Source organism: Pelobates fuscus, chromosome 4, assembly GCF_036172605.1.
Source record: "Pelobates fuscus isolate aPelFus1 chromosome 4, aPelFus1.pri, whole genome shotgun sequence".
Taxonomy (NCBI): Eukaryota; Metazoa; Chordata; class Amphibia; order Anura; family Pelobatidae; genus Pelobates; species Pelobates fuscus.
This window is the reverse complement of record NC_086320.1, coordinates 352844783-352966678: the sequence shown is the minus strand read 5'-3', so window position 1 is coordinate 352966678 and position 121896 is coordinate 352844783. Positions and strand designations below refer to the sequence as shown.

The following is a 121896-nucleotide window of genomic DNA, read 5'->3' as shown; positions in this document are numbered from 1 at the left end:
TGCCCCCCTCCCAGTCAGAATGCACTCAGAGCCCACTCACTGCCCCCCTTCCAGTCAGAATGCACTCAGAGCCCACTCACAGCCCCCCTCCCAGTCAGACTGCACTCAGAGCCCCACTCACAGCTCCTAGGTACAGAGAGCACTCAGAGCCCACTCACAGCTCCTAGGTACAGAGAGCACTCAGAGCCCACTTACAGCTCCTAGGTACAGAGAGCACTCAGCCCCCCAGTCAGTGGATGATTATATACAGAGACCGCATTATTATTTCTTAGTTAGTAAAACATCTCCCTAGTGCCCGGTTTGTGGGTCCCACCATGCAGGGTCCCTGCTCGGTGCCCGGGGTCCAGCCCTGCCCGCTCAGCCCGGGGAATGCTGTACCTGACTGAGCTCCCATTCCAGAGCCCTCCCCCCAGCCCCCCCGGCCGCCCCGCAGCCTGCATTCCGCACTCCCGCCATGTTCGCCGGCCGCGCCGCTCCGCTGGGAACATGGGCCGTATGTACTATGCAGATTGCGGGGCCCCAGCCCGGGCGGCTCCATATAACAGAGCGGAGACCGAGCGCTCAAAGCGGGAGCAGGCAGTGCGGGGAGCATGTACAGGGGGCTGGGGACTGGGAACAACCGGGACCTGGATTAACTCCTCATCCGGGACTGGACTGGGCTAAACCTGGCTGGACAGCACCAGGACTGGCTGCAATCTCCCAGCCACTATCTGCTTACTGAATCTGTATCACACTGGGAGAGGAGTCCCGATCAGACTACACACAGCAGGTCTGCTCTCTAATGTTTCTTTATTATTTTACTTATAACAGGCTATTTACTAATTAGCGATATCTTTGATCGTGATTTAACGAATACTGCAGTTCAATCGCCCTTTTAGAACCATTGGAGTTTTTTTTTTTCATCCTAAAATCTCCATCAAGTACGTAAACAGCAAAGATCATCTCTTACATTGATGTAGAGTTAACTTGCTTTATAATGACTTGCATTTATTTTTTTATTTGACTGTAATTTTTATTTTTGGATTATTTTTCCCAGCCTTGTATAATTTGTTAATTCACTGTAGTACGTCATATTTATAGAGAATGTCTGGCATAGTAACTGGCTGCATTAGCATGATGGGAGTAGGACTGTCTCGGTCCCTGAATATATAATTACATAGGGATGTAGGGATTTAACTCCAAAGTGTGTAGTTATCTGTGACAACGTTCCATTGCTGGAGCAACGTTCTATTGGTTTCCATGGTGACTGCGTCACGTTTAGAACTTTGCTGTAGACCTGGTCTTTATTCCTACAACCGCATAATAATAATAATATAGACAAAAAATGTCTGACCTAGACTTGCCCTTTACATATGGTCCTCTTATAAAATAGCATTATAGTCATAGAATTGTTAATAAGAAATGTAGTGCATGTAGGTCTGGAGTAGACTAGACTGTGATTGACAGAATGAAGTGGAATCTGTAACAGGATATATACAAACATGTTTTATATCATGGATGGAGAATTCTCAATGAATTGTCTGTGTATATAAAACGCCTGAATACAGATCAGCTTCTGGGGAAGCTGGGATCTTACTGCTGCAGAGTGTGCAAGTCACTGGGGCACAGGTTTAGTCCAGCACTATTAAAAGATATTGAAAATGAAGAATCTCAGTACTTGCATGACATCTGAACAACACACACAGACACCTGAATGTTTTAACATCAGAACTTCACATGTTTAGCCTACTTGTGAGTTCCATTTAAATGACATCCCAAGCTGCAATAAATCTAAGCAAAGGAATTTAGTTCTGTGTGTGCTTTTTTATACATATTTAAATCTGGATGGGGATTTGAGTTAACTATTTGAGCACACAGAAAATTGTAACACACAGCAATCAACATGTGTGTGTGTGTGTTTGTGTGTATATATATATATATATATTTGATCTATCTTCAAAAGTGCAGGATGCTGTCTCGTGTTAAGTGTCAAGTTAAGGATTCTAGGAACATTTTGGAGAAATTATTTCTCAGATTTACAATGCCCGAGGTGGACATTTCTCAAGGTCCTACGAGAGAGTCGTAGATGCTGTGCAACGATTATTTTTGACTGTGTGCTTGTATATATATTTAGTGGTCTGGATTCTCTTACCAGAGAAAATGTTTATTCCTGTATTGCAGTTTTTAGATTGAAGCCTATGGGAAAATTGTTATTCACTAGACAGATCCCACTGTGTCCTGTTGTATGTCGTATGTGTGATTCCCCATAGTGTTAGAGTAGGAACTACAAACAGGTAATTTATTAGCAGTGGTGTAAAAGATGTACAAGTACTCCATGTCACTGTATGTGTATTTGTATTTCTGTTAGAGCAGCTGGTGTACTTGGTGCTTTACAGTGGCTGTTATTGTAATATAGGGTGCTAGAGTCCAGGGAATGCAGACAGCTGGGTCATATATTATGTGGAGCAGACAAATCAAGTCTGAATTACATCCCAGCAAATATTTATAGTGAACACCCTTTAGTGTAGCTCCCCTTCTATCTAAACATAGTAAACCACAGTGAGATCCGGGGCTGACGTTGTAGCAGGTTGTTGATGGTAGTTGATGAAGGAGGGTCACTGTAATCCGTCAATGCTTGTTTTACTGAAAATAGTGTTATGCTCTTCCCAGGCGGTGGAGTGATCAAAGACATCGCAGGCTCCTTGTCTCATCTGGAGTGAAAAAAAGTTATGGCTTAACCATGCTCCTTCTAAAAGCAGTGGGGAGTACATGAGCAACTAAATCAAGACAGAGCTTTGTAACTTACAGACTGTGAACCAGTGACCTGTAAACAGGACCCAATAACGCACAGACTGTGACCTACAAACAGAACCTACTAACATACAGAGTGTGACCCACAAACAGGACCCAATAACGTACAGACTGTGACTTACAGACAGCACCTACTAACATACAGAGTGTGACCTACAAACAGGACCCAATAACGTGCAGAGTGTGACCCACAGGCAGGACCCAATAACGCACAGACTGTGACCTACAGACAGCACCTACTAACATACAGAGTGTGACCTACAGACTGAACACAATAATGTGCAAACTGTGACTTATAGATAGGACCCAATAACGTACAAACTGTGACCTACAGACAGGACCCAATAACGTATAGACTGTGACCTACAGACAGGACTCAATAACTTACAGACTCTGACCTACAGACAGGACCCAATAACTTACAGACTCTGACCTACAGACAGGACCCAATAACATACAGACTCTGACCTACAGACAGGACCCAATAACGTACAGAGTGTGACCTACAGACAGGACCCAATAACGTACAGAGTGTGACCTACAGACAGGACCCAATAACTTAGTCTCTGACCTACAGACATGACCCAATAACGTGCAAACTGTGATCTACAGACAGGACCCAATAACATATAGACTGTGACCTACAGACAGGACCCAATAACTTATAGACTGTGACCTACAGACAGGACCCAATAACGTACAGAGTGTGACCTACAGACAGGACCCAATAACGTACAGAGTGTGACCTACAGACAGGACCCAATAACGTACAGAGTGTGACCTACAGACAGGACCTAATAACGTACAGAGTGTGACCTACAGACAGGACCCAATAACTTACAAACTGTGACTTAAAGACATCACCTACTAACATACAGACTGTGACCTACAGATAGTACCCAATAACTTACAGACTGTGACCTACAGACAGGACCCAATAACTTACAGACTGTGACCTACAGACAGGACCCAATAACTTACAGACTGTGACCTACAGACAGGACCCAATAACTTACAGACTGTGACCTACAGACAGGACCCAATAACTTACAGACTGTGACCTACAGACAGGACCCAATAACTTACAGACTGTGACCTACAGACAGGACCCAATAACTTACAGACTGTGACCTACAGACAGAAGCATATGTTCTACAAACAGTGACACAGTGACTTACAGACTTAACGTAATGACCTACAGACAGGGACATAGTGAACAACCTACACATAGAATGAGAGTGTCATTGTGACTTAGAGATAGGTTCCTGGGATATACAGTTAGTAGCCATCATCCAGTAACTTAAATTCAGGCTGCAGACCCCCAATAATCAGACACTGGCTGGAATTCAGGACATGGCTCATTGTTTTAACTCGTTAATGGCATTTCCACAGGACTTAAGTGAGATCTAGGTATGAATCAGTCCTTTACAGTACTGCACCTGCCGAGTTAGAGTGCTAGCTTCTAGACTTCCTTAACTTTGTGAAAATCATTGCTGCTATGAGAACATGCTGCATATTTATTTATACATAGTTCATTTACCATCCTGTATGGCTAACAAAGAATAATACCATGTATCCCTCAAATAAAATAACTTAATACGGCTGCTGTTCTGACTAGCACAGTGACATATCAGGTGTATTTGTATGTGTAATTTTTGTACATACGGACATTCTTAGCATCATCCACAAAAAAGATACTGAATGAACATTCCAATCTGCAAGGATGGGAAAGAGTTAATTAGTACTTTCTATCTGCATCTTTATTCAGCTAACATAATTCTCTCTCTATACATATATAGCTATACATGCAATGGAAAGGTGACACATTGTATGTGTGATGATTGTGGAGCCCCATGGGTTAACATTTTATTTATTGATTAAATATTTATTTTACCCATGTTAGTTTTGCTCCATGTTCCCACATACCTGGTTTTTAATATCCCATTATATTCAATTAGTGTGGACAATGTACAACTGCACATCTTCCTAAATGTAGTTTTGTCTAGTGAGGGAATTACTTGTAAAAACTCTTAGAAACAACAGAACACAGAATGTGAATCGAGCGTTAATACAGCCTTTTAAAAAAAAATAAAAAAAAAATGATTCTACTGTTCAGCATTGTACCAAGCTGTCTCCATGCTATCCTTCTGCTGTCCAAAATATTGCACACTTATCTCATGTGGTCGCCTGCTGTCCCTCTGTGTTGAAAAAGTTCACCCAGTATTGTACGTAATTTAACTATTGTCATGTGCCAACCAATCAGAAGAGACTCCTAAAATCTCAAACAATCACTGTAAGCTGGAGTGCGTTCAGGAGAATCACCTGATTGGCCAGTGTAACAGGACTGTAATGAAGGTCTAAGTCCAATGTCAAAGGACCAGCACCAACACAGGGAAACTATCACCCCCTGTGAGAGCTGGGGGTCACTGGGGCCAAGTGAGTACTTATTTATTTATTTGTTTATAACGTATTGGTCTCCACTTTCATAAACTAACAGATTTCATATCTGATAAGATATTTTAAAAATCAAACCTGAATTTGAGTTTGGATGGAACATTGATGGTTTGTCGCTTTCTATTCTGAAGCATTCAGTTGTAAATTACAGGTAATGAAAGTTAGATTGTGATATTTATTTTACAAAGGACATATGTGTTTGGAAAGAGATCCCAGCAAGAATATATTTATATTATGTACTTTAATATATTATCAGGGTTCTTCATGAATTCTAAAAAATTGAGACTCTACCAAACTCTCTATACATGCTTACTATACACAGTGGGAATAGCAAAGGTCTAGAACATTATTGAAACCTAGAGAAATCGTAATGAAGAAGTTTGTATGTTGCTTGCATAGAGTGTAGCCTGCTTGCTGCATTACTGCTTACTTGTCCTATTTTGCTTTTTCTGATGTCTTTACATGCTGCGAGCACAGTGATGTATTCTCACTGTCCGTGCCAGCAAACTAACTATATCAAGCATGGTGTGGTTTATCTACTAAACAGCGTAATGTTATGAAGCGAAACCAAATTGCATAAATTACAGTGAAATATCCAAGCTATGGCTGACGCTGTTATGGGATTTCCTCACTACCAGCACTTTTTGCTGGAATTTTAAAATTCACTTTTTTTTTTTTAAAATCACTGCAATTTCATGAATAAACCCACGTATGTTTACAGCTGAAGGAACACAGGGTTTTGATTTTTGAAAGAAAACGAGAACTCTTTTTTCACTCCGTCAATACATGCTGACTGTAGAACATGTTTTAGAACTTTCATTTATCCTGGTTTCCCAAATCAACCAAAATGCAAACCATACCTTGTAATTGACATCCAAATGATTTACAGCTCGCCTGATTCATAATGCTAATATTAAACATGTCTTATTGTCTGTACTGTAAAATGGCACAGTATCTTCCTGCGTAATAATATCGCTATACCTGTACGTTAATTACACATCAGTTAGATTTGGCTTATGCTATTGATATTAATCATTTTGCAAGCAGTAAGTTGTGACCCTCTTTTTAATCTGTCAACGTTATTTTGTTTGTCAATTACTTGCTGTTATACATCCCTCCTGTAATGTTGGGTATGTTGGTACTATTTAGTATGATAATAATTACTTGAATGTATACAGTAGTCCTCCATTTTGAAAAATTATAAACCTGCTTTTTTAAATATTTTCAGACTGTGGTATATATTCACTAAGCAAAAATTTTAGGTGAATGGAAAATCTGACTAGAAAATGTAGACAAAAACCTTCCAACTTATATGTGGGCTGTTGTTACTTAAATTTTGCAATTTGCTTTTCCACTCAAAAATGCACCGTTTAGTATAGATACCCCACAGTTTCTATCATGTCATTTTTTTCCCCACTGCTCATGATAGACTTCAACTACTGTGCCGAAACTTTGAGGAAGAGGTGTCTTATACGTTTGGTTTATTTTAGACAGCATTTGTATGTCCTCTAGGCACGTTGTGTGTAGTGTCATTTATATTGTAATAATGGGAATATTACATTAGCTGGAAATGTCATTACAGGTTTAAATCTGCTACACTGTTACAGAGCCTTGCACTCTAATATTATTCCGTAATATTCCAACTTGTATTTTTCAGTTTTCAATCAGATTTAGCGCTAAGTATCTTGTGCAATTCATTATTTATCATATTTCTTATTCATACATCATTTCTTGTTCTGTATATTTGTAATTTTACATGTTAGCAAGACTTAAAACTGTGATATGGGTTAGTAGCAGTATACTAATAGACATGGTGTACAACTGTTCCTGTTTGAAAAATATGCCATATTTTAAGAGTTCATAGCATTTTTTGTAACGCTAATTGCAATATAAATCTTTTTTTTTTTTTATTATTTTAATAAGAAAGATTTACTGCTTATTAGGTTTCGCATTTCTCGGAACCAGACTCTTAATGATATTTCGACTGTACGAAACAGTTGTACATTTGTTTTTAAATAAAGTTCTGGGTTGTTAGTGTAATATTCTACTGAAGGACGCACAATAAAGCTTTATGTTTTAAATCCCTGTTTGTGATTTTCTTTCCAAAAAAATGTGAACTGACACTACAGGGATGAATTAAATGTATAAAAAGTTTTATTTTTAAATTTGGGCATAGCTTAATTTCTGCAGATATTTGACTAAGATGTTAAACACCACAATCGCCGTGTCTGGCTGGGATCCTAACATTTAATGTTAAATAAGGGAAATAACCCTATTAAATTGCACAGAACAAATTGCAGCATATTTTATACCAATATTTTTTTTTTTCGTTTTTCGTGAATGTTTTCTGTACTTGGCAGAATGCTGTGTCCCCTCTTCGTTGTGAAGATAGCCTGTGATATAAAGGGAACATGTTTAACTACATCATAAATTTTGACGCAATCCTTTTTTTTAAATCCATAATACCGCTTCAATATTTATTTGAATCCATTGACTCAAAGTATTATGGACACATTTTACCTATTGTTTGACTGTGATACATTATACTATAAAACCGTTGCACTTGACAACACCATACCCTCAAAAATCAAGCCAAAATGTATTAGGCACAAAAAGAAAAAAGACAAAACAGGGGGAAAAAGTCAAGCTGAACTTCCTAACGCGTTTCGGACCTCCAGGTCCTATGCTTTTGAGTGCTTATTGTGGCGCTCATTTTTAATTATATGCCCAGATTTCTCTAGGATATGAAGCTCTTGCGCCCCACATCTCTTTTCTCCCTTTAACTATAAAGTTTTTTTTTCATATATATATATATATATTATGCTGTATGTCAGTAGCAGCATATTTGATATCTGTAAAACAGGTTCATTATATTCTATTTTAACTCAATACACTTGACAACCCCTGCACTTGACATCTGTAAACCCATAAACACATTAAGAAATGGTATTAACCTATAGATCTAATTTCACACAGATGGCTCTGAATAAAGAACTTTATGCTATACTCTGCGTTATACTCTGTTAAAGCGTTAAATGAAGTGATGCAGTGAAAAACATGTCAGTTGAAGAATAAAATTCTATCCTTTTGAAAATGCCGGATCGGTTGTAGGCAGCTTATTCTATATTTCGTTTTGGGCTGCAGTGCAAATGTTTAATGAATCAAGCCCTGAATTATAATAAGTTGAAAACCAAATTGCAAAACGTATGATAAATTATTAAAGCAGTGACTATAGTTGAGCTGGAAAATTATCCCAAATCAGCTCTTTTTGCCACAATGTTGTATTTTTGTTTTATAATGTTCTATGTTTATATTTATAGAGTTTTTTTTTTTTTTTTTAAATTTTAATTTTTTTTTTAGCCAAAATTTTGTTTTGGGTAAATTTTCTACCCGGTTTAAAGAAATATATGGCTTGTTCTACAATTTGAGTTTAGTGGGATTCTCTTGTTAAGGCATGCACAAATTAAAGTAATACTTAACAGTCTAGACCTCTAACTCCTATGATGCTTTAACAACATTAACACTGGCAAAGCATCATTGTAGTTGTAGTTTATACAACATCTTGGGGCTGTGTTTAGGTCACCCCTGGTTTAGACACAACCAACATCCGCCTTGGCTGGAACTAAAAACCATTGACCAATGTCTTGACTGAGAGACATGAGAGTGGTAGATAAATGCTGGAGAGCAGCTGGTAGAGTACCTCACATCTAGACTTCTACATTAGAGATTTGTATACTATATTTGTATATTTTTTTCTTTAGATTTATTTAATGAGCATAACCTTTCACAATTGTTCTTAACAATAGGAACCAGTTCACGTGTGACACCATATCTGCATATTTTCTTGATGAACGAAAAGAGAGAAGTTACGAGTATTTCTGCGATGAACACTATCATGTTCAATAAGCTCAGTGGACAAGTCCTCTTTGAAGAAGACACCAATGACCGGAATCGAGGGATCCGACCCTATGTAACAGTGATGGAGAGTCCCAATCCTGATACAGTTCTACAAGATAGTGTCTCAATAAAAGACAATGCCAGCCTCAGACATCGGCGTCCAGGGTAAGAACATTGTCTTTTAGGAAATATTATTTTTTTCCGTTTGTTGCCAGGATTGCTGGTTACATAGTTTTCATTAGCTGGGTCGGATTTTTCATGAATGAGTCTACTTGCGTCCACTTGTGCACATTGCTGTTGTACATGCTGTGTGGTAGAAAGTTATGAGAGAACCTGTACTAGTCACTTAGAATTTGTATGAATACATACAGGCTGGACAAGACTTTATACAATTGTTGGGGCATAGCTTTCTGCTATGAAGTCAGGAACATATAACAGAAATAAACGAGTAGAATGATGGGGTACGGTAAACCCCATATTCTATGCAAATAACGTAGATGGCTATGTTTTTTTTTTTTGGAGCGTTCCTTTAATTAAATAAAACAAATAATGGACTATTATTTTTTTGTATAGGAAAAGCTAGATACATAATTGTTTTAAGAAACACATGTGTGTCCCAAAATCTGTATTACATAAAAAATAATAATAAAAATAAATGGTAGCAAAAATACCTATATACTTTCTAGTAACCATCAATACAACTACTCGGTCAACTTCAAATATTAACAAGTTAAGTAATCTTTAACAGTACACATTTAAGGGTAATCTCACAGTTCACCTAGTGACCTGAATTTGGCTGCATATTAAAATATCCAGTCTGTTTATCTAGATGGAGTCTAATGCTTTTGTTCCTGTACCTGCACCACAATCTTGAGCTATGAGAAGAAAAGTAGTTATGGTATGAGAGGTATTAAGCACTATTACACTCAATTGTCGTGAATTCAAAATTAATTTCAACTTAAAAAAACGATGTAGTGTAACTGGTAGAAGTCTGCAAGTCCAATATACTTCCAGTTCACCTTCTTTAATCTTACAGTTCAACACTGTCATCAAATATTGTTTTGTGATTATCACAGAGCTGCTATAAAGCATAATTTGTTTCCCTTTATGGACTCTGTGGTCTACAAGGGAGTGGGCTGTCTCTGCAGGCCATGATAACAGAGACAGCTTATGGCACACCTTTGCTCTGACATATGTTGTCCTACGTCACACTGCTGGTAGTTTGTGATGTTTTATCACTTCCTCTGTGTACTGTGACTGACAGATTTCTGCATCTCTGTGTATGTACCTGATTAACTAGTTACGTATGTATTCACATGGGCATGAATTATTGGCTAATTATTTGTGGATATATTTATAAGTTGAATCGTTTTATGTCTATTTGAGTGGCAAAATTTTACCTTTGTCCTGTTGGACACGTTGTTCCAATAAACTCTAAGGGTATTTTTCAAGGCCTTGTGTGTAAATCTTTTCAAGTACATTACATGAGTAGTTTTGCACATTACCATGCCACAACGTCACATCCATAGTCTGGGCACATGTCCACCTTTGTTCTCTCCTACTCTACGAAACCCTACCTCTATACCCTTTTATTCTAAGAAGATCCAACCCAGTAATGTTCTCCAGATAAGTTTTATATCAATGACTGGTTGTATGCCATGATGTTTGCATGAGTTTTACATGCTGTTAATTAATAATTGTTACGATTTGATTGGTAATTAATGAGACACTCATAGACTGCCCCTTAGTAGAATTCCTCAAAACCTTTGTCTTGTCTAATAAACATTGAACAATCTTTGCATTGACTCAGTTGTATGGTCTAATCATTGACTGTTCCACTAGTACTTGTGCGGCCTCGGTCTGGATAGGACTATAAGGTCATGGCAGGTAATTGTGGTGATCACCAATGACATTACAGGAGTATGTTCCAATAATCTTATTTGGTGAATACAGTCCTTTTTATTGTGAAGACAATACTCGCTGTCATAATGTCGTCTACATTTTCTTACTCTGGGGCCCCCAGTTAAATGTACCCTCAACTGTTCCCTGTGTATCAAACGTTTTAATTTTGGCCATGAGGCTAAGGTTGATTACAATTCCATAACTAAATGTAGTTAATTTACTACTCATTTACTTTTTTATTTTGATTTTTTTTTATAAATACTGCTTTTTCAAGACTGGTGGGTTTTTTTTTGTGTTTTTTTTTTTTAAGAGTTCGTTTTTCTTTTTATTTATTTGTTTTACTTACCATAACCTGTTTATGTTTGTTATTTAATATTTTTTGGAAATACCTTGAAACCTGCCACTCTCTGATTTTCCGGAACACTCTTCCAGGTCCTTTGGAAAGTTCCTATTTGTTATGATTTATAAAGAGCTCACAGTAGCAAACCTAAAAAAAATAATGATAGATTAATCACAAAAAAAAGAAATATTCTGTCTCACTAAATGGCCAACTCTCTTTATTTGCAATTCTCTTCCAGCCATTTTCTTGGCCAATTGTATAGTTTGTGAGACATTGATAAATGGCATTGCTCCCTTTTGTAGCTCAGATGTAATATTCTGCCCATTTCCTAAGAATCTGTTGACACAAATACACACATAAAATATAATGGAAACAAAACGTCAGTTGATTTGCTATGGACAGCTCCAGATATATGATCTTGCACTTTCTAGAATAAATATGCTAGATTTGCTGATTTGTGCCTTTTTATGGCATTTAAAGACATGAATTCAATAAACACAAGAATAATTTTTCATGTCGATATGCTTTCTATTGGGGAAAAAAAAGGGACAAAACAGATATTTCAGAATATAATTTGTGCTCATAGCTCCTGAATAACAGACCATCGGACCTTACGCTTAGCATATGTGCTGATTGGCTTACCAAAATAACCCAGGCTATATTGTGCCGTCTAATAGTGCTGTCATAGTCTTCTATTCAATTTCTTGACCCCTTGTTTGCATTCTTCATAATGTTACCTCCACCTTTGAAAGGTGACCACATAAAACCAGCCATTCGAAGAAAAGTTGAAAGGAACATGATAGTATTTATGGTGCGGGGAGGGGGGGGGGGGGGGGGGGGACTGATGTTCCTGCTTAGTACTAGAGTCTTTAGTCAGAATAGTAATAAAGATTACTGGAACCATGCTGGCTGAGAATTAATTTGGTTGATGGAGAATCTTCAATTTTCGATCAAATGGTTACAATTAACTGTAGTGGTTATGTTGCTTGAGCATGCCTTTAAGTCACATCATTTTGGGTGCCATTGATCTTCTAATGTACAATTATCACCAATAAGGCAAATGTTTTTAAACTGCTAGAAGCATGCAACTTTTCAACCTCGATGTAATATTTTTGGATTATCTTTTCATATGATTAAATATTTTGAAAACTATTTTAAAAGAATTTTCCAATATATTAATGAGCTATATATATATTATATTATTCAGAATGGTGTGTGTATATATATATATACCATTCTGAATCTCAGATGAACAATATTGCATAGTTCACTGTTGGTCAATGGATATAACCTTTGCATTGGCATAAAAGGCTGTTTTTAAGGCAGCTTATCATGGCCAATGGAACAATCAGGAATGTTGGTTGGGAAGATTAATAAGTCATAGCTGTCTATGGTCATTATCATGCTCAGCCGGTCATTCTGCAAGAATTGTAAGATATATATATATAAATAGATAATAGATATAACACATATAATATCAAATCACAGTTCTGCAGATTCAAATCCTCATAATAAAACGATTAGTAATAAAATGCGTGTTTTCTTCCAATAAAATATCAATAGCAGCTGACATCGTAGGGATCTCCCTGCTTTTGTAGTGTGAGATTCCTAACATTCAGATGAAATTGGCCTTCAAAGCATTCCTGGATCTCGTGCTGATCTACAGTGACACCTACTGGAGTCCCCTTAGTATTCGAATGATTAGTGCGTGTGGCAGTAGTCTGAATGCACATTTCTTTATCTGTCAAACACACACTCAGTATGTGCCTACCAGGGATTTAGGATTACATTCCAATCATCATTTTTATGAACATTGATCGATGGATAAAACAAACATTTTTTAAAAAAATGCCCTTTTCTGTTTCAGAATCTGATATTTTTGCCAGGTATATTTTTGTAAGAATCTTGGTCTAGTTTTCTGAAATGGTCATTATGATTTTCTCTGATTTTTTTGTTTTTTTTTATATACTTTAGATTTTTACTTCTTCTTCTAAGGGTTATTGTTTATCAAGGAAACCTGCGATAATATGCTAAACTTTACGTGATTGCCATATATAATCTTTAACATTGCTCTTGTGTGGTAGAACATTAACACTTTGTACTAGAAGTGCTGTAATAAAATATGATGCATCGATTACAAACTGCCTAAAGATTTGTGATAGTAATAATCAAATTTACTTGGAGAAATAGGAGATGTAAAAACTATAAGTTGTTCAGGAAACCTATCTTATGTAGTTTGGTAACTCCTGTTTTTGAGCTGAAGTCTGTTACAAAATGGGTTTACTGTTATAACTCAGTGTGCTATAAACCACATGTCGTCTTTGTTTATTGTGCTATAAATTATATGTTGTCTTTGTTTATTTGATAGGTTGTAGCACAGTGTTTGCTAAGTAAAAATATCACCTAGTAATGCCAAAATAAAATATTTTTTAAAGAAAGTTAATTTTGTTTTCATATTGTTATCTCTTCATTTTGTTAACTTCTCCTTCTAAGAATATTATGAATAATTAGTCTATTTATATAGGTCTACAAGAAACACATGAAAAATGTACATAGTTTGTGGTTTCTAGACATTTTTGAACTATGATAAATAAGCTAAAATAATATATTGTAGACATGACAGTATCTGTGTGCCACCAAAAGATTAATTTATCCATATTTTAGATATTTTTTTTTACATTCTTTATCATATTTTAGATATTTATAATATTTATTTATATACCATACATAATCATCAGCAATATCTATATATTCTATTTAACATATTAATCGCAACATATTATATCCACTTATTGATATTCTGTATCTGATATTCACCTCTATATACTCAATATTCTGCATAAATACATTCAGCCCTGTGGTTAGATATTTAGTGATCTGTGTTCTACACCAGATATTCATGCATATTGATATTGCATGGAAGATATTCACCTATATATATATTCTACATTATACAAGGCTCGAAAATATATACACGCCACATAGTTATTGGCGAGTAAAAATTTAGCCCTGGTGAGTACACTATGGCTTGCGATGGCAAGCAAATTTCAAGGCCTGGCTAGTAGCACACAACTTTAAATTATAAGCCCTGAGTATATTAATCTCTATTATAATGCTCTGTATGTGACTGCTATTATATTAGTGCCGTTTACATGCTTAGTTCCCATTACCTATAGTCACTAGAATAATAACATTGATAATGCTGCGGTCATTGTCGTTATGTCTACAAAAAAAAAAAAATATATATATATATAAACTACATTTATGCATTCCTTAATATTGTTACCTTATTATCCTACTATCCTGGAACTCTAACTGGCCAATCGAACAGCTCTCACCTTGTGGCCTATCTTTAGCTAAAACCTGTGTTTATCCAACCAAGCCTCACTAACCACTAAGAGTCCAGTTTATATTGCTACCCCTCCTTGATCATAATTAGGAAATCCCTAAATCCTGGCATGGTTGATGGTCTTTGAGGGCTGGTCTGAAACTAGTGGCTTAATCTGCCAGTAATAAGACACAGACCTAAATGAGATTATTGTACTCTGTATTAAGAGACCAGAAGCCAGGATTCTCTTAGAAGTAGGAATAGACTTATGGTCAGCTGGGCATGTACCAGTGAGATTTTTTTTTTTTTTTTTTTTTTATCGCTTTGCTTTTACCCCTTAAGGGTTAGGAGTAGAGAATACATACATGTAAAGTCATTTGATCAGTACAATAATAAATATTTAAATGTACCACATACCTGCTGATTCACAAGTGTCATTGCCATTCTGCAGGTTTATGTTTTTTTTTTTTTTTAAATTCTTTATTTTTGATACGGTTGAACACCACATGTACAATACACATCGATACAAATAACGCCACCTGAACATATGCAGGAGTCAATAGAAACATAAGGCACATCATATAAGGTACATTATAAGTCTCTTGAAGCTTCGTCGATGTCATCGGCGGGTTGGTATCGAGGATTGAGGTTTATGTTTTTTAATCCTTAGTTTTTTTTGTCCTTTTGTTTCATTTTTTTTAGATGTGCCTTAGTATTTTTTTTTTTTATATAGATAAGAAAAGGCATGGGGTACTTTTTCTGATGTAGAACATGTTCTTTAAGCGGAGCCTCCACAAGGTGTTTCAGTTTCAGACCCACAATCCATCAGTCAAAAGACCCAGTGCAGGGCAGGAAACACAATAAATATAAATAAAAACAGTTGGGAAATATAATCCATTAAGATACAAGGGATATAAGTAGAGGAAAGGTATAAGAAAAATCAATAACCATGCTGCTTTAATCTGATGGGCGGAATTTGGGTCTTTCATAGATGAGGCTATGATTAGTTAGTGATGGCTACATCCAGTGGACCATCAGACATTATGTTACGGGCCCTCTACGCCTACTGAAAAACAACCACACAAAACTCATGTTGTGCTTTACTTTCCTCATTCAAAAAAAATGCTCTTCTTCCCTTGTCTGTGTGCTTCTGAGAGATGCTCAGCAATGCCATGTATCTCACGTTAGTGACAAGACTTTTATCATTTATTCATCTAAAATCTTCTACTGTGCAAGGCTGTTTAGAATTATTCACTTACTTTAAGGAATATATATATATATTTATATATATATATATATATATTTAAAATAAATTTTAATATACATTAGTAATCACATATAATAATATTAAATAATTAAGAATGTTTACATTGTTTTGGAGAGAATACATTTATTGTCATTTTATTCTTGCTTTCAAGTAGGTGGTTAATATAAATCTTGATCAGTTTTAGCTTATGCTTTATGCTTTGAACCGATAGATTTTACAAGTGTTTCGACCATATTCATATGTCCATGCATGTGTAAAGGTGAGTGTGTAAGTGTATGTATGATGTTATTGTGTGTAACGATGTAGGTATAATTGCGCAACTGTGTTTATAAATACATATACTGGTTGTATGTGTATACGAATATTTCTCATGTTCTAAGTGACAGCGTCATTTTACGTCTCTGCCTTTTTGTATGCAGATTTTTTTTAGTTAATTCACAATGAGATACATCTAATAAACATTATGCAAGAAAAAGTATTTTTCCCCACCAGCTGCCGAGAATGATGGCTGCCGGAAAATGTTTTAAAATAGTCATAGCTTGGGGGCGGAGCCAAGCAGCCAGCCTGAGCGGACGTGCCGAGTCCCAGCTCCTGACCCAAATCGATTTGTTTTGGTGAAAACCCCAAAAACTAGGCACGTCTGTCTCCTGGTTAGACATTAACAAGTAGGGGAACACCCGGGCGACCAGCCTGATGCTACACATCAGCGGATCAACAACCGGGTGACACGATCAAGCCACTGAGGCCTACGGGAGCTCGAGGCGGGAGGGGACGGCCGCTCCTCCTGTTCACAGCCCCAAAAAGGACTCTAAAGCAAGATCGCATCCTACCCCCCCCCCCCCCGGACCGGTGGGGGTCATCCCGGTCCACAGCAAGCGTCTGGAGCACTCAGCTGAACCCCAGTCCTGTACGCTGAGAAACAACCCCGGAAAGCTTCTACCTCGTGGCGAACACAATATGGCGGCTACCTACTTACTTGAAACACAGAGCCTGAGACCAAGCCAAGAGCACCATTCTTGCACTACCGCTGACTCCCTGCATCGCTTGGATCAAATATTCCTGAGTTTCTGGGAAAATCTGCGGAAGCGGACTCAGATGGAGCAGACAGTATGCCAAGAGCTCCCAGTAAAAGGAGTGCGTGACCGCGAGCAACGCAAATCAAAGGGGCTACCCCCGGGCACAGCACCTACATACTCAGTCACTGTCACACTAAAGGGCCCTCCCGGGCTGATGGCCACGAGGGTCCAAACCCAGAGGCATTACCCACACAAACGGAGGGGCAAGCGCCACAAGCGGCGGCAGACCATCAGACCCCCTGGAACCTCCACACGAGGACGAAACCCGGACTATTGTAGCAACCGAGGTTGTGGCACAGAAATGCCGGCCAACATAACAGCCTGGGGCAAGAGGGACGCCCCCACTCGCACTTACACCGCGGCAGTACCCAGAGGCACTCAGACGGGCTCAAGCGGCATCGGACGGCAGGGGCAGAAGCGACTTTCCAACCTTGTGTCCCTGGAGCAAGACCACCGCGCTATCCCGACATGCAGAGTAGGCTGAGGACCCTTACCATCATTTTCGCCTGGACTGGCATGGAGCTTGAGAGTCTGCTGGGACCTGGTGAACCTACTTGTAGCATGTACTTCAACATAGCAATGCAAAGCCTTAGATTCAAACTATAACAGTGTCACTGCTACTACCCAGGCATTATAACCACAGGGACACTAGAAAAATCTTGGAAATAGTAGTGTTTTGCATATACAAGACGTCTGCCCAGCATGATATATAACCCACTGTTTGCCCTTACTTATCACTCTATTTACCCTATGGCTCATAAATGTAAAAGTGTTGCGGTATTAGACAACACTGAATCCCTGAACCCAGTAGATTTCTCACTCCGCATATATATGCACCACATCTAATCTATGTTTAAGCCTGATAGTCTATATATATATATATATATATATATATAATGTTTATTACCTAGCATACAGGTTAGAATAGAACCTAATGTAATACCGGTTTATATCTTGACAGGTTAACCTTGCTAATTATTGCACTCAACACATCTACTTACCTAACCTGTGATCCACTAGTATACTCATGATAAAACATACAATGGTGCATATGTAGCATAGGCGACCTAGCAATGTTAAGCATCCAGCTTCTATATTTTATTTTCATTCACTTTATTTTCATTCACTCAATCCTAATCGGTCAAATCAACTGTTTAGTTAAGCATGTTAAATATAACAATTGTGCAAATCTTCATGCCACTGTTTCACTTGTATGAAACTTGAAATACGCTGTTGTGGCGCTCGTTGAAATACTGTGATCAACTGCACTACTAAAATAAAGAATTAAAAAAAAAAAAAAAAAAAAAAAATAGTCATAGCTCACTGAAGAACAGTCTCTTTAAGTATTGGAGAAGCACATAAAATCAATAATATGGCAGCACATAGAATTTAAATGAGACACAACAGTGTGGTGCAGTGGTTATGGTGCCTAGAGTGCCCCTTTAATGTATTTTGCCCCATGCGTTTTTACTCATTTTTATTATCCTGCTGTCCTTTGCTCTGATATAACCAGCTGTTTAGTGGTTTGTATGCAGCACATAATACTGTGCTTCTCAATTCCAATCTATTAATTCCACTAAAGTTAAATTTAGTGTATACAAGGGCTACACACACACACACACACACACACACACACACACACACACACACGTGATTACCTTATTCAGCACCCAATTAACTCTTGCCCTGCCAGTGCGCCTAATCAAATGAATTCCAAATGTATGATTGTGATGAAGTGTCAGTTTGCCTTGATTGATACTGTTGGGTTGAAAATGGCAGTGAAAAATCCAGGCAGCTTTTCTTTACCCCTTTTCGAAATTGTGTGGTTTTCTGTGCAAACCTTTTTTTTTTTCTTTTTTTTTTTCATAATCACTGTTTTAACTGGACCCAATTATAACGAAATGAGGTGTGTGACAGCCTGTCATATCTACATAAATTATCAGACTTCAGCCAAAACCTTAATGTATTAAATTGGGTCAGTCAGACTGTTGAAATCATAATTTGTAAAACATCTGGGAGAGTGAAAATACCATTGTTCATCAATTACAAATGCAGAAATGGACAGATAACAGATTTAATAGTGTGCAGTGCTGTTTAGACTTTACACAAGAATGTTTTCTGTCTATTTTTTATTTTTATTACTTTTTTCTTTTTTTTTTTAAATGGGGCACACCTTCCTAAGAAAAGAGGATTGTAAAATAAATTCCTAATGGGCTGGGGCATTCTACCATGGTTACACTAAAAATTCTGTAATCTAGAAAAAAATATATGTTTCACACTAAACATAAAAAAAAACAAAAAAAAAACTAACGAGTATCTGCCAGTACTGCCAATATTGACGTTTTGTAGGTGCCCTTTTCAAGGGCAAACATCCACTCTCTATTAAATAATGTCTGATTGTGCCATCTTGGATTAATTCAAGGGATTGTGGGAGATCCGTGTCTTTTATAGTAATGGTTGCATTGTGGGGATTTTATATAATACAGGGTGAAGCTGAGATTAAAATTTAAATCTCCATCTGTGTTGGCAACAGTGTGGATAGAGGGGTACACATACTCATATATGGTGGGAGTGTAGTCGAATAGTCCCCTTTTGGGAGAGAGTGCGGGCACTACTGACCAGAGTTTTTAACTGGCAATTTGACTTTTACCCGTGGGTGTTCCTCTTGTTTAGACCAGCGGAGGGGCTACCTGCACACTCCCAGAAACTTTTCAATAGCTTAATTTTGCATAGAACTTTGGCTGCAGGGTATATGACATATGACAGAAGTAAAGGCAAAATTCAAAGAGAATTATCTTATGGATTTGCTCACAGCTAAAATCCATTATGCAATGCAGGCATTTGAGAAGGTATGCGCTCCATGGGAAGACCTGGACGGTCCATAGCCTGTGGGGTTGCAAAGAAAGAGTGTTACCAGTCTCACAGTGGGAACCTTATTTTTATTCTTGTTTTTGGTTTTGTTTTTTCGTTTTTATTCTAGTTAAATATTCTTTTTAAGTTTGAGCTTTAGGGGAAGATACGCCTATAGGTATATGCTCCATTTGCTATGGAATGTCCTTGAAAACACACCTGTTACAATGTACCTTACCTATGTTTTGATGGGATGCAGCTTTCTTTTTATATTCTGTTCTGTTGGAAAACAGGTGGCTACAACATGGTGTTTTTGGTCTGAAAGTTTATAAATCTGTTTGTACCATCTCTTAGATAAAGAATTTAAAATTAAATAAATAAATATGATCACCAAAGAGATAAAAGTATCCTCCTTAAATCTTTGCATGTTTGGAGAGACATGAGATTCTATTGGTGTTTAATGCTTTTGAAACAGAGAATGCTTTATAGTTAAAGGGACACTATAGTCACCTGAACAACTTTAGCTTAATGAAGCAGTTTTGGTGTATAGAACATGCCCCTGTAGCCTCACTGCTCAATCCTCTGCCATTTAGGAGTTAAATCCCTTTGTTTATGAACCCTAGTCACACCTCCCTGCATGTGACTTGCACAGCCTTCCATAAACACTTCCTGTAAAGAGAGCCCTATTTAGGCTTTCTTTATTGCAAGTTCTGTTTAATTAAGATTTTCTTATCCCCTGCTATGTTAATAGCTTGCTAGACCCTGCAAGAGCCTCCTGTATGTGATTAAAGTTCAATTTAGAGATTGAGATACAATTATTTAAGGTAAATTACATCTGTTTTTTTTTTTCATGCAGGCTCTGTCAATCATAGCCAGGGGAGGTGTGGCTAGGGCTGCATAAACAGAAACAAAGTGATTTAACTCCTAAATGACAGTGAACTGAGCAGTGAAATTGCAAGGGAATGATCTATACACTAAAACTGCTTTATTTAGCTAAAGTAATTTAGGTGACTATAGTGTTCCTTTAATCGTATCGGGGAGAAACGTATCTACCTCCTGTTATTTTCGAGTTGGCTTTACTGGAAGTCAGTTTCGGCGTAGGGAATAATTGCTACTATTCTTGCTTGATCAGAGGAAATTGCAAAGCATGCTAAAAATGTGTATCGTGTTTCATAATAAGGAAAATGTATTCATACTTACCATCATTTTCTTTTCCTGGCTGTTTTCCACAGCAAAATATACAAATGGATTAGGTCTGTCCCACACAGGAGATAGGACAATAAAGAACCAAGTTTTCTCATGGGCCTTCACAAAAATGAGAATTCAAAGTGAATTCCAATTTCAAATTTAAGACCAAAATAACTGAATTGGAAAAATTCTCTAAGTCAGCTATGCTTTGGGTTTGGCTACTTTGAATTCTCAATGTATTAACTCTGATATAACAGAACGACTGTTTAGCTGTGTAATTACAGCATGTCTGTTGAAACTGGACTCCCGCCTCCCCCATTATAAAAGTGTTGATTTCTGTTGGAATTGATAATGCTATAACCTACCAGACAATTCTTTGTTGTCTTTGAAATGAAGTTGTGAGATAACAGAAGACGAGCGTTGTTTCACATTTGTCAGTATTTAGCATTATATGTTGCATTACCACATTACCATATCGTATGTTCTCTTACTAGGAGTTCAAGAGGAAGCAGCGGTAAAGTAAGGCATAAGCGGCAAGCTTTGCAGGACATGGCCCGTCCCCTGAAACAGTGGCTATACAAACATCGGGACAATCCATATCCAACCAAGACAGAGAAAATTCTTCTGGCTCTCGGGTCTCAGATGACCTTGGTACAGGTATATATATATAAAATATGTGGTTTTTCTGATTTACTCACATGATCAGATATCAGATCAGTAATCAGATGAAGGGCAACATTTCCTAACTACTACTAATCATTCTTGTTATTTATGTTTATTTTTGTTTGTTTTTTTACTTCTAGAAAATAGGCTCTGGGTCTAAATTATTACCTCCTATATGTATTGTCTTCAAATTATCTCCTGCTGTGATGGACCTGTAAAAAGACTATTTGATTAGGAAGGAATGATCAGTTTGTAATGTAAATGTTTGTAACGTTTGATTCTTACCTTAAAAATCTTACGACTCGTAATGTGTTTGAGTATAAATGAACGCTGTGCTTGTGAAGGAAGATATATATTTTTTAATGGAAGGAACACCTTCAGGTCTCCTGGGTGTTACTTCTAAAAGGATCCAGGTGCATTTTCCAAAATCTGGAAACTTTGCTGGATTTTAGTCCTTGCAAATCTCATTATAAGAGCAGCTGTAAATGAATGGCATGCCAGTTTATTTTGTTGGATGCCTCAAATGTCTGTCATTCACCGTCCATTGCCTCTTGTTCCACTGCATTAATGTAACAACGAATTGGTCCTGCAAGATAACAATTCTATTGGCCATTTGATGTTCTTGGATAGAGACGGCATATCTTTGAACTGAGAGTGTGTGGATAATTGCACATTATGAATTCACAGTGATGTGCATCTTGAAGTTATCCCGAATATTTCCACAAATGTATAGATCAGCTGCACAGCAGTAATTGAGACATGATAGACCTAACCATGGGATGATAGTTTGTCAAAGTATGCTGAGTTAACGTCTGTTTTCTTTTTATTATTACTTATATTAATATATTGGATTATTTGTAAAGGATTTTGTTCTTCATACAACAGGCTGAACCCATCAGAATAGCCTTTTCCAAAAACATTACCATATGTGGTTGGGTTATTAAAATATTGATCTATCACAGGTATTAAAAAGTACTCAATAGGACACTGAAAAATAAAGGGCTGGCTGTAGATATCATCTAATCCCTCGCTTGGCAGAGTCTCTTATTTGCATCATTGTATTCTTGGCGTAATCTTTCTTAGTGACCTAATGAAGTGCATTGCTTCTGAAAACTGCTCTATAAAAGCTTTGCTAGAACAGGAAAACATTGTTTTCTAAACCCTGCTTGCTTGGAATTATATATATTTTTTAATTTAACACATACCGGTATATGATTTTATTATACTCTCAAGATGCTGTCAGACTCTATTTATTAAAGGCTTGGCTTTTAATTTTCTCTTTCTGGTAAAAGTTGATATTGTAGCGTCAGCTAATTTGATACTGGGTCTTGTGCACAGAGTATGCAGAATGGGACATGTATAGACAGAGCAAGGCCTTAAAGGAACACTATAGTCACCTAAATTACTTTAGCTAAATAAAGCAGTTTTAGTGTATAGATCATTCCCCTGCAATTTCACTGCTCAATTCACTGTCATTTAGGAGTTAGATCACTTTGTTTCTGTTTATGCAGCCCTAGCCACACCTCCCCTGGCTATGATTGACAGAGCCTGCATGAAAAAAAAAACTGGTTTCACTTTCAAACAGATGTAATTTACCTTAACCCCTTAAGGACACATGACACGTGTGACATGCCATGATTCCTTTTTATTCCAGAAGTTTGGTCCTTTAGGGGTTAAATAATTGTATCTCAATCTCTAAATAGAACTTTAATCACATACAGGAGGCTCTTGCCAGGTCTAGCAAGCTATTAATATAGCAGGGGATAAGATAAGAAAATCTTAAAGGACCACTATAGTGCCAGGAAAACATACTCGTTTTCCTGGCACTATAGTGCCCTGAGGGTGCCCCCACCCTCAGGGTCCCCCTCCCGCCTGGCTGGATGCAGAGGAAGCGGTTAAACTTACCTCTTATTCCAGCGCCGGGCGGGGAGCTCTCCTCCTCTCCGCCTCCTCTCCTCCTCCTCTCCTCCTCTTCGGCTGAATGCGCATGCGCGGCAAGAGCCTCGCGCACATTCAGCCAGTCTCATAGGAAAGCATTATTAATGCTTTCCTATGGATGCTGGCGTCTTCTCACTGTGATTTTCACAGTGAGAAGCGCGGAAGCCTTCTAGCGGCTGTCAATGAGACAGCCACTAGAGGCTGGATTAACCCATTTATAAACATAGCAGTTTCTCTGAAACTGCTATGTTTATAAAAAAAAGGGTTAATCCTAGCTGGACCTGGCACCCAGACCACTTCATTAAGCTGAAGTGGTCTGGGTGCCTATAGTGGTCCTTTGATTAAACAGAACTTGCAATAAATAGGGCTCTCTTTACAGGAAGAGTTTATGGAAGGCTGTGCAAGTCACATGCAGGGAGGTGTGACTAGGGTTCATAAACAAAGGGATTTAACTCCTAAATGGCAGAGGATTGAGCAGTGAGGCTGCAGGGGCATGTTCTATACACCAAAACTGCTTCATTAAGCTAAAGTTGTTCAGGTGACTATAGTGTCCCTTTAAGAGCACCGACTGCCTTGTCTCCAGAGTGGTTTCAGGGATCTGGAATCTGGCTGGACCTTCATTAATGTTTTCACTGTCAGAATATTTATTGCTAATCATTTGTTTTATCTTGTATGAACGTGGAAGCAAAGTTCACAACGTATACATTTTTTTGTAGAATTATTGCAATTGGTAAAGTCTGACATATTGTCTAGCGTCTAGCCACTAAGTACACTGATTATAATAGCAAATAGCACTGTTGTTTGGCAGCTAATTTGATTATATGCAATGTCCTATAGCAGAAGTAGGCAACCTTCAGCACTCCAGATGTTGTGGACTACATCTCCCATAATGCTCGCACAGCCATAATCCTGGCAAAGCATTAGCAGGGATGTAGTCCACAACATGTGGAGTGTCTAAGGGTGCCTACCCCTGTCCTATAGATTTATAAATAAGGAATGTCATAAGTTGTCATGATTTTGTATATCTGTTTTCTAACAAATATGTCATGTAATTCGTTGTAGAAAGGAAAATGCACTCACTTTTCTTGCAAACTCACCTTAAACATTCTGACCAATGGACTATAACACACATATACATACACACTGTCTCTGACTCTAAGTTTTTTGTGAACTTCTTATTCCTGTTGCTGGCCCTACTCCTGTTCTGCCACATTGGCTGAGATCATCAAAACTGATGATCTCAGCCAATTCATTGCTTTCCAGTAAGAAAAGCATTGGGAGGGTAATGCGCACACGCTACAAAATGCCTCGCTGCACCAATCAGCATCTCCTAATAGAGATGCATTGACTTAAAGGACCACCTTTAGTGCCAGGAAAACAAACTGCTATTTTTACAGCTGCAGGATTAACACTAGATGGACCTGGCACCCAGACCACTTCATTGAGCTGAAGTGGTCTGGGTGCCTATAGTGGTCCTTTAATGCATCTCCATGCAGAGCATCTGAGGAGTGGCCACTGGAGGTGTCCCTAGACAGCAATGTAAGCTCTGCTTTTTCTCTGAAAAGGCAGTGTTTACAGTAAAAAAGCCTGCAGGGACAGGCTATATACACTAGAACAACTACATTAAGCTGTAGTTGTTCTGGTGACTACCGTGTCCTCTTAATAGAATTTAGATGAAATAGTTAATAAATAATAGTAGGTTTATCACACACACACTGTACAGTTAAAGTACTTAGTGTTCCTCCCTTTGACATTAATGTCATTGGTGCAGTATTATGACGCCCTGTTAGTGCTATCATTCACTGTGATAATATAAAAAACAATGTAAAGATAATAGATTAAAATATATGCATCAAATTCTGAATAGTAAGGAATACAATATACTCTGAATAACCAGTTTTTTTTTTTAAAATTCTGCAATGAACGTGTATCAAAACACATAACACATCTGTGTTATAAGCAATGCTTTATAGACACGGCCAAGGGTTTTGTTATGTTTTAAAATTACATGGGACTTGAGCCTAAAGCAAATTGTGATACAACCCAAACACCACCTTTGACACTAGTGTACAGAGATACACATGCATATATAAAGCCACAATAAGGCACAGAGAAACAGACATTCACATGGACAGACACTCACATACAGATATGTACAGACCCAGGGAGAGACACACAGACATGCAAACGCAACGCATATACTCCTCTCTGGAGACCTGCATGGGGATCAAAGGGCCATGCCATTAATGACAAGCACCTCTGTAGACAGCTAACTAGGGCCACCATATGTAAAAGGCTCATTTGCAAAGACCATGTGGTGCAGGTGGAGGTAGGTTTTAGTTACTTGAGCCTGTCCCCCGTGGATGCCGTCATCTCCTTCCTTGAGGTCCTCTTTGGCTCCTGGCAGATAAGCACTGCGGGATGCTCCATAGACAGCAGTATTGTCCTCTCACACATGCATGCAGAGTACAACACTTCATCTATCAGGAACTGGAGAGGACCTCAAGGAAGGAGAAGGCGATGTCCACGAGGGACAGAATAGGGTAAGTAAAAAGTACCTTCCTTTGTCCCCAATGGCCACTAGAATACATGCTGAGCAGTCACAATTTGGGGTCTTTACAAAATATGCAAAGACCCTAGAAGGTGACAGAGTCACTTTAAGGGGGTTTTCATTGATGTTCTCAGGAGCAGGACAGGGGCTGAATATCTAAATTGTTCTGCCAAATTAAGACACCTGGCAAGTATGGCCATAAGCATGTGTTTAATATACTGCCAAATAGCTTCTTATTTATTGATCAAATTAAGGGACACTATAGTCATCAGAACAACTACAGCTTAATGCAAAATCATTATATGCAGGCATTTTTATGCAAACACTGCCTTTTCAAAGAAAAGGCAGTGTTTACATTGCCTCCAGGGACACCTCCAAGATGGCCACTGGAGGGGCAATGCAGATGATGTCACCAAGGGGGCGGAGGGGCAAGACACCTAAATGGTGTGTGTTTTCCACTATAGGGTCAGGAATACATGTTTGTGTTCCTAACCCTATAGTGTTCCTTTAATGTAGTTGTTCTGTTCTAGTGTCTATAGCCTATCCCTTCAGGCATTTTAATGTAAACACTGCATTTTCAGAGAAACACATATATACATACACTGTATACACATACACACATATATACATACACTGTAAAACACATCCAGATGTACAGACACCCAGATACATACAGTCACAGGTGCAGATAGACACACTGACACACATACAGATACATAGGCACAGACATGCAGATGCACAGACACACACTAATACAAAGACACACACTATTACAAAGACACACACAGATACACATGCAGATACAGACACGCAATGACACAGATGCAGATACACAGGGGCACACATTGACAGTTAGATACACACACAGATACACAGATGAACAAAAAAAAACACACAGATACACTCTCACACATATATACATAGAAGCACACAGATACACTGACAAATAAAAAGGCTCTGTTCGCGCAACTGGGATTATGTAGTTCGGGAACCGAACAGCCGCACGAACCAGAGACCACCCTGGAGCTTGTTGAACCCTATTAACACTTAGTAACGATTCTAGCCGCAGTGGTGGCGGACATCTTGTTCGCATGAACGCAGGCAGTGGTGTTTAACCACCGAGTTCCTGTAACTAAAATCAGACACACAAACTCCTGAACAACGCTGGACTTCCATCATCGCCTGCATTTGGTTCTACACAACTTAGAAGAGCACTGTTCGGTGGAATCGTTCGTCTGGATGAGGGGGACAAGTTCCAGGGTAAGACCATTACTATGTTTGGTAGTTTTTTTGTTTTTTAAACTACCGAACTAGACCGACCGCAAACCCTGATTCTCTGGAACTGCTTTGGGCAGAAGCCTCATGTGCGGTTGTTCAAATTAGGACTTTCATGTAAATCCCGAACCCCTGAACCGATCTGGGTGATTTTTGGATATGTTGGTCCCCCAGATCGGGGCTATCATATGATATGACTTTTGTAGGGCTTACGGTTGTTATGGTGTCTGGTTCGGTGCTTATGGTACTCAAGGATTACTAGGAAGCAGCGATTGACGGAAGTACCCAGTCGGGGTGCCAGGAGGTCCTTCACAATGCGTACATCATGTTTTTATGCCCTTACTTACTAGTACACATTCTATCAGCCTGTGAACCTGTAAGTCATTCCTGCAGTTTAGAAAGGTACTATAGGTGTACGCAGGGTGTAATGCAGGGCAAAATGGCCATTTCTGTTGACTGTCTATGTCCATCTGAGTACTGTTTTGTGAGTTGGGATTAGCTTATTATGTATTTAAAAAAAGCCTCTGTATTCAACTAGTTATCATTAGAGCAAAAAATATATATATTTTGTAGATTTTTTTAAAACTAAATTACCGGTAGTATTTTTAAAGCAAAATTTTAGATGGTAATCTGCTGCACACACTGATGTAATGTGCTGCGCATACTTATGTCTATAAGTATTGTAGGTACTATAGCTGTTACTCTAACCGTCAACGTGTTACATTCACCCATGGAGTGAAGAGGTTAACAGTCTTAAACAATCAAGACACATCCCTTAAAAACCCAACAACATATCAATTGCACTTCTTAGCAGCATGAATCTCCTGAAGCGTACAATTCATATTTCTTCATAGAGCATCCGTTTGCAGGGGGAAATTAGAGATATTTTTTATGGATTAAGAGTATTGTGTTTCTGAACATAATTTCATTGCAAGACAAGTATAATTCAAGTCTCTGGCAAAACATTGCTATTTTTTTCGGCACATGTGGACACGTTAGATCCCAGAGCTGTCACACCAGTAATCCTTTATACATAACCTTTCCAGTTAATGTTTTTGCAACACACAAAAAGAGAAATCAACCTTAGGTAGCTATTTCTGGTAGTTACAAAAATGCACATGATCACACGTTGCCGCCATCGCTTATGAGTAAAATAAGGACTAGCCATCACCCTGCCAAAAATTGCCAGATCCACCACATTTTACAGTTCACATATCCCTTCACCATGCTTAATGCAGGACATGAAGAGCGCTGCCCATAGAATGTAGAATTCAAATACAGCCAGAAGAACACTTGCATGTTCTTCCTGAATATATGTTTAATTGTTGCCCAGACGGACACATTTTTGAGTGACAGTTATTAATCCACTGTACTCGTTCATTAAAGGAACACTATAGGCACTTGGATCACTTCATCTCAATGAAGTGGTCTAGGTGCAATGCTCCCCCCCCTTTTTAATTCTGCATGCACACATTGTTGTTCTTGCAGGGTTACCCTGCTTCTTTGTCAATATCACAGCCACTAGAAGAGCTTCCAGAAAAAAACAGATTGATACTCTGCTATTTTAGTCTGATGTTCTCAGGACGGCCAATCTGTTTGGCGGAGTACAGCGTTTTGGTGAACATGCGTCCGAGTCTCCCAATTATTTCCTATGGGAAGGCATTGGATTGGCTAAAATCATTGAAAGAGGCAGAGCTTGACTAAGGAGACTGCGGTGGCGAAGGGAAAAAAGACGAGTTACCTGAACAGTGACTAAGGCACTACAGAGTTAGGAACACATAGTTGTATTTCTAACGTTATAATGTTCGTGAGAGATATCAACTGCTATTAACTAACAATTTTCATGCCAGTAGCACATGAATTCCACATACTGATGGGCGCACATTCAATCTTCTATCCTCTGCCGTATTTCATTGAACTACATACCTCCTAACATTTCAAATGGACAAAGAGGGACACTTTAATTTTAAGGGTGTGAGTCGTGGTGTGGCCAGGGGTGTTCTGAGAAATATTAGGTGACTTACTAATAACAATTTATGCAACTTCAATGTAATTTAGAATATGACCAATGTATCTTATATACACAGACTGATTGCTAAACACATTCATTGTAGTTTAAAGACACATTACTGGGAGTATTATTGCTGTGAAGCTCTGTTATCCACTCAGACACACCAACAATTTGGAGCTCCTAGAAAAGAGGGACATTAGGATAGATAAGAGAGACTTGGGGGTTTGGGCTCGAAATAGGAACACTTGGGGGTATGGAGCTACATCTCCCATACTCCTCTGACCACATGCCTTTTATTTTGCTGCCAAAAGCTTATTAGCAGAGACAGGCCTGGATGTGCCTGTCCCTGATACTGAAGTATTTTTCTCTATTTAATGCTAATATAAACAATGCATTTTTCTGCTTTATACATTACGGTCCCACTAATCCTATCCCCACCTACCCGAAAGATGTATATCCTGTTGCTATTTAATTCCAGGGCTGATAAATAAACAGAGACTGGGGATGTCTATCTGGATTAGTAAGAGATTACTCTCAAATCATTCTGGTTAAGTGCATTTTAAGATATTAGGCAACATATTGGAAGCAAGGTACAACTATTACGAGAACTGTCTCCTGTTACATTCATATTTCCAGTTTGGATGACTGTGTTCTAAATCCAGTTGGGTATTAGTTTCTACAAAGGTATTTGCTTAATAGAGTCGGAAATTTCTCTGTCAGACCTGTGACTTTCTTCACTTTCTTACACTGATTTAGATGTAGTCTGTTAAGTAGAGATAGGGGAAATTTACTACCAAGGGCCAAGGAACATAAATTAACACTTTTGGTAACACACGGGGAGTTATTGCAAAAATTATTTGAAATTTTGTGTTTTTGTTAAGTTTTTTCTAAATAGAAAAATATTTGTATGTTTTTTTTCATACATGGGGGGAAAAAAAACTACTAAATTTAAGAAATAAATATTGGAAAATTCCATTAAGGAGTAAATGAAAGTGAGTAACATTTTTATTGTCCTATATGATGCATGTGAATTGCCCATCTCTTTCCCCATCTTGTCCACTGCTTTATATACCTCACCCTTTCACAATATATACTTACTGAGTATCCTGGGAAACGGTCATCAGATATCTAGAGAAATTTAGTAACTAGTAATGATGATTAACCACAACACAGCATCATTCTGAATCAGCCTAAATGGCCAGCATTCTTACTGTGTATTTCAGTTGTGTGTGAGCGCCTGTATACAACGCTACATAGTTACACAGTAATCTAGGTTGAAAAAATGACTCCGGAACATGAAGTTTAACCTTTCACACTGCTGTATTGTGATCTTGTGCTTAATGTATGTATGAAATGATGTGGGTGAACAGGGTGATGAATTTGACTCGGGGTAGGTGAGGTACATAGGTGAATGACTGTATATAATTGGATAAGTCTAAAGGCTTTTAATTCTATTATGTTTTATGACATGGCGGTTTTACCAACAGTTAAACTGTCTACGAAATTGGGTTTTTGATGTCCTACTCTGTGAAACCTGATGAAATCAAACAGTAACTGAAGCTGGATTGTAATTTATCAGAAAATACAGATTCCTTTAGCTTTCATTACTATCATGATGTATTGATATAGGTGATGCTTGTATAGGTAATGAGCAAGAAGAAATTGGCATAACACAAAAAACATACAAGCATCTCTTGCATCATAGATATTACATACAGGAACCGATTCGTATAATGTATGGGTTTCAGACCTGAAGACGACTCATCAAGGTGTTTTTTCAGAAATAAAATCCGACAATAGGAACATGAAAAAAGAAATGGGGAAACTCAATACCTACCCTAATAACACCAGTGAGCAGCAAAATAAAAGTACGGCATGTGCGACCCCCTTCACGCCAGCCCTAGTACTTGCACTGCAGGTTGTAATCTACTGGGAAGGACACATACCCCCTGTCACAATAGGCCCCATCCAAGAGATGGTAGGCATCATAAACAGGCAAAACTGAAGTGATAGTCAGAAGGAGAATAGGGAGGGAGGGAGCGAGGGTCGAGGGATAAGAGGGGAAGCCACTGTGAGTATATGAGCAAAAGGGGGACAGGGGAGAAAAAGAGGGGAGAGGCCAGTGCAAGCAGGAGAGCTCTGAAGGCGCCCAAAGGCGACCTCTCCGGCAAGAGTTCGAGGTTGGGGAATATCCCCCAGAGGGATCCTTAAAGCCCCCCCAGTAGGGGATAAGAGGATGCATCCAGCGACTTTATAAGGCATGAGGAGCGGAAGAGCGGTTAAGGTGGGGTACTGAGCCCACCCCGCCCATCCCTCCTACATCGCTGGCCATCCAAGGGCCCAGGTGAAGACACTATGAACACATTCGAGAAGGTATGGACCTTCTGGAATGTCTTCATAGTGTCTTCACCTGGGCCGTCAACTTATCCATGAGACAAGTATCCTTGATTTTTTTTTTGGACTACTACTTCCACTGAAGGGATCTCCTTTTGAAGCTAAACTTGTGCTAACGCCCTCCTAGCAGTAACATTTAATTTGTGTAAAAATGTTTGATCTGGTACCATCCACTCATCTAAGGGTCTAGCCAACAGAAACACCCAAGGGTCTAACTGAACATCTCTACCGAGAACATCCCTCAGCAAATCTGTAATCTTTATATAAGTCCCCTTCTGTCCGCACCCTCTCCAACACAAATCTTTGGGGATCTTTTGCATTCTACATAATTTAACAGGGCAAACAGGACTTCCTGCAAAGTGATGCATATGGATGAAGTTGCATTTGCTTCCCATATTTCCTGCCACTCAACCCCCTCTAATGTTTTACCTACTGTATTCTCATGTATTTTTAAGTGTGAAATCTAGTGCATAAAACCTCACTCACCTTCGTTTATACTCTAGTTATGATTATAGGCCTGTAGATTAACTAATTTCTATGCCAGAAGCCACTATAATGAATGTAAAGATGCTGAAAAGGTCTGCTCAAACCCTGCTTTCAAACAGTGCAGGAAGTTTCAATGGGTGATTCCATTCCTTTTTGCCAGAAAGGGTGAGGAATGAGTGGAAAGTTGCACTATTGCCTTTATACTAACATTTCAGACCCTTTGTGTAAATTAACATAATAGAAATTTGTATGTTTGTATGCAAAGCAATCTATATAAATTGCAGTGTTATGATAGGTTTCGAGTAAATGTTATGCTAATATATTTTTTTCCAATCAAAAAGTGCTCTGTAGTGAAGGGATTAAGTGCAGACACTGACTGATCACCTGCAGTGTATCCTTCATTATGTGCATTAATATATTATTTTCAGTACTACAGTTTCACTTCTACTCCATGACGACAGTCGTATCCTAGTGACCATTACAGTAATCTTGCTGTGTTATGGTTGTAATAACCAATCCAATGGAAGTAAAGGGCCACCTATCAGCTAAGCATAATTTATTCACCTTGATACATTAAGAGATGGACTTCTTCCAAACCAGTCTTTTTGGTCTTGTCTCAAATGTGACACGTCTCTGATTAATCAAAACAAGAAGCTTTGAAATGGAAATTACAAGATAGTTACACAGCACTCTTAAACTGTCACTATAAAATCTTCAGGTAATAAAGCAATGATCTTGACACTAAAATGTTGACTCTAGACCACGCTGTATTTTTTTGCAGTCTGGCATACGTTACTTAAAATAACATTTTTGCTTTCAAAAAATGAATGAGACAAGTTGAAAATCGTATTAAATAATTTTAAGAAGCAGTTCGATTTTTTTTTTCTATTCATTCTAAGTCTGTTCATTAAGTGGACCTGTAACCTTTTATGTAGGTTTGTATCCATCAACAAATCACAAAAAAGACTTTCGTTACTCAGTTTTCACAGTGCGTATACACAGCTGGTTAATGAGTGACTGACACTCTGCATGTTAGTTCAGCCACTCATGTGGTTTACATGCCACTCTGAGCGACGGTGCCTGCTGGGCATTCTATCATGGATGTTGAAAAGTCTTTAAAACAGACTATGGTTCCAATTATGACCTCGCATTACATAAAGAACGCGATGACATTAGCGTGGAATGCGCACGTCCTTGATATTTAGATGTAACTCGGTGAGGAGACCAATTTTTTAAAATGTATCCAGTGCCACATTCTGTTTACCATTTAACACAGGCCCATACTGGCCATTGGGCAAACTCGACAAAAGCATTGTGGTACCACAACCACAGCATGCATGCCTTTTGTAATGAGCGGGTAGATTCACACAATGCTTGTTCTTTTCAGACGTTTGCAACAGAGTGGCACTGAACTGGTGGTCGGCAATGCATCTAGATCTTCAGGTTGGCAGGTGGCTGCCCATTCCATCACTGTTTTCACAAATCTAATCATCTAATCTATGCATTGTGGTCTTGTTTTAAAGTAACATGGCTGGATGTACATCATATGGTGCATTTTAAAGCTGCAACTGAAGCTCGAAAGGCTGCCTGTCTGTGATCTCGTATTCTCTAATAAAGACATCTGATCATCGATTTCTGTATAGACCTACCTGGATATTACTGTCTAGTTTCTTGAAACGGTGCAAAGAACTTTAAGGAATGTTGCAGAGTAAAGCGTGCCATGTATTTATTTGCTATTATAAAGCCTCTAATGTAAAAATAGGATTCTGGCAGCAACAGAGAGTGGAGATTTATTTTCAGGGTGTAAAACACAGACTCCTGTTATATGCTGAATAAATATGTATGTACTATAAATGTGACATCCTGCATGCTCTCTGTTTAATACTGACCTCTGTCTGTTTGTAATAGACCCGTTATATGCGGTGTCCAAGAACTATGTTTTATTTTTTTACTTAATTTGATTAATTTGCAGAAGAAAATGTCCAACTAAGAACACAAGCAGAAACCACATTTACATTTCCAGCACTCTCCTTATATTACAGTAACACCACAAATAAATAAATATATAAATAGAATGGTTTATTATTGCTCGTCTTTTTTTTTTTTTTTTTAACTTCAATAGGATAATAGATTTTAAAAATTCCTACTGGGTAATGCATTAGAACATTTTGCACAAACTAAGAACTATTCAGATATTTGTTGATAAACCATTCCTCAAATGACATCCAGTTTCTCTCAGTTTAAAGATGGAAGAAATTAGCATTTATTGATTTTTTTTTGCACATATTTCTAGCAGGGAAAACGTATAACTGGTCAGAATTTGCACATGTTCACGTAGACTGACTTGTTTTCTTTGTTTGTCTATTTTTTTTTGCAATTACATTTTTTTTCTATTGTTTTGTCACGCAATTAAAACACTATAAACAATAAGTACAGTAGGTACCAGGAGTTGCAGAAGAAACTGGTAAAATTATCAGTATTTTTAACCAACAGTCGCAATCTGCAGACACTCACAGTAGAAAAGCAGGAGAGAAAACACGGAAGGAAAGGGAAGCATAGCGAGGAGAAAGAGAGAAGAGAAGAACTAAAAATAAAATATAAGTTAAAAAAAATTTCAAGAAAAATGTATAATAAATAAATAAAATCTAAGTAACGCATTTTCCTGATGTCGGCACAACGTATTACAGATTTTATACTGTTAATGTGAAACATGTCCACATTCCTCTCAGTTATATTATTTCCCTGTAGTTATCTGCAAATGTGACCATAATAAGGCAAATTAATTAATATGAATCAATATGATATATAGCGTGAGCATGTATATTCCATAGTCAGTTATCACTATATACAAAAGATCCTGGGCAAACTTACAAAACAGGAGACATCAACAAAAACATTTTTGTATTCCACTGTGTCCCCTTAATTAGAAGGATGTAGAGAAGTGCTCTTCATAAATAGCCCCTATTTCCGCTGTTGTATCAGTAAAATAACTCATTCTCAGCAAGTAGAAATGTGGATGCACGTTACATTTAATACACCCCATGCTTCCCAAATGTGTCCCTCAAGAGGTATGAAAGCATGTAAAGGGGTCTGTCTAAAGAGTGGACATGTCTTTGTTGCAATATCACAGGCTTGTGTTATAATGCTCTTGTGCTGCACTTTTTGGGATGTTGTGTTATATAGAACATTAATTACCGGTATTCCACAAATACAAACTTAGTGTGCAAAGTAAGGCGCTTAGTGAATAAAAGATAGACGTGGTTAAATGCAGCTGTACAACACTCAGTGGATATCCCCCAAAAAATCCACTTAGAAAATAAACCAAAAAACAAACTTAAACTTATTGTTTAAGGTGATATACCCCAACTCCTAAACAGCTAAGTGTGAGTGCAGTGCTAAAATGATAGTATAATAACTTACCACTCAAAGTTTCAGGGGTTCTTCATATACATAAAATGAAAACGAATAAAATAAATAGTGTGATATTGTATACAAAGTGTCAGAAAATAAAACAAAGTCGATGTGCATCAAACTCACATTTGTTAGAGCCTTCTAGTGGTATAGGCTCTAAATAAATGGCTTCTGTGCCTTTAAATAGTTGGCAACCTCTACTTTCTTCTGAAACCAACTTTTTCTTCACATATGAAAGAAAAACAACAGCAATCTTGGTGCAATCAATATAAAACTGGAAAACTGAAATTGCTCACCGTTTTTTGGAGCCTATAATATAATGGACTGGAGGTACAGGAACAGAAGGTGCTGAGGACCTTGTTAAAACAAGCTTACATTGTAGAGCAGGGTTCTCCAAAATATGGCCCTCCAGATGTTGCTGAACTACAACTTCCATGATTCCCTGGCTATTTAATGTAAAAAATCATGGGAGTTGTAGGTCAGAAACATCTGGACGGCCATATTTTGGAGAACCCTGTTGAAGGGTGTGTGATCTAAAGTGATACAAGAGGTAAGGGTAAGATGTATTTCATGTCAGGGAAAGTAGGTTGATATAAGAGATTACAGTGAAGGCTTAGTTTTTTTCCGATAACGTAGTTGCGGGAGAGGAGGTGGGTTACCAAGGTGCGAGGAGGGAAAGCTTTAACAGCTTAACTGTCATAGCTCCTAGAACTAAGGAGATTTCAGTGAGTTATTGAGGGAATTTAGAATGGGCAAGAGTCTCATGGAGCGGGAAGGGCGTTCCATAGAAATGGTTCAGTCCTAAGATGTCATGAAAAGCCGGAGTGGGCATGTAATTTAGGGATTGGGGATTATAAGAATTTTGGAGATCTGGGGGAAAAAAATACTTTATTTGATCCAAAGCCCTATTGTGTTCGAGAAGTCAAGTTAGGTCCCAACCTTACTTAATATAAGACATTTCTGGAATATATAGTTACACTTACATGAGAATTCAAAGGGAATTTCAAATGTAAGGCCAGAGTAGCTGATCTGAAAACATAGCTGACTTACAAAGTTTTTTAAGCTCAGCTATTTTCACCTTAATTTTGAAATTCACTTTGAATTCACACTTTAGTGAATAAGCCTGTCTGATTATAGTTAGAACTGCTTACGCCTAAATCCTAATCTTAAACAGAAACTTTTTCGCCCCCCAATTCCTCAGGTTTCTAACTGGTTTGCAAACGCAAGACGCCGACTCAAAAATACTGTGAGACAACCAGACCTAAGCTGGGCTCTACGGATCAAGCTGTATAACAAGTATGTACAAGGAAACGCTGAACGTTTAAGTGTGAGCAGTGAGGACTCCTGTTCAGAAGGTTTGTTAGTCAATATCCATTTTTAACGCACATATTGTCTTGCAACATTCACAGCAATTGTAACGGTTTCTCTGCTTCTACATGCCACTGCAACCATGACTTAAAGGGACACCAGTTCAATAGAGCAAGTAGTCTTTGAGTGCTGTTTCTACAGTTTGTGAGAATTTGGAGAAAAAACTGTGCTTTCCTGGCACCAGATCGGATGCTAAATAAGTATGATGTATAAATAAGTTGGACGTTCCACAATAGTATAAGGTCACAAAGGACTAGATTGTGGTTTAGATGAGTGTGGGAAATGTCATTGGCACTTAAAGAGGCACTGTAGGCACCAAAACAATTTTAGCTTAATTGGGTGGTTTTGGTGTGTAGATCAAGCCCCTGCAGTCGCATCTCTCAATTCTCTGACATTTAGGAGTTAGATCACTTTGTTTATGCGGCCCTAGCCACACCTCCCTGCATGTGACTTACACAGCCTTCCTAAACACTTTCTGTAAAGAGATATTTAATGTTTAAACTTCCTTTATTGCATATTCTGTTTAATTTAGAATTCGCTCCTACTCGGTAAACAGCCTGCTAGACCCTGCAGGAGCCTCCTGTGTGTGAGTTAAAGATCGATTCACAGAGCAAGAGATAAAATCTTCTAAAGCTCGTTCACATCTGATTGAATGTGAAAAAAAAATGTATGCCCGCTGTGTGTGTCACAGTCAGGGGAGTTGTGGCTAGGCCTGCATAAAGATAAACACAACTGATCGAACTCCTAAATGGCAGAGAATTGTGCAGTGAGACTGCAGGGGCATAATCTATACACCAAACTGCTGCATGAAGCTAACGTTGTTTTGCTGCCTATAGTGTCCCTTCAAGGAGTTAATTTGCTCTTTAAAAATTGCAAGGTTTGTAAGTGGGATGATTGCAGTGTGTATGAGAGCATGGCTATTCTCTTGATTTAACAGTAGATATTGTGCCAAACTCTAAATATCATATTAATGCAGTTACTTAAATGAATATTATGTTAAAAAAATATCAAGCTACTACTTAAAAGTAATACGAAGAACTGGTACTGCAATTGTATGACATTATGGTAATATTCTAATAAAATTATACTACCAAATTAATGTCTTCTAATACAACAGTGGTGGTTGGAGTCACAGTCAAACACCCATGTTTTACTGACCATATAAAGTAACTCTTGCTTTATTTTGTAAGATATAACAAACACATTTTGCTGTAGTGATAAACATTTTCAGAATTTCTAAGTTAAGCCAGCTATTGAGCTAACCCAAACTAACACTGAAGTAACAGCAGGTACCTAAGTAGGTAAAAGGGAGGACAATTTGACCCTGAATTAGGGTATATCTTGAGTACATCTATGCTTAGAATTTTGGGAAAATATAATCTGCCAACATTTGCGTGGCCACATTTAGCTGTCACTGTGCTAGTCCACGTGGCTGTAATGTGTCTAAAGAAAAAAAGCCTTGATAAAAAACCTTTAATTCAGTGAAGTCTTGAGGTTGTTTGTGGGTCACACACTTAAGCAACCTATTTATAATGTGCTTTATATTTATGCTGGACTGCAGCCATGTTCTTAGAAAAGCAATACTATTTATATGAGTTGGAGTATTCTATATATTTATCTAACGAGTGCGGTTGTGCACAAGAGGATAGAATGTTTATTGATATTAGTGAAGGTTTCTGATAGAATGTAACTGGATTCTACAACATGTATGGAATAGAGGTCAAAGAATACAGTAAGAACACAGCCGTGTTCAAAGAATCACACCGCATTATTCACTAAGGGGTGAATTGTCAAGAGGTCAAAGTAAATTCAAAGTCACATCCAAGTTTTACACCACAATAGTTGCATTGAGATACAATCTCCGATATGTCTGATATGTTTTCAGTTTGGCTTTTTTGGTCTAGAATTTGCAATTCATTTTTCATTCTTTCATTCTTCGTGAAGAACCCCGATATAAGTCACAAACAATGGCTAATTTCATCCTTGAGTTTGTGTTTTGTACTGTGGTTCTCGTCATTGGTTTTACTCCCTTTTCTTCAAGATTTGATAAAGTTGATAGAAGTTATTAATAAGTGAAGAAATGTAGCAGGTGGTAGAATTGTTGAGAGCTTTGTAAGAAATAGTTAGTATTTTGAATTGAATCCTACAGGATATAAGAAGCCAATTGACAGAGGGTTGAGGTGTGAAAGAAGCGACGAGAGAGAACAATCAGCCTGGCGGCAGCATTCAGTACAATCTGTAGCAAGGCAGTATGGTTTCTGGAGGGACCAATTTGGAGAAAGTTACAGTAATCAATGTAAGAAATTTCAAGAACATGAACAAGGTCGTTAAAAGGATCTTGTGTAAGAAAGGGGCAGGTGTGGGCAATATTTCTAATTTAGAATTGGCAATATAGTGGATGTGGGGTCAGAAGGTGAGGCCAGAATCAAAGAAAACTCCAAGACAGCAAGCTTGCAAGGACGGGCTGATTCGTGTACCATTAACTTGCAGGGACAATGATAGAGGAAGGTTAGTATCAGGAGGGGATTCATGAGATATGTTCAGCACACTTATAGCTATCTTTTTTTTTTTTTTAATTCTTTATTTTTGTCATGACATATCAGGCGTTACATCCACATTGGTCGGCTTACACAGGTGCCGAGATTTTGCATATACATTAATTTCTTGTTACATACATATAGCTCTGCATTGGTAATCTGGGTACATAGATACAGTGTTTTTACGAATGGAAGTGTTATACCCTGAGGGTGCTCGCCTGTTGCCAAGGTTTTATTTATAACAATAACAATAACCTTCGGCACCGGTCCCCTTCAGAAAGGTGAGGCCAGTGCCTAGTAGTGAAACTCTATCCGGATTTGGTGGTGTGCCACGTTTTCTGTCCTTATTTAACAGTTTATATTTTCTGGGGTAAATGCCCGCTGGGCCAGCAAGGTTAATTAACCTTTTGGGGTTTGGCGTGGTGCTTGGTCTTACTGCCTGTTTCCTACCCCTCGGGGATTTTTGGCATTTGCTGCCTTGGGATTCCATTTTGTGTTGTGGGTATTGGTCCCGTCCGGGTCCTCCACCCATCCCAGGTAGGTGTTTAGCATTGTCAAGCCTGTGTGATGCGACTTATAGCTATCTTTATATCAATTTCTAACTGTAAAGGGACAATCTAAGCACCAGAACCACTGCAGTTTAATATAGTGGTTCTGGTGCAAAATGCAATTCCCTGCATTCTGACAATTGTAAACACTGCGTTCTCTGAGAGTTCACCGATCATCTCAGTTTCCTGGAGTATTGGCTATGGCAAGATCGGTGCGGTGGGGGATTTTAGGTAAGTAATTCTTGTTGTTCTTGTTGTTATCAGGGGGTCCTGAATCTAATTAGGTAGGGGTCACTCTTGAAAAATGAGAAATATGTGTGTATTTTTAACATTAGAGCGTTACTTTAACTATCTGTATTGCTTTCTTCACCTAAGTAGATATTTTTTTTATGGGGGGAGCGGGGGGAAACCCTTTTTCAAATATACATTAATTAGCGTCATGTGCAGTGGTTTTCTGGGCATACACTAATATCATCCTGAATATCATGTAGTGTAGATTTCAATATATCATGTCTGATGGTTATTTATGTCTCCTTTTAAGATGTGGAGAATGCCCCGAGGAGTCATGCTAATGAAGAAAGATATGACAAGCCCATCCACCATACTGTGATTAAAAACGAAAGTTCGGTCATCAAATCAGGTGCCAGAGCAGAGGCAAATGCCAACGAAGACTACGTGTCCCCTCCCAAATATAAGAGCAGTTTATTGCACCGCTATCTCAATGACTCTTTGCGACATGTAATGGTGGCCAATGCAACCATGAGGGAAAACACCCGACAAAGGAACCACTCGGGGTCGTTCAGCTCCAATGAGTTTGAAGAAGAATTAGTTTCTCCTTCATCATCCGAAACCGAAGGAAATTTTGTCTACCGAACAGGTATATAATTACTTCTTTATTACATTTACTGCTGCTCCAAAAGATCAATCTAGAAAAATGATAGATTCCAAAAAGAATTAGTATATTTCTATATAAAATAGGTTTTAGCCATTCATGCATTCATTCATTCATTCACTCACTCACACATTCATGGAACCTTTTATGAAAGATGTTATTAACGTGGCTCTTTTTACATGAACATTTATTTTCATAAATAATTTGCAAACTTGATTCATATTATTTTAAACTACTCATATTCCAATAAAGTCAGTTAGAATTACCACTTTAAGATGTGTGAGGTTTTCAGTGTGGAGGCAGCCATGTTTGAATTGTATTATTAGTTTTCTCAATTAAAGTTACAATAATAAAGCAGGCTTTAGAGAGCAAGTTATTCCACCAGCCTAAATAGGTGAAACATTGTCCTCTGAGCTCTTGGAACAGATTAAAATATATATTTTAAAAAGTTACAGACTGTTTTTTGTTTTTAAAATGTTATTTGATGGTACGTGAACTATTACTAATGACAGAGCAATTTTAAGATCAAGAGATTATTCAGATAAATATTTCTAAAGTTTCATAAAATCTGACATGCTTCTCCTGGTGTAGAGATAGAGGGATTGGCCGATTTTGCAAGGTCAATGACAAAGACAATGATAATTTTGCAGGCTACTCAACTAGTTAAAGAGAGCCAAACCATTGATGATGGTAAATCTTTATCACTAACTTGTTATATTCCATATGTACACACATTGCAGTGTGTGTGTTTCTTTCAGGTAACTTTAAATTGCTATATTATCTATTTGAAATGTTGTATTGTTGTCACAGTGCTTACTTATCCTATAATTGGTCTACACGATGAATATTCATTGTTAGTTAACATTATTTGCAATATGTCATCAAGATAGGGGAAGTGTTTGTTGTGATTGTACTTTAATGGCCATTGCAGTGGTGTCAGAAGCCTCTTTTTAAAATATATTATTTAAATATATATTTTGTAATGGTGACGATTGGTGCAATTGCTGCTTCAGTTGTGAGTTGTGAGAGTCTGAATCTGCAGCTGATTTGATTTCAGACTTTTCCCACAATAGCTAGATATAAGTTAGCTAAAGATTGTGTGACAGATACTTATTATTACTGTTATTGTTACTATTACTGCCATTTATAAAGCACCAATATATTCAGCAGGGCTGTACAATTGGGGAAGAAGATGGTACAATATACTCAGACAAATTCAAAATGTTAAGAGAGGACCCTGTCTTTAAGCTGAGATCTAGCCATTTAAGCTCCTTTACACAAAGTAGATAGCTAAGTAGCCCTTGAGCTTACAATCTACTTACCTCTGCTGCAGTCCTCATCCCAGTGAATGTTTCAGTAGTGCTTTCTAGGCAAGGAAATGGGGAACTGTAACTTTTGGAAAAATAACAGTTCCTCTTTAAAGCGTTAACCCTTAAAGTACTAAAGTTGCCGTGGTTGTTACATGTTTAACCGGAGAAACTTGATTTTGCTGTCTGGATGTTCTGCTTTCTAATGATCCTGAAAAAATGTCTGGGATAGACAAACTTGCTTTTTTTGGAAACACATGTTACGTGTCAGCCTTGTCAGCAGACTTCTAGGTGGTTTTATTAATGAATTATTTTTGTGATTAATGGAGAATATTGCCTGAATGTGCTGAGATTGAAAAATAGCCTCAGCTGCTCCTGAGTGAATCATTAAAGCTTTATTACTGCACATTCAGAGCTTGGACATAATACTCTGTACTTTAGGTGTGGTAATAGCTCCCAAAGCTTCAAGAAAGTCCAGCGTTAGGTTCTAACACAAATAAAGCCATATGGGATTCATTAACATAGTCTGGACACGGCATTCGGAGAAACTTTGGAGTGCAATCACTGAACGGTGCTTCAGAGTGAATTGGGAACGGAATTGCAAGGAATTTGCTAAATATGGGTGAAAACTGCAAAATTGGAAAAAATATTTCTTGATTCCTTTGGTTTTATTTGGCAATTCCCTTTTCAGTTCAGCACAACTCAAAGTAGTGTAATGTCCATGTTATTATTGTTTATAAAGTCATTTACAATGAGTTTGACTTACAGGAACAAGAGGCAGTGACAGACGTACTCAAACAAAGTTACATGCATACATACATATAAGGTCAAAAGTATGTGGACAGTTCTACTAAGTATTGTTTTTTCAGCCTCTCTGATTGCTAGCAGGTGGGTAAAATCCAGCACGTAGCCTTGAAATCTCTGCCGGCAAACACTGGCAGTACAATGGATAGTCCTGACGAACTCAGTGGTTTTACATGTGGCACTGTCATAAGATGCCATCGTTGCTGCAAGTCACACTGAGAACAGTTGCCCTGGTGAACTGTAAGTGCTATTACAGTGAAGTTGTAGTGTCTAGATGGAACAACGCTCAGCCACAAACTGTTATTCCCGTGCATACCCTCAGAGCGGAGGTAACGACTGCTGAAGAGTGTAGCTTAGAAAAATTGTCTGTTGCATCACTCACTACAGAGGTGCAATTTGCCTCTAGAAGCATATTAGCTCAAGAACTTTCCGTTTGGTGCTTCAGTGAAATAATTTTCCTTGGCCAGGCAGCTGTATACAAGCCTAACATCAACCTGGAGGGATTTAAACCACGCAACACTGGACTCTGGAGCAGTGTAAAGGTGCTCTCTGGAGTGAGAACTCATGCGTCACTATCTAGAAGTATGATGGAACAGCCTTAGATGCTAGGGGAACAGTACCTACCAGACTACATAGCAGTGGATGCAATTCTCCCCTCAATGGTAGCTGTTTGGAGAAGCTTCCTTGAGTGCATGAAGGTATGTCAAAAATGGGGCTGGTTTGAAATCTGCCCTGTTTCAGCAGGGTTTGCACATGCCCAGTGTCCTATAAGAAGAAATTTCCATTGAGTTGCCAATCGGGCAGCAGAGCTAGCTGCCCATGAGTGGAGGCATGCTATTGTATACAATACAACTCTGTGTTTTTCTCAGCTCTGTTTAATATATCTTTTTTTTTCCTCGGCTCTCTTTGCGGTATGGTTCTCTTTGTACGGTGCTCAGCTCTATGTATATTACAGATATCTTTATGTTGTGCCCAGCATAAAGTTAGCCTCTAACTCACGCAGGTTTATTCAACTAAGTGTGAGTTATCAGGCATTCAATCTGTTGTCAAGGGATAATATATGTTAGCACTTGGTAAATAATAATAATAATGATCATATTTAATTCTCCAATTAGGTTGCCTGAGTGGGAGTTCTCAGTCATCAGTGATGATATTACTACCCTAAAAAGGATTATTAAACTAAGTGTTGTATGTTTTGAAAAACCGTACAGGCCGGAGCCTTTTGTCTTAAAACAAAAATACATTTGAAACAAATTCACCAGTTATGTTCAAAAATTGAAAATGTGAAATATAATTCTAAAACAAACAAAATGAAAGACAATGTTTTTTTTTTTTTTTTCGGGGTTAAGGGGCACTGGGGTTGCATATTCCATATTCCCCCATGCATATTCCTTGCCTGTAAAATCTTTAGTGAAAACATAGCCACTGTCTCTATCTATTAGTTGTGACATCGCTCAGCTTGGTTGCAAACTTCAGAATATTTATTTTTAGTTAGAAACAGATTAAGCCATCTGTTGTTCCAAAGTAAAGTTTCCTTTTAGATTATATATCAATTGAATTTTATGACCTTTTTTTTCTCCTTCGCTTACCAACTACAGTTACCCGTTTTATGATGTAAGTTATGCGATGGCAGAAGAAAGATTTGTTATTTTGTATTAACTGACACACTTTTCATGAAGGTATGCAGCAATCAGAAAATCCCAATTTTTAAAAAAAAATTTCGGGATCGTTGTTTCGTTTGAGCTTTCTCCCTCGGTTTTAAAATTCCTGTGAATTTTTGCTACTCGCTTGCTTAGGAACAGACTTTTTTTATGTTAACATTTTACAAATGCTTGCTTTGTTTATACTCCATAAATCTATAGATAGAAATAGTTTGACATTCTTAATCTTTTTTACATGTTGGTTGTTAGAATTGTTTTTCCTTTGTGAACCACATAGGGAAAATACTTTGGTCAATCCAATGCAATGCAGATTTTACACAGAGTCCTTGTGTGTTAGATCTGATTGGCTTAGCTTAGGTCAATAGTCGGGCACGCTAAGGATTTCCCCATAGTATAGCATTATTCAGTTGCCGCATACAACTGTAAACATGTAAATTATAAACAAGAAAATTGTGATGGTCTAATCTTTATCGATATTTATCTTTCTTCTTCACTTATTATTGGATATTGTAATTCTGACCTCACGTTAAACAGCTAATGATTTCCTGGTGCTGCCTTTCTCAGGGTGCCTGCTTTTGAGCGTACTAGTTACATAGTTACCTTAAAGGAATACTCCTGGCACATAACAATTTCAGAATGAAGTTATGTTGCCAAGAGGTCCCTGACTTTCGTTTACCATGAGGAGTTAAAACGTTAATTAATGGTTTAACCCCAAAGTCTTCTGTCCAGATCTGTTCTGATCACCCCTTCTCATTTACACGCCGATGTAAAATACATGCCCGGATGGAAGGGCACCGGATGAAAGTCTTTGAAGTTTATCTGTTCGTCAATGGTTGAAACCTTGAAGGTAATCCAGCCCCAGGAATTCCCTGGCACCAAAACAACTTTGTTCGAATAGGTTGTTATGGTGCCTAAAATGTTCCTTTAAAGTTTTTTTTTTTAAATTGCTTCCAATACTTTGACTACAAAATATGCAATTATGGGTCTTAGAGTAGCCCACTAATTTTTCTTGGAACTGTTAAACTGGTTCTCCCATGTATATCTATGTAAAAACTTTCTTCTGTATCAAGTCTTGGTGTTGGCCGCAGTCTAGTGACGATATTACTTATGGAGATAAAGGAGGGAAGTCATGACACATATAAAGTCAGCCAGCAAGCCACCATGGCTTCCTAGCAGAAGAAACACAAAGAACATGCTGTAAACAAAAACATCCAAATCTGTTAGTCGACTGGATTGTGTCCATGGCATTTTTTAAACAATGCAGACACCATAGGAACAGGCACAGACAATACAACACATTCTGAGAACTGTTCCAGTTAATTATATGTTAATTTCTTCTGGTTGAACATTACAACAATGCACTTGACAGAGGCTCATAAAGCAGTCCTTCCCACACCAGCTACAACATATTGGATGGATGAATTGATCAAATTACTTTAGAATCGTTGAATAAAAACATATATTCTAGGCGCTTCTGAGGTGTGTTCTGTTCCAGATAAAAATTGTCTTTGGCACGGCTGTTCGGGTGGAATGGATGGTGTGGTTTGGAAGTGGGTGCTGAAATGGATGTACTTTATTTGCATTTGTGAGTGTGACTAAAGCAAAGAAAGGAGAATAAATCCGACAATGGGTGGAGGCAGATCAAAACCTGGAAAGAAATCAGCTAAAACAAATAAAGCTATACAAGGTAAACTACATCTGAACTCCTAGAACACCATAAACTGTTAAGTTCTAAACAGGAACATTTTAAGCGGAATGTATTGTATCCAACTGTGTTTTAGAATCTGGTGGTCAGTATTTTCGCAATAGTCATAGTAACATTATCCCTCTGGCCAATGGGATGGAAGCCCAGTAATCCCTCCCAGAACCACTTTTACCTAGAATGAGGGCTATCGGAGATCTTTATGTACATGCTGCTGTGTTCTCATCAATTTGTATAAATGATAATGAGAACTTTCTGTTGGCATGTTCTAACTGCATTCATTGAATAGGGTAATTATGGTGCATGTTTACCTCAATCTAGAAAAATAAATAAATTTAGAAAGTAATTGTATTTCCATCACCTTCTAAATGTAACAAACCCCCAGATAATTTAAAAAGTTAAACTGTTTTTACAACTTACCTGGGTCACAGCCTGCTTCTGGTCTTCTGGTGTAGGAGAGTCAGGTTGGGTCTATGGAGCCAAACAAGGTCATGCACAACTGCTCTTATTGTCTGAGAGCATCCGCTGAGCATTCTCAGCCAATGAGCACAGTCCTGGATCAGTCATTTTTATTATTATTGATTGTTCTATGGCTACATCCAGCTTCTCATGCAGGAGATGACAAGACGCAGCACAGGTCTTGGCCTTGGGAACCAACGTAAGTTATCACACTGTAATGACGTGGATTGACCACTTACCATGAGATGGTGCTACGACACTCCTAGAAAAAAAATAAAACATAACCGCAAACTGTAGTGGTTATGGTGCTTGGAGTTTTCCATTAAAGGGAATCACATCTTTATTACTACTTTTACGGAAAAAGTGAGATTGGCCATGAACTGGTTAGCCATCAGTTCAAAGTGGGCGGATGCAGCATGTTGATTGGGTAATGCCAGAGGAGCTGACAGCTCAGCAATACGTTGCTGGAATCCCCAAGCCAAATCCAGTAAATTCCCAGATAGGACAATAATGTGACTGTACCGGGGCAGGGTTAAACAATATACAGCGTTTTAACTTTGTTTAAAGAAATAACTCCCTTATATTCAGCTTTTTTACTGACTGAGCATTATCTATGTGAACAACAGCCAGATTCCCAGCACTGACCTGCGGAATCCAATTATATATTAATAACAGAATGTACAAATATTGCAAAAAGCAAATGTCAGCACACAATAACTGCACTTAAACAGCAGTGTAAATGTGGAATTGTATGAATATAGGAGTCATGCTCTCCCCCCCCCCCCACCCCCAGAATTTCTCTGAAATCTGTTTTAAATGTACAATAGAAAAGCTGAGTGAGGGCTGAATTCCTAGCCTTCCTTATTGTGGTTAGATGTTCTTGTTTGCAGTCTGCTATCCTTTGCTTGTCCGTTTCTCAAAAGAAAACTGTCTTGAAAAAAAATCCCCAGTGCTTGGTATTGTGAAATCTCAACTGAACATAATTCTATTAACTCCTGACTTTGAATATTCAGTGTATCTAGACACTTTGGAAGCCGGAGCGGCTTATTTTGCTTTAAATAATTCCATGTCATATCTCTCTCTCTCTCTCTCTATCCTTATTGCTTTCACAGTTTATAAGAAAACATAAAACGGTTCTGTCACTGTCTGGGGTCTTTCCATAATTTGAATGCATTGGCAATGCTGTGGCCGAGGAGTGCAGGGAAAGGCGAGTTGTACTTACCTTAACCTGACCCTCTTGGCCGTAGCCACGCTCTTCCTGCTGGTCCTCCGGTTCTTCAACTTCCAGGAGCTGATGTGCGAGACTACAACACTGAGGTCTATGGAAGATCCTCCATAGACAGAACATATTTCCCCTCGGCTTTGACAAGAGTTGACAAAAGATAACTCTAGCTTTTGTCAAGCATTGTCAAGCGTAGGCAAGATACATAAGACAAAGTAGTCCCAACTTTGTCTTAGTATATGTTTTGACTGAATTGGATTTTTTTACTGACATTCCATCACAGTTAATGTGAGTATTTCATAAATAATTTATCTTTTTGAAATATTGATTTTTGATTGGGGGGACAAACATCACAGTGCTGTGTTAATTGTAAAGACAAGTAGTGGATAAAACAATAAAATTAATAACATATGCCACGGCAATGCATATATCCATGTAGCGCTGTGAGCCGAACATTTGCTAAATTACTGGGTTGCCATTTTAATACCCTCATTCATGAACCAATATTTTGTCATATTCAGTTGTCTCAAAATTAATGAGAATAAAATATGAATTACATTATGGCATTGTGACGAGAGCAATCTCGCCACATTGCATTGGAGGAGCCTGGTTGCCCGCCTGCTGCCTTTGGATTATGGACCGGCAGTTAAACGGTTAACTTTACTGTGCAGAAAGATTTATTTATTCCTTTCTGCACAGCCGTTCGGTAGATTCTATCTACCGAACAAACAGCCCTTTCTTAGCCTCCCCAGAGCCATGGGGAGCCGGCAGGTGCCGTTAATTGGCCACCCAGGAGCTGGCGTGTGCCCTCCATTTACCTCCCTGAAGCCGCGGTTAAAGGCGGCTTAACGAGCCTGTGCCGGCAATTGACCACTCAGTAGCTGCGGTTAACCGCAGCTTAATTGACTGTTACTGGGTGGTCGCGGTTACACCTAGCCGCCACACGATGGCGGTGTTCTGGAGCTCCCCGGGCAGCCAGCGCTTTTCTGCCCGGCTTTCCTATGCCAAACCCGGACACTGTGTCAGCTAAGCACCGCTGAGCCTCCAGCCCCTGGTTCTAATTCGTACCGATTTAACGAATGTATGTAAATTCAGTATTTTATGCTGGGGGAATGTTTTAACCCAGATAGCTATGCCATGGGGTCTATTCGTGTAATTAAAGACTTTGGCTCCATGGCGATTAAACTGTATTCGTGTTGTCTGAGTGCCATTCACCTAATAATGTGCACTCAGACCTGAGCTATCTGGGGATATGTTACAAGTCTGTGTTTTATGTGCAAAAAGTAACTTTGTGTATTTTAAAGTAATATTGTATCTTGTGTTCACCACGTGCATAATGGAGTCTTGCCTCTGTCCTGGGAGATAATTGAATTACTTCTCAATTATCTCCAGGGCAGAGGGTAGGAAGCCAGGATGCATTGTGGGAAAGTATTGTGACTGTATGTCCTAAAGTGATACATGTCTGTCTTTTGTTACAGTCTCCCATTTGGTCCCCTAGGGGAGTGTCCACCAGGTGGGAGACCTGCATAAATACTGGACGGGTAGCCCATAATAAACCAGACCACTGCTTGACCCTCAACACGGAGCTCTGTCTCGTTCTTGGGGGGATTCACTGTATGCTGTTAGAGACTGATTGCCAGGAGTGTAAGCCGCTTGGGAGCTTTTCCTGTTCGTCTGCTAGCAGCTATTCGTGAGGTTCCGGTTCGGGAGTTTGGAGTGCTACCTTATTCCTTTGTATGCAGTTCGGGTGTTTGGTGCATTCACTTGTATTCAATTCGGGAGTTTGGTGTTCTACAGTAGCTACCTTTATATCTGAAAGGGGAATATCGCCTAAACGGATTTTAACCCCTTGTCTGCTGAAACGGGACGTTACAGGCATTTACTGACTTCATATAGTTCAGATAATGCTGTTCTTTTTAAAGATCAAACTACAAAACAACAGTTATTTAAATTAGTTACATTTAGATCAATACAATTATTTTTCTTCAGGTTAGTAAATTAAATATATCTTTACATCTACATATATATTAGCATTTGTCCAAGTTGTGAACGGTCTAGATTGTCTGTAACGTAGATAGACAAATATAGAGAAACGAGCGCTCCAAGTTATTATTGATTTTCTAGATTGTCTAAACTGACTTTAGTCATTAACATATTATCTGCATTCGGCACCAGCTAGGGATACTAGGGATATGTTAAAAAACATTTTTTTTTTATAGATCTGGAGGTTAAAGTAGTATGTGATACATCTTCTATAAATGTATCCATCTCCTCTTTCAAGTGTCCAACATTATTGATCTGCATGTTTTTGCGTTTACGAACTCAAAGAACATTATTACATTTACACTAGTTTGTTGTGCAATCTGTATTCCTTTTTTTTATCATCTCCAGATCAAGTTTCTCTTTGTACTTTTGGCTTGATTATCCTGTCTCTTCTTAAATTGTCAAACAGACAGATTCTTTCATTTGATTTCTAAACTTACCTTTTATTTTTAAACCACATGAGTTTTATATTTTTAAGAATTCTTATTCAACAGCAATTTGGGTTTTTTTTTCTACGAAAATCGTAGTCAAGTCAATGTGCCAGAGTGAATTATTAATTCTGTTTCATCACTTGTATCTCCTTTTCATATTCTCTTACAGAACATACCTGTCAATATTGCACTACTGTCATTGAATAAGGAAGCATGTTATTTGAAGATCCTCAGCTCTTTTATACAGTGTAAACAAAAATGTATTTGTGTATAAATAGATGTAGATACGGTAAATATACACAAGGTTATTCACTTAAGTGTGATTTGTCAGGAATCCTACTAGGGATGTGCATGGGCAAAACATTTTTGTTCGATTCGGGACTTCGGCAATTCAGCACTTTGGCAATTCGGTTCGGTTCGGACTTCCGAAATTCGGCACTTTGAATGCAATTCGGCGGTTCGGTTCGGCACTTCCAAAATTCGGCATTTCTACACTTCGGAAATTCTGCAATTCAGCAATTCTGTTCGGACTTCCAAATTTCAGCACTTTAGGAAATTCGGCACTTCGGCCATTCGGAAGCATCCGAATGGCCGAAATTCATCAGAATTTCAATTGGGACCGGACTGAATTGCACATGTCTAAATCCTGCATTACTTCAAAGTTAATATTAAACATAAGAACAAACCAAACAAAAAAGCAAATATAAGAAAACGTTGCTCACTTGAAATTTTTCTCAGATTCCTAGTTTGGCCTAAAATGTAAAATTTGTTACAAAACTACTTTAAATTCCTAATAATTCTCACTTTAGTATATAACCTTGACCGTTAACTCGTCATATAATTAAAAATCTGTGAATATAAAAGTTTAATGACTTTGTACGTTCCAAAGGAACCAAAACAGCAATAAAAAAAATTATACTTCTTCCCCAATGTTCAGCCGGTAGCGTGTTTATTTAAGATGCAAGGTTACCACGTTAGCACTAGAACCTAATTTATATCTGTAGAAGTAAATGGGTGTATAAATTGGCTCAGCTTTCTTATCACGTCTATGTGTATTAATAATACGGTGGGGGAAGGGAGGCTCTAAATATATCTTTAAAATTTTCATTTTTAATGTTGGAGTGTTCGTATAACTGTAAGATTACTGGCATCCACCATTAATGATTTAAATGGTAGGAAACTGTTGCTGGATAAAGATTATAGTTCTAAAATCTGGAGGAGTAGGGGACAGGGACATGGTTGTCCGGCATGTTCTCCTGGAACCAGGATGGCTGTTTAATAACTAGAGCAGCCGGGGCAGTCAGAGCTCAGCAATTACTTGATGAGTACCCAAAGCCAGTAAGCCATCATACTTTTATTTGTTCAATCACACCTCTCTATTCATAGCATATTTTAACACCTCTCAATGTATCTGTTGATGGTTAAATGCTAATGGACAATCAGTCTCTCCAAATTTAAGTATAACAATGCATGAAGATAACTTTTCTGTTTTTACAGTAATCCTTCATTACATTAATGAATGTTGGAAGAAGGTTAACTTGAAGAAAAACTCCAAAAACATAATTCATTGGATTTAACAGGAGAGTGTTGTATTTGGGTCCCAGAACCACCGTACTCTGTTCACTGCTGTTCTATTTGTGGGGACACCAGAGAAACGTCCCCAATAAGCTCATACAGAAGCACATCATTAGATGCCCTCACACTACACAAACATTTAGATCATACCAGACTGCTTAAGCAACTCTTAGTACTTGTGTTCCCTCCACTAAGCAACCATGGATAGTCCCCTCATTGCACGGAAAAGTGACCAAGCAGGAAGGTTCATTGTATATAAAAATATTTAAAAGTAATAAATTAAATAAAATAATGATTAGATTATGGATCACTGCAACCCATTCATACTTTGATTGTTATTGCAAGATTTACTACTGTGAAGCTCTACCAAATGCTCACACATTGGCCATTAGCCATGAGCCATGCAAGTTTAATTGCAGTGGTGGTCTGCAACACATTCAAACACTGCACATTATTGCACGGTTGATTGCTGTGGAGCTCTAAAAATTGCTGCCTGGAGGACAGATTAAAAATTGGGAGTTTTATTGCTGTGAAGGTTTGCAACACATTCACATATTGCACATTATTGCAAGGTTTATTGCTGTGGAGTTATGCAAAACACTTTGATAATGGCCATATTTGTAAATGTTATTGCTGTATTCACACATTGCATATTATCACAAGGTTTATTGCTGTGGAGCTCTGAGAAATATTCACACATTGCATATTATCGCAAGGTTTATTGCTGTGGAGCCCTGAGAAATATTAACACATTGCATATTATCGCAAGGTTTATTACTGTGGAACTCTGAGAAATATTCACATATTGCATATTATTGCAAGGTGTATTGCTGTGGAACTCTGAGAAATATTCACATATTGCATATTATTGCAAGGTTTATTGCTGTGGAACTCTGAGAAATATTCACACATTGCATATTATGGCAAGGTTTATTGCTGTGGAACCCTGTAATACGGCCATTAGGTATACTGGCCATTACGATGCGTTTCCATGTTGTAAAATTCTGCCTTAATTCTCCTACTCTCTCCATTCTTCATTCATCCCTCCCTTTGTCTATTAATGTAATTTTCTGCCCTTCATACCAAACAAGTTCAGCACCCCTAATATAAATTATCCAGAGCCAGTAGATATAACAGAAAATGTTTGAGAAATAAAGAAACTGATCTAAGTACACCTTAAGCATAAACCATAAATCAATACTGCAACTGATCTCAAAATCTTCATATTCTTCAATTCCCATAGTGAAGTGTATATGTCAGAACGTCATGCAAATGTGCTGTTTATTTCATTGCAATAACAATGTGTCAAATTAAATGACATGGAAAAAAAGTGTTCTCAGTAAATGCCAATAAGCATCTGTAGTCCGTCAGTGAAAGAGAACTCTATAATTTCAGCAGGACCTGGTTAATAGTCTTACAATTTGGGAAAGTGCCAATTTGCTCTCCAGCTGTTCCTCATCTACTGTAGTTACAATACCAACCAGTTAATTATTATTATAACCCTTATTACAAAAAGGTTATGAAAACTCCTCTCCAGCATTTGATTTCCCATTTCTGTATTATTTTTCTTCTTTTTTTTAATATATATATATATATATATATATATATATATACATATATGTTTTTTTTAGTTTGCTATATTAGTTATGATCGTATAAAAACTTCAGCAGTAAATCTGCTTAGGGGTTTTCAAGAAGTTGTTTGAGCCAACTCATTACTGCAAAACAAACATTTAGCTACATAAAGGATCATTTGAGCCTTTGATTTAGTCTGGTGTCGCTCACTTTGCGAGGCTCCGAGAACTAATGGGATTCTGGAATAAGACGTACGTTTTGCTGGTCAGTGGAATGACAAAGAAATTGTAAATACATTTTCAATCGGAATAAATTCCCATCTCAGATTTTTTTTTTTATAGCTTACCAATGTGTACCTAAAGTTTACAGTTTTCTAGTCAATTTCCCATTATCATAATTTAGAAAATGGAGATTTTTTTTGTTCTGTTTGTTAATGCTTCACATTCAGTGGTGCAGTGGTTTCTAACAACCTGGAAAATACACAAAATTTGCATCCACAAACTATTTTAGTGGGTCTCCATAGTTCAAATATGTCCAATCGAAAGCAACTCATCAAACAAGGAATGAATATACACCCAATATGTGCCGTAACAAATACCTTTTCTTCATATTAAAAAATCTTAACTGGAACTAACAGTCTCATAGAGATGCATTGATTCAATTAATCTCTATGCTGATAGGCCAGGGCTGTGTTTGACTTGTGCTGGCTTTGCCCCTGATCTGCCTCCTTGACTGTCTCAGCCAATCCTATGGGGAAGCACTGTGATTGGCCCACAGAATCACTTCTGATTATGTCAGCCAGCAATGAGATCAGGGGCAGAGACAGCAGCTGCAGACTTGAATCCAAGTAAGATTTTACTATATTTAGGGAGGCAAGAGAGGTCTAGATGGTGGTTTTAACAGAAATACACGTTTGTGTTCCTGACCCTACAGTGCTCCTTTAACAACCCGATGGGGAGCCAAAATTTGCGTCCAGATACTATTTTAGTGGGTCTCCATAGTTCATATAACAGGACCGACATATTCATCAGTTCCAAGAAACATCGAACAGGCTGGTAAATTGACAATTGTAAGCTAGTCCTGTTGGGATGCCCTGTTTGATAAAATCTATACAATACTCAGTACAATGCTTGTGTTTTAATTTCACTGCTTTGATTTGTCTGTTTTCGCTATATATTCTTAATTCATTGAGTTCTAGCAGAATTTGCTTTACTTCTAGTTTCTATTTCTCTGGCTATTCTTTGAGTGTTTGCTCGGCTGTAGCACCAACCAGCAGGTTAATGGCATGAAGAGGGTCAACAGTGCATTTTGCGGTTTAATTCATGATATACATTATATCAATGTTGTAAAATGGCTCTCTGAGCTAATTTTAAAATTGAAGCATTGGTTGTCAAGCTAATGCCATGACCATAATTTGAAAAAAAAAAAAAAAATGGAGACACACCTGAAACATGCATTTTGCAGGAATTGTGCTGCCTTAGTGACCAATAGTCATACAACATGAATACATAATACAGATTAAGGGACAGCGCACACACAAAAATACATTTTTACAAATATGGGGATTCAGTTCCACCATACAGCCATATTGTGTTAAGCCCAACTCTACTTCACAGTACCCCAATATCAGTGGGTCCTACACTAATTCTAAGAGTGGGAGACAAATTAAATAGTGCTGGTGCTAAATAATATAAAGTGTATTATAATAATCTGTTGTGGGAGCAATGTGAATATATAATGCAAAATAAATGTGATAAACGTAATTTTAAAAATGCAGTATCAAAACTAAACAATTAAAGGATCACTATAGGGTCAGGAACACAAATGTGTATTTCTGACCCTATAGTGATAAAACCACCATCTAGCCCCCCCTGGGCCCCTCATGCCTCCATAAATATAGCAAAATCTTACCGTATTCAAGCCAGAAGCTGTAACTCTGCATGCTGTTAGACTCAGAAAAACAAGCTGACATCATCAGAAGTGGTAGCCTGGTCCAATCACAGTGCTTCCCCATAGGATTGGCTGAGACTGACACAGAAGCAGATCAGGGGCAGAGCCAGCATGATTCAAACACAGCCCTGGCCAATCAGCATCTCCTCATAGAGATGAATTGAATCAATGAATCTCTATGAGGAAAGTTCAGTGTCTGCATGCAGAGGGAGGAGACACTGAATGTTTGGATGCATTTTAGGCAGCCATGACCCAGGAAGGATCTCTAACAGCCATCTGAGGAGTGGCCAGTGAAGTTATCACTAGGCTGTAATGTAAACACTGCATTTTCTCTGAAAAGACAGCGTTTACAGCTAAAAGCCTGAAGGTAATGATTCTACTCACCAGAACAAATTCAATAAGCTTTAGTTGTTCTGGTGACTATAGTGTCCCTTTAAAGTTCTCATATATTGATTTAGATCAAAGCAAACTTATTTGTCTATCTACTCCTTTCTAAATTGATTGTGCCATAACAATATCTGCTTTATGAAAATATATAATTAAATTGGCATTACAATCCAAAAACACCTCAACCGCAGGTATATATTTGAGGAGATTTTGGAAATATGATATATGCATTGTGAGTATATACATCAAAAGAACTATCACTATACACCAACATGAAAAAGTTTGTTTTAAAAATGTTGTTACAGATAACGTATTTACGATTTCTTGTCATTTGTCTCTTTTTCATATCTTTTGGTTCTTCTGTGTTTAATATTTGACACATTAAACATTAAATCTACGTTATTTAAGACATCTCTACCTTGTGTCTACCCATCATGTAGCAAGCTGATTTCATTCAAGCAACATAAACTACCGTATATACTCGAGTATAAGCCGAGGTTTTCAGCAAATTTTTTGTGCTGAAAAACCCCAACTCGGCTTATACTCGAGTCACTGTCTGTATTAAGGCAATTTACATTGCCAAAATACAGACTGGGGGCTGTGGGGGCTGCAGAGAGTTTACTTACCTCTCCTGCAGCTCCTGTCCGTTCAGCACCTCGGTCAGCTCCCAGTGTAAGTCTCGCGAGAGCCGCAGGGTCATAGTGCGGCTCTCGCGAGACTTAGTGTGAGCTGACAGAGGGAGCTGCACGGACCGGCGCGGAGGAGAAGGGAGCTGACAGGAGCTGCAGGAGAGATAAGTAAACTCTCAGCCAGCCCGCCTCCCCCCACAGAACTACCAATGCCACTGGACCACCAGGGAAGGAGAGACCCCCTCCCTGCCATGTATCAAGCAGGGAGGGGGACGAAAAAAAAAATAATAATAAAATATTTATAATAATTTAAAAAAAAATAATTTAACAAAATAATAATAAAAAAAAATAATAATAATAAAAATGCCCACCCCCCACCAAGGCTCTGCAACACACACACACACTGCATCACACACATTGCACTCATACACACACTGCACTCATACACACACTGCATTTATATACACACACACTGCACTCATACACACACACACTGCACTCATACACACACACTGCACTCATACACACACAGCACTCATACACACACTGCACTCATACACACACTGCATTCATTATATACACACACTGCACTCATACATACACACTGCACTCATACACACACACACTGCACTCATATACACACACTGCATTCATTATATACACACACTGTAAATAAATATTAAATTAATATAATTTTTTTAGGATCTAATTTTATTTAGAAATTTACCAGTAGCTGCTGCATTTCCCACCCTAGTCTTATACTCGAGTCAATACGTTTTCCCAGTTTTTTGGGGTAAAATTAGGGGTCTCGGCTTATATTCGGGTCGGCTTATTCTTGGGTATATACAGTATTACTCCAACTTCTTGCTATAGAAAGTTATATACAAAACAACGTTAATGTTTTGTTGCCTCTTCAAATTAAATTAAATAATCAGGTTTTACTTCTTCCAGTTTCCTAATACCCCTTTTCAGAATAGTTAAAATCTCATGTGAATTTCGGCTCTGCCGTAGTGATATTACTGAATTGATGCAGACATTCTGCTGTTTATATTAGCGCAGTGAGATAGGATTTGACTAGGTGTTCCAGTGCGCGGTTTATATCGGCATTTGAATCTTTCTCTGCAATTTATATGCCACTTGGATAGTTTACAACATATACATATGTAATGTTTTCTAGACTAAATTTGGTTCCAAATACTGTACACCACAATCCCCAAAATCTACAAGGGAAATATTTGAACTCCCTCACCTCATTTCACAGTTTATTCAAACACGAAAATATTTAACATTTTGGTGGAAAAACAGCAAAATGCAGAAAAACGCTACATTTGAAAGTGTAACAGGCAGTTCTCTTTCAGTGATAAACAGTCCGATGCTGACATTTAACTTATTACGACAGGCATTGAACCCCTCTTTATTTTTATTCTAAAAGCGACAGTTCTTCGGCTGAAAAATTAAATATAATTTGGTTTAGTAGAAATGTTCTCTACTTATAATAATATTTGAACTTGGCAACTATACAGCTAATAAATAATCCACTACAAAAACGTGACTTAAAAGTATAGAATGTATCACTGTATATTTTAACGTGTGGTGGAGCTTGCTAGACCTTTCTTTGTCTTTCCAGTGGAAAACTAACGTTTTTGGTTAGCTGGGGCCTTGTGGGAATTTTTTTTTTTAAAGTAAAAAGAGTAAAATAATTCCATATTGCGTGCCAAGATTTTTATTTTTTTAAACAATTTCTTTTCTTCTTTGCAAACCAAATTATCGATTAATGGGGCATCTTACAGCGAACACGAGTAGTGTTTTTATACCCTTTCCTTAAAGGTTAGAGCAATAGCGATTGGCTGGAATTAGGAGTACGGAGGATGAATAACATCTGTCGGGTGTGAAGGTGACATGGGACCAAATTAAAATACACTTCGCTTCTTCTATGCACTAAAGCAAATCCCAGGTACAGACAAGCGGCAGACGTTTATTGATCTACAAGAATCATGTATAGTGAAGTATTTTAAGGGCTATATTTTATTTTTCTTAGATCTTAGAGGTCACATCCTAAAAATAAAAAATCACCCAAAAATAATGCTGCAAAGAAAAATGATTGATTACCAATCAATATCTGTTCACCTGGGTGTAAGCACTCTATAAACCACACTATAAACCAATTCAAAATAACTACACAAATTTGTGAAATTAAATCAAACAATTCAATTATATTATTACTCCATGTGAAAGTTTAAAATAATGATTCTGTGATATATATATAAAGAAAAAACTAAATAATGCATGCTGTATAAAACATATCCCTTGTGTCCAAAATCGCTTTTGGGTTATAGGAAAAAAGAATGTGATTTGAATGTAGGTTTGCATGATGTAACAAAACAACCCAACATTGGGAGGTATAAAAATAGGGTAGGAGGAACGGGAGCCCAAGAAGAAGGTTTGCCTGTGAAGCTTCGCAAGAGGCATGGCCCATACATAACATACGAGCTTGCCAAGCATGGTTTAAGGGACACTTCCAAGCATGGAAGTGACCCCTCCTTTTTAATGCATTGTACAGAAAAGTGATTAAAATTATGCATATATAAAGGATAAAAAGTATGTCACACTTACATAGTCAAGTGTGACAGCAGGCAGCCCCCTCCCAGATCAGGAAGAGATTCCACCAATCGGGAGTCCTAGTCTATGGGATATTTTCTTATTTCATAAACTCCATTCTGGTATCTAAAAAAGTACACCAAAACTGGCTATCTTAGGGTCATAAAAGTTTAATTGAACATTTTCTTTCATATATGGGATATTTAGCAAAATCACAGAAGAACTATTTTTTTAATTTTTTATTCAGGGACAATAAAATTTTTAAAATTAAGTACACATATTTTCTTCCCCTAAATTAAAGCACCTGCTGCGGAGATGTTAGAGATTATTGGAAGTATCTGAAATTATACTGTCTTATTTGTTTTGCAGAATTAATAATTTTGAGTTTAGAATGTTTAGGGCAGTACCATAAAACCAGTAAAAAAAAAAAAAAATGCTCTGCTATTTTTTGGAAAGTTGATTTATAAGCTCTAGATGTAGTGGATCTGTTTTGTGCAACATAGAGAATATACACTGTAATGCATAAATACAACCACATGCGTATATTAAAATACAGTGTAGATCTTCACACATGCCCTGATTTGTGCACACAGCCTTCTGGGCTTCTCCTATTTTATGTTGCTTTGTATAGCACTGGAGCAGTGAGACTTGTAGGCTCCTGTGCAGTGCTGGGACATCATGTCAAACCAATCCAAAATCACACATATCACTCATAGCCATGCATGAGAAGTAAACAAAAAAAGATAAATTCACACTGACATTGAACGTTCTCTTGTTGATGATTAGCTGTCAGATAATGCTCTTTAATGGCAGGTTTCTCAATATTATCCATCGAGGACCAGCCATTTAGCATTAAGCATGCCAAAGTGGAATAAAAAAAAAATCCCAACTTAAACAACCACATCGTCCTTCAGTTAGTACAGTCATACCGCGAGAACTTCTAGGATCTAGAAAGTAATTCAAAAATGAATTTCAAATTCAAGTCCAAAAAGCCAAACTGAAAACAGAATTGATTCAGAGAATTTTTCTAATTCAGCTACTTTGGCCTAAATGATATCGTTTATTTTGAATTTGCTTTGAATTCCTGGAAATTCTAACGTTAGAGAATAACAATTAGAGTCTTGTTTAGTGAATAGCTGTCATCTACTTTTCAAACTCTTGCCGACTGTAACTGAGCCAGGCAGTGTGAGTCAGGCACTGTTGATGATATAATGAGTAGGTACCCAGGTAGTGCCATTTAAACAAGTACTTAGTAGATGGATTCTACACTCTCTACTTGATGCGGAGAAATGTAAATTAATTATCAATGCTTTTATTGCTTTGTTGTTATCTTTGCAATGAAGCCAAGTAGAATGCAGTATGAATGACAAATCCATAATCTTCTTCAAAGTTTGGCAAATATGCACCTTTGCTTAGAACTGCAAGTTACAGATTTATTAGTAAAAATATGCCATAATTGGTCTAATCTCCTTTATTGATACTTGCTATACGTATAATTTTATGTACTGAAAATGGATACTGTTTATAAAATAAAAGTAACACATGTCTCTGGTGCACAGAAGTGCCGTGGTATCTGAATATTGTGTCTCTTTATTTCCGATATCTCCAATATTAAATTCTTGCTGCAGCATATATAAAAGGGGAGTCGTGCGTCCAAGATTTTGTTAGAGAAGAATATTCAGATAATTGTCCGACAGTGTTGGAACCGTAATTATTTAATTGATTTTGTTTCAACATTGAAATGAAATTTGATAATGTATACATACAAAGTGGGTACAGGCAGAATTTTACTGCCAGTTTATACATGGGGTTCGGAGGGAAGGGGAAAATCTTGGTATCAAGCATGTGCGTGTTGGACAAAACAAAAGAAAATAAAGAACTTTTCAATGAAACAGAAACATTAAAGTGATGTACGCTACTTTGCTCCACCTCTTCTTTTTTTTTTTTGTGTGTGCATATGAATTACAGTCGTTTTATCAATGCCCCAACGGTAGTGACAAACATTCGATTATACATAGCTTAACATTTAGAGGCATTTGATTTTATAGCACATTTTTAAGTATGATATGATTAATTGTCGAAGTTATACTTAGGCTATTCTGGTGACTGTACATGTAGTGTGGGTACATTATGCATGTCGATTATACAGGATAGTGTGGTTTGGCTATTTAGCAATAGTGGTACACATTCATCTATCTACTAATACATGCTATACTCTTGTGTCCAAGTGAGTAATTAAACTCTTATGACTTTTCCGTTAGACTATTCAGACAAGTGACGGATCAGTGACCTCATGACACAATTTGCTAGGCAGATGTGTCTCTGAATAAGGTTTGAGGTACAAAAATTGGGCAAGTTTTGCAGACTGTGGAACAAAGGTACATGTAAAAAATATTCTTGACTGTATTGAACGATCTCTCCTGTAGGCCCAACATTATAGCCATGAGCTGTTTATGTGCCAGAGAAGTGATCAGTGGGTTAAAAAGTTGAAGTATTGAATTAGTTTTGTTGAAAAGTGTGCGCTTATCATCTTTTTCGATTGTTTACACAAGGCTTATGAACTGATCTTGCTGAAACGTGGCAGAAGCTTTCATTCCAATAAATCAAATTTGTTGCAAGATCGCAAAGACAAACTATTTTAAACTGTACAGTAATTTAAGATGACTGAAAGTATGTTGGTTACATAACATATGCCTAGTTTGATGTAAGCCGTTAAATGATTAAGACACCAGTACGTAGATTCTGTAATATGCATTTGGAGAGATAGCGCATAAAAAAATATAATGTAGTCTTTGTTCTCTTAAAAAAAGTACACTCAGACATATATCATATGAACTATTTACGTTTGTGCTTTAGGGTACATTATGTTATGTGATTCATGCTCCCTTACAGACGACAATTTAATGAACCCATTCAATTCATTTTATGCCCCCAATTACTCTTCCTAAACAGTTTTCACCCATAAACTATCTCTCCCTGACAATTAAAGGAACACTATAGGGTCAGGAACACAAACATGTATTCCTAACCCTATAGTGCTAAACCCACCATTAGGGTGGCTTGCCACCCCTTAGCCCCCCTATAAAAATTTAAAACACACCTTTTTTCCAGCGCCGTGCGGGTCCGCCGGCCCTGGCTCTGCCCCCTTTTTGACATCAAAATGCCTGATTTTTAGAAAGCATTGGATTGGCTAAAATCGGCACAGGGGGCAGGGCCAAATGCTGTTTTGGCCAACCAGGACCTCCTCATAGATGCTTTTTCGGCAGCACTGACCCAGGAAGCACCTCCAGTGGCCATATAAGGAGTGGCCACTTGGAGGTGTCCCTAGAGGCATTGTAAACACTGTGTGATAAGGGATAAGGGATACTGTAAAGCTTTTGTTAACCCATATTAGTTTTTATAAAGTATGAATAAAGCGCTGTGGAATAAGCTGGCGCTGTATAAATACCAATAATAATAATAATAATAAAATAACAATATAATTATATAGTAAAAATTGTGTAAAACTATATGTTATATGTTGAGCTACTAGCTACAACCTCATATTTGAAATGTTACCCTAATATGTTTTACCAATAAGTGTTCGGTATTGAAATGGTTAATTGTCATAGCGAAGCATCTCATGTTTATCAGAAAGAAGACTTTGTTTGGACAAAATTTACAATTTCTGATTATTGTAATTCTTTTTCTCCCACCAGTAAACGACACCAGTCCCTCTCCTGCTGGTCTATAAATGACTAAAATCTCCTAAAGTTAATGTCCATTTTCATGTCCAGTCTGTTAAATCCTCAGTGACACACAGCCTGCCTCTCCCTCTGCGTGTATGAGTTACAAATGTGAAATAAAACTCATAAGTAAAGGGCAATTTCTCTATTTTCTTTACAGTATTCATAGTGTAAATTGAAGCGATTGCTGGAAAGGATAAAATGATTTAAAATCCACATAATAATAGCCTCTTATGTATTGCTGATTATTTTAATTCTATGATCTTTTGCAAGTAGAGTTGGCTAATACAGACGAACATAAAGTCTTCTACTACATGCTAGAAAATTACAATAAATGTATAGATGCCGTATTACCGGGCCTTAGAATGTCCGGGCTTAATATATTGAATAGACAAAGTGATAGCCAAGGTCAAGAGTAGGAGAAAACAGGTAAATGGTAGACATGAGGATGTCCAGCAGTTTGTATATCCCCATAGGAAACTCTTGGTAGGATTGTAAAATCAGTGTCTTTAAGAAAACATCATATATGCACCCCTTAGACTTTATTTCTTAAAATTTTATTTCAGAATTTATTATATTAATACCATGCTTGGAGCGAACTCCGACAAGTAAAATCTGACCTGCCCATCTATCCCAGACACACACGAGACAAACTAAAGCTACTACTATATAACTATTTTCAGATGGATTTATAATGTCAAAATTAATTCAGACTAGACTATTTATGGTAAATGTGTTTTCATTTAACTAAAGGTCACTCTTTAGAAAAAAAACACAATCTTTTTGACATTTCTATGCAACAAATTACCAAATAACATTTTGGAATTACAGAACACATTATATATAAGTAAAATAGTTGCAAGGACCTTGTGCAGGAAAGTCCATGTAAATAGGATAATTAGAGGGACAATCCTTGGGTCATGCTATCTGCCAGGGGATTTCCCTGTCTCCCTTTTCAAGGAACCCATAATTAACACGTCATGTCCATATAATTCACGTAACCGAATACTTACAGAGACCGGTTTCAGGTAGAGGATCCCCATAATGGGTGTATGCTTGATACAGATTGATAAATTATTGGGTTGCCATTAAAGGCTTCGTCCAAAATCAGGCTTTGATTTAATAAACTTTCTAAATGATTCAATACTGTTAGAAAATTTTTCCAGATGATTTGTGTACAAAAACTCCCATAGACTTTAATGATGACTTCTGTAAAGAAATATTCTGGAATGTTTTGTTAACGGTATAGAATCATTTGAAAAGCTTATTAAATCAAGGCTTTAGTTAGAGCACATAGCTGCCCTTGTAGTATACATAGATCTTTTAATCACTAAGCAGTTAAGGAACCTATAGTATCTAAAATATATTGGTTATTAGGTTATAGGTTCCCCTCTGTAGTCCCTCTTTTAAATTTAAAAATTAGAATTAAATAAACATTACACACCTCAAATCCAGCTCCAGCACATTTCTACTGCCTACAGCTCCCCTATGCTGTCTACTTTCAATCCATAACCCATTATCTTCTCCAATCCGTTGCTTCAAGACATGCGCGGCCAAACATCATGCTCCTCCAATTAAAGGCTGTTATGAGCAGCATGTGATTACCAGACCAAGTTTTACTGTTTCCAATAGTGGTGTATTTAACCCTGCAATGTAAACATTGCCGTTTCTAAAGAACTGCAATGTAAACATTGCCGTTTCTAAAGAACTGCAATGTTCTCCATTGCGGCGTTAAAAGGATAGGACTACTGCACCAAGATCACTTAATTCTTTCCTTTACATATTTGTCTAGCTAAAACAATTATTCTTCTCTATTCCATCAAAAGAAATTTAAGAAGTCAACGTTTCAGTTCTATAACAGAACTTTCTTCAGGATAGTTAAAACTTACAAAATACTCTTAAAGGGTTTAAATAGACAAATCATCACTTACCACCCTGGTGAGATAGCCCTTGTGTCTCCCAGTTCAATGTGCGTGTGAACTCAGTGCCTCCCACCTCCATAAGCATGTGCATCACCCGAAACGTTACTGTGGTAAACAACAAACAGCATGAGCGTGAACGTCTCCAGGCGTGGAGACCTGAATACAAAATGCCTGGGGTAGCCCACCCCTGTATAAACAGACTGTATGGTACACTGGGGGAAACAGGAAGAAATGGTGCAACAGGGATGCATCATCAGTTGCAGCGAGGGTGTTTGTAGGGAATGTAAATATAAACACCCTCCATTTATCTAGATTAGGGTACACATGCAGAAGAGGGGAGCAAAAAGTAAATTTACAATATAAACATTATAATTACAAAAGTATTATTACAGTCATTACATTTCGATATTATTATAAAGTCATTTACAAGTATATATGGGTGAAGATAGTCGGGGATAGTGTAGGAAGAAACCACCTTTTACTTACAACAACTTACCCAGAATAATAACTTATAACCAGTTTTACTTATAACAACTTACCCAGAATAATAACTTATAACAACTTATCCAGAATAACTTGCCGCAAGACGTAAATGGTGATAAACAGGCCACAGCTTTATTTAAAACAATACCATTACTAACATAAAACATTAACATGACATTCATTAACCGCATCTTCCATTTCCAGATCTTGCCAACCATTTAGCATAACCTGGGCGCTTGCCTCCCCCCTCGTCCATACACCACAATTGGCCTTCCAACTGGCCTTCCAATACCAGCCTTGCTAACCACTGGCTTTTGCTGATTGGGTACGTCCTTCACCATGACTTAACCATACCATCCATGCTAACCACTGGCTTTGGCTCAGTTGGCACGTCCTTCATCATAACTTAGTCCCGAGGCTAGGGGAGGGATCAGCCCTGAACCATTTCCACTGAACCGCTGTTCCAACCCTGACTGGCAAGGACCTTCATGCGCCTGCTGCGACAAGAAAACCCAGTTAGCACAACACAGAACTCCATCACAGAACATAACAAAAACCCCAGGAGCCCCTCTGCCGCTTTCTGGTTCTTATAGCGGCTTAGCCAAGGGGCCATCGCAGCGACATCCTCCGGTGTCTTCGCCCTTTGACCCCACTGTGTCACCCTTGTCCCACGATGCGCTTGAAGCACCTGGCTGCGGTGTGACTGCCCCCAGACACCAAGCACTCGTGCTTGAATTTACAGCTCGCCCCCCATTTGCACTGGCTGTCATTATATAGCTAACAGCATCCGAGGCGGCGAGCCCCCCTAAGAAAGGATGACAGTCCACCCTGGTGAGACGCCAGCCAGGTCATGATAACCAACCAGAACCCAATGTCCATCTGGTCCCATCCTATTGCCGGGTGGACTGCCAGGCGCTGATGGAATAGCTCATCATAGCGCCACCAACTAAGGCTCCCCTACAAGCGGCAAGTCCTGGTAACAGAAAAGGCCAGAACATTTTTCCGGCACCTCTTCCCAGAGCACGCTAGTAAAGATCAAGAAAGCTCAGATCCAATTCCCCTTTGCAGCGACCGCCATCCCCACTGGCCCCCCAACCTCCCCTTGAACAGAACTCCCTATAGGGGAAGGGTCCCAACCATCCTGCAACTGCGCACCAACGGACGTGGATTGCACCGATGTCTCCCGCGCCCTGCGCTCCCACTGCGACAAAGCCAAGTGCATACTACTAACTAAACTATGCCAATCCCGCTGCCCAGCTTCGCTAGCGCCCCCCAACACAGAAGAGTTGAAGCACTCACCAGACAGCGCCTGAACAGACTGGAGCTGCAGAGCTGAACTAAGAGGAGCCAGCTGGGCCGCAACTGCAACATCCAGAGGCCCACTCCAGGGGGAGGAGCAGGGGCAGAGAGTGCCCAGCAGGCCCAAGGAAGACAGAAGAGACCAGGGGTGAGGGAAGCGGGGTCTCCGGGGCACTGGTGGCCAGGTACGGAGCTCTCCATGGCCCGCATTGTAAGCCCCGCCCACCCGGTGAAACTTGGACCCCATGTGACTTGGCTCGCGGCCTACTCACCATCCTGGAAGCCCGAGCCAAACTCCGTTGCCGTGCCAAGCGGTGCTGGTGCTGGGGATCCGAGGGCATAGCACGGGCTGCCACAGACGGCAAAGCAGCCCACAAGACGGCTCCTAGTAGGCTCGCTGCTGCAGGCGGTGCCTGGGACGCAGCCCGCGCTTAGGCAGGGGGCAAAGGGGCGCTCCTAGGCCTCGCGGCCGCAGACAGGTTGGCCTGCGAGGCAGGGATGGCACTCCTGTGCCGCGGAGAAGCCAGGCCTCCAGTGGAGGGGCTGAAACGGACCGGTGAAGTGGCTGAAATCCATCCAGGCACGGGTCGGCCGACCCAGAAGCAGCCTGCAGCTGTGCCAGTTGTGCCTGCAGCTGCACACCACTATCCTGCAAAGCCTCAGCCCTGAGGGCTGCCAAAATACCTTCCAAATCCATAGGCCCTGGCCAAATTTAGCTGGGGAACACCAAGGGAAGCAGTTCCCAAACCGGATAATTAAGATGGCTTAGGGTAACAGAAAATGACTCCCTCTATATATATGGCCACTTCCCTTACCTATAGGACCTCCTTTCTTTGAACTTATTACACTCCCCCCCACTTACACATGTCCCTATTCCCAGCTAGACCTTTGGTCTGCCTCATCAGAGTCTTAAGGGAACTGACAGAACACTGAAAATGAGGTCTGAAAATCTAGAATTCGATTTGCTAAAGATTCCAATGCTTAACTCTCAAGGTTCCTGCAAAACACATATTTAGTATCTACTTATTTATTGTACCTGTCCATTGATTCCAAGTGTGCACATTCCTTATCTTAAAATGACTTTAAAGGAGAACTGTCACTCTTAGACACTTTCATTCTGTCTTTGAAAGTGACAGTTGTTTCCTATTGCATACTTTTGTTAAGTATAAAACACATTTACCTTGACAGTACTTCTGTATCCAGGATAAAGATATCACATTCAACCTTCTGCTGAGAAATATGAAAATATGAACACATTTTCATGGTTCCCCGGCGCACATGTTATTGTAGGGGCTAAATTAATTTACATTGTATGCCCTGTCATTGCCAGGACAGACAGACATACAATGCAAAATGTAAAACCCCCAAAAAAGACGCAACCCTTAACTAACTTTTATTTCACTATTCGCTTGTGCAGAAACCTCATATGTGAATGTTTTTTAAATGCATATACAGCATACGATTTAATTTATTATAATTAAGTGGTCTTGCATAGCAAGACCACTTAATGTTATCTCACATATATATTATTATTATTCTCATTAGAGCCAAATTTGCCACCCTAACTCCTCCCACAGTTTTTACACTACATAGACAGAAATATACCAAAACGTGCGAATTGTTCCCGATCGGATTGCTATTACTTTGTGGAACGTTTCGCCGAATGGTTCACGGAATATCGTCGTTCGTGTGTCGAAATTTGTCCCATAGGAATGAATGGCAAAATGTTCAAAACTAGAGTGGGAGCTGGCAAAAGCTGAAAAAATCCGGACATGATTTCTAAACTGCCACCACTCCTTCATTTTCAAGCCCACCTACACAAATCTTATATCAAAATGTTCAGCTATCCCTGCTGCCACTAGAAATGTCTATGGCTAAGCCATAGTCCTGATCGTTTTTCACAATATGACCATTTGTTTGCAACTAACGCCGTCCATTGACATTCATTGAAACTTCACTCTAGCCAGCTCAAACTTGAAGGGCAATTTCTAAACTGCGACTGTGCCTTCATTATTAATACTTCAGAGACATACTATGCATCAAAATGTAGGTCTGGATCTTGTGATTCTCACAATATAAAGCTCTTCGCTGTAGGATGTATAGTTTTGAAGATGGCAACCGCCAAAATACTCTGACCTGTGCCAGGCTGGAGCAGCACGTGATGTCATAGACAGGGCCTTTTGTCCACCTGCTAATGTTTTTCTAAATGTATGTTTTAATGTAACTGTGTAGCACGTGTGGCAACAACGTTGCAATTAAATGTGCTATATAAATAAATAATAACAGTTACTCCGCCCACTCCAGTTGTAGACTACTGGTGCAGGCAAGAACACTTCACACAATTTCCCCAGAAATTGTAGCTTTTCTAGTTTAGTTAGAAATAATAAGTGTCAGTATACTCTATTACACCTGCTGATCCCTGTCAATGAGGATTTTATCCGATGCGAAAACAATCTATTGAAAAAAAAAGAAATAGCTTAATGATTGTTTAAGTAGAATTTTAACTTTTTACTCTAAGATTACTTTTTCAGTTGAATAAGACCAAATGATATCAAATAGCAATAAAAGTTAAGGAGTTAAAAAAATTACTTATAGGAGAATTTGTATATAATGATTTTTTTTAAAGGTGCAAATGTTTTTTGTTATTTAGCTGCAATTACAAGAAAGGCAGCAATCTATGTAGTGAATTAGGCCGTGCATAGAGTTTAGTTTTAATTGCGTCAGTAAATTTATGCCATAAGCTGTTGTTATTTAGGTATTAACGTCCACAAATTACTGACGAGATTCTAACCTTAACCCCTGCCTTTACCATCTGCTTGCTAGTAGCGTCTACCCACAACTAATATCAATCACCCCATAGCATTTACTGTGAAATTTGCATTAAAACAAAATGCATATAACAAAAATGTTTCTTAGGAACAGCAGGGCAAAGTTCTAATTAACGATTTTAATGCTGCAGCACTGATTATTTCATTTAAAAAAATTATTATAATAAAAAATTATAATAATAAAAAACACCAAAGGATCCTTAGGACTTTAATATTACCGTTGAGGGGGCAAGATGCTTCACCCCATATATTTACCCTTATTTGGTTAACCCATAAAGTTCACAACGACACCCCAGATTAAGGGTCCCCAAACCTTGTTCCTACTTGCCCCCATCACTCTAATAATATTTAAGAGCGCTTAAATAATCTAGAAATAATAGAATTCTGTAATAAAAAAAAATATTCAATATTGCCATTTGAAGTCTTAATTGAAGAACAAAAAAAAGGATAAATAGAGAATCATTATAACCAATCACATCTGAACAAAGCAGACAAAATTATAGAAACCACAATCTGCATAAAAAATACATCATATAATATAAAATATACAGGCTCATCCCCTGTGCCCCAATTTATATATTCTTTCACCCAACTGCAAATGGCGTGAGGAATGGGATATGGGCCAATTATCAGGACCCTGGTAATATTGGCATCCTGCAGAACCACGTTTTAAAAAAAAAATAATTTAATTAAATGTTATTTAATAATATGCAATAATTGAGACGATTGGTCTTGTGTATGTTTGAGTCAGTCCAGTGACCCATTCGGATGTAAAGAGAGCTATCAGGCACAGACAAGTTTAACTTTAAATTTGCGGAGATAGTAGCAGTCAGTAATATTTAGTGTCAAGCTTGTTAATTAGCTAAATTAGCTTTTAATACCTCCTGTTATACTCTGTAGAAGCCTTTAACAGTAATTCTTATTTGCTAACAGTGATATTTTTGCAGCTGGGAAACAGTCACTTTTAGCTAAGAACATCTAATCAGTTACAGACAACATTGAAAACTAGCCCATTGTCCAATTTATACTGAGGCATATAAATTATCATCTAATCATCATTTTTAACCCTCACCATTCCATCTGAGTAGTACTGGTTAATGGAACACTGTCACCATTGTTTGTTTATTCATATAAATGATTATATATGTTACAGCCAGAATTTATTACTTTGTAATGCATGCAATTAAGTAAATACCCATTTGTACTCTGTCTATTACTAATTAATACAATCAGCTGATCAGGTCTTTAAGGTAAATATCCAAAATAGAAAATGGAATCTATATCCCCATTCCATAAAAGTACAAGACTGTGGATAAATCTCTTGTACCATACAAGTTCCGAGTAGGGGTATCTGTCTTCAATGACATGGTACTCATCCCTCTGAGCCATGAAAAAAATAGCGTTGCAGGAAACAAATGTGGCTCCCATGACACTGCCTTGCTGGCCGACAAAGAAAGTCTTATCAAATCTAAAGTAATTTTGTGTTCTTCAGGATAATGTGAATGCTCCCTTGCATACTGCTATACTGTTGTAACTTCATTCTTTAAGATATAGTAGAATACAAGGCAATCTATTTTTAATTATCACATTCTCAGTGTTCTGTCAGGTTCTTTATGTATAACTGTAATTGATTTTCTAATTATAAAGAAATCAAATTAATGTTTTGATGATCTACTAATACATTTAAATGTTGTTGTGGAAACACAGAGTGGAGTGAAATGCGTCCACCTTTTCACAATTTTTTTCCCCATGGCACCATTTGCCCCTTATGCAGGTGTTAATTTTTATTATGATAGAAATAAATTAAGAAACGTATTACGCATTGTCACCCATACCTGCTTATATTGCTACCAATCTGTGCACACTGCATGGTGTGCACCAACTGAACACTAATCGTCTCATTAATTACAGAAAGCATTGTTATTGTAACCTTATACTTTTTTTTACATTGCTTTTGTAAAAATCACATTAACTACTAAAAAAGGTGGTTATCATTAAGGGGATGCCACTGATTTATACTAATAATGAACACTGTAGAAATTAATATACTCATATTCATATATTCATACTCGGTATGCAAAGGAGAAATCTCAGATGATTTTTGGTGGAACAGTTAGGAAACACTTATTTTAAAATCTGAAGAATTTCACGTAAAATAAATCAAAACGTTCCGAGAGGTAACAAGTTTAAAGTAATAGGAGCGTCCAATAAGCCTCTGTCTGGTTTTGTGGGTTACAAGTATGCTAAGCTATGAACGCCTATCTACCTTTCTAATCTTATGGGATATGATTCATTTTATGCTGTGTTCCTTCTCATTCTCGTGACTCTCTCTTAAACTTATTGGCTCCCGGTTTGTTGAACGTTCTTGTCCCTCATCCAAAAAAGCCACAGCCATTTGGGACACGTCTGCTGTCTCTATCAGTTACAATGTCTTACTGTGGTTGTATGATCCTGTGTTACATTTTTGCGTTTCCGTGCCAAAATGATAATAGGGTGTTAAATGGGACATCTAAAGAGTTCTTTCATGAAAATTGTAGATGACAGTAGTACAACTCAGCACGTTCCCCTAGTTTACTACAGGTAACTCAGCCTGTGATTAAAAATATAAAATGTGGAATATTAATATTGCATAGCAAGACACTAATACACGTCATATAAGGTCCTGGGTTAATGTTTTAGTCTTAGATACATGTTGTAGTCCTTGTTCTTATTAGCCATAAATCCAAAGCTTATATCAAGTAGACTTTCTTTAAGTGACAGTCGTACAATAAACTGAATAAAAAGTAAGTAACGTTCAAAATTTTTTTATTTTTCTGTTGGTCTTATCTTTAAATTAAAAAGTCATCCAAAATTATATCAGATACCTAACTATCCTGTATATCATTTAACACTTGTTTTGGTATGTGAGTAAAGCAGATACCTTATGTGGAGTGTGTGGACAGTTTTCTATTAACTTCACTATTCTGTATGTAGTATATTTTCATTTAATTCAATTACTATTATTTTACTCTCTTTGCCCTAGAAGCACATTAATAACCATTATCTTTATAATGTAGGTGAAGGGTCAACTGGTTTCTTTGACATAACATAAATTTTCTTATAGCCTTGGTTATATGCACTTGGTTATTTCCATCTGCAATGCGAACTCTATGTTCACCATGATGTGTTGTTCAAGAGTGCCACTAGAGGCACAGATCTTTTTACCTTTAAAGTTTACTCCAAGCACCATCACGTCCTCAGTGACATTGAGGTGATCAGGGTGGCGGTCCGGTGCCCGGGACCCAGACACTGTCCGGGCAGCGGTGCGAGGACCGGGACCCAATATGCCTGATGATAAGTGGGAGTCTTCAGCGTGAGAGTGGATAGGTCAGGGTCTGGTGCAGGGTAACCGCACGCCCCCTGGTGTTGAGCACCAGCGTTTGTGCGGCCACATATCAAAACCCTGAAGCAGCTTATGCGGATCCCAGGAACTAGAATTAAGAATTAAGCAGACCTCCCAGAGCTGAATAGGGAGGTACTGCAGCAGGAATGTATCCAGTACAGAATCAAGGAAAGACTAGAAAAGGCACCAAACATGAAAACAAGACAGAGCTAATAGAACCCAGAACCAGAGAAGGATAGGAAGCTAAACCCAGAACATGTACACAATACATTAGGGAAACAGACATAACATGGGCAGGACAAGACAGGACTGTACATGGACTGGGAATACAAACTAAAACAAGACAAGAGGAGAAATAACTAAGTACTATATATGAAAATCCTGGGGATTTAGTCACATTATATGATCATACATTGCATAAGCCTGCCAACAACGCCAATGTACCCCATATCTGGCAGGTCCTACTCTGCCTAATGCAAGAAAACACACATAGTACTTACCTGCAAGAAAGACTTGAGCAGCTGCCTGCAGGGACTCTGAAACAAAAGGAATGATGGAAAACAAAGGGGTGTGGCAACATAAATCAAACATTTAAATGAATCCAAGAGACTGGGAATTCCAGGGACGGAATACAGGAATGAACCCAGAAATCCCAGCATAAAGAAAACCAGGCATAGAATAGAAAACCAAAGTGGTAGAGGTTAACACAGTAAAGGAGTTTAAGCATGTGTGGGATAGGCATAAGGCTATCCTAACTATAAGATAAGGCCAGGGACTAATGAAAGAATTTAGAAAATTGGGCAGACTAGATGGGCCGAATGGTTCTTATCTGCTCTCACAGCCTATGTTTCTAAAAAAAACAAGAAAAACTAAACAAGAATTGTAAAAAGAGTACTGGATACCAGAAGCCATAGCCAGAATGATCCGCAGCTAGGAACAGGATGTGACAGGTGCTTGCAGTCTATATGTATAGTGTTTCAGTTTGAAATGTTGTACATAATGAGTTTAAATTTCATTGCGCAATGAGAGTTCTGGGCTTGCTAATGTCAATTCTGTGCATACTAATGACAGACGACCAAAGACGACACAACCCCCTCAAGTATTTCCTACAGCTGACCTTCCTGACATCCCTCCCTCTGGAATGATAGGCAGACTAGATGGGCCGAATTGTTCTTATCTGCCGTCACATTCTATGTTTCCATGTGATATCACCAGAGGAGTATTGGGGCTGCCAGGAGAATTTAGCGTTTGCCCTGGAATGCAGGGACTTTTTTTGGGGGGAAGGGCATGCCAGTAAGGGTTAGTCAAATAAGAAACAGTGTTCAAGTAAAACATGTTTTTTTTTGGAAGAGTAACCTTTTAACCCCTTAAGGACACATGACATGTGTGACATGTCATGATTCCCTTTTATTCCAGAAGTTTGGTCCTTAAGGGGTTAAAGCAATGTTGGAGAATGATTTATCCCATCTTTGAGTAAAGGCATGCATTGACTATGGGTCCCTCAGCAGTTACATACCTGCAAACCCAGTAGTTCCAGTAAGTAACATACGTCACCTAATTTCCATTTATTCAGTGGGATAAAGCAATATTCTTGCAAGCTGTACTGTTATTACTGGCTGCGTTGTTCTATAAAGTTAAATGACAGACAGATATTAAGCCAGAGCCTGTTAGTCATCCAGACAAAATGGTCACGTGCGTATGGCATAAAAACATATTCTGCTGGGATCGGGGCTGCTTGTTCGTTGAATATTGTTGTCAATAGGCTGTCAACAGCTCTTTCATGGAAAAGACAGTTTAGATATAAGAACTCTTGGGTTTTAAAGATAAGATGCATGATTACAGTTATTAATCATCACATTGTCTTCATACTTTATTACTTGGATGTAAGGGATAACATGCTTTTATGTTAAGGTGCAATAACAATATGTATATTAATATGTGATTAGCCATGGAGAAACTGACGGGGACCTTCACCGATAAATGGCTACGGTAGGAGTCTCATTTGTGGTTTTCAGTTCTTCAATCTTGTAGTTTATCATGATGTCCCCAGAGCCCTTGGATGGCATTATTTACCCCTATAACGTGATTTACTGCTATGTATTTTTATGGTACTTAATATTTTTAGGTTAGGGTTAATGTTACGGTAGTGTAGTAGTTAAGTGTTTTAGTATTGTAGAGTGTAATGTTTAGTGTTAGTTTAGTGTACTGTAGAGTTTAATGTTTAGTGTAATGTAGATGTTAATGTTTAGTGTTACTGTGGTTTAATGTAGATGTGAATGTTTATTGATAGTGTAGTGTACTGTAGATGTTAATGTTTAGTGTTAGTATAGTGTAATGTAGATGTTAATGTTTAGTGTTTGAGTATTGTAGAGTTTAATGTTTAGTCTTAGTGTAGGGCAATTTAGATGTCTATGTTTAGTGTTAGAGTACTGTAAACTTTATTGTTTAGTGTTAGTGTAGTTTAATATAGAAGTTAATGTTTAGTTAGTGTAGTATAGTGTAATGTAGATGTTTAGTGTTAGTGTACTGTAGGGTTTAATGTTTAGTGTTAGTGTAGTTTAATATAGATGTTAATGTTTAGTATTCGTGTAGAGTAATTTAGATGTTTATGTTTAGTGTTAGTGTAGTGTAGGGGTTGATTGGCTGGTTAGAGCTATGGTAACATCACTGTCTTAAATCTAGGAAACCCATGTTCAAGTCCCTGTCAGACCACCTCACCAGTGTCACTGGGCAAGACACCTAACTATATATATCTGCCTACCTCAAGGGCAGCACTGGGTCATACATGTCTGTACTGTCTGAGACTAGGAGTTACAGTTATTGGGTGCCTGCAGGGATGTATGAAAATAACTGTTGTTGAATCGGAAGTACTGACCAGCAGTGTAATTCAGATCATGGATTGCATGTCCCAGTCTGCCAGAGATTGGACCCACATACTATGTGCATTATTCCCTGATCACTTCGGGGCAGATATGCACAGATTAGTCACCAACCATGTACAATAGGGTCCTGTGCACATATTTTTTTCTAGGGTAAACACTCCTCTCTGTCTTGATTAATGGAGTATCTGAGCGTTTGGAAGAGCCCTCAGATATACCATGGACTTTATGACCATAAAATTATTTGGCTTCATTGTACCTACTCTGTGCAGAGGAATACACCTGTTGCTGGTCTAACCTACTAAGGAAAAGAAATTAAGACCCTGCTACTCTTGCCAAGCTCGTTAAAAGCAAATACATTAGAACATAAAGTCTAATGGATGTGGGATTATTTGGCGAGCTTCACACCATTCTTGAAAAGGGAAGAATTGTGATGTAGTGCACATTTTTTCCTTTGGTCTCCCTGAAGAATTCCAAAAAATCTTTGGGTTGGTCTACGGAATTTGTCTTCACTTCCACTTCTATATATAGCTGCACTGAAATGCACATGGCTGGCTGCGAGGGGAGCAGACTGCCAGTTTTTACAGACAGTGAGAAAGCTTCTACTGGAAAATTGAGAATGCTGATTTATTCCCTGGTTTTATTAATCTAAAGGGGCAAATTACGGTACTTGTGCTCAAACAAAGCAATTACAGTGTTAAAAAACAATATAGTGCCAGATATCTAAGAAAAAAAAAAGTGAGCAATGAATGTTTTTTATAGGGAATTTGGATGTGCTGTACTTCATATGAATTAATTCTTGGATTGTTTTTTTGCTGCAGAGCTTCAATTCATCAGGTGTGGGAGAGGAATTAGATTTGCTATATACTGTTGATCCTTGGCACTCTACAGAAATGCGATGAAGTCTTGTAGACATATATAGTCGTAGTAAATCATTTGCTACACATTTTTATTTCTAGGTTAGCATGGGAGACTGTGCACTGTCATTTTATTTGTGATGAGTGAAAGATAATTTTTAGCATATCTTTTTTCCTTTTTTCTTTTTTAACTATTTGAGGCATTCTCCCATACTAAGTGCTAAAGCAAATTTAAAGTGGCTCTGTCACCTCAAGATGTCTTGCATATTTTGCAAAGAACCTCAAAGTTGAAATCCCCTCTTGGATTACAGAAGCAGGAGGAAAGCAGAGGAGAGATATACTCACCTCCAGCTTTTCCTCATGGGTGCCGCCATCTTTTATCATCAAGTGCTTTACCCATCGGGATCCTGTGCCACTGCTGTATTCTTGTGTAGAGTAGAACACTGAGATCTGTTGAGGATTCCTCAATCTCTTCTATCATGATGCTCAAAGGGATGCCTTTTTGTTTCAAAATCACTAGGGATAGCTGTGGGAATTGACAAAAGTTGATGGCAACTAACATTGGAAAATCTGAGATTGTGTGAGGGAATGGGATGGGATTTGTTGATAGGAGTTCCAGTGATGCAAATAAGGAATTTCGTCTTTGAGTGCATGTGTGTCAGGACGACAGTCTGTCTGAGAGAGTTGTCATTCAGGGCGTCTAAGAACCTGCATATGGGGTGAAATACGTGCAATGGCGAGGTCCCTAGTGCTTATTAGATCCAGGTATGGCAGCTGTTACCTCCCAAACCAGAGTCTCTTCTCTCTGGCCGTAATTTTGGGTTTCCTCAAATTTGTATGGTGGTGAGTCAATATGGAAAATATGAAAATGGAATATAGTGTAGTATATTTTATAGGTGGTGAGGTAAAATAAGAGAAATACCACTTACAATTTTCTTAAACTTATATGTGGTTTTATTCCTTAAATCTCGATAATGTTAGTAATAGTGAATCAAACTACCTACACCTACAGTGCTAATGGTAAATGGCCATCAGTTGTGTTGATAATACTGTTGGAAAAAGCTGTGTGTGCTGTGAGGTTTTTTATTTATTTATGTTGTATACAAACACAAACTACTATAACAATTAATTTTTAGAGCCCATAGCTCAGACCAATTTGAGAATGGGAGCTTATGCGTAGAACCCACTCTTCACTCATGCCAGTGTAGTGGGGAAATAGACAATCTTGGTTCAGGATGTGGGAGAAAATAGGCTGGGGTACTCCAGATTCAGAAGAATTCACAGAACACAGACTGAAGTTGTAGATGTGGGGTCTCCTCATCCTGGTAGGGTGTCTTTGAATCATCGTCATCATGATTCACACAGTCCAGAATGGACAAAGGGTTTATGGGGAAAATCACAATTGTGATGAAACCATCAAGTGTTATAGTTTGTGATGATGGAATGTTACCATTGAAAGATACAGGTTTGTGGGATAGGGAAAACGCTGAGGCTATATCTTTAGTCAACACTGTGGCCAGGCAGACAGGTGGAGGAATCCTTTTTGCAGAGAGCCTTATAACTACAGTAGGACCTCCAGTTCCATTAAATAATATTATAGCAACCAAAGTGTAAATATAGTTACGGACACTAAACAAGACATCTTCTAGCACCGTAAATACATTTTCATGTTTTTTTAATTCTATGAAATCAAATGAATTGTTTGTGCTTTTTTGTTTCATTCTTGTTTGATGAAATGTTAAATCATTACATTTTAGTGCTTTTTTGAAAACTTTTTTTTTTTTTTTTTTTTTTTTTTTTTTTTAATTCTTTATTTTTGCTCGTGCATACAATTTCAGTGGATCCTGCATCGCCACAACAGCGAATGCAAGGGTTGCAGTACATTTAATGATACATGTTGAATAGCATGGAAAACTGTTATAAATATTACTTTGCATCATTTGAGGGATTAGCACGGATTTTTATATTTAAGGTATTGTAGCTAGTTAAACAGTTAAACATAACACAGCAATTGCGAGTAAACTAAGCAGCCATTTTATATAGGTGGCATGAATAGGTTAAAATAATGTGGCTGAAAAACATAAACAGAGTAGGTATGGTTGGTGCATCAGAAAACATCAGCCATAAGGGTACATTAAGTACGGCTTTGTTTGTGGTCTGCGTGGGATCATTGAAGTTAAAGGGCGTACGTTATGATGTGCCTCTTGATGTGTAGGACTAGCAGTAAGTGCAGGGCATATCTCTCTGTATACATGGAGGTGCAATATGCTATGCTGGTGATTTAAGATGTCATGCTTCACGGAGTGCATGCCTTAAACACGTAAATGTACCGCTGGGCGCAGAAACAGGATGGTTGATGTAAGCAGTTTTGTTGAACTCCCTATTGACTAATGTCCAGTAACATAGCGACCACTGGTGCTGTCCATTATTTTAAATGAGGGAGTCTGAAATCTATGGGTGCAAGGGCTACAGGCTTTAACAAGTAAAATTTAAAACATTTCAACAATGATCGTCGGGGATATGGACCTTGGGTTATGCAGCCAGGCAGCGGTGGGTAATGCAAGTCCCCGTGGCCGTCTGCTTGTGTCAGCCAATGCCCACCCTGGAGGCTTGAGATGGAGACTTGGTGTGGAGGTGTAGTTTCAGCGGTTTGCTGGAATGCTGAGGGGTAGTCAGTGGGTGTGCAGTGGCCGCTCTCGGTCCCCTGTAGCGGGTATTTGGCCAAGGCGAGCATCCCCGGCTTTTTTCCCAGGGTTGTGGCAACAAGGTGTCTGATTTCTTCGCATACTGCAGATCGTGATAGCGAGGTGTAGGCAGGTTAGTCGGGTCTTTCGCTGTATTGAGGGTTCGACACTGCACCTCAGACCGATGTAGTACTCCAGCTTGAAGCCGCGTGTGTGGTTTCTTCGGGGCCGCCTTGTGTCTGGGTAAAGTGCGGCGTTTGACCCTCCGGCGTGCCGCAGCCCACAGAGCTGGTGGAGCTGATGGCTTGGGCAGGACTCTCCGAGGTGAGTATGTCTCCGTGTGCAGTGAGGCAGAATGGAACTTCCGACTCTTCAATTGTTGCCAGAAGTTAGAGAAGAGTCGATCTAGCCTGGTTAGGAAGTCGCTTCGAGCATCGCTGGCGTGTGTAGCGCACGCGGTCTCCGCCATTTTAGGTAAGGCGATGTGTGACCCACCTGCTCTCCCATCCACATTTCGGGTCCCTGCTTGAGCTGGGTATTCCCCCAGGGGAGGACCGGGATCACCCCCACCGGTCCAAGGGGGGGGTAGCGGGGTTGCTGGTTTCAAGCTGTCAGCCTCTAGGCACCTCCGGTTCGGGAGCTCGGCCGCTACTCCCGCCCGGTGCACCCTAGGCCGCAATTGCCATGCTGGGTCCCAGGGTCTCCCGATGGGACGCTGAGCACTTGCCCGCCTGTCTGGTATGTCGGGCATTGCAGACTTAATTTGTTTTGTCCCCAATCTAGCAGTAGCAGGCTTTAAAAATGCTTTAAATGCTGGACGATGGAGGAGCTCAAACAGAACACGTCTGCTCTCCATGGCTGTCAGGCCCCGCCCCCAACTTTTTATTTTTAATAACTAAAAATTACATTCCAGGTCACTGTGAATTTTGTTCATCTGTTCTCTTTAATATCAGAACACCATGTCTCTTTTGGAAGACAGTTGCAATTCATGCTGAGAAAGATATTTTCCAGATAGTTATCTTATCTACTTGGCAGAAAAGATACATCAGTAGCTTGCTCAAGATCTTTGGCTTGATCTTTTACTTTGAATTCTCCCGTGCGGGATTGAATTTGCCCTTAAAGCTCCTATCTTGCCAGAATTAATTTTTTGAGAGGGTTTTTCAGTAGCTGGCATATGTTAGAATGGTAAAATGTCATTGTATCGGGGCGGGGCCAGACCGCAGAGCTGAGCGGCAGCAATCTTCAACAGCTCCTGCGACCAGATTCGGCAATAACGGCATAAAGCCAATAAAAAGGCAACAAAAAGCAAAACTAGAGCCACCGAGCGAAGGGGGAAGTCGGGGCAGACAAAATGATACCTCATAAGCGACATCCGACCCGATCTACACCCGACGCACAGATAAGGCCTACTAGCATGGTGGGCGCGGGAGAGGCGGCCGCTCTCCTGCCGCCTAAAACAAAAGGAAAGAAGACACAGAGCCCTCGTTCCCCCCCCCTCTGGACCGGCGTGGGATATCCCGGTCTTACCTCACACCATCAGCCGAACAAACCATACCCAAGCGACAGGACCACGAAGTTCGGAGGCCACAAGCGGAGTACACAAAATGGCGGACAGCTCCCACGCCACTACCCTGGCAAAGATCAGGAGGGAAACGGAGCTCCGATACGACCGCTTATTCAGGGCGGTCTGGGAGAAGCTGGAGGCCCTACTGCAGTCCCCACGACCGGTAAGCTGCAGGGCCTGACGCTCAAAGGCAAAGAGAGTGATGGGACAAACCCCACTCTCACAACAAACACCCACCAGATGGGGTTCGACACACCAGCGCCCAACCGGAACCGCCATGCGACCAAACATAGCCTGCACACCACCCATCAAGCTAAAAGGACTCCTGGGACACAGCTTCACAGACGGCCCTTCCGCAAAACATCGACACAGCGCGGAATCAAGAGGGGCAAGTGCCACCCAGGCAGCCCAAGCTGGTGGCGGACGGTATAGCCTTACCCAGCCGGGATCGCTACACCACCACCTCGAACCGTCAGCAGCCGGCGACCACTCCAACCCGCACAAATCTCAGCCAGGAAACTACACTACGCACCAGGCGCACCCGGCATGGGAGCTCCCCTCCCATGCACACCCGGACCGCAGAGCGCGAGACTAACTCACCATCCCAAGTATGCAGACATGAAGAACTCTGCCTATCTCCGTGTGGACGGGCACAGCCCTGTGGGCCCAGGGGAGCAAGGTACGCCAGCGATTGTCCCGCTCCTACACCGCCCCAGCCAGCCACACTGGCCCACGCTAAGGCTAGGGCCACAACATCACATACATCTGGATGGACTTTTGCTCCTCAAAGATCCCGGCCAGCTACGAAGAGGCATTGGTTGAACACCCCCAGGTGGACACACTAAAATATGGCTCAATGGAGCTACCTACCGGGACTGATGAGATGCATCACCCTGGGCAACAGCACGGGTAACCTAAAGCAATACCCATGGACACTCTCAAGCGCAAACAAGAATACTCACTTATTTACCTAATCTACTTCACTGATACTCTTCAGGTCTGCTGGTCCGTATGATAGAAGCACTGGTCTAGTTTTTAAAGCAGACTTGTTTGTTCCAGCACTCAAAATACTGCAGCAGTATACAGCAAAGCAACCTAATTCACACTTATGCCACCCTACATTGCAGTAACACGTCACCACTGTTAAGCCTGTTATGTTGATCTTGCTTATATTTTATATCTTTAAAAATGTGCACATACTCTTGCCAATGTTAAGCCTGTATATATATATACGTACGCTGTTGTGGCATTTGATACTGTCATGTACCTACCTGCACAACAAAAATAAAGAATTTAGGGGGCGTGGTTTGAGCGCTGAACGAGATGGCCGCCTAGAGAAGGAGCTCCGCACCCGAGACTCCCAATACCGCCCTGTAACCCGCTGTAAACCTCGACTCACCACGTTAAAATCCCGATCCTGACTCAGCCCGAGGAGGTGCACCCCCGTACCCGCGGATGTCCAGCCGCAAAACCGGCAAGTACGGCCGCAGAGAGGCAGTCTCAGTAGCAGACATGCTCACCACGCCGAGGCCCGCTGCACGTGGCGCACACAGTGACCAGGCTGCATCTCAGAGAGGAGACGAGAGTCCACCCGCGTGGTCGGATGCCCCTCCAGAAGCCTCCAACGCTGCCATCCTCCAATCCCTGGCAGAGGTAAAGGGGTATTTAGCAGCAGAGATCGCACGAACGGCGGCGGAAGTTAAGGCCGAAATCGCCGCCATTGGGGCCCGCACCACGGCCATAGAGCAACGCATGGCTCGCATAGTTACAGCCCACAACGGCTCCACAGCAGCCTCCAACGCCATGAAACAGCGAATCACGGACATGGAACTCGAGATAGAAGATATCTCTAACAGAGCGCGCAGAAACAACTTGCGCGTCCGCGGCCTACCTGAGTCTGTACCAGATGCTGAACTGGAGACTACCCTTATACACTGCCTCCGCCAAGGTCTGCCTGACATACCAGATCAACACTGGCTAATCGACAGAGTCCACAGAGCCCTCCGGGCCAAGGGCCCCAACAACAGCCCGCCCAGAGATGTGATTATAAAGTGGCACTATTTCCAAACCAAAGAAGCCATACTGAAACGCAACAGAACACAAATATATAAATGGAACGAAGTAGAGCTGCAGCTATACCAGGACGTAGCGCCGGCAACGTTACAGCGAAGGCGAGAATGGAAACCGATCACAGACCTCCTCAGAGCGAAGGGAATCCGGTTCGCATGGGGATATCCATTCAAGATAATAGCATTTAATGGCGCGAAGCCTGCCGTCCTCCTACCCTCTATGGACGTTCATGCCTTTCTGAAGAGCGTCGACATCACGGCTCCTGCGGACCTCCATATCCCCACCAGCAACACGGAGGGACTAACCCTGCTACCAGAAGCGTGGGGAGCTGGTGGCTCACACCACCCCAGCACGAGGGACTCCAGATAAGAAGGACATAAAACACGCAAGCTTCAGCTGATTACCATAAGTTTTACATTGCCATACTGCATATTGTTATTGCACCTAAGATAGCTCATTATGTTTGGGACATAGGATAGTGGGGGGGTAATTTGCACTATGTCACTACGGGCGGGGGGGGTGGGATGGAGGGGGAGACGAGTTGTGCCTCAGGGGCCCTGGCTGCTCTTACAAGCACCAGCCCACCTACTGTGCGGACAGGGGGTGATGTGGGAACTCCGACCACCCAAACACGTGGCAATAAGCCAACAGCAAAGGGGGACGCCCGCAGGCCTGCTAGCCAAACTAGAGCGGGGGGCAGCCTGGTCACCTCTGCCTAACCGCAGCCATCGGACAGCGATGTCTTACGGGCATGATACGGAAGACCCAGCACAAGCACACGCAAAAAAAACAAAAACAAAAAAAAAAAAAACTAGGGATAAATAAATAACCATATGATTGTAAAAATGTTTATTGATATATTAAAAAAAAAAACAAAAAAACAAAACAAAAAAAAAAACAAAAAAAAACAAAAAAAAAAACAGCCACAAGCACCAACCACGTACGAACTCTATACTAAAACCCTAGAAGGAAAATGACAGGCCCTATGCCTACCCCAGTCCTACCCTGCCCACCAACTACAGCATGTGAACCCTACTACCTAAGGTTGTATTTGTTCTAAATGGGAGCCTCGTTAGGGTGCTAGGCGGCTGAGCCTCCACCCCGCCTGAGGCGAATCCCTCGGCGCGGTGGATGCACACCCCCATAGCTCCTGGCGACTGGTAAGACCCGGAATTGTTATATTATTATTTTGTTACAGTATCGTATTTATACACTGTTATACCGACCCACCACTTAGGGGGTTGTATTGTAGAACTGTGAACGGTAAACACGCAGATCAATACTAAATTGTATTTTGCTTTCTCTAAGGTAGCAGACCACCTATCGTCTACTACCCCTTCTCCTCATCTTCTCTTTTCTTCCTACCACTCTCTTGCTTTCCTCTCTCTCCCCCCCCCCCCCCCCCCCCCTCGGAGGAGCTACAACACCTGAAAGAACACAGATTACACGGAAGCAGACGGGCGAGCCTCGGACCTACAGTAAGCGACAAGGCACAGAGTGAATACACCTTTACAACACACACTAACACAAAATGGACCTCAAACTGACCTCACTGAACGTTAACGGACTTAACGCCCCTAACAAACGCAGGTTACTTCTCAGGGAGCTACGCAGACAACAAACAGACATTGCATTCATACAGGAATCCCACATACCGCGCTCAGCTAAAACGCAGCTAACAAACCATATTTTCACGAAAGCATACACCTCCAGAGCTCCTTATAAAAAAAACGGAGTGGAGATCCTCATACATAAAAGGTGCCCCATTCAAATCACGGGCACACACACTGACACTGAAGGCCGGTACGTGGTCCTCACAGGCACGCTGCACGCTAATACGTATCACCTAATAAATGTATACGCCCCAAACACCCCCACCCCGCAGTTCTGGACGAACCTAACCAGCCTGATTAGGGACCTCCCCAGGGGGATACTCATCCTGGGAGGCGACCTCAATGCCACACCCTGTCCCGCTTCTGACCGTAGTGGAGGCACACGCCTCCCCCGTTCGCATAACAGGGGAGCGCAAGATAAACTCCTACACCAGTTTATCCAGAGCACAGGCCTGCTGGATCCATGGAGACTCCAGCACCCTGGAGAACGGGACTACACGTTCTTCTCCGCGGCACATACCACTTACTCACGGATAGACCTGTTCCTTACAAACAAACTCGGCATGCATTGGCTTAAGACCACCGAGATTAACCCCATATCGTGGTCTGATCATGCAGACATTGCTCTTACTCTAAAAACCCCAAGCAACCACACCCCCTGGAAGTGGAGACTAAACGCCTCCCTCCTCAGGGATCCACACATCAAAGAGGACCTCCTCAAAGAAATAGTCCTCTACTTCCAAACCAACGACACCCCTGACATATCCCCAACCACCCTATGGGCGGCCCATAAAACAGTAATCCGGGGTCTCCTTATAAAGATAGCGACACGACAAAAACAAAAAAAACACGAGAGGTTAGTAGACCTGCAAAACCAACTACGCAAGCTAGAAGCACAACACAAGCAAACAGCCACCCCGGCCACGACTAGCGAATTGACAAACACAAGAAGATCCCTCAGAGAACTCATGACAGATGACGTTGCTAAAGACCTCCTCAGGACTAAAAGACTTTTCTATGAAAAGTCTAACAAAATGGACACCCTCCTTGCGAGAGCCCTTAGACCCAGAGCTGCAAACACCTTAATAACAGCTATAAGAAACAAACATGGACAGGTCCTCACAACCCCTAAAGAGATAAATGAGGAATTCACAAACTATTTCGAGTCCGTGTATAACCACTCCCCCACACTAGCAGGAGATAATGCAACATACGCAGCAACGGTGTCCTCCTTCCTAGATGAAACCCAGCTACCACAGATAGGGGCCGACCTTATGGCACCCCTGGAAGAGCCCATAGATGCGGAAGAGGTAGAAAGAGCAATCGCAGGGCTCAAGGGGAACAAAGCCCCGGGCCCCGATGGTTTTGACGGCACCTACTACAGGGCCTTCAAGGACGAATTAACACCCTACTTAATGAAAATGTACACGCAGTGGACTGGGGGGGCTGCCCCCAACCCAGACATGGCAACCGCGAATATAACACTCCTCCCCAAGCCAGGGAGGGATGCCACGCAAGTCACCAACTATCGCCCCATCTCTCTCATAAACTATGACGTGAAGGTCTATGCCAAGGTACTTGCAAATAGATTAAACCCCCTCCTTACCACATGCATACACGCTGATCAAGTGGGCTTCGTCCCCACCAGACAGCTCTATGAAAACACGAGAAGGGCCACTGACCTCATGTGGTGGGCCGGGAGGACTCGAACGCCTTCTCTGATCCTCTCTCTGGATGCGGAGAAGGCGTTCGACAGAATCCAGTGGCACTACATGTTCGCGGTCTTGCGTAAGCTACAACTACCGGACCTTTTTATAACGGCTGTGAAGGCCCTGTACACCAACACCAGAGCGCAAACGCTTATCCAGGGCGCTGAAACACGCCCATTTACTTTGACGAACGGAACACGCCAGGGTTGTCCCCTCTCGCCCCTTCTATTTATAATAGCCCTTGAACCACTACTTCAACGCATCAGAGCCCACCCCCACATAACGGGCATGACTATAGCGCAGACAGACTTCGTGGTCTCTGCTTACGCAGACGACATATTGCTCACCCTCACCGACCCAACACGCTCAGTACCTAACCTCATCACCCTACTGGAAGAGTACCGACTGGTCTCTGGCTATAAGATCAATCTGGACAAGTCGGTGGGCATGCCACTGGGGTTGACAGAGACGGAAGTGACTTGGCTGCAACGAGCCACGAACCTACACATCAGCCCCCGACCAATTAAGTACCTAGGTGTACAACTAACCGCCGACCCCAAGGACCTCTACGCGGAAAACCATCAGAGACTCATGACCACCCTAATAAAAGACCTTGATAAATGGCACGAAAAACCCATCTCTTGGATAGGGAGACTCCATAGCGTTAAGATGAACCTTCTCCCTCGCCTCCTGTTCCTTTTCCAAGCACTACCAGTCAAAGTAACTAAGGGAGATCTCAAAACACTACAAACATCCATAGACAACTTTATCTGGGCGCACAAGAGGCACAGGATAGCCAGACAGACATTGTATACTCCAAAGAGCAAGGGGGGACTGGGGCTCCCGAACCTCTACCTCTACTACCTTTCAGCACAGCTTGCACAAATCATCGAATGGCATTCACCACCAGATGCCCATAGATGGGTCGACTTAGAGACCCTGCTCATGAGCTCCGACCTCCCGCAGTTCTGGATCTGGGTGCCACGACCCGACAGACCAGAACTTCGAACGAGGTGCCCGGCCATCCTGAACTCAATCAGGATTTGGGACTTAACAGCACATAAATATGCCCTAACACACCAAGTGTCTCCACTAACCCCATACCTCCGTAATAAAGCATTCCCACCAGGACTAGTGGCGAGGGATTTCCGCAACATTGAAAATACGGACATACAGCGTTATCACCAACTATATCAGGGGAATCACATCAAAACATTTGACGACCTCAAAGCATTGGCCCCACTAACCACGAAAGACTTCTTTCGTTATATGCAACTGCGTGACTTTGCGGGACAACCACAAATACGCACAGCAGCTCAGGCCAAATTTACCTTCTACGAAACAATGTGCACAACCGGGGGACCACGTACCGGCCTCATCACCCTCCTCTACACACAGTTAAGCGCACCAACAAAAAACACACAGACACCCACATATGTGGCACAATGGGAGGCAGATCTACAACAACCCCTTGAGTGCGGGGAATGGCAGGACGTGTGGGAGGCGGCAGCAAAGGCATCCATTTGCGTCCTACACCAGGAACAATGCTACAAAACCCTGATGAGGTGGTACACCACACCAGTCAAACTCTGCAGAATGGGTAAAACAACCACAGACACATGTTGGAGGGGATGCGGGGACAAGGGGACATACTTCCACATGTGGTGGACTTGCCCAAAAGCGAGCGCCTTCTGGAGCGAGATAGCCAAGCTACAAACAGAAGTACTACACAAACACATACAACCGGACCCCGGTGCATTCTTAATCGCAAAACCACTAGATGCTCTGACACACAGGGAACAAAAACTATTCAATAAACTAAACTTAGCTGCCAGACGAGCCATGGCACAGACGTGGTTGCACGCCGACTTGCCCCCAATGGACAGAGTTACTGGTAACATAAAAGAAGCACATATCATGGACAAACTCACAGCTCAACTCAGAGACACGTACCCCTCCTTTATCAAAACGTGGGAACCCTGGGAAGACTATACCGACCATTAGACGACATAACACCGACTCGCACACACATACAAGAACATTGCGCGCATTTACAGACGAATAGCTCAAGCTCCAACTGCAAAGTGTAAGTCCGTCCCGCTCCTCCCCCCTAAGCTTCTCCCCACCCCCACCTATCTTTCTTTCTCTCTCCTTATTTTTCACTACCTCATACTGCATCTCACCTCTACTAAAATAAAGAAAAACTCATGCCTAAACTCAAGCACTCTCGATCGTGGCATCAGTACTTAAAGTACAAACCGCGGATAGGGAACGACACTAATACGCAACGTTGAAATACAATGGCCAGGTATTGACAAAAGCACCACCAACAGCAACCAGAAGAACTGAAGGTGCATGCCAAGTGGGGTGCCCCTAGCGGGTGTCGGGGTGGGAACGAGTGGCCTGCTGTGTGTGGCCGTCTTGGCGGCGGTGCGGGGCCATCTCTGGTGTCTCTGTGTGGCCGCCTGGATGTCCGCGCATGGGGGCTGTGGCTCTGGTACACAAAAGCAATGATGCCTGTATATAACCACCTGAATGTAAATAGACAGCTTACAATGAACATGTGTCCATCCCGGCATCCCTGTGTGGCCGCCCCTCTGTATATGTGTAACAGATATGTAAACTATGCATGGCTAACCCGGCATCTTTCCTAGACCTTCTCAGAGACTAAGCAAAATCGATTGAATATGTTTCCCTATGTATATGTTACCATGAGTAATGTGCTCACTTTTGTACCCAGTTTGTGCATGACCTGACAAATAAAGAATTTAAAAAAAAAAAAAAATAAAGAATTTAAAAAAAAAAAAGTAATTGTATCCTATTGTTAAGGAGCTTGTGTCCATTGAAAAACTTGCACAAATCTTGTTTACATATGTTTTCTGTCTGTGAGGGCAGAACATCAGCAACCTTACCTTTAAACCAGAAGAAGAACCAGGCACTTTGTATGCGGAGTGGTATTATACTGGTTCATTGACAAGCATAATATAAAATAATACCAGGTTATTTTGCATAAGTGGCTAAAAGGTAAAACTGCAACACCCAGGCTGCTTAAATAGTTGTAAGAATAGAGAAGCATCATGGGTATTGTAGTTTTGCGATAGCTGGGAATCACCTTCTTGGTCACCTCATTGTATCTCAACTTACAAAATCTCTACCATAGTATGGAATGTTTAGAAGCATTAGGCTATAATGTGTATTCAGGAGATGGCAAGTTTCCAGGAATTGACAAGAGAGTTTTAGACCAAAAATAATTTTGTTGATATATTGAATGGATTTTTTTTTCTCTTCTTTGTTATTTTGGCCCAAAATTTATATCTTGATTTTTAAATCACTGTAGTCAATATTTAGTACATCATTTCCTACACATCACAATGGATGCTTTCACTACAACCGGCAGCAAAGCACCACTTGCTGCTCGTAACTCTCTGTCCTATGTATAATGGCATATACATGAAGTTACCTCTATCGACTTGCACTAAAGTCAAGAATTATCTGTGAGGGCAGGGATGATGGTTAGAAGTAAATAAATACACCTTAATCAAAAGTCTTGGATCCAGTGGAATCATCCAAACTTTGGGCTCATATCCCACTGTTCCAGATTTGTTCCCTGGTGTCATGCATTTGAAGGCACCAGTGAAATGTACTCATGAAGTACTGCATAAGGAGCTCTTATGACCTTTCAGGGCATTGACCCAGTCGGTAGAGCACTTCAACAGTAATCTGTGCATGGGCAACTTGAAATAGGCCTGACCAGCAAATGTGTGGCTTAGACTGAACTACCCACTCCTCACACCATAGCTCAATTCTTTATGCCAGATCTATCATCCTCATGTTAGGAGGTATGGTATAACTAATTATTACACCTCAACAAGGGAGGAGAAACTGGTGGACCCTTCTTTTGGACTGATTTTAAGGTGGCAACATAAGGATGCCACAAAGGAGGTTGCCTCAAATCTTTTATTAGATATAATAACAAGGATTGACTTCAACTGTTTCCATTTTAATTGTGAAGATTAATACTTAAACCAGAGAAAAACATGGAAGTTATGGAATTAAAATACATAACTAAAATATTTCAATAGCACATTTAATTTCATCTAACTCAACATGTAATATAAGGAATAGTTTTTAATCTTCATTTCAGAGACAGGAGTTAGATTTGAAGGACACGGGGATCCAAATAGGACTCATAACCAAAATCCAAACCTCTATAACATTTTACTAGTCTGATTCATGCAATTTAAACAGGTCAAGTATATTGTGCGGATAATCTATCACACATCTATGTCTGATGTATGCCTTGCTGTGTCTGAGGAGTCTGACCTTCATGTTCTTTAATAGTGTTTGTAAAAAAAGAGTTTGAGAATTTTTAACTTTATTAAGGTATGTTTGTTGACTAGCCCCTCTTCCATTACCCCGGATACAGAGTTTGATATGTGAACCAGCAGTTAACCAATACTCTTTCTTCTTCCTTTTATTTGTACCATGTGATGGTAAAGTGATGGATATCTAGTGACGTCGGGGCACCCAAAGCCACTTCACCTACATCTCTTACGACTAGCAGATGTCCAGTGCTAGCTGGAACTCTAGTTCCAACTGTAGCCATAGAGCAGATTTAATACAACAGCTGGAACTATTCTCTACCAGCTTTAGTCTACAGCTGGACTCACAGACTTTTCGTGGTTGAAATTCGCAGTAATCTTATGGATCTTTCCATGAGCAGAAAAGGACGCTGAAACGGAACAGGGCACTTAGTGCATGAAACTGAGATGTCTAATTTTTTTTCTAAAGGTTAAAACTAGCCAGTTGACCCAAGAGCTTAACGTTAACCATTTTTTGTGTTGGGGATTTAGTATGATTAGCCATCCATCAGCATACAAAGAATTAATCATAAACTGTCAAGAAACAAGCACATATTGCCTCCTCATGCTATTTTAATGTTTCCACTCCATTAATAACCACACTGCAAGTACAAGCACAGTTTTTTTCCCTCCATAATACTCTCATATAAATACCGCTTTTTTTTCTCTGTCGTTCTGTGGTAAAAAAACAATATATCCTCAACTGACTGCTTTTTTTTTGTTTTTTTTATATAACAGGCCTCCCTGCTTAGGAAATGTTTCACGTCTAATTCAACAGTTCGAACCTTTACACGTCTAGAACAAAGACTGCTCTTTAAATCCCACTGTTTTCTTTATGTCACGTTCTGGATATATCACCATTTCTCTTCTTTACCTTGGGGACTCTCCGATCGGGGAACACCCTGACACCTTGTCCATGCCAAGCACCTTGTCTTCCCACATTTAAATATAAAGCACACTTTTCGAATTAAATGTTTTATTAGCTTGGAATCATTTATAAAAATACAATAAAATCATAATTTCCTTTGATTATGACCTGGCACTGCCATCTAATTTTTTTCTTTAGTCTCCATCGGTCTCTCAGCAGGCTATTTAAATTATATGACTTGTGTTATATTTCCTCTAACTATTGCATTTTTCTTTATGCTTGGCATCACACTGACCAATGAGTGCTGGTTTTCCTACCACTAAAAATATTTTGTGATACTGACCTGAAAGTTTCTCCGTGTTCTTAATGGTGAGAGATGTCTTGTTCTTACTGAAGGTTTTTGTGCTCCTTAGTTTTGTTTTTTTAAAATTAAATAATTTTATCATATTTTTAATAATACCTATTTAAATTTGTCTTATATTGCATTGCATTTGTAATTAAATTATTTCTAAATTGTTCATAACGGATAATAATGAAATCCTCTGCTTGCTCGTATATCTACTAACCATTCCTTTTTCAAGCTATACTTTTCTTCTTCCTCCAATTCTCTTTTTCCAAGTTTTATCAATAAGATTGTTTTTTTGTTTTTTTTAAGGACTGCTTTATTAAAAAAAAAATACAAAAATACAAAAAACTATTTAGTAGATTTCCCCCAAAGAAATCATGCATGTAAACATTTTTCACATGTTTTCTTTGGGGATGAAGGAAATCTTGGCTTGCAATAGCTGCAGATGTAGTATCTGCAGCTACCAGAAGACCTCACCTTCGAAATTAAAGACCAGAAAGACAGAATGAAGTTTGAAATATGATGCCTGTCTGTACTCATTTGCATTTCAAGCTGAGACCTCTGGGATAGTTGTGGAAACATGATTTCTCAAGTTTCCATGCCCAAGAGGAACCCCTTAAATTCCAACTTGAGATAATCAGGTGGTGCTTAACAGTAATTTTTTGTTTTCTATTTGAACTGTGGGGAGTTGTATCGTGTTTAGCCTCACCACAATCTGTTTGGTTCCTAGCTACATGCTCTGAGAGAGACTTCATCATCCAGACCATGCTGATGAGAGCCATAAAGTTCAAACTACTGTCCATGGCTGGTGTCTGCTCACTGATCCTTTTGAATCATATCCCATCCTTTTTTTTTGTTTTAAGTGTGTTTAGAACAGTGTCCATTGCTAAAGGTATTTGCAGAAATACAATGTTTGCCTGTGCTTATTTGCATGTTAAGCTTGGAACTGTGGGATAGTTTGGTAAACATGATTTCTCGACTATCTATGTCCAAGGAGGACCCCTCAAAGTTTTACTTGAGATATGCAGGTGATACATAGCAGTTAATTTTATTATTTGCACAATGGGTGTTGTATCGAGTTTGGGCTCACCACAATCTTTTTGGTACCAAACATTTATAGAACTTAAACAAAGAGGACATATCAAATTGCTTTATGCGTTCCTTTAATACATTGATTGTAATTGTTTCCATACATACACATATATTTAAAATCCTTCTTGTTCTGCACTTAACATATTAAGCAGATTATTATCTTCACGTGATGATAAACAGTTTTTCCCTTTTCTAACTTTTAACTCTCCATTTTGTCTGCGTACAGTAATTGCAAATAGCTCTCTGTGCTGTTTTTGCAAGTTCACAATGCAGATGCCAGACTCAAGATTATGATGAAGTGCAATGTTATTGTTATCCTTTATAGAGGAAGTTTATATGCCTTTCATTGCAAAATTGGCTCTGAAATTCACCATAATTCGGAGAATGCAGACACCCATGATGAAATGTGAAGTTTTATAGATATTTTTGAATAACGTTTTGACTGAAAAAACACAATTGTTAACTTTTCTTTACTTCTTTAATACATATTTATTAGAATAACATGATGACCAGTTTGCTTTAACCGAGAAATGTAAGATTCTCTCGCAGACATACATGTATGTAAAAGCTTCTTTTAAGGGGGCGGGGCCTGACTGCGGAGCTGAGCAGTCACAGGTCTCTGCAGCTCTCGCTTCTTATAGCGATTAACGCTGATTATCTGCAGAAGGACAGCATTATCTGACAAAAATCCACTACAGAGTCACAGAGGACATTGTGCTGCTCTAGGGACACCTCAGACCATATGATAGATTACTCTTTGAGGCCTACCAGCATGGGCGGCGCAGGGAAAACGGCCGATCTCACGCTACCGCGGATGGCTGTCAATTAGGATTTGCGCCCTCGTTCCCCCCCTGTGGACCGGTGGGGGTTATCCCGGTCCCAGGAGATCTTCTCCCTGTCCAGCGACACCAGAAACGAATGAAGCACTGTGCACCCAATGTGGCGAAGGCGGGGAGCGAGCCTGTAATGGCGGCGGAACCACACTCAACCATTCAGAAGCTGAATGCCATCTTTGCTGCTTTCCTCAAATGCATTTTGGAGAGACAGAGAGCCTTACAGAAACCTGCGACTACCTACTCACCAATCGCTGTCAACAGCAATGATCCCGCTGAGCTCCTAGACTCGAACGCGAAATGCAGATGGAACTCCGCACCTGCTTCTCCTTAATCTGACACCATGGCCCCTGCAAGCCTACGCAGCACCCTTGTCTGGAAGATGGATACACCTGAAGGAGGAGAACTAGTGCAGGCATCCATTCTTGTGATATGCTCAGTCCTCATTGTTCGGAGAGGTGGAGACTCAATATTAGAGCTGTGGGGATGTCCTGGTAAAGCCTCAGTAGACATCCTGCTGAACTATGAGCTGATCCAGACCTCAAAGAACTCGCACTCACCAATCCAATGGCCTGGCAAATTGGGAGATGGCTGAGCTGGCTGTTCGGGGGACTACCTCAGGCTACTTGCTTAGCACAGTGGAGAGGACTCCTGCTAATGCCAATACTAGCTAAGCTACACGTTACACTTTGTTTCAATTTTACTTAATCCATTAACGTAGTATATGATAATAGTTATGGTTATGTTAAATGTAATTCGCCTGTACCATGCTTACTACTCATTACATCCATGTTCAACATGTCCTATCTTATGCAGGGTGTTTGACTGTTCTAGATCTAAGATTCTCTCTTCAGCCTACGTGACCTAGCAAAGACATCTCAAAATGTGTATCCTCAAGCTGATACTAACATGTGTGACTATATGGTCACTTGCTTTTAGTCCATGTTATCACACTTATCTCTAATCTGATCTAAGTTATATATTTTCTTTTTTAAATTCTTTATTTAAATTCAGTCTGCACACGTATCAGAAGTACAATAGACAGTTATTAACATGTCAGAGGTATATTGCAGGTCACAGTTATAATACATCAGAGTAAAAGGCAGCAGACTGAGGTTTTTTTTTGGGTAGATATGCAAGTTTAAGAGATCAAACATTATGTCGGTAAAGGGCCTTCCAGGGCCAGAGCGAGGCATATTCGTGAGAAATGTAGTGCCCGCTGTAAGACAAGTCCCCTACAGTACACCACTACAATATACATATGTGTTAGTCTAAGGGGGTAAGAATAACAACCATTACAAATAAAAAATTATAAGTCATAATAAAAAGGTGGCGGTGCACATCAGAGCGTATTCAAAGCATGGTTTGGAGTGCGGCTATGTGTGTAGACCTAGGAGGTATAGAAACCTGCCGAGGAAGGCATTCTCGGGGGTGCAAGCTTACAGAGGAATGGCTGCATCAGGTGAATGCTAGGGGACACTGGATGTAGACACCGAGGGAGGCTTTAGCGCAGTCCCTTGTGTTAGCTTTTTCCATATCTCATGGGGGTGTTTCCGCAGTGTCGTGCATAACGAGAAGTTTTATCCACTCCTGGAGTGGGGGGGGGGGGGGGGGGGGAATGGTGTCAACATTAGCGTGGCCGGGTGGATCATAGCTAGCCCTGAACCTTAGTGCCTCAGCGGCTATGGATACTCTGCCGATCGTTTTAGAGAGGCGCTGCTCTGCCAATAGTGAAATGGTATCAGGAACGATAAAGTGTGGTGAAAATCATGAGAAAAGATAAAACATAATAATTAACGAAACTAATAAGTCAACAGTTACGGTTTTTGGTGGTGTTACACTACCCAACTGGGGTCAGTTCATTACGGTGAAAGGAGGAATTTCCATAGGCGTTGTGGAAAGTCCACGACCTCCTCTGTTTCTCAGGTTGGGTCTTGTGCGGCATTCGACCGTTGGGATTGTCGTGGAATGAATTCTGCTATCCTCGCAGGGTTTAGGTGGGAGAGTCCCGTGGTTGTGGTTCCAGCTTGGTCGACAATGCCCAATTTGAGCAGGAGGGCCTCCAATTCCGGATAGCTGTGCGCTCTGCAGGCTGTCCCCTGATGGGTGAGCAAAACCGCCCTCGGTGTACCCCAGCGGTACTGTACGTTCTTGAGGCGTAGCTGTTGTAGGAGCGGCTGCAGGGATTTCCTCCAGGTGATGGTTGCGCGAGTGAGATCCGGGAACAGTGTTAACGTCGATCCCTCAAAGATTAAGGGGGTTTTCTCTCGAGCAGCGTTCTGAAGTAAGGCTTTTTCTTGTATGGATTGGAATCTTATAATCAAGTCTGCAGTAGCCGCTGGGGGTGCCGTCTTCGGTTTCGGAAGGCGAAACATCCCGTCCAGCCTTATTGATTTCACCTGTTTAGGCGGCAGGAGGACTGCGGTCAGACGCCTGATATAGTGTGGGAGGTCAGTGATGGTGACTGAGTCTGGGATGCCACGAATTTTCAGATTGTATTTTCTCCGCTGGTCCTCCATGTTGTCCATCCTATCGGATGTGACCAGTTGCTGCCTCTGTAGATCTTCGATCCACTGTTCGACAGCGGTTAGCCTAGAATCATGGGTGCTTGTTGAGGCTTCTAGGAGGGTGATCTTAGCTGTAGCACCTTCAATCGCATTCTTAAAGTACGCCATGTCCGCAGCGATGTCTTTACGCAGGTCTGCCAACATACTCTTGAGCAGATCCGCCGTCACTGGTGCTCCTGTCGGGGCTTGTGCGGGTAGGCGGTCTGGTGGCAAGCCCGGTGCTGGGCCCTTGAATGGTCCCTCACCGATGTCTGAAGGGGTGCCATCCGAGGAGTAGAAGGAGCTGTCTTCTCCCAGCGCCATCTTTTGCCATGCGGCTTGCTGTGCGGCCTGCTGTGTGGTGCGCAGCATTTCTCTGATATCGCGGACAGTAGGGCTTTTCCCCGGTTTGGGTTTTTTGTTTTTTCTGCCCATAGTGCTCACCTACTAGGGGTGTAGAGCTTCGGTCAGTTTTGGGCGTAATTTCCACCAAAAAATAGCGTTTTTCGTTCCGGTCAGTGTGGAGCTCCATAAAGAGCGACCGTTCTGCTTCGTGGCTAGCTCCGCCCCCCGGCAATGCCCTAAGTTATATATTTTAATTGAGTACACATGTATACATATTTCTGTCCAGGTCTTCATATACTACTAACTGTGATTATGGACACATAGGCTTAGTTTGTTTCACTGATACTTTTTTCTTTATCTTATTTTAAAGCATCTGTGCCCATTGCCTTGTATGTCACTGTGAAGCTTGCTGTGGCTCTTTAAGTATGTCTGTTCACACTCGCACAGCAAAATTAAAGGATATAAAAAAAAACGGAACTTTTTTTTCTTTTAAATGAAAGAGAATTACATGAAAAAACATTTCAGAGGCAGATTACATTTCTTAGCCAATTCATGCCAGTTTTTAATATAAAAAATTTCTAATTTTTAGTTGTTGTTTAAATCAACTAATTATAATGTTTATAAATGGGGGTTAATACTCAATGGTGATATTTTGGCAACATTTCACTGTACGTGAAAAAAAAAAAGAACATGTCAAACGTCTTAGTGAAAAGGTACGTGGAAATATTCCGTGCAATTAAAAAATAACATCACAGTCACTTAATGTGAAAAAAACGAAACCTGGAACCCACACTGAATTCTTTAACATATCCAGGGACTCATTTAACAAAAATAAGGAAATGACAAAGGTATTAAACATTTACAACGTGCGGAGCACGGAAATTGGTTCATTGGGAATATGACTGTGACTCAGCCGGGGTGTAGGTTATATAATTACTTGCATATCTTTCTTCATCAATAACTAAATGCTCACATTTGATATCTTTTCGTCTACAGCGAAATCAAATGGTGTTGGACGGGGTGATTTAAGATGGAGGGGTATTACATACTCTAGTGACTTGCTGCTCCTCTGCAGTTGCAGTTGACAAATATATCTCACAGCACCCAATCTGCTTTCTTTGACGTGCAGAACTTGCAGAATAATGTTGTGAACTTGAATTTGACAGCCATAATTTAGAAACACTGTAAATGGTGCCCAGAAATAATAGTCTTTAAGCCTCACTCTTCATTCATTTCTTTCTGTGTTGTATTCTGATTAGCTGTTGATTCTTGTCAAGATAGTGATGGTGACGCCTGATTTTAACGAGTCACGTTTGTAAAACTATATTAAGGAGAGCTACGTAGACGTGTTCAGATCATGTTAGACTTAGGTGGTCTAAATGCAGACCTGTGTTATGGTAGAGATGCAACCTGCGCAACGTTTTACCAGACCCACGGAAAAAAGTCTAATGCGGCAAATATGGACGAGTAACACTTCTTGTTGTGTTCTTTCATTTTTGAAGAGGATCTGTAGTCAGGGAATTTACCAACTGAGCTACCTCTCCATATTATAAAATGCATCTGAATTCCAGAGATGAATAAAAAAAACTTTGGATCTTGTCTTCAGTTTTTGAATTAATTAAAATGCGTGCTTCGGAAAACATCCGAGGCAGCTGGGTTTAAATAGATTTGATGTCTGGAGAATTACAACTCTGGGGTTACGACCTGTCACACAGATTCACATTTATAGAATGACTAATTCATCTAAAACATGTTTTGCTCATTTAACAAACGGCAAAGAAATAATCGTGTAAAAAAACAAACAAACCCCCCCCCCCCCCCCAGAAATTTCTAGTCAAGACTTCCACAGTGGTGTATTCATATAACAACTTTCTGGTAGAAATTCCAGAGTTAGCGTAGATTTTTGAACGTAAAATAAATGCTTTAACGGTGGTCTTAGTACATATTATAGCTTTTTAACTTTCTTTTTTTCCGTTCCTTCCTTCCTTCTTTTTTTTTTTTTTCATATCTCTTTATTCAATTTTTAATATAAAATACATTTAACTCACAAGACAAAACATATATACTGTCGACATATAATTCCAACAAACGGAAACCTTCTACATATTAGTCCTATTCGTTGTTGTACCTATATTAATATTTTACATAATATTACAATTTTTCTATTACATTTTAGTCAATAGTCAAGGAACCAAAATACTCGACATAACATAACATTCTAATCACAACACTCAAAACAATCACACAATCAGAGTGGGTTGGTTATCTTCTAATTCCTAAGGTTTATTGTACAAATTTCTATTGAAATCGGGTTACACCTATACTGTTTGTAATTTATACAGGTTACTTTCAGACATAACTCTTTTCCTTGTTGACTTTATGGAATTTCTTAAGATATTTTTTTCCATACTTAATTGGAATTTAATTTCATTGGTTAAATACATTTTTTGGAAAGGTAATGAAGAACTCCAATTCTTCGCAATTATAATCTTAGCGGCTATAAGGCAATTTACAGCTATACATATGTCGTCCTTAGTTTTGAGGTTCCACTTTATATGCAGAAGTGCTGATTCCGGAGTTCTAATTAAGGTATTGTGTGTCAGATTTTGATAAAGATTGAAAACCCATGACCATAACATTTTAACTATAGGGCATGACCACCATATATGTATATATGACCCAATAAATAACTTCCTTTAATAGTCCCACCCTCTAAAAAACACCTCTCATTTCCACCTAAGAGTTGTGTGCTTATGAATTACTGAATATACCGGAATTACCTGAATTGATAGGGATAGAAGGAATATTGGTTATTCTTATGTTTTAATAGATTTGAATTATTCAGGGTTTTCATTACTTAAAAAAGCACACTGTCATTTAGTACATTGTTACTTGGCATATTACGTCTTTGCACTGAGCACATAGGAGTTCATAAACCTATATTCCTTGCTTTCACTAGGGGGTGTAAATAGCCGCACTGCCCCAGAATAAAGTTACTCTTGGAAGTCAGTTTAAAAAATCATGTTCCCCAGTGTCCCTATGTCTCCCAGTGTCCCAATGTCTCAGCGTCCCCAAGTCTCTCACCGTCCCCATATCTCGCAGACTCGAAGTTGCTGTCTGGACTCTCTGTGCAGAGCTGCTCAGTGAGTAGAGAGAGGCAGGGAGGGAGATTCTGTAACTTCTTATCCCTGCCTCTCTGCATACAAACAGTGACCCCCCTGCATGGTGCTGGTATTGCAGAATAATCTCTGTTTATACTGAGACAGACATTTGTATTGCCGGTATTACTGCAATACCGGCTAGGCAGCCTCAAATACCTGAGAAATACTTCTGAGAAATACTGGCAACCATAAGAAATACATGAGAAATACCTGGCAACCCTAAGAGTTTTTTTTTTTTTTTTTTTAAATCAGTGGGCCTATTCCATGGGCCTGGGCCTGGGCCTGGAGCTGCAGCTCCATCAGCCCCTATGTTAATCCGGCCTTGGTCAGACCCAATCAGCTGTCAGTGAGATAGTAATTTACATTTAGTGAATAAGAAATGGCATTGCTGTTTATATGTTTTTCTTTGAAAAGCTTGCGAATTGGCCGGAACCTTTAACATATATTGGTGTCACCTCAAAGTTCCATAAATAATTTTATCATGACTGTGCTGCAGAACCAATAGAAGCTCTTAAAGCTCTAATAAACCGAGCTGAACGTGTTTTCATTGATATTCCAATTTAATCAAAAGTCATACATGAGACAGAGTAGTGATTCTTGGATCTAATGTATGCATTAAAAAAAAGAAAAAAGAAAAAGGCAAAATGTAATCTTCTTCCTCTTGATGTACCTTGCCATTTCCTATCAGCTGTCACATGTGAAACTTGAGGAGAGAGTGCCTTTTCTTGCAGGATAGGTATCTTTATTGTACATACACAAGGAGGTCTATAAAGGACGCCACGGATACAACTTCTTACAGCATCATTATATTTGGGGTTTATATAAAGCATATCTATTTTTTTTTAACTAAAACATATGAAATCCTTCTCCAGTGTGTTTAATACACATGCTGTTTTGGAAATCTTTACAGGGTTCTGGATCAATGGATTCGGAGTCCAGAAAAACCCAGTATTATATTTTTCAAAGTGAAACAAACAACATTATGAATATTAAAGGCAAAATTGGAAACTGGTTTCTTTTTCACACTTGGGAGTTTGTTCGCAAAGTATTGAATGTTCCTGAGATGCTTTGAGTTTCCTCCAAAAAAAGACTACTGCAGGGTGAAAATATGATAGTTCTGAACTTGGTTATGATCTGGCTGGTTCCTCATGTCACCCTTATAATTCAATGTTTGGACTTGCAGGGCCCCTCGGTACACCAGTCTCTTTCAAGTTCAATATTAAATTTTTCCTGGACTGAAGAATTTTGCAGAACATGACAGGAAAATGGAGCCAAAATCCTGCTGAGTTAAATGAAAAAAAGTCGAGTCTCTTGTTTTAATTGCATTACTGATATCCTACACTTTTGATCACACTCTTTCTTGTCCTTCTTTTGTACCTACGAATGTCTTTCTCCTATTGTTTGTGACACCTCAAACTTGCCTTCCACCTATTGTTTCATCTTATCTTCCTCTTTCAGAATCTGGTTTTCTTTTTTCATTTCTGATCAATTTCTATTTAAAACATAAGACAAAGTAGGGACTACTTTGTCTTATGTATTTTTTTCCCGTGGTTAAAAATCTTGAAGCATGTGTCACTAAAATACAGTTAAGAATGGTTCGAAGAATGGGTGATTGAGAGCATTCTGTAAGCGAAGAATGAGTCACAAAGCTTATATTTTATATATATATATATATATAATTTAGGTCTATGACATGTGTGGCGAAAGTAACCTTGCCACTGGTACTTGGAGGGGCCTGCTTGCCAGCCTATTGCCCCAGGATTATGGGCCCTGCAAAAAAAAGTGACTTTCATGGAAAACCAAACCACTGAACCGATCTGGGTGATTTTTGGATATGTTGGTCAACCAGATCAGGGCTATCCGAGGATGTGACTCTTGTGGGGTTTCCATGGATCTTGGGGGTACTTTTGGGGTGTTTTTTCTGTACCTGGAGATAATTAATTATCTCTGAGACACAGAGGGCGAGTATGTTGAATGTATTGCTTGCCTGTGCCTCTTACCCGCCCCCTTTTTCCTGTCCTATTGTTTCCCCAGCAGGGCGTTGTCCCAAGGACACTGCCAGACCAGTTTAAACTAGCTGCTTTGTCCCTCCTCAATCTCCCATCAGTCCTTGCTATTGTCTGACCCCACCCTTCCTTGTACTATAGTGCTCTATGTAACCTATTGTATGTAAATGAGGCTGTTGGGGGTTTAAATGTATGTATAAATTGTAAGTGCTGGCTTGCATTAAACAGACCTGCTTTACCCCTTCATGAAGTCTTGGCTCATGTTTGGGGGATTGGAGAACTGCACTCTGGGGATTGCTATAATCACACTACTCCCCTGAATATAATCACTAGCTCTTCTAAGAGCTGTTCCTGCTACGCTCTCTGGACTAGGAGAGGTCTTCTCACTGGAAGCTGGATCCTGGTCTTGGGTCCAGGGTGGGTGGAGGACGGCGAGACCCCAACCAAGCTGCGGCGGTCCATGTAGTCTACAGTGCTTATGGTGTCTGGTGGAGTGCTCGGAAAGCACTAGGAGCATTGATTGACGGAGGTATCCGGTCGGGGTGCCAGGCGGTCCGTCACAACATGAAAAGATTTGCCAATAACATTCTATTACATTCTAGTCCACCTTTAAATACCCTTGAGGTCCAAAATTGCTGAGGTATGTTTTATTCAACCCCCGTACAAATAGCAGGACTTGCAACACTCACCATGCCATCCCTATAACTACCTACCTCCGTGCTGACCCTAGAATTTATGATTAGACCTGTAGATTCTGCTCCACACCAATTTCTCTCCTAGAATTCAAAGTATTGCAGGATATGTTTTCCACAAACAACAAAACACGCAATTCACACCTCCTTGCAAGTGAAAGGCCAATGCTTTGGGTGTTAGTAATGTAATTATACAATAACTTTAACATCGGGACCCTTGCTAAACAAAGCCTTGCTCATTAGCAACTTGTGTAATATAAATTCATCTGTTCACAGATGACTGCAACGTATAATGAGAGGCAGATTTTGTCAAGTTGTCTAAGTAAACACAGCTCAGAATAAGCACATTGGAGTACAGCATTTTTTCAGCCCTGCCAACACCCGCTGACCTTGGGAACAGATTCATTTCTTTACGGTCTGGTTTCAATGAAAGAGAAAGTTCATGCTTTTAACAAGTGTTGCAAACAAACTTGTTTAGTTACTCTTATGACTTGGTGAGCATGTAAGGGACATATTTTCCTAATTTTCTGTTCTTTGGGTGTTTTGCTGGGCATTGTTGCAATAACGGACAAAATAAACAATACAAGCTGACGACTTGTACCATGTGTATGTCCTGATCAGTGGCGGATCCGGGGAGGGGGGGCAACGGGGCAATTGCCCTCCCCCTCTTCCCCCCCCCAAGATTCTCCCCTGCCGGCTAATGTAGGGCTGGCATTTTTCAAGTGCCAGCCCTGCAATGTGCCTGCGGACCGTGGAGGGAGACAGAGATTTCCCTCCCCGGTCCGCAGGCTCATTGCTGGCAGCCGGCAGGGGAGGAAGAAAGGACCCGGGAGCTCAGCCTGCAGCTCCTCCATGTCCTACTCTCGCGAGCACAGAGCGTTGCCGCGGTTACCACAGCAACGCTCCGGATCTCGTGAGAGTGAACTCTAGCCCTGGAGCTATGGGCTAGAGTTCACTCTAACCACTGGAACCACCAGGGATTCCCCACAGACCACCAGGGATCAAGTAATGTCCCCCCTCCTCCCTCAGTAAAGGTAAGAAGGGAGGGGGGACATAAATGTATTTATTTTATTAAATAAAAAAAGAAAACATTGTTAAAAAGCCTCCCTACCCTCCTTCCCCCATACACACACTGCCCCACGAACACTGCCCCCCATACATACACTGCCCTCATACACACACTTCCCCACAAACACTGCCCCCCATACATTCGCTGCCCCACAAACGCTGCCCCCCATACACACACTGCCCCACAAACACTGCCACCCATTCACACACTGCTTCATACACACACACTGCACACTCATAGACACATTGCCCCCCACACACATACACTACACACATTGCCCCACACACACACATTGTCCCACATACACACATTGCCCCACATACAGTGCCCCACACACACTACTGCCCCCAATAAACACATTGGCCCACAAATAGACAAGCCCCCCCATACACACACTGCCCCACACACACATACAGTGCTCCCCATGCACACACTGCCACCCATACACACACTGCCCCATACACACATTGCCCCCCATACACACACTGCCCCACGCACATACAGTGCCCCCTATACACACACTGCCCCAAACACACATACAGTGCCCACCCATACACACACTGCCCCACACACACATACAGTGTCTCCCATACACCCACTGCCCCAAACACACATACACTGCAGCTCTCTCACACACACACTGCCCCACACATACACTGCCCCCTAACACACACACTGCAACCGTGACATACACTGCTGCCCTCAAGCACTCACACATACACAGTTCACCACTCACACACACACATTGCACCTTTCACACACACTTCACCCCTCACACATACCACTGCTCCTATGCCCTATATCCCAGCAGATCCCAGGTAAGTTGTCAAACTGTTCTTAAATGGTTTGACTACTTACTCTGGGAAGGCAGGAGGCACTACTGGCACCATAACTACTACACTGAGCTCAGGATCCAGATCCTGCTGTGTGACAGCAATTTCTAAAGACACAAGTCCAGGGTAAACCCAGAACATGAATTTCTTAAAGTGTCTCTGTCACCCCAAACTCACCTTTTTTTAAGTTGATTCTTCTTCTCTTCCTGTCAACGAATCTATTCTTCTTTTCATTTTTTTTTTTTTAAATACGTAAGGCAAGGTAGGGACTACTTTGTCCTATGTGTTTTTCTTTCCCTTGACAAAACTTGACAAAGGACAGAGCCAAGGGCAGGTTCCACTTACTTTGTCCAAAACTCTCAGTATGCTAACCTGCCAAACAAATCCCATGGCTCAAATCTTATGATGCTCTTACGGGGCGCCTTGACCATGCCAAGACATCACTGCTAGGCTAAAGAAGATGAAGTTGGATAGGAGTAAAATCCAGCACTAGAATTGAAGGCAATTAAAAAATTTGAAAGGGGGATCAAGTGCCAAAAAACACATTTGTTTGACTCGGAGGACACATAGAGTTGGGGGACCATAAAAACAAAAACAAAATACACTGAAGTCTGTGACAGAACAGCTTTATTAGTGGTGCTGCTGTAAAGAGAAACATATATAGAAATGCAGCATAGACACACACACACACACACACAAACACACACACACACACACATGGCCATACCCTATTTTAAAAGCAGCACTCCAATTAAAAAAAACAAAAAATAAAATAAACAAAAATAAATATATCCCCCCTTTTTTTCTCTCCAGCTCTGATACTTCTTTTTTGAAGTCATAATTACTGATGATTCGTGCCTAATCAGATTATTCTCATAGAAAATAATTGGGACACCCCCTAAAATGCTTACCATAGAGAAAAAAATAAAATCATAGCCTGTCTTTGAGAAGCACTCACTTCTTCATTGACAGTGGGGAGGTCTTACCAAGGGATTTCTCTTGAAAGTGGCGCTTTTATAAAATAACCTGCAATGACATGAGGCTAACCCTAAAAGCAGATGATCCAGATGAAGTGCTTGATGGGCCGAGAATGTCTTTTTAATTCCACTACTGCTACCCCAGTATTGGTGAGTTCTACGCTAAATGTAAATTGGGAAATAAACATAGTAACTGCAATATTTACACCTTAAACTGCTCTAATAGTGCTGCTGCCTTAACGTATAGTTTGCGTGTAGTTTGGTCTTTAGAGCAGTAATGCATGTTCTGGGTGTGCCCCCAATTGCTTTTTGTTTTCTGTGTATTTTTGAAGTCTTGATCAGATTCCTTTTGAATCATAGTACGGACCCATTCCCACCAAGTGCCCCTTTCGAAGTGACCACAGAAAGGCATTAAATATGAGGAGAGCCTCTTGAAGCTGTTTAAGATATAACTATTGCAGCTACCACGTTAATGATGTTTAAGAGTAGTGTAGGACTCTCTTATATTGGGGGTAAGGAGTGGTGGGCTTAAACACGCTATGTCTATACAGAGTAGCTAAATCCCCATATTTAAAAAGCTGGGTGAATTTACGTAGCATTGTAAGAATTTAAACTGTATTTTTGTGTGTGTACTCTTCCCTTAATGTGTATTTAGCAGTTTCTAATGGGCCATATACAGAAAAGTGCTTTCAAGTCTACATCTGTTGCCGTTAAAGAATGTTGATTTCCACACTGCCAGTTAAGGAGGAACAGCAAGAAAACAGCTCTGCATTAAATCATAAAATAGACCGTAAAAACCATAAAATATAGCAACAAAATGTTCTGGATCTGCCCACATATTCATTTTTTGCTCCAGTTTCACCAAAAGAAGGGAAAATGTATCATGGTTTGCAAGCCACAAATCATCTGCAAGGACGCCTTTAGATTATGAAGTATTTTATTCTGTCATATTTTTAATGTTTTAAAGTGATCATTAGCATCTAGCCAAGAGGGGTGCCAAGCATGCATTTTTGAGTGTGCTTCTGAATTGCTCGCGGGTCAGTTTGCTCTAAAGCAGATTTTCACTATTTTTGGGAATTTTTTTTGTCTGCATTTTTCTCACATGCTTGTTTTGCACGCGTACATCATATGTCTACTTTGTGGGCTTCCAAATTCTAGTAGTAGCTACCCTTTTACACCATAGATGATACATTATGGAACATATTGTACCTTATTTACAAAGTCTAAATTCTAAATATTTATGTTGTACAATTTAAAGGCATACTATAATGTGAGTTACTGTGTATTGCTATGAAGCTTTGTTATGCTGCTAAACTTTGTTATACTTTCAGGCAGTTTAAACACATACAGAATTTCTAGAGAAAAAGAAAAATTAGGACACAAGGGCTAGGCGTTTTTGGGCCCGAACCTAGGACCATCCCTGTTAAATAGAGATACTTGGGACGGGTGGTATTGTGGACTTAGGCTTACATTATATATTCTAGCCAGAACCATTTCAGCTCAATGTACTGGTTCTGGGGCAAAGAGATTATTCCTACAGTATAAACACTGCCTGTGCTGAGAAAGGGCAGTGTTTACATTGCTGCCTAACTCCACCCCTAGTGGCTATTAGTTTGACAGTCACTAGAGGGGCTTCCCAGTTGCGGTCATGTAATCTTTTGCTCTGCTCGAAGATGCAATGCACCCTATAAGGGGAAGATGATAGGCGCAGCCCAACGATTGCACACATGCGTACTAGTTCCACAATGCTATAGGGAAGCATTGGATTGGCTGAAATAGTCAGTAACGATGATCTTAGCCAGGGAGAAGTGGCAGCAACAACAAGATGGACATGCCGAGGGACTGAGGGTAACATTCATGAGAGGGTGGTGGAAGGGGCTTAATCTAAATAGATAGTCTAACACTCGAATGTTAGGAATATGTTTTAATACGTTTTAGAGTGTTACGTTAAACTCTTACCTGTATAAAAGGCATCCTTTTGCTTCTTTCACTTTCCCAATAATATTTTAATAGTTATAGCGTTGTTGGACTGGAAATAAAAAGCACGCCCGGAATTTTGTTTTAGACCAGCCTTACAAAGAATTGTGTCATTATAGTGCCAGATATAAAGGCGACCAACAAATTATTTCTCCATTATGAAGGAGCACACTCATAAACAAAAGAGCTGTTTTATTTTATATAGAAATACAGTCAGTGTTTCAGCTCAATTACCTTTTCGTGAATAGTCCAGTAATAAAACTGAAATGTTGACTGCAGTTTATTTATTCTTAACTTAAATGAGTGCTTTCCTCATTGGATTAATAATAGAGCCAGAGTTTGACCACAGGGTAACAACATCAACATTTAGGCTTAAAGGACCACTATAGTATTAATAGGTCCCCCCACCCTCATGGCCCCCCTCCCGCCGGGCTGAAGGGAGAGGAAGGGGTTAAATCACTTACCTTTCTCCAGCGCCGGGCTCCCTCGGCGCTGGGGACTCTCCTCCTCCTTTGGACGTCATTGGCTGAATGCACATGTGCGGCAAGAGCCGCGCTCGCATTCAGTCAGTCCATAGGAAAGCATTCTCAATGCTTTCCTATGGACGCTGGCGTCTTCTCACAGTGAAAATCACAGTGAGAAGCGCGGAAGCGCCTCTAGTGGCTGTCAGTGAGACAGCCACTAGAGGCTGGACTAACCCTCAGTTGCTATGTTTACAGCAGGCAGGGTTAAACCTAGAGGGACCTGGCACCCAGACCACTTCATTGAGCTGAAGTGGTCTGGGTGCCTATAGTGGTCCTTTAAACAGTAAGCCTAGAATCTGCTATTTTGCCCGGAATCAATCTGATCTTAGACTGTATCTGTCACTTAAATGTATTCAGCTTTCTTTTTTTACATCGTGTTCTTTACCTGTTTCTTTACCAAACAGTCCGTTGTGAAATGTTTTCCCTTCTTGCATTGTTACCTTCAATTTTAAGTATTTTTTGTTGATTCACTACATATTGAACTGGAAACAAAATTACTACATTTTGTAGTGGGGTGAGGTGGGGTGAGGGTGGTATTTGTGCATGGTAGCTGTTTTTTTCTTGTCTCCTTTTTTTCTACATAAACAAAGCAGAGAGCTACAGTCTCAAATGGTTACATTTGCACAATGTGTGTTGTGGCGTGTGTCAGCACATGGTATATTGGGATGGGTATGACATCAGCGAGACAAGACATGTAATCCATGTTAGGGAGCCTGACTTGGATGGCTGATGGGCAAGAATGGTAGGGAGAACAGACAATATATAGATGGCACAGAATAAAATGTATAGCTAGAGTAGATAGGGTAATAATTTGTTTGTATACAGAGGGCTACTAAGGAAACACTCGATCTAAGTACTGTATACTGTAGGCACATCTCCTTTGTCTCTGGACTATATATCTCGTCCTTTTCCCCCTTTTTTTTATCACTCTTCTCTCAAGGACGCCATTACTGAAAAGTAATTTAGGGTGAACAAGATATAAATTCTTTGAGCCACTGTCAGAAGAGGAAAAGTTAAGTTTTATGAATACAACATTTCTGTTCTTTAAATCACTTCTCAAACAAATCATGATTGATAGTTATATAGACAACATCACTTAAACATTAGTCCCAGGGCACAATTTGAAATGATGTGTAACGTATTGTGTTAGTTTGTTCACCTATTACATTGCATTTTATCAAAAGCAGACGCATGTGTGTTTTTCATAAAACAATTACTATCTTAGCTGGTTTTTAAGATTTTTTTTTTTATATAAAAGCCATAACAGTGGAAAATCTGTATTACCAATTGTTTACAGGATGAAAACCCATATTGCATTAACTGTGTGGAAGAATTTTCTAAAAAGTGAGTTGGCTCAAAATGATGCGTTGAGAGAGGCAATGTTTTCAGTAACAATTGGAACAAAAGTAAAAGATTCACATTTGTATCCATTATTTTCTGTAGATTGATGTGTGTGTGTGTGTGTGTGTGTGTGTGTACACAAACATTGTTTTTCATTTAGCACTAGTGGAAATGTATTAATCAAATTACAAGTTTGAGGTTTTATTTAACAATTATGCAAATGTTTGTAGAATATGTTTTATAGTGCATTGGCTGGTATAGTACTAAATATATATTTTATTTTAGCAAAATTGTTTTCACTGGTGAAATTCTACTATGCTGTTTTAGTTATTTTTCCCTGGACTGTTTTCAGTATTTCAATGTTTTTTTAGATAACACACAGATAATAAAAAAAACCACACAAAGTGCAACTTCTTTTATCGTATATAGTTAAAGGGACACTATAAGCACCCAGACCACTTTATCGCACTGAGGTGGTCTGGTGCACTGCCCCTTTCCCCTTTAGCCTTGCAATGTAAAACATATATGCTTTAGAGAAACTGCAATGTTTACATTGCGGAGCTAAAACTGCCTTTTCCTGGAGGTTCATGGAGTTTAACTCTGTGAAGTGACGCTGGACGTCCTCATGCTTTGCATGACATCATCCAGCTTAAAGCAAACCTCCAAATGAAAGCATTGATTCGCAAATAAATCCCCTCCTCTCAGCTGGGACATTGGCGCTGGAATCAGGTAAGTGACCGAAAGGATTTTTTAACCCTTTCATGGATGGGAGAGGGACCTAAAGGGTCGTGGAGCTCCTTTAATGATAACAAGGAAGCTCTTCGAGAGCTGTTTTATGGTGCAACTTTCCAAAACTCAGTTGGTTCATGGTTACATTCAAACCTAGTATTTTACTTTTGCATAAACACCAACATTTCATGGGCCAAAGAGAGACACTTTAATTGTAGGAGTGTGTAGCGGTACTTACCCTTTCCAGGGGCCGGCCGGGGTCCTCTGTTCAAGCCGCGCGCTGCCCTGCTGCTGCACGAGCCGCGCGCGGCTAATACGACGGCTGCAACAGGAAGGCGGGCAGTGACCGCGAGAAGCGGTCACGTGTCCCGCCTGACTTTAAGAGCGCGCCGCGGGTCTCGGGCGCGCTCTTAAAGGGACAGTGGGAGCCTAAATTGGCAAAGGCCTCCCATTGGTCCCTGTCATGCCACACTCCCCATACACTTACCTTTTGGGGGCGTGGATGTGACAGGGGCCAATCAAAATTGATGTTAAGATATATATACTCACCTCTTTCCCTTGGTTCCATGCCCTATCGTGGTTTCTGTTTCAGTTCCCTTTAGCGCTTGTTGTATTCAGTTGTGTTCCTTCGTACTTGACCTTGGCTTTGTTTTCTGACTACGTTATCTCTTTATCCTTATCTGTTCTGTTTGCCGGCTTGCTGTTTACTGTGTACCAGACCCCGGCTAGTCCTAGTTTACGCTGTCTCTTTGTGCCCCTGACCTCGGATCGCTCTTGACTCTGTACTTCTCCTATATACGTCGAGTCCGGCCACTCTAAGGTTGTAGATGTATCTTCACTCTGTGTTGTCTTCTGTTTAGTTGAATCCTGTGTGTTGGGGTATATTTTCGTTACAGAGTGTTTGTGGGGCTGTGGCCAGGGGCTTGGCTATTCTGAGAAATGGTAGGGTATTTTCTCATAGCAATTTATGAAACTACAATGCAATTAAGAACAGGAGCAATGTATCTTATTTACACAGACTGATTTCTAAACACATTTCTTGTAGTTTAACCCCTTAAAAACACATGATGGAAATATTCCGTCATGAATCCCTTTTATTTATGAAGTTGTGTTCTTAAGGGGTTAAAGACACATTACTGTGAGTATTATTGCTGTGAAGCTCTTTTATACACTCTGACAAGCCAACAGTATGGAGCTCCTAGAAAAGAGGAACATTAGGATAGAAAAGAGGGACAGTGGGATTTGGGCCCAAAATAAGGACTGTCCCCCCTTAAATAGTGGTTTTACGTTTACGTTCTTATCCTCCAAATTCTTTGCAAATCGGCCAACTCTAGCCAACGAGTAAAATTTTTATCAAAATCCAACTTAATAATGGTTGTTTTTTTTTTTTTTTAGATGACTATTTTTATTTTAACCATTACCATATTGTGACACACACACAGATAAAAAAAATTACAGATTTACTGGATACTGCCGGCATGATTCACTAAAATCATAGAAATTCGGGTGTACCTTCAAGCACCCTGTTGAGTAAAGCTAACTAGTTGTTCCAAGGTTTTACTGAGCACATTTTTGGTAAACTCCCAAGATCATAAGTTGTTGGTGAATAAACTCGTAAGAATGAAGCATCCTGCTATACTATTCTCGTATCCATCCAATTATTTCCTGTTTGGCGCAGGTGTGTGCCCTTAGGTTCATCTAATATGTGTTTGATATTATGATTTTAAAAATGATATATTAATACATTGAACACTTTTTTTATTAACATCCAGTGTTATTTTGTTTTAGATACTTTGGAATCTGGACCAAATAAGTGCCAAAGGTGAGTAAATTCTCACATACCTTAAGAGTACAAACAAATGTGTAAATAACGTCTGTTTCATCTGCCTGCTTATGTTTGTGCTGCCACAAGACCTAGTCCTAGTGCATGAACTAAGGGCCAGCATTGCGGAACACTGAGGCCGATGGGATATAGTAGTTTCTTCTTTGTTTGGTTAACATTTTATTTTTTATACGACTGGCAAGCTTTTTCACCAGATAATACACTGCATTTGTGTTTTTTTAATAGAAACTAAATACAACTAAATATATTCTCAAGGTTATTTACTAAGCCAAAAAGTGTTGGGAATTGTCCAAAGGGTTTCAAATTTTGGGGTACAACACATGAATTGGAATTTGAAATTTAGCATTATTATTATTTAGAATTGACAGCATATTTTGCAGCCCTGAATAAAGAAGTGAGACAAAATGTCCTTAATAAAATAAATACAATTATCAAATGTCCTGTTTAATTGTCCTTTAAGCAATCTGGTCTTATTTTTAGAAATGCAGTGTCCTAAAAGTTCCATCAGAATTTAAAAATAATGTCAGTAGGTGGACATAATGTACACTCGAGATGCACTTACAGACATTTTAAGTTATCTGTACGTGCCTATAACAACTACTTCTCCCTATTTCAATAATGCAGTAATGGGCATTTCATTTCCTTCTCTTGGGTAATCGAGATTTAAGGTTGTTAAACTATATTGTTAGCTTTTACAACTCGATAGATACTAAATTTGAACAAGCGATTTCTACAAATTATATTTAATGATCTATGTTGAAACAATAGCATATATGTTGACTAAAGAATAGGATCACTAAGTAATGCCTTCAGAATGGTGGCACTGTGTTCAACAAAGCATAGGGATGCTCATTATCACTAGAGTGATGTTTTCCTTTGAGATCCTGATCACTTGGTCTGCTATTTAAACTAAAAGTATCTGACCTGAGCATTTGACCCTGTGTCATCCATAAGCATGGGTTCTAGATCCATAAGTTAAAACTGTTTTTTCATGAATGATGATCAACAAGTTTCCTACATGAACTTTCCAGCTTTGTCCTTCAAACCCATCGTGGGACTACTTCCCACAATTAAGAAATGTTTTGACTTTTCTCTTCTAAAAAAGCTGCAGGAAAACTGTAATGATTTACGTTGAAATATCTGACTGAGATGTCTTTTTTTTTTTCATTTAATCTAGTGCAGTTAATAAAAAAGGAGCCAGCAAAGATGAGACCTACTGGAGGGAAATCAACGCGGCGATGGCTTTAACGAACCTTGCCCAAGGCAAAGATAAGCTACAGGGAACAACCAGTTGTATCATTCAGAAATCTTCACATATATCAGAAGTGAAGACAGTGAAAGTTCCGATACTCCAACAGTATTAATGACTGGACTAACCAACCCATCATCTATGGACCCTTCCAAACTGAGCGACAGTGATCAAAAAGCATGTTCTGCCTTAGGACCTTTTTATATTCTGGTTGTTAAACAGCCAGTTTCATGAGACTTGGACTTCTGTGTATAAGATACATTTTCCTTTTTCGCAAGGTTCTTCTACAGGACATGTATATTTTAATGTCTTACATTTTTAACCAAAATACTAACTTATTTTATGCTAATTGGCATAAATACTCAGCTATTAAGTAAAAAGTGTTTGCCTTTGCTTTTACCATACGTGCCTTGCATAAAAAAATAAGCTACAACGTGGGCATGATATCAAATATTTATGCCTTAACTTATGAATTGCCATAAAGATTTGCCTTTTTTTGTATGTAATCTAGGAATTCTTGTAGATGAGTTAAAGAGAAAGAAAAAAAAAAAAAAAAAAAAACACACACACACAAAAAACCTACCTGTGCTTTAAAAGCAAGTTATCAAGTTTTGTCTCTGAATGAAATAGGATACACTTTGTTCCTTAGAAAGAATGAATACTAGATACAACTGAATCAGAATTGAGTAAAAAACATACTTGTATTCCATACCAAACAATGTGTCAATTGGAAAGAGGGCAGATAGTCACCTCGCTGGGAGCATCTATATTTCCCGAATTTTTTATTTTATTCCGTAGTAGATCTGTTATTTACTGGATGTTAATTTAGCTGCAGATGCCAGAGTGAGTAAAATGGAGATGAGCTTGTGAGAGTGAGTCATTATGCATGATTTACCATCCAAGTACTGTTCTAATAAGATTGCTATGACTAACCATGGCACTGCAATTGCTTGTCAACTGCATTTCCCATAATACTCCTGGGGAAGTGCAGATCTCAAACACTGGTAGTGCTGGGATACGTTAACACTGTGCAATGTAATAATGTTAATTGCTCCAAAGATATTACACTTTAAAAAAAATATTTTTTGAGACTGGTGATGGCGACCAACTAATTTCAGAGCAACTACCCTTGTTCACATACATTTCCAAAATAGCCCAAATATGTCCTTCTCTTGTCAGGAAAGCGTCAACATTTGAGTCCACTGAAATGCCTTGCTCAATCAATTTGTAAGTCCTTTCTCGATTTACATGGATCCAAATATGTCTTAAAGGAGAACTCCCAATTCCCAGGATTCTTTGTGTTATATTGAATGCTAACATGGCCCGATGTTTAAAAAAATGTATATGTGAGATGTGAAATATTACATTTAGAAATCCGAACCTATTTATCCTTCCACTGGGTGCCTCCATCTTAGCTTCCTGTCAGTCAAGGTCAGCCCACACCTCTGTCCTTCACACCTGACTGTCAGCCTAGAGGAAGCATACAGAGATACGGAGAAATTACTATTTCTGTTTCTCCTTCTCATTTGTAATGCTTGCCTGGTGTGGACTGGATTATGATGTTATTTGCTAAATTAATACTATACGTTAAAAAAAAAAAAGAAAACTCATGAAAAAGGTTAACACACGATATAGATGTTTTTCAATGTTTTATTCAGTAGTGTAAATTCCATAGAAATGACACTACCCTTCTAACAATGCTAGCTAAATAGTGAGACCATGGTCAGTCATGTTTTGTGTAGAAAGTAAATTTGAGATAGAAACACAATTATTGTTAGCTTTGTAATGATAAATAAAGCTGTATTTATTTAAATTTTCTTTACAGCTCTTGGTAAGTCAGAGCTGTGAAATACATTTCTGTATCCATAGCAGGCGATGCAAGACTACCTACCTGCAAGTTGTTGAAAGGGAATTAATAGCAGGACAGCAAAAAAAATTATTCTGAATTTGCTAAAATTTGAATTTTCAGTGAAATTGTAGATCATCGCAATCAGAGCATCATAGTGTAAACATCTCCTCCCCATGTTCTCGTAACACCAAAAATGCATTGTTTTAATGGCATTTTGTTTTAATTGCATGAGACAAATAGCTCTTAAAAAAAAAACAAAAAAAAAACATATATTATATTTCTAATTAATGGCTTTCAGAACTCACTTAAACTGGCTGTGACTCACTTACTGCATGTAAAAAGGGTTTCATTTTTAATCGCACATTAACTTACTTTAGAAGATTTTATCTCCTGCTATGTAAATTGAACTTTGGTTACATGCAGGAGGCAAGCTTGACAGTGAAGGATCTAAAAAAAATTAAATTAAACAGAGTGTACAATAAAAGAAGTGCAAACATTAGATCTCACTTACAGGAAGTGTCTAGGAAGGCTGTGTGAGTCACATGCAAGAGGCGTGACTCCGGCTTTCTTAAACAAAGTATAAATAGCTGAGTATGTGTACTTGTGATTCGATATGTAAGTTAGGTCTGTGTGAATAGGCTACAAGCATTACACACACATTGAGTGGCACTTCATTCCAAATTTCACGAGTACAAAATGGCAATGCAAGAGCCATATCATTTCTTTTGTGATTTGGAGCCAGTCCATGCCATCAGAAAAAGGGAGAGGGGAAACATAGAGAAGCTGATTTTTTTTATTTTTTATTACACTGATTGACACATTTCGGTTCCTCCAAATGGTTTTTCCTGAAACATTTGTATTTGCAAACTCATCCAAACCAAAATGACACATGCAACATGACCAAATCAAATTGGTTTTGGTTTTCTTTGTTCAGACGAATCCGTTTGGACAGCCCAAATCTTTCTGGTGTGCACAAGTCTAAGACACAACCACAATGTATATTTTAATGCAGACTGACCGTTAAAGGGACACTGTAGGCACTATAACCATTTCTCTATTGAATGGTGCCTGGAACCTTCTGGCACCATTCAAAAGTGAACTATTTTCAAGCAGTTTAACACTGAATGATGGCCTCTGGCTGTCCATAGCCCAGTCCCCGCTGCAGGGATGGCTAAGGCAAAGATTACATACTTCCTTAGCCATAAGAAGTCATACCAAAAGTTTGCAACTGTGATAGGCTGATAGCAGTCAGCTGACACTCTCAGCCAGTCACTGCTGCCCGTTGCAGCTCAGGCTAATGCTTACCTTCTTACTGTCCTGCCATATGGGTTACAACAGCAGAGTTATTTTCCAAAGTGAGAGTTCAAAGTGAATTTCAAATTTAAAGCCAAAATAGACAAGCTGAATAAATTCTCTAAGCCCGCTACTATTTCAGTTTGGATAGTTTGGCTTTCAATTTGAAATTCACGTTGAATTCTCAGTTTAGTATATAACCCTCAGCGTGTCATATTACCATAGCAGGTAATATAGCTTTTTGGTGGCCAATCAGAAAGAAGGAATGAAAGACTAGAGGTGATAAAATAAATATCCCGTGGTTACAAGACACAGCTTTGTGACCAATTAGCAAATACATCTCTGGTTATATTACATACATTGGATACACAATAATGTCAAAGTTCTGCCTGGTTTGACGAACCTCAGGCTCAATGACCTTCTATGATTGCAGTAAAATATTACTGGAACTGATTATTAATTGTGGCGTTGCTGTAAAATAGCAAGTTTGACATAACTAACCTTAACACATCCCTCATTACAGCTGCGATCAATGCTGTATTTTTATTGTATATACAACAGTTTCTCCGTGAGTTATGAACTACTTTGATCTGCATTTCAGGCTGAAGTTTATTTACATTAAATGGAGAAAAAATATAATCTTTATAAGTACAGTTGACAAGCAGCAAGATTTATGTTAGTTTAAGGATTTCTCTTTAACTGAAAATGTATAGTAAAAATCTGTGCAGGATATGTATAGAGAGCAATGGTACGGCAACGTTCTAAATGTGGAACGATTGACAGGAGTATCGCATTGGTTTCCATAGTGTTTACTCTACTTTTTGAACTTTGACGAACAAGAGCTCTTTATATATAATACCCAATGTGTATCGACAAATCCCCAAGTATAAGACCAGGCTCAAAAATGAATAACTAGCTAAATAAATAAGATGTAAAGCAATCAGGAGAAACATTTAAGTGGTTTAAAGCAGACCACCCCACATCACTGTGATTGATGGTGGCTTTGGGGAGGAGAAGGAGAAGAGCAGATATGATTAACTGATTTTAGAATTAGTCCAGTTCTGTAAAAAGAGCTAAACATTCCCGCTTTTGGGTCTTGTCGGGCATCATTGGCCATTAACAACAACTTTTTGTTCCCATTTTGGTCAAACAAAAGCTTACCTTATTCAACTAAATTTTTATGTCAGAAAAGTCAGGATACTAGCTAGTTCTGTTTTATAGCTCTGGGCTGTTCTATCTTTTTCTAAACTATTTTAGGCACTTTGGTCATAGTTGTTCATTGGGAGATGATAACTTGTTTGAAGAATGCACTTAAGCCATTTTACACCTGTAGTGAGCAACTTTTACTTCTGACGTAACAAAACGAAGTAGAGACTTGTTTAACTTTTATCAACATTTAGTAAATGTAAATGCGAAATATTTCAATTTAAATACAAACGTTTCCATACCAGAACTTTGCTCTTAGTAAGAAAGAGAAAATTATTTTATGAACTATTTGTTAATTCCGTATTACACACGTTTAGTTGTTTTTTTAACAAAGAAAAATGCATAAATTAATGCTGACATTTTTTAGAAATGATAAAACACTTGGTATGTGTAGTTACTAATAATATTTGGTACTAAACTGAGCAGTTTTGATCATTACAGAGACACAGGGTATTAACTAAATTCTAAATTGTAGTGAACTGAAATGACAAAGTTAGAAACATAGCATGTGACGGCAGATAAGAACCATTCGGCCCATCTAGTCTGCCCAATTTTCTAAATACTTTCATTAGTCCCTGGCCTTATCTTATAGTTAGGATAGCCTAACCACTTCAGCTGGAAGGCTATTCCATGCATCCACTACCCTCTCAGTAAAGTAATACTTCCTGATATTATTTTTAAACCTTTGCCCCTCTAATTTAAGACTATGTCCTCTTGTTGTGGTAGTTTTTCTTCTTTTAAATACAGTCTCCTCCTTTACTGTGTTGATTCCCTTTATGTATTTAAAATAACCTGACTATAGCGTACATGGAATATTTTCTAATTTAGCTATCATAACCTAAATTTTGCCATTGGGATTAAGTTTTAGTTTTACTGGAATTCATAGTGTAGTGAATGCAACACGTTAAAGGGTTATTTCTAAAAGTGAATTTATACTTTAGCAAAAAACACTCTAAACTTTTTTTCTAACCAAATGTGTTGCTCTTTAGCCCATGATACTTTGTACTTGTAACTAGAGTAACTTCAAGGTTTTTTTAAGAGTTGACTTAATAATTTTAAGAATTCATATATCGTCACTGCCTTAGATCACGATCGTAACAGACACAACCATATTATTTGACAATGAAACTATACAAGTCAATGAAAATGTAATTTAGTTTAGTACACTATAATTCACTAAATTATGAATTTGTTTAAAAATATGCAAATTGTAGGCCAGCTTCCATTACATCGGTTGGATATTATTTTCTGTTTTTTCTGCTTTGAAAAGGTGCAAATGCCATTGTGACCTCATTTGGATTTATTTTGTTGTATGTCTAATTTCCTGTTGACATGTGTACATTTAGCATTTCACATTTTTATTTTTAAGAGCAAATAAATTATCTCATTGTAGGGCTTTCTAAAATTAAAAAAACAAGCCTTTTTGTTAACATTTGGTCAAAGTACCGGTACTTACAATTTCTTAACACGCATAATTGGCCACTAATATTTTTTAATACCCTATTTTTCGAATTTATTGTGTATTATTCCTCCCTGTTAAATATTTCTAAACTGTTATCTTATACCTAAGACCCTAAAAAGCATAAAATGCATAGAATTTGTGACATGAACAGTAAGCAAAGAATATATATCTTCACATGGTAAAACACTAATTGTTAATAAAATAAGATCTGATTAATGTATACCCCCATCAATATCTAAATATCCAGTAAAATCAATGCTACTGTAAATATATGGTACAGTAGATTGTTAAACTAAATAACCTGGCTGAAAATAGCAGATAATGGTTAATTTTCGACCCTTGTATTCACCAAGTAAGTGAGATAAAATGATATGCACATGTGCATCAAATGCAAAATATCTATGATTCAGAATATTCAGATGTTCAGCTTAAAAAATTCAAGATGAGCAATTCAGCATATGCTGGCTCAATGCGTTTTTAGGATTCTTGTCCTGTTTGTAACATCCCTCTCTCCGTGCCTGAAACACAGCCACGGTACTGAATTTACCTATTATTTCTTGGTTCTGTGAGTATAACTTTTGGTTGACAAGACTTTGAATGTATCAGATTAGGTCTGATGACACGAATTGAGGAACATTCCGAACGCTGATAACATTTAAAGTAAATGTCAATTCAGTTTTGATCACTCGGTTAAAAAATGTCCTTTGCAATTTCGCTTTTGGCTTAGAACTACAAATTACCAATCAGATCTGAGCTTGAACCATCTTGCTGCAATGTGTGTTAGGAATTTTAGCCCCACACAGGTTTTATGTCCGATAAACACATTTCTTTTCTAAAACATATAATGAAGATTTCTTTAGGAAAATACTATTTTGTATATATATTTTTTAAAGTCTTTTTTTTTTTTCAGAATTTCCGTTTTCCATTACCCTAAATATGCAATGTATGTGATGACTGTATGAATAGATTAAAGTGAAGTATATGCTTTATATTGATTCTCTTAATTCGACATCTTCTCGAAGAAGCCTTTGTTGCTTGATCTGACAACAATTTCGGCTTTGGATTTTTGGCACATTAGACAGATTATTGTGAATTTTGACATACAATTGTATAAGTCGGAATCTGAAAGAGAATACTTCAACTTTGTTCATACTATGCTAAGTTATTATGTTATAAAATATTTTTGTCACAATAAATTATGTTTTCCAAGCATACAGTAACAATCATCTTGAGTCATTTTTGTATTGGTTAATCTCAAGGAAAATATCAGACCCAGTTGTGTTCCAGTTTAGAATGGTAAAAACACATGGGGTAACTTTAAAAAAAAAAAAAATGTACGTGGTTGTAGAAACTATCTCAAGGGTTCTCAAGGGAAAGTTTGGTGCCAATAGGTGTTTTGAGCTGAAACACATTTTGAGACTACTTTGGATTCACAGTTTCTGTCTAAATATATAAAGCATCTCTAAAATCAGCTTACCTGGACTGCTGAGAGGGATGGCAATATTTACCTGTAACAAAACAGATCAACCTCAAGGAGTGTGATCAGATTTATATTACAGTTTCTTTTAAATAAAGTGAGGAACATTTTGTGTTTGGAATCTTTAGCACATGAGCTAATATGTGTGCTGTATCTCTGCTCCAGACAGCAATATTGGCCAACATTTTAATATGGAAGGCTGTATCCCATTTAGAAGCATATAGTGTCTTCTACCATTCAATGAATGATGTCACACATTAGGAATTATGCGGTTTTCAGATAGGATGGGATCCATACCAAGACTCTTCATGGCTGATACTGGCCCATGAGTCTCAGAGAGTAAATATTTTAGTCTCGAGCAGTCTTTTCAAACCCTTTTTTTGGACCAAGGCACTCTTTGATGATAGAAGAGTTCTTTGTTCATAAACACTTTTACTAGGCACATATTCATTCAAATGTATTATGTTATGGAATGTACTTTGTTTTGATGAGATTCTTTTACTGATAGAGTTGAAAAAAATAGTAAAAATATATATATATAATACAACAAAATAATGCAATTATTATCCAAACAATTACCAAGCTTATCTAAATATAATATGTTAATGGTAATGTAAGAAATTTCAAGCCACTCTATACTGAAGAAATAATGTTACAAAAATATTTAAAATGTTGTTGACACTTGGAATGTTTTTTTTTAATTCAAGCCAAATGAATGTGCAAATTACACACAAGCATGTTAATAGCAGCTAATAGAGTGATCTTTTTGTTCAAGAAATTTCTTTGTTTACCACTATTTAGATTAAAATGCTCTACGATTTTACAGATCATTTTCTAATTCCAGATAATTAACATTTTTAATCTATGGTAACACTCACTTTTGTGGAGTTCTCAAACTAGTTTATCAGTACCATTTATAAGAGGGCCGCCTTGATCTGCTTAAAAGATGTGCTAACAGGGGGCGGAGCCTAGCCTAACCTAGCAGTGAATGGACGCAGCTTTGGGCTTAAACAAGATATGGTTACTTATTTTCCGCTAAATTACACCTCCAATTGAGGAAATATTGTGACCTAGCCTGGTCTAAAAGGAGATTGGTCGCAAATCCAAGAAACCCCGACCGGATAAATCCAGATTGGGAGGAGATATCTGAGATCTCCTCCGACAGGCCAGAAGCACTGCCGGGCCTACCGGGAACCCGACGAGGACGACCCTTATCCTACGATGCCACAAGCAGCTACTGCGCCGCAGCAGAAAGATTCCTCGCCGGTCACAATAGCGGTGCTGAAGGCTTTGC

At 39.4% G+C, this 121896-nt stretch overlaps 1 protein-coding gene across 1 annotated transcript; it reads left to right on the top strand.

Annotated features, from left to right (window-relative positions):
* Nucleotides 1–593: 593 nt before the first annotated feature.
* Nucleotides 594–113542, top strand: MKX (mohawk homeobox). The gene is made up of 7 exons (XM_063452593.1): nucleotides 594–769; nucleotides 9051–9306; nucleotides 21587–21749; nucleotides 37023–37176; nucleotides 40816–41151; nucleotides 112012–112045; nucleotides 113244–113542. Exons 2-7 carry the CDS (start codon nucleotides 9092–9094, stop codon nucleotides 113428–113430), a joined length of 1089 nt encoding a protein of 362 aa, XP_063308663.1. The 5' UTR covers nucleotides 594–769; nucleotides 9051–9091; the 3' UTR covers nucleotides 113431–113542.
* The last annotated feature ends 8354 nt before the right edge of the window (nucleotides 113543–121896 follow it).

Bases quoted from the DNA above. Each gene is read 5' to 3' on its own strand.
- MKX (XM_063452593.1), top strand. From the start codon at position 9,092: ATGAACGAAAAGAGAGAAGTTACGAGTATTTCTGCGATGAACACTATC. The intron at 21,750-37,022 runs GTATATATATAT...CCAATTCCTCAG, and splicing joins CTCAGATGACCTTGGTACAG to GTTTCTAACTGGTTTGCAAA. The intron at 37,177-40,815 runs GTTTGTTAGTCA...TCTCCTTTTAAG, and splicing joins TGAGGACTCCTGTTCAGAAG to ATGTGGAGAATGCCCCGAGG.